This window comes from Nycticebus coucang, chromosome 3 (assembly GCF_027406575.1).
Source record: "Nycticebus coucang isolate mNycCou1 chromosome 3, mNycCou1.pri, whole genome shotgun sequence".
NCBI lineage: Eukaryota > Metazoa > Chordata > Mammalia > Primates > Lorisidae > Nycticebus > Nycticebus coucang.
This window is the reverse complement of record NC_069782.1, coordinates 48,265,688-48,409,866: the sequence shown is the minus strand read 5'-3', so window position 1 is coordinate 48,409,866 and position 144,179 is coordinate 48,265,688.

Here is a 144,179-nt window from a genome sequence, read left to right as displayed (position 1 = left end):
AAGGTCATTTAACTTCCATGTTTTTGTATGAGTATGCAGATTCCTGTTGTTACTGAGTTCAACTTTTATTCCATGGTTGTCCGAGATGATGCAAGAAATAATTTGTATTTTTTTTAATTTACTGAGGTTAGACTTGTGATCTAAGGTGTGATCGATTTTGGAGTATGTTCCATGAGCTGATGAGAAGTATGTGTATTCAGTTTTGTTGGGATGAAATGTTCCGTAGATGTCTGCTAAATCCAAATGTTGGATAGTTAAGGTTAAATCTAAAATTTCTTTGCTCAGCTTCTTATTGGAGGATCTATCCAATACTGCCAAAGGAGTGTTGAAATCTCCAACTATTATGGAGCTGGAGGAAATCAAGTTTCTCATGTCTGTTTGAGAGTTTCTCTTATAAATTGAGGTGCATTCTGATTGGGATCATAAATATTTATAATTGAAATCTCATCATATTAAGTATTACCCTTAACAAATATGAAGTGAGCATTCTTATTCTTCCTTACTTTTGTTGGTTTAAAGCCCATTGTGTCTGGAAATAGAATTGCAACACCTGCTTTTTTCTGATTACCATTTGCCTGAAATATGGACGACCGTCCTTTCACCCTGAGTCTATATTTATCTTTTAAGGTAAGATGTGACTCTTGTATGCAGCAAATATCTGGCCTGAGTTTTTGTATCCAGTGAGCTAACCTGTGCCTCTTTAGGGGACAGTTTGAGCTGTTCACATTAATGGAGAATATTGATAAGTCTGGTAAAATTTTGGATATTGAGTTTTTCGAAAGTCCAGTGGATATTTTTAATTTTTTCACCACTGTGGAAGTTGGAGTTTGATCAACAGTTTCTGAGTGAGTTTACTTTTGTAGTAGGGATTGGGCTGGTCATTATGGAGGATAGGTCTGAGAATATCCTGAGGAGCTTGTTTGGTTATGGCAAATTTCTTGAACATGTGAATGTCATTAAAGTATATAATTTCCCCATCATAAATGAAACTCAGTTTAGCAGGATCTAAACTTAGTTTACAGGATCTGGGGTTGAAACTTATTTTGCTTTAGGAGTTTAAAAGTCGATGACCACTTCTAGCTTGAAAAGTTTCAGCAGAGAGGTCTGCAGTCATTCTAATATTCTTCCCTTTGTAGGTAATGGATTTCTTATGTCTGTCTGCTTTCAGAATTTTCTTCTTCATATTAACTTTAGTGAAGTTCATTATGATATGCCTGGGGGATGTCTTATTAGGACTGAGTCATGCTGGGGTTCTGAAACTGCTATCTGAATTTCAGAATCTCTTGGCATGTCTGGAAAATTCGCTTTCATAATTTCATGGAGAAGGGCCTCTGTGCCTTGTGAGGCCACTTCATCACTTTCATTGATTCCAATGAGGCAGATATTAGCCTTCTTTGAATTATCCCAGATTCTCTCAGAGAATGATCCATTTTTGCTCTCCATTTCTCTTCCTCTTTGAGAGTTTGGGAATGTTCATTTCTCAGTTTTTGTATGCCATGAATGTAAAATAGTAGTTTTTTTTTTTTGTAGAGACAGAGTTTCACTTTATCGCCCTCGGTAGAGTGCCGTGGCATCACACAGCTCACAGCCTCCAACTCCTGGGCTTAAGCGATTCTCTTGTCTCAGCCTCCCGAGCAGCTGGGACTACAGGCACCCGCCACAATGCCCAGCTATTTTTTGGTTTGTAGTTCAGCAGGGGCCAGGTTTGAACCCGCCACCCTCGGTATTTGGGGCCGGCGCCTTACAGACTGAGCCACACGCGCCGCCAAAATAGTAGATTTTTTTTTACATTAGAAAAAATGCAATAAAAAAAACACATAAGTATGGCCTTATATTCAATGTTAAGATCGTTATGTTCATGTGAACTATGTTCAGAGAATGTCTGTCCAGAAAGAGCATTTAATACTCATAAGGAAATGAAGGTCACATTACTGACTCTCTATTTATGATTTTAGTAATTTCTGTGACCTGGATTTGTTTCTATGTGGGATTCTATAAGACATCACTCTATTTTTATTATAATTTCTTTTACCTGAAGCAAAATTTAAATGGCTTATTGGCAACTCAGTTCCCCACTGAAACAATTTACCACCAAGATAAAAGTAGAATTAAGACAAATAGCTCCACTAGTGTAAAATATTGGTTATAGAAATTAAATGGCAGTGCTACTCCATTTCTAATGTCCTATCTCTGTAAGAAGATATATGGAGCTACCACTAATGAGACTAGATTCCAAACTGTGAAATATATACTATCACTGATGTAACATCTATTTAAAACATTCGTAGCAACATTTAAGTAATATATGTAGGAAACTAGTATAAAGCACTGATCCAAAAGGCACTATTGCAGAAATAGGTGTTATTTTTTTTCTTGTGAATTTAATGGAGATCAAGTATTCTCCAAAAGGTAGTTTCTCATGATTCACATTGTATAAGGACTAGCTACAAAAAATGCCACATCTCTGCATAAGATTTTGTTATTTCTCAGCAAATGGCCTTTGCAGAATTAGAAATGCACATATTTCTTCATCAAGGACCGAAACGATACTTTCACTGCAGACTCACCAGCTTTGAAAATGCCGTTCTCAGAAATCCACAACTTCTGTGATGCAAGAGTCATCCATAGACTCTGCATGATGAATGACCTGAGTAGCTAAGGTCCTAAACACCAAAGGACAGAGAGGTTTATGATTAACCTTCAGTCAATATTTTTTGCATGTTTGCTTTGTGGTAAAGGTTCCAAGATCACCAAATCAGACAGATGAAGAGCCAAGATAGGAATCCAGGTGATCTGCAAGAGATGGTCATCAGATATCATTCCACTTTCTGATTGCTGAGTTACACAAGCAAACTTTAAAAAACAGCCTCAGTGCCTGTGCATTCCTCTAATCTTGTTGTATTCATGTAATTTTGTCCTTCACCTCAAGGAGACACACTGCTGTGGAGGAAATGGCCCCCAAACCTATAGTTAACTCTGCTCTATAATTTGATAACTCCATTTAATAGACATTTGTTGAGCAACTCTTCAAAAATAATGATTGTGCAAGGTAAAGTACGATGTAAAATAGACAGCATTCCTGAAGCTTCTAACCAAGGTAAACTGAGATAGTAAAGCATGAATTATAGAATCAATCATCAATGGAAGGCAGAAATAGGGATTTCTAGACCCACACTGACATGCTGAATGACCACTAGATAAATGGTTCCAAAGCGCTTCTGAGAGGCACTTAATTTTTACCTGACATATGAGGGAATTATCTTTATCTTTGACTCATGAAAGCAAATGCCTTGTGGAGCAGCTACAGAATTTTTAATCTACAACTGCTTGATAATTCTGTGAGCATAAAAAGCAGAAAGAGTTAAAATTCTAGAATTAAGTACTATATTAACATTCCTCATACAGTTGACTGAACCACCACAGGGATCCCCTTTATCCATTGTGGTCATCTGCTTCTTTAAGCCGTCATTGAGTTTAACACAACTTATTGCATAAGCCTACTTTAGCTGTCCTGACTTCTGTAATTTTCCTTCTCTTTCTTGGCAATTTTTATTTATTTTATTTTATTTTTATTTTTATTTATTTATTTATTTATTTTAGGTTCCATGACTCAGATATGAACTGAACAATTATTTTAAATAACTCTCCTGAACTCACCCAATTAGTAGAAGAAAAAGCTAAGTGACTGGGTAACTATGTATACCTGAAAATCTGTTTCCTCTTCTCAACACTTCCTGTCTTTTTGCATTGGCTACAAGTGTTGGGATATCTCAGGGTTACATCTGAAGTATTTGGACACTACGTTTAGTTTGGAAAAATTCTGTTCTGAACAAGGTATCTGGGCTCCACCACTGATAACTTAGTCCAAAAGAGTGTGTATACGTAATTTAAACTTTCTGAATCATTTCTGCTGAATAATTCTCTTCCATAGCATTTTAGGTATTATAATGTAATGTCAGAGTAATTTGTGCTAGGGTTGACTTCCATAAAGACTTGTTAAATAATGTCAGATTTTCACAGTGTTACAATACATGAGGATGGCATTGTGTGACAAAAGTCATCTCCAGATAGTAAATTTCTGAGTATATTTTCTGCTATCTTCCACTTACACCTGCCTTAGACTAGAGCAATGTTAAATGTCCATCCATTTTTGTTGTTGTTGTTCAACTTAGTGACTGCTTGAGTGCTATACAGGAGAAAATGTTAACAGACCTATATTTTAACTATATTTTTATTCAGTAATCTTTACCAATTTTAAATCCTCATTTTTACATACGAATAGTAGTAACAGTGCCATCCACGTATAAGCAGGTGGTACATACCTCTTGAAAATCTAGTTAAAGAAAGCATAAGCTTTCAATTCTGATAACTGGATTATTTCAGCTGGTTCCATTCATCTATGGACTCCTTTCTACTCTTTTATCATTTCCCCCTTATTATCAGATTACCCTAGGTACCTCAATATTCCTTTTCCTCCTCTCCACTGTGTATGGGGGGAAACTGACCCTTACATCTCCTATCTCCAAATTTGCATATTACACCTACCAAGTACTTCAAGAGAATTAAAAAAAAAAAACTTATTTGATATAACTAGTACCACATACTTGAAAGGCAGATATGATTAAGTATTATTCAAGTTATACTAAATTTATAAGGATGTAGGCAGAAAGTAACTTGAATCCTTTTATAAGATCTTTGTGTATTATTTGTGATTTAGAAAATGCATCTGTGTCAAAAAATGTCACATCTTCAGCAACGATAAAGTATATACATTTTGGGGCATCAAAGGTAAGAATGAGTCAAATGGTAAGATACAATCTTTATGTAATAACAATTCCAAAGCTTCTTTTTCTTAGATTATTTTATCTAGAAACCACATTTACTCTCCATGCCAGTACTGCACTATCTTCAGATAGTAGCATGGAGGCTTCTAAGAAGGGAGAAAAAGTAACACAAGAATTAGTGAACATCTGCATTTTCAAATGCATGGGAAATTGAAGCATCTGAAGGCCACTTAAAACAGGAGTCCATTAATACAATGTGAATCAGGACTTTCTTGGATTAGACATAAAAAAGTTTTTATGCCTTAGAGAAGTGATATTGGAAGTGCAATGTTTACTTTCAGAGGTAAAGAAAAAGTTAGAAGATGTATTATTTTCTTATATTACCTTTCTTGTATGTAAGTATGTAAAATTATACTAAATACTTACATGTTACGAAAATATGTTTAATTATCATCGTTTTTGTTTTATAGGATACTTGAAAAAAAGAATTAAAGTTTGATCTCCTCTGACCCTATATGGATACACTTGATCACCTTTTCTTCCCTAATTGCAGTGGCTAAAACTTCCATTACAATGTTAAAGAGCAATGGAGAAAATGGGCAGCCTTGTCTGGTTCCTGATCTGAATGGAAATGATTTCAATATAACTCCATTCAATATGATAGTGGCTGTGGGTTTGCTGTAGATGGCCTCTATCAATTTAAGAAATGTCCCTTCTATACCAATTTTCTTTTTTTTTTTTTATTGTTGGGGATTCATTGAGGGTACAAAAAGCCAGTTACACTGATTACAATTGTTAGGTAAAGTCCCTCTTGTGATCATGTCTTGCCCCCATAAAGTGTGACACACACTAAGGCCCCACCCCCCTCCCTCCTTCCCTCTTTCTGCTTCCCCCCCCATAACCTTAATTGTCATTAATTGTCCTCACATCAAGATTGAGTACATAGGATTCATGCTTCTCCATTCTTGTGATGCTTTACTAAGAATAATGTCTTCCACTTCCATCCAGGTTAATACGAAGGATGTAAAGTCTCCATTTTTTTTAATGGCTGAATAGTATTCCACGGTATACATATACCACAGCTTGTTAATCCATTCCTGGGTTGGTGGGCATTTAGGCTGTTTCCACATTTTGGCGATTGTAAATTGAGCTGCAATAAACAGTCTAGTACAAGTGTCCTTATGATAAAAGGATTTCTTTCCTTCTGGGTAGATGCCCAGTAATGGGATTGCAGGATCAAATGGGAGGTCTAGCTTGAGTGCTTTGAGGTTTCTCCATACTTCCTTCCAGAAGGGTTGTACTACTTTCCAGTCCCACCAGCAGTGTAAAAGTGTTCCCTTCTCTCCACATCCACGCCAGCATCTGCAGTTTTGAGATTTTGTGATGTGGACCATTCTCACTGGGGTTAGATGATATCTCAGGGATGTTTTGATTTGCATTTCTCTAATATATAGAGATGATGAACATTTTTTCATGTGTTTGTTAGCCATTCATCTGTCGTCTTTAGAGAAAGTTCTATTCATGTCTCTTGCCCATTGATATAAGGGATTGTTGGCTTTTTTCATGTGGATTAATTTGAGTTCTCTATAGATCCTGGTTATCAAGCTTTTGTCTGATTGAAAATATGCAAATATCCTTTCCCATTGTGTGGGTTGTCTCTTTGCTTTGGTTATTGTCTCCTTAGCTTTACAGAAGCTTTTCAGTTTAATGAAGTCCCATTTGTTTATTTTTGTTGTTGTTGCAATTGCCATGGCAGTCTTCTTCATGAAGTCTTCCCCCAGGCCAATATCTTCCAGTGTTTTTCCTATGCTTTCTTTGAGGATTTTCATTGTTTCATGCCTTAAATTTAAGTCCTTTATCCATCTTGAATCCATTTTTGTGAGTGGGGAAAGGTGTGGGTCCAGTTTCAGTCTTTTACATGTAGACATCCAGTACTCCCAACACTATTTATTGAACAGGGAGTCTTTCCCCCAAGGTATGTTCTTGTTTGGTTTATCGAAGATTAGGTGGTTGTAAAATGTTAGTTTCATTTCTTGGTGTTCAATTTGATTCCAAGTGTCTATGTCTCTGTTTTTGTGCCAGTACCATGCTTCTTGAGCACTATGGCTTTGTAGTACAGACTAAAATCTGGTATGCTGATGCCCCCAGCTTTGTTTTTGTTACTAAGAACTGCCTTAGCTATACGGGGTTTTTTCCGGTTCCATACAAAACACAGAATCATTTTTTCCAAATCTTGAAAGTACGATGTAGGTATTTTGATAGGAATGGAATTGAATAGGTAGATTGCTTGGGGAAGTATAGACATTTTAACAATGTTGATTCTTCCCATCCATGAGCATGGTATGTTCTTCCATTTGTTAATATCCTCTGCTATTTCCTTTCTGAGGCGTTCATAGTTTTCTTTATAGAGGTCCTTCACCTCCTTCGTTAGGTATATTCCTAGGTATTTCATTTTCTTTGAGACTATGGTGAAGGGAGTTGTGTCCTTAATTAGCTTCTCATCTTGACTGTTATTGGTGTATACAAAGGCTACTGACTTGTGAACATTGATTTTATATCCTGAAACATTACTGTATTTTTTGATGACTTCTAGGAGTCTTGTGGTTGAGTCTTTGGGGTTCTCTAAGTATAAGATCATGTCGTCAGCAAAGAGGGAGAGTTTGACCTCCTCTGCTCCCATTGGGATTCCCTTTATTTCCTTGTCTTACCTAATTGTATTGGCTAGAACTTCCAGCACTATGTTGAATAGTAAAGGTGACAGAGGACAACCTTGTCTGGTTCCAGTTCTAAGAGGAAAAGCTTTGAGTTTTACTCCATTCAGTAAAATATTGGCTGTGGGTTTGTCATAGATAGCTTCAATCAGTTTTAGAAATGTGCCACCTATGCCTATACTCTTCAGTGTTCTAATTAGAAAAGGATGCTGGATTTGATCAAAAGCTTTTTCTGCATCTATTGAGAGGATCATGTGATCTTTATTTTTCCCTCTGTTAATATGGTGGATAACGTTTATGGACTTGCGTATGTTAAACCAGCCTTGCATCCCTGAGATGAAGCCTACTTGATCATGATGAATGACTTTTTTGATGATAAGCTGTAATCTATTGGCTAGGATTTTGTTGAGAATTTTTGCATCTATATTCATGAGTGAGATTGGTCTGAAATTCTCCTTTTTGTTTGGGTCTTTTCCTGGTTTTGGTATCAGGGTGATGTTTGCTTCATAGAATGTGTTGGGGAAGATTCCTTCTTCCTCAGTTTTTTGGAATAATTTCTGCAGTACAGGAATAAGCTCTTCCTTGAAGGTTTGATAGAATTCTGGAGTGAAGCCATCTGGACCAGGGCATTTTTTAGTTGGAAGCTTTTTTATTGTTTCTTTGATCTCAGTGCTTGAAATTGGTCTGTTCAGGAGGTCTATTTCTTCCTGGCTAAGTCTAGGGAGAGGGTGTGATTCCAAATATTGATCCATTTCCTTCACATTGTCAAATTTCTGGGCATAGAGTTTCTGGTAGTATTCAGAGATGATCTCTTGTATCTCTGTGGGATCAGTTGTTATTTCCCCTTTATCGTTTCTGATTGAGGTTACTAGTGATTTTACTTTTCTATTTCTAGTTAGTCTGGCCAATGGTTTATCTATTTTATTTATTTTTTCAAAAAACCAACTCCTTGTTTCATTAATTTTCTGAATGATTCTTTTGTTTTCAATTTCATTGATCTCTGATTTGATTTTGGATATTTCTTTTCTTCTACTGAGTTTAGGCTTAGATTGTTCTTCTTTTTCCAATTCCATAAGATCTCTTGTGAGATTGTTGATGTGCTCTCTTTCTGTTTTTCGAATGTAGGCATCTAAAGCGATGAATTTTCCTCTCAAAACTGCTTTTGCAGTATCCCACAGGTTTTGGTAACTTGTGTCTTCATTGTTGTTATGCTCAAGGAAGTTAATGATTTCCTGTTTTATTTCTTCCTGCACCCATCTGTTATTCAACAGAAGATTGTTTAATTTCCATGGCTTAGGGTGGGGTCGAGCATTTTTGTTAGAGTTGAGTTCCACCTTTAGTGCTTTATGGTCTGAAAAGATACAAGGTAAAATTTCAATTCTTTTGATTCTGTTGATATTTGTTTTGTGTCCCAGGATATGATCAATTTTGGAGAATGTTCCATGGGGTGATGAGAAGAATGTATATTCTTTGTCTTTGGGGTGGAGTGTTCTATATGCGTCTATCAAGCATAGTTGTTCTAGAGTCTCATTTAAATCTCTTATATCTTTGTTTAATTCCTGTTTAGAGGATCTGTCCAGCTCTGTAAGAGGTGTGTTAAAGTCCCCCGTTATGATGGTATTATCAGATATCATATTGCTCAGACTGAGTAAGGTCTTCTTCAAGAGTCTGGGAGCATTTAAATTGGGTGCATAAATATTTAGAATTGAAATGTCTTCTTGTTGTAGTTTTCCCTTGACCAATATAAAATGACCATCTTTGTCTTTTTTGACTTTAGTTGCTTTAAATCCACATGTATCTGAAAATAAGATTGCAACTCCTCTTTTCTTTTGAATTCCATTTGCCTGAAAAATTGTCTTCCAACCCTTGACTCGGAGCTTTAATTTGTCTTTTGAAGCCAGGTGTGTTTCTTGCAGACAGCAAATGGATGGCTTGTGTTTTTGAATCCAGTCAGCCAATCTATGTCTCTTCAGTGGGGAATTCAAGCCATTAACATTTATGGAGATAATTGATAAGTGTGGTAGTATTCTATTCGTCTTATTTGGTGAGAGTCCATTGCTTAGTTTTATCTTTTGCATCAGTGTGGAGGTTAGGTTCTGTCCTTTGATTTCTGAGTTCTTACTTTCCTGCTGATCCATTGTGGTGGTCAGTGTGCAGAACAGGTTGAATTATTTCCTGTAGAGCCGGTCTTGTTGTGGCGAATTTCCTCAATGTTTGTATATCCGTAAATGATTTGATTTCTCTGTCAATTTTGAAGCTTAGCTTAGCAGGGTACAGAATTCTGGGCTGGAAATTGTTCTGTTTAAGTAGATTAAAGGTAGATGACCATTGTCTTCTTGCTTGGAAAGTTTCATTAGAGAAGTCTGCGGTCACTCCGATGGATTTGCCCCTGTAGGTCAACTGGCGCTTACTCCTGGCAGCTTGCAGAATCTTTTCTTTTGTCTTGACTTTGGACAGGTTCATCACAATGTGTCTTGGAGAAGCTCGGTTAGAGTTGAGGCAACCTGGGGTCCGATAGCCCTCTGAAAGCAGTGTGTCAGAATCTTTGGTGATGTTTGGGAAATTTTCTTTTATAATATTCTCTAGTATGGCTTCCATTCCTCTGGGGCATTCTTCTTCCCCTTCTGGAATTCCCATAACTCGTATGTTGGAACGCTTCATAAAGTCCCATAATTCTGACAGGGAACGTTCTGCTTTCTCTCTCTTCTTTTCTGCCTCTTTTACTATCTGAGTTATCTCAAGAACTTTGTCTTCTACCTCTGAAATTCTTTCTTCTGCATGGTCTAACCTGTTGCTGATACTTTCCATTGCATCTTTAAGTTCCCTGATTGACTGTTTCATTTCCTTCAGCTCTGCTATATCCTTTTTATATTCTTCATATCGTTCATCTCTTATTTGATTCTGTTTTTGGATTTCCTTTTGGTTATTTTCCACTTTATTAGCAGTTTCCTTCATTGTTTCCATCATTTCTTTCATTGTTTTCAACATGTGTATTCTAAATTCCCTTTCTGTCATTCCTAACATTTCTGTATAGGTGGAATCCTCTGCAGTAGCTACCTCATGGTTCCTTGGCGGGGTTGTTCTGGACTGGTTCTTCATGTTGCCTGGAGTTTTCTGCTGATTCTTCCTCATGAGTGATTTCTTTTATCTGTTTCCTTGCCCTAATTTTCCTTTCACTTCCTCTTGCTCTTTAAGTTCTTGTGCCTGTGGACTATGGGTTACAGGACCAGAAGGGTGAGTAGGTTGAGGAGCAAAAAAGGGATGAAAGAAAGGAGGACCGAGTGATAAGAAAAAAAAGAAAGATAGAGAAAGGAGAGGGGGTGGGGATAAGGAATATTGACAAAAAGAAGAGAGGTACAGAAGGAGGGAGACAGGGCAATATAGGTGTACAGTAGGGTACTTTGACACAACCTTAAAAACCCCACCTTCTGGGGGTGCCCAGTTGGGTTGTTCCCTTGAGGTCAGCAGCTCTTTGCTAACCTGATCAGACACAGTACCCCACCTCCACCAAGTAGAGAGGAAAGACAAAAATGCTATAAATCAAACCAAAACAAGCAAACAGAAAACCTTATGGGGATACAATTGGTTGAAAAACAAAATGATAGGGGTAGAAACACTAGCAAAAATGAAGTTGTGGTTGTTAAAAAAGGCAGCAATGGGAAAATTATAATTAAACTAGAAAAATTGAGAAAGAAAAAGGGATCTGTATGGAAAAGATTGAAATTAAAAAACAAAAGAACATCAACAACGTCAAAATAAACAAACAAAAAAAAACCCAACCAAACAAAAAAAAGAAAAAAATACACAACCAAAAACCAAGCAGTTTGTATATGTTATTGAATATTGTCTGGGCAACACGTGGTCTTCTGGGTTATGAGATGTTAGTCACAGTTCTGATACGACTGGAGGCTGCTGATTTCTCAAACCCCAGCAGGTAGACACCCTAAATCTCTCTTCAGCCCACTTAAAAGGCACTTTGAACTTGTAAACTTGCTGAGCAGAAGCTTTCCCAGCTTTCTCGCTGGAATCACTGCTGAAGTGGCTATCCATTTACCCAGTGTGCCAAAACCGGTCTCACTCTGCCCCTGAGGGTTAGGGCTGCAAGGCGGCTCAGACCCCACCCTTAGGCTACTTGGTTGCTGGGTTACAAGCTCCCACCCGTTTCTAGCTCTGCGACCCTGAGGGCGGAGCTTGCCGGGGCAGATCACTGGCAATGGTTCCGTGTGACCCACCGCCAAACACTATTAGCTCCGTCTGGCTCAGCAGCTCAGACTGGGGCCCTAGACAACGGCCAAAGTTCTCCGCACTCCCACTCAGGCCTTCCCCAGGGCAGTTCAACTCAGTGCCAAGTCCAAGGACATCAAAACAGTTCACAGGTAAGGCCTTTCTGGTTTGCAGTCTCGCTGCTACTGAACTTACAGTTGTGGGCGGGTTTAGACGGATTGAACACACGCAACCACTTGCCGGTTTTCCACTGTTTTAGTCCTCCTCTTGGGGTCCAGAAGTCTCTCGCCGACTCCCTGTATCCTCATAGGAGTGATGCTAGGCAGTTCCCACCAGCCGGAGATGCCTGGATTCCTATCTCCCCAGAATCACGGTGCCCAGATGCAAGGAAGCTGTTACTCGGCTGCCATCTTGCTCTGCCCCTCTATACCAATTTTCTTAAGTGTTCTGATCATGAAGGGATGCTGGATATTATCAAAAGCTTTTTCGGCATCGATTGAGAGAATCATATGGTCTTTGTTTTTTAATTTGTTTATGTGCTGAATTACATTTATAGATTTACGTATATTGAACCAGCCTTGAGACCCTGGGATATAACTAACTTGGTCATGATGTATAATTTGTTTGATGTATTGCTGGATTCTCTTTGTTAGGATCTTGTTGAATATTTTTGCATCTATATTCATTAGTGATATCGGTCTATAATTTTCTTTTCTTGTTGGGTCTTTTACTGGTTTGGGGATCAGGGTGATTTTTGCTTCATAGAATGTGTTGGGTAGTCTTCCTTCTTTTTCTACCTTTTGGAACAAGTTGAGAAATATAGGTACTAATTCCTCTTTAAAGGTTTGGTAGAATTCTGAAGTGAAACCATCTGGTCCTGGGCTTTTCTTTTTAGGGAAGTTTTGTATGGTTGATGCTATTTCAGAACTTGATATGGGCCTGTTCAACATTTTCACTTGATTCTGGCTAAGTCTTAGAGGGTGACATGCTTCCAAGTATTGGTCAATTCTTTCAGATTTTCATATTTCTGAGAATAAATTTTCTTGTAATATTCATTAAGGATTTTTTGAATTTCTGAGGAGTCTGTTGTTATTTCGTCTTTGTCGTTTCTGACTGATAAGATTAGAGATTTTACTCTTTTTTTCCTGATTAGGTTGTCCAAAGGTTTATCTATTTTATTGACCTTTTCAAAAAACCAACTTTTTGATTTATTGATCTTTGCATATGATATGATTGTATATCTGGAAAACACCAGATATTCTACTCCCAAAACTCTTAGATGTGATCAAGGAATACAGCAGCATCTCAGGTTACAAAATCAACATTCATAAATTGGTAGCCTTTATATATACCAACAACAGTCAAGTTGAAAAATCAGTTAAGGACTCTTACATTCACAGTAGTGCCAAAGAAGATGAAATATTTGGGAGTTTATCTAACAAAAGACATGAAAGATATCTATAAAGAGAACTATGAAACTCTAAGAAAAGAAACAGCTGAAAATGTTAACAAATGGAAAAACATACCATGCTCATGGCTGGGAAGAATTAACATGGTTAAAATGTCCATACTACCCAAAGCAATATATAATTTTAACACAATCTCTATTAAAGCTCCACTGTCATACTTTAAAGATCTTGAAAAAATAATACTTCATTTTATATGGAAGCAGAAAAAACCTCAAATAGCTAACACATTACTCACAAATAAAAACAAAGCAGGAGGAATCACGCTACCAGACCTCAGACTATACCACAAATCGATAGTGATCAAAACAGCATGGTACTGGCACAAAAACAGAGAAGTAGATGTCTGGAACAGAATAGAGAACCAAGAGATGAATCCAGCTACTTACTGTTATTTGATCTTTGACAAGACAATTAAAAACATTCAGTGGGAGGGCGGCATCTGTGGCTCAGGAGAGTAGGGTGCTGGTCCTTTATGCCGGAGGTGGTGTGTTCAAACCCAGCCCCAGCCAAAACTGCAAAAAATAAATAAATAAATAAATAAAAAGGTGTACATTAAAAAAAAAAAAAACATTCAGTGGGGAAAAGATTCCCTATTTAACAAATGGTGCTGGGTGAACTGGCTGGCAACCTGCAGAAGACTGAAACTCGACCCACACCTTTCACCTTTAACTAAGATAGACTCTCACTGGATTAAAGATTTAAACTTAAGACATGAAACTATAAAAATACAAGAAGAGAGTGCAGGGAAAACCCTTGAAGAAATCGGTCTGGGTGAGTATTTTATGAGGAGGACCCCCCCGGGCAATTGAAGCAGCTTCAAAAATACACTACTGGCACCTGATCAAACTAAAAATCTTCTGCACAGCCAAGAAAGAACACAGTAAGTAAAGCAAGCAAACAGTCCTCAGAATGGGAGAAGATATTTGCAGGTTATGTCTCCAAGAAAGGTTTAATAACCAGAACCCACAGAGAACTCAAACGTATAAGCAAGAAAAGAACAAGTGATCCCATTGCAGGCTAGGCAAGGCATTTGAAGAGAAACTTCTCTGAAGAAGACAGGTGCGCAGCCTACATACATATGAAGAAATGCTCATCATCTTTAATCATCAGAGAAATGCAAATCAAAACTACTTTGAGATATCATCTAACTCCAGTAAGATTAGCCTATATCACAAAATCCCAAGACCAGAGATGTTGTCGTGGATGTGGAGAAAAGGGAACCCTTCTACACTGCTGGTGGGAATGCAAATTAATACATTCCTTTTGGAAAGATGTATGGAGAACATTTAGAGATCTAAAAATAGATCTGCCTTTCATTCCTATTATTCCTCTACTAGGCATATACCCAGAAGACCAAAAAATCACATCATAACAAAGATATTTGTACCAGAATGTTTATTGCAGCCCAATTCATAATTGCTAAATCATAGAAAAAGCCCAAGTGCCCATCAATCTACAAATGGATTAATAAATTGTGGTATATGTACACCATGGAATATTATGCAGCCTTAAAGAAAGATGGAGACTTTACCTCTTTCATGTTTACGTGGATGGAGCTGGAACACATTCTTCTTAGTGAAGTATCTCTTAATGGAAGAAAAGGTATCCAATGTACTCAGCCCTACTATGAAACTAATTTATGGCTTTCACATGAAAGCTATAACCCAGTTACAACCTAAAAATAGGGGGAAGGGGGAAAGGGAGGGGAGGGAGGGAGAAAGTGGTTAGAGGGAGTGGGATTGGTGGGATTACACTTGCAGTGCATCTTACAAGGGTATATGTGAAACTTAGTAAATTTGAATGTAAATGTCTCAGCACAATAACTAAGAAAATGTCAGGAAGCCTATGTTAACCAATGTGGTGAAAATGTGTGAAACGTTCTATGAAACTAGTGTGTGGTGCCCCATGATCACATTAATGTACACAGCTATGATTTAATAAAATAAAAAAAAAGAAACTTAGTAAAAAAAAAAAGAAAAGAAAAATAATAATTAAGGTTACTGGTGGAATGATGTTATGCAGTGCTAAACATATATCCAGGTCCTTGACCACATTTAAAAATTCTAAATTGATCAGAAGGATTTATTGAAATCTAATCAATGCATCTGATAGACTCAGAGTAATGGGTGTCTAAATTCCCTTTCTAAAAATTCTGAATTTCCACACCAAGTGTTTATTTTTTTCAATTTCAGAATATTAAAGGGGCACACACATTTTGGTTACATAATTTGCTTCTGTACTTTATTTTTTGATCTTTAACATTTCTCATTTCATCCGCTTTTGTACTTTTTAAGTCAAATGTAGAAGTTTGCCCTTCACCCAGAATATGTGCATTGTACCAGTTAGCCAGCATACATGCAGAGAGAAAGGAACCCTCATTCACTGTTGGTGGGACTGCAAACTAGTACAACCTTTAGGGAAACAAGTATGGAGATACCTTAAAGAACTAAAAGTAGACCTACCAGTTGATCCAGCAATCTCACCACTAGGTATTTACCCCAAGAAGAAAAAGGCATTTTATCCAAATGACACTTGCACTCAAAGTTTTACAGCAGCACAATTCATAAAGATGGGGAAACAATCCTTGTGCCCATTCATACATGACTGGATTAATAAAACGTGGTATAGGTATACCATGGAGTGTTGCAGCCCCTAGTGACTTCTATGGCCCTGGTCATAGAACTAGGCATGGTCATAGGAACGAGGTGTGATGCTGATTAGAAGTACAAGCTTGCAGGAGGCCAGCTAACCTTTATTGCGGGGTAGCCCCAAGCCCTCTCCACAGTAGCCTTTTAACGAGACGGTACAAGACAGGTGAGGGGAGTATTAGACAATGACTACGTGCCTAAGGATCGTCATGGGTTCAGGTTCTTTCTCCTCGAGGAGCACCTGCAGCCAAATAGCCCAAGGGTCTGCCTCCCAGCTGCAAATCATCTTGGTCAGAGGTCGTCAGGCTTTTGGCGTCCTCTACAAAGAAGTATTACTGAGTTATGAAAAATAATGGTTGCTAGTATTTTTTATAACAACTTAGATGGAACTGGAGACCATTCTTCTAAGTGAAGTATCACACTAATGGGGAAACAAACACCACAGGGACTCAGTGCTAAACTGGAACTGACTGATCAACTCTTACGTGCACATATGGGCATAAAGTTCACAGAAGACAAGTAGGTCGGGTCGGAGAAGCAGAAGCAGAGTAATGAACAATAGATTTCTATTTTGGAGGAGAGGACACAAAGAGTGTCAGTGGCTTGGTATTTTCTGTGAAAATACAAATGTGCAGTATTTCCATAGATGCTCCCATTCAACATGCTGTATCTTGAAATACGACTGTTGCTCACTCTATGTGAGGTTTCTGTGCTACCAGGTGAACATGCACATGTGAACAGCACAACATGAAAGATTGCTTCACAAAAGCAATGGCCATGGTACTCAATTATTCTACATTGTAAAATGGCAAGTTCATTTTTATGTAGAGTACATTTTATGAGCTAAACTTTTGCAAAATATTATGGTGAAAAATGCATAGAGTCATATTTAATACAGATTTACTTTTGAAAAATCTTTTGACTTTTCTGAGACTATTGAGTAACAAATGGCTCTTTATAGAACAATGGCATTATGCTCAACATTTGTGCTTTTATACTGAAGACTTCTTACTAATATTTAATATTAAATGTCACTGTTTCAAAGATTTTTACCTGTAGCCTGAACATCACCTTTTCTGAATTTTTAACATTTTAAATTTCTAAAGTACGATGTTCCAACAATTTATTGTTACAAGCATTATATGAAGTATGTGAATCATTTTAGATCCATGTAAATATATAGCAATAGTTATATTTAGTGCATATTTATATAAACCAATATTAAATTTTTTATATTAATGACAAATTTCCTTACTCTTTTATGAAAATATTATTTTCATGTATAAATATTTTACTAAGTACAAAAAGGTGAGCTATGATCAATAAATAATTTACATAATAGTTTAATTTGATGACAATAGATTTCACATCAAAACCAAGATTATGTTTTTACTTAATGTCTTGAGAAATTTCTAGTTTTTTTTTGTTTGTTTGTTTTTCGAGACAGAGTCTCACTATGTCACCCTGGGTAGAGTGTCGTGGCATCACAACTCACAGCATCCTCAAACTCTTGGGCTTAAGTGATTTTCTTGCCTCAGCCTCCCAAGTAGCTGGGACTACAGGCGCCTGCCACAGTGCCTGGCTTTTTTGTTTGTTATTGCAGTTGCCATTGTTGTTTGGCAGGTCTGGGCTGGGTTCAAACCTGCCAGCTCTGGTGTATGTGGCTGCTGAGCTACAGGCGCTGAGCCAAATTTCTAGAATTTTAATTTATTGAAAGGACAGATTTTCTTACTACCTTTACTAAGAGCAATGTGTTCTAATGAACAGTCTTTCTGTACAGAAATTGTTCCTTAGGAATATATTAGGTTATTTTCAAAAATTGAATTTCTCACTTTAAGAATTCAAAATATAGAAAATCTTCTTTGTAAATTCAGATTATTAAATGCAATTAAATAAAACAGATAAATGGTTTATTTTACTTATCTTTTAGAAGGATGATTCAGCTCACATTTCTTCATTCTTTTTTTCTTAATAAAAATGTAATAGATGCAAACTTTTTAGAAATAGAGCCATTGGGAAATGGGAAGTATACCTGAATCAATAATACATTAAATTACTGTTTTAATGCACTTAATCATATCCCAGAGGCCTAAAAACTACTGATGCTGTTTTCATAAAAATACAATATATTCTAAAGAGAGTAGATTTTTCACTATGAATCTCAAATTCATTTTGTTATGATTATCCCACAGATACTTGACAGTGTTTTTGGAGATACGTTTATATTAGAATGTCTTTCTCTTTTATTCATTATGAGTCTTTTGATGGTAAAAAAAAAATACTTCCTTTATATTGTAAAAGATAAGATTGGTCTCTTTGGTATTATTTAATTGTTGATAATAATGTTAAAAACACCCCCCTACATACCTCCAAGAATGCTTTAGTGATTAATGAGGTATATTTCAATCATCTGAGACTCAGAAACGAAATATGCTACATAAACACAAGACTTCATGCTACTATTTTTTTAATTCAGGCATTTTTTGATATAGCCTCATAACCATTTTACAAGATTTATTGGACAAGAAAATTACCTGGTAAAGTTTAAAGAGAATTTTGATATTTCAAATATTGAGAATACTCAGAAACATTCTTTGAGTCTAGGTCCACAAAACAGACACTAGGGGATAATTATATCACAGGAGGCACTTATTTAAGAAATTATGATTAAAGTCATAAAATGAAACAAACATTCTTACTCATGGTTACAGCAAGTTTATTAGGTACCTCCCACACATGAGATCAAGAAGGCAGGCTCCCTGCTTTCTACATATTCTTCAATGGACAAGGCCTATTCACCACTGAAAAGCTCTTCTGTTAAAACAATCTTTCCAATTCCTTTTTTATTTGTCACAAAATTGATTGCCTTTAATTAACCCACTGCCTTATCAGAAAGAGGTGTGAAAATTGCTCTTTGCTCTTCTCAGCTTCTGTCAGGGCATTGAGCAGTGTCCTATCTTCTCTGCTCGGTAGCACAAACTAAAATCATCCATCACGACAATTTCTCTCACATCCCGACTACACCCCCAAACCGTAGACAGCACGTTCCCTCTGAAAGATTTCTCAGCTCATATTTTCTTTATTTCACTCTTCTTTTGCTTGCCAAATTAAACAGTGGTCTTCAAAGAAGGGGTTCACACCCAATGGGGAGTGTCACGAGATTTACTGGGGTTGGAATTATATGTTATCACTTTTATTTACATTTATTAAAATGTAGAAAGAAAAAAGACTTTAATAACATTATTATAATAGATTTTTTTCATGTATGACTTTGTTAATTTGTATTTGCAATTGAGAAAATGGAGGCAGGAATGGGATTTGTACAAAAGAAAAGAAAAATGGTCTTCTGGTTTAGATGTTGCTTTGGCGTACTGCGAGCAATTGCATTTTATAATTACCTGTTTAAGTGAATATATAGTTTATCTCATTGGATTCTAAAAAATATTTAATAATAAAGTTGGAATGACCAATACAATTGTTTTTTCTTTCTTTGATTTTTCCCTTTCAAACATTTTCTGTTTATCTGATGTGTAAGTACTTTAAAAGATACATTATAAAGCAAATATCCAATGTACTCAATACCTATATGAAGCCAGTAGACAATCTAATACATGCCCACATAAGAGAAAAGCTCAATTCAAGGTGGGGGGAAAAGTAAAGAGAAGAGAGAGGAGAGAGGGATTGGTGTGCTCCCACTCAATGGGCAAAATGTAAGAGTGTATAGCACACATTTGGGGTACAGTACTCAACTATAAGAGAGACTTACCTAACAAATACAAATGTAAACCACTTGTTTCTACCCTCACATTAACCTGAAATAAAAAAGAATGATACAGTCTAAAATAAACTTGAGTTCCATCCACCTTCTGCTTCCAGGGAGATGGCATATGTGCACTTTTTCTTATTTCCTCCAGTAGGTACAACTAAAAATGAAAGTTTAATGAACTTTATATTAAAACAACCAAACATAAGAGGACCCTGAAAGGGTAAGAAAAGACAGACTGGCTAGGGAATTCAGGACCCAAGGAATGGCATAGTATGAGTTCTATTTTTACCAAGTACACTGTATGCCAGATTTGGAGCTAAAGAATCCAAAAACCCAGAAACAATAATAGGTGGGGAAAAATCCCAGAGACAGAGAAAAGGGCAGATTAGCAAGACAGAAAACTTTCAGACACTGACCCTCCTATTCCATGTAAATGTCATAGAAAAGACTGTGGTCCTGCTCCCCCTCACACCAGCAAAGGTCAAGTAGTGCACCTAGACTTTCACACTTATTAGGCTATTACATGGCTTCTCAACTCGCTCACCAGGGTGGTAGCAGGGAGGCCAAGTGGCAGCCTGAGTTGTTGACATTTCCCCCCCAAGTGGGAGGTAGTGGAGACACCTGCTGCCTTGTCACTCAACTCTGCAATGTTGGGAGAAACTGGTGAGAAGCTAGGACAGCCAATACACCCAGGAGTCCCAAGAAATTCTTTCTTTGATCTCAGGTATATCAAAGGAGACCAAATGGAAAATAAGGACTTTCCCTATTACAGTTTGTGACAGTGGAGGTGATAAAATAAATAGTAGAGGCCGCTTCCACTTCACCTCGTGGAAGTGCTGTCAACATAGCACACAGGGAGCTGCAACTCTCACCAGCAGCGAGAAGAACCCAGGAGCCCTGCCTGCCAGTCGCAATGGAGATCAAGTGGGGAACCTGGAATTCTTCCCCCACCTGCCACAGGAAAAGCTAGTTTGAAAACAAAACAAAACAAAAAGAAGAAGAAGAAGAAGAAGCAACCACCTTAAAAATGTTTTGAGGAGCATTTATAAACCCACTTGAAATAAAAAATCAGTATCTCAATAAAGAAATAGATAATATAAAGGATGGGCAAATGGACATTATGGAAATAAAAAATAAAATGCGAGTTTATAACTCAGTGGTTAGGACAAACAGAAGACTGGTGTGGACAGAAGAAAGAATTAGTGAGCTTGAAAATAAAATAATAGTAATTATTTAGAATGAACAACAGAAAAAAAAAAAAAAAAAAGTATTCCTTCCATAGAGAAGGCATTAAAGCCTAGACATGCAGGTAACGTTGCTGAGGTTAATCGTGGTACCAGTGACATGCCCAGATGATGTATTTGCACAACTAGATAATGTATTTGACCTTTGAACAACATGATTTTAAACTATATGGTTCTACTTCTAGGTGTATCTGGATTACCTTACACTTCTGCTACCTGTGAGAAATGAGGACCAATGCCCCACCTTCCTCCTCCTCCTCGGCCTCCTTAACTGAAAACAATGAGGATACAGATAGACCTTTAAGATGATCTGTAGGTATGGCATAGAAAGATAGATAGATAGATACAGATATAGAGAAATAGATAGATATAGACAGATAACAGAGGGAGAGACATGGCAAGTGCAAAGCTAAATCAAACTAGGTCCACTCTCAAAAAATATATATATATGACTGTAGAAGGCTTAAGGATTCGGTACCTCATGGCATACTTAATTACATTATATATTTTTCAGAATCCTGAAAATCCTACAGTTGAATCTCTACCAAATCAAGTGATGTGATTGTGTCATTTACGCTGCAGGCAAGACACTACTCTAAGCACTGACAAATAAGACAAAGCACTTTCCCCCAAGGAAAGAAAACGGTTATCGTTTTCTCGGAAAATATGTTTAAATTGTGTGACACAGAGGGGAGAGGATGAGAAGGAGGAGAGCAGGAGGAGAGGAAAGGGGACTGGGGGGGAAAGAGAGAGCATGTGAAGAGACGAGAGAGAAGAGGTAAAGAAAAAGTAGTAAAGAAAAGGGTGGTGCCTGTGGCTCAAAGGAGTAGGGCGCCAGCCCCATATTCCAGAGGTGGTGGGTTCAAATCCAGCCCTGGCCAAAAACTGCAAAAAAAAAAAAAAAAAAAGTAGCAAGGAAAGATCTTATGTTGGTGGCTTCAAGGCTTCAATCTTCATACCCACCTATGTAAGTTGAAAGTGGGTTCAGCACAGAGAGGTGATCTGGATAAACAAAGGTTAAGGAATCCGGATGTTCCACTACTGGAACATCTGGTGGAATAGTAAGTATGATGCTTTGAGAGTATTTAAATATTTTGTTATTTATTAAACTTTCTCCCACTCCTAAAATTAGTTTCATTTTATGATTCTGTGAATGCAGAATTTTACTAATCTATCTTGTTTTATATAGATAGATGTGTATATCTGAGTGTGTACATTTTATACATGCATAAATATGTGAGTTCATGCAGTGTTTCAGGATTCTTCTGAAATAAGAAAGCTTTCCCTTTCTTATTTATCTATTGATTATCAGTGTGAACTCAGGGGTTCAGGTTTTATTCAAATGGATTCGAATTTTTATAATACAGTGGTACACTTATTTTAAAATTCAAATTGTTAAAGCAAGAGGAACTTTACCTAACAAATGCAATCAGTGTAACATGGCTTATTGTACCCTCAATGAATCCCCAACAATAAAAAAGAAAAAAATATTTTCGGTAGAGGTGGGTCTCACCGTGTTGTCCAGGCTGGTCTCGATCTCCTGACCACAAGTGATCCTCCTGCGTTGACCTCTCAAAGTGCTAGAATTACAGGCGTAAGCCACTGCTCATCGACTCTTTTTGGCTCATTTCTAATTTATTTGCATTGTATTATAAAAAATAAAAATCAGATCAAGTTTTTAAAAAAAAGTTGATCTTTTCAAAAAAAATGTATCCTTATTGCATTCTCTCATTATTTTTGTGAGAATTTTAGACTTGCTAGCATAAGATATTCATCACTTATCTGTTCATCTGTCTCAATCCTGGAAATGGCTTCAATGAAGTCTTCATGTCTTCTTTAGGGGAAGGAAATTAAAAACCAAGATTTTGATGATAGATGTGCTCATTGGTGCTATGGTGTCTTAACATCAAGTGCCTTTCAGAAGAGGAGGTAAAGAGAAGGTACTTCCTTGTCTTCTCGGATCCGCTACCTATATTTCTTTTTTCTTATTGACAAACTTGGCTCTCAATGACTCCAATAGACTTAATCATTTTCGCAAACCTCCAATACAGTGCAAAACCACACCACAATTTAACGAGCTGATAAAACTTAGCATCATCGATGAGCAACAATGTGATACAATATAAGAATGTGATATCATTAATGTAACATTTTGATTAAAAAAACCTGAATCCCATAAATGTATTTATGATCTATATACAAATGACTTAATAAAAAAAAAACCTGAATGCATTTCTCAAAAAAGTCAAGAGTTTAAAAGATGAAGTAAATTAAAAGGAATTGTTCAACAAAAAGGATACTAAAGAAATATGAAAAGTAAATGTACTAATGATATGATCCTGGGTAGCCTGTGGAAGAAATAAAAACCCAAAGAGGAAAAAAGCCTACTGTCCTTGGAAATGAGAAACCAAGGCAGGAGCAAAGGTTGTACAGACCTTCAGATAAAACCAGCAGAAAAGCACCTGCCAAAGAGAAAAAGAAACCTGTTTAAATTAGTAATATTTGGCTAGCCTATGTTTCATATCACAAGTCAAATATTTATAGTCGACCTCCCAAGTCATTAACAGTAGCCAACCTGGCTCAAACTCTCATCTTCATATTTTAATATTCTACGAATCCCTTATTAAGTATTTATTTTTGTTTTATTGTCTAGTTATACAGAAGATCAGGGACTTTAGTTTATTTCTACAATCTAGACCTTTAAGATCTAAAAGTGTTACCCTCAATGAACCCCCAACAATAAAAAAAAAAAGATCTAAAAGTGTTTAGCATAAAGCAGACTCTCTGTGCAGATAACTCATCCCTCTCTAGTACTGAGATAAAGAATATTTGTCTCACATCTACTCCCCTCTCACATTTTTCTCTAGGCAACATTTATTTCACTAGAAGTCATTTTTAGAGAGGACCAGTTATTCCATATATATGTAGAGAGAAATTTACAGCAACAGTTTTTGCCTCTGGTGCCAAACGCTTACTCTTTAATTTCCAGATGTGATAACTTCTCTGATAAATGTAGAAACAAAAGTGAGCCCTCATGGACTGGCTATTTCAGGATCAACCTCGCTAGACAGGGTGTGTGCTTACCTGCCTCTTGGTAGCTGCTGTGTTCCCAACTCTGCCTGAGACACACTTGTCTGATGTGTCTCATTAGAGGCGGAATACCATGTTCTGATAAACAGCTTTATTTTGATCTATATACACTTAATTCCTATTCTCATCTGTCAATTATTTCTGAAATCAAATGGGTTCTATCTACTTGGTCCCTTAGAACTGGAAATTTGCCATCTTGAAATTCTAAGCACACATCTTTGCAAATACTATTGTTATTTCCAATGAAAAATGAAGCTATGATGGGTTATTCTTCCCTGTAGAAACCTTTTATTTATTTTACCACCAGGATGATGCAGAATAGTTCTACCAGAGAAAATTTAAAGTCTATGCACATTAGGAATATTCTAGACTAAAAAAGGAAATTATAAAAATATAAGCCCACTCACAATTGGGACACCAAAGTTTCCAGTTTGACCATCTCTTTTGGGGAAAATCTTGTTTTCTCCAAGGGAATAAATGAATGGATGAAGAGCATCACCAATCTCAAATCATTTCCAGCAATAAAGACCATGTTTAAACATTTCATAAGGTATTGTCATTATAAAACACAGTGCTTTCAAAGATACACATTAAAAATATTTAAATAAAAGTAATTTGAAAGGGAAGTGCTTAAAATTATCAAACTTTCCTCAGTGTCTTGGACCTTCGTTTAGCTCTTTATGAACAGAATAAGAATTTTTTTATTTTTTTTTCTAAAACAGAGATTTTGCAATAGTTTTTAAATTGTATTCAGGATATATTAATAGAGTTCACCTTTGCCTTTTTCAACAAGTTGTGTAAGAAATAATGGAAGGAGATAATCAAAATTGCACTACAGTGTCAATGAGAATTATCCACGGCACACCTACAGTGCATCTTACAAGGGTACATGTGAAACTTACTAAACATAAAATATAAATGTCTTAAAACAATAACTAAGAAAATGCCAGGAAGGCTATGTTAACCAGTGTGATGAAAATATGTCAAATGGTATATAAAACCAGTGTATAGTGCCCCATAATTGCAATAATGTACATAGCTATGACTTAATAATAAATTTTTAAAAATTAAAAAAAAAGAATTATCCACTTTTGGTGGTCTATGTAAGATATTTCTGAAGCAGTCATATGCCATCTTTTCTGATTATGGGAGTTGGATGAAATAATTTTGCATGGACATTCTGTAAGATAAAAGCACTTTGGAAATGTATTTAAAAAATAGTGTCATTGAAAAAAGGGGAGGCAAAACGTGCAGAGATTTGATGTAGTGGTTATTGGGTGGCTTATGCTGTTGGAATTCAGAAAAAAACATCTGGAAAATGAAGGTCTTAGAAGCAGCCTCCGAAGCAAAAGGTTTTCTCTGACTCTGGTCTGACCTCCTATTTCTCACCCCTTATTCTCCACTAATGTTAGTCACAGAAAGTAGAATTCTTCTTCCCCAAAGCTGCTCATAGAAACCAGAACACCTTTTCCCGAAAGGCAGCCACCTAAAAGCCAGTAAAATGTAAAAATATTAACTCTAAGCCACCCCCTTTCTATGTAAAATCTGGTCATAAATAAATAATCTGACTTACCTTGTTAGACTGGGTGATAAGACCCTCATCCCAGAGGGGGTCCTGTCATATAACCAAAATGGAGGAAGGCCTGCTCAGAGAGGCCAGGAAGAACCCAGATAAACAGGCCTGGCTGGGGTTCCCCACTCGGTCTATTAGCATTGGATCATACCCCTTTTGCCCAATCATATTTAAACGTGGCTATCCATACTTTGTTGAACCTCAGCATAAAAATAGACAATTTCCCCTGTATTTCTGGGTCTGTATCCCCCCAAATTAAGAATATTAGTAAATTTTGATCAAATCTATCATGAAACATACCTTAATCCTAAGTTTATTAATTATGTTAAATTTATTTATAAGATCAAAACATTGTCTGCTTGAAATAAGTAAAGTTAATTGTTATTAACACTTTCTATTTTTTGTTTCAGAACTTCTCTCATGTATTTTTATGTGTCATTTTTTTATTACTAAAATACTTTTGCATTTATTTGTTTTTGCAAAGAAGAAAAAATGTTTCTCACATTGTTTTGTGAGTGTTATATCCAGTACATATGAATGCACCCTGCCCAGGAAGGGCAGTCAAAACACAAGTGATGATTCTTCAGCGCTGAAAGGTACTTATACCAAAAAGAAATTTTTATAATGTATGATTATCTACTGAGTAAAATTACAAATGCATACTATTTATATTTTAAGCCGGTGCTTGAAGTTATGTTCCCATTAAAAGAAACACTACAATTTTTATGTTAATTACAATAATAAGTAATGTATTTATAAAACTTTTACCTTCTCAGAAAAATTTGAAACTGAATACAAAGAAAGAATGAGAGTTTTAAAAGGGCCATCAAACGCTAAATTATTTACTTGTAAATAAATAATTAAGAGGATAAAAAAGAAGTAAAGAAGGAAGAGAACAGGAAAATGGAGCCAAAGAAAACAAGCTAATCTCTGCCTGTGATTAAATATGCATTTAGGGATGAAGAAATGTGACCCTTCATTGAGCTAGTATTCACTCACTTTAACTGTAATACAGAATATTACAAAATTTCACTTAAGTATATGAACTTCACCTTCTAATGTAAATCTGAAACAGATTTAAATTTTAGTTTTAAGCAATCTACTTGCTTGTTTGTACTTTCCGTTATACAGTTCCCAACCAAGAATGCTCTCTTTAGTTGTAAAATATTCTTGTGGATTTCCTTCATGACTCATGTGATGGGTTTTGAAGTATTGTTTCAAAAATGATATTTCCATGTAATTGATGCTGGCAATTTTCTTACACAAGAGATGCCATTTTCAGGCATATTTGCAATTCCACAATAATAAGAAAAAAATAAGCCACTCACTTTTATTGTTTTATGTTGAGTGACACTGTTTCTGACTATTGCACTGGTCACAGGTGGGGTGATGTTGCTATTCTGTTCATTGTCAGGTCCATTGTGGAGATGCCACTATTACATCAGTGGAGTCTTTGTATTTTCAGATAGTACAGAATAAATTTATTCTTTCACACATTTCAGTGGTTTCAACCTATTGCTTTAAATCATATTTTCCACCAGACTATGTTCCTCATTAAGCCTATTGACATCACAAACTTGATGTCATCCAGGAGAAGGGCAAAGCATCATTTTTCTGGTATTCTTGTCCAAAATATAAAGCTTCATTCTCATTACCTGAAAATATTGTACAACCACAAATTTAAGGACAAAAATAACTGACCAAAGATATAAAATACCTTATCAGTACTCTTTAAAAGTACTAATCAAGGTCAGAAGACACAAGGAGAGGCTTAACTACTCTTACACTGGGGCAGACTAAGGATAAATAACTAAATGCAATGTGAGATTCTGGATAAAACTCTAAAATGGAAAAAAATATCCAGCAATTGTGGAAAAGTTACTAAAATTTGGAAAAGACTTGAAGTTTATTAATTTTCTGTTCTTGATAGCTGTATCATGGTTGTGTAAGTTGTCAGCAAAGAGGGAAATGTAGTGAGGAATATAAAGGGACTCTTTGAAGTATCATTGTAATTTGTAAATTTATACTTAGCCCCCAACTTTTAAAAATGTTTAAATGGTATGTAACATTTAAGGTATTGCCTTTTAAAATAATCAGCAATGAATAATACACTAAATGACCAGTGTTAGAAATTCCTATTTTAAAATTCTTATGGGAGAGATGAGATCTCACTCTGGCTCAGACTGGTCTTGAAATCCTGAGCTCAAGCAATCCACCTGACTTGGACTCCCAGCATGCTGGGATTGCAGGCATGAGCCACTGCTCCCAGGCAGATTAGTGCCCTTATAAAAGAGGCTTGAGGAATCATTTTCACCATGTGAGGACACACGGTCTTTGAAGACTAGAGTGAGCCATTAATAGACACTGGATCTGCTGACACCTTAATCTTGGACTTCCCAGCCTCAGGAACCATAAGCAATACATTTCTGTTTTTTAAAAATGGCTAGAGATTACCTAAGATGGCAGCCGAGTAACAGCTTCCCTGCAACTGGGCATGGTGAATCTGGGGAGATAAGACTCCAGGAATCTCTGGCTGGTGGGATCTGCCTATAATCATCCCTTTGAGGATACAGGGAGTCAGCAAAGGACTTCTGGACTCCAAGAGGAGGACAAAAACAGTGGAAAACTGGCAAGTGGTTGCATGTGTTCGATTGACCTAATCCCACCAGCAGCCATAAGTACAAGCAGCAGTGAGACTGCAAACCAGAAAGGCCTTACCTGTGAACTGTTTCGATGTTTTTGGACTTGGCACTCAGTTGAACTGCCTTGGGGAGAGCTTGAGCAGGAGTGTGGAGAACTTTGGGCATTGTCTAGGGCCCCAGACTGAGCTGCTGAGCTGGATGGAGCTAATAGTGTTTGGCTGTGGGCCACAGGGAGCCATTGTGAGACAACTGCCCTGGCATGCTCCACCCTAAGGGTCAAAGAGCAAGAATTGGGTAAGAGCTAATAACCTAGTGACTGAGCAGCCTAAAGGAAGGGACTGAGCTGCCTTACAGCCTTAACACTCAGGGGCAGAGTGAGACTGCTTTTGGCACACTAGAGCCTAGGGCTGTTGCCCTGGGTAGAGTGCCATGGCGTCACAGTTCATAGCAACCTCAAACTCCTGGGCTTGGCACCATAAGAGCTGTGCCGTAACCCTCCATAAGAGCTGTGCCGCGACCCCCTACCCACAACCCACAGGGCCTCCACATGCCCTGATTAGGAACTGCAGGAGCCGCACAACACTGCATCCTCCCTCCTGTACCACCACTGCCTCAACACCGGCCTGCTCATCTGGCCAGGGACTCTGATAGCCGCATGCCCTCCAGAGCCCTCCCTGCCTCTATGCAGAGCCCTTCTCCTGGCCAGAGACTGCTGGAGCCTTGAGCTCTCTGTGCCAAAGTCACTGGGTGCCAAGCACTCCCAGAACCATGCGCACCACCTCCCGCCCTGTTGCTGGATCTGGGTGTGCCACACTCTGGAGCTGCTTCCACAACCAGAACTCCCTGGCTGGGGCAGCCCCAGAGGAACTACTCAGGGTCACTCCCTACAAAGATCCAGCAACAATAGAGTGATCCTAGTGTGGTCTAACCTTAGAGAGACACCTCCCCAACTCTGAGGACGGCCAGAGGCAATGGTGAAAAACAATCATGAAGCGAAATCAACAGAAAACCTCTGGCAATATGAATAATCAGAGTAGATCAACTCCCCCAAGGATCAATGGGGCAGATACAGCACAAGATCCCATGCACAAACAAATAGCTGAGATGTCAGAAATTGAATTCAGAATCTGAATAGCAAATAAGATTGAATTAGAATTCCAAGCAGTAACCCAAAAGATAGCTCAAGAATTCAATGAATTCAAAGACCAAATGACCAAAGATTTTGACACATTGAGAAAAGAAGTTGCAGCCCTCAAAATCTGAGAAACACAGTAGAATCCCTCAGTAACAGAATGGAGCAAACAGAAGAAAGGATTTCTGACATTGAAGACAAAGCTTTCTAATGCTCCCAAACTCTCAAAGAGGAAGAGAAATGGAGGGCAAAAACAGATCCCCCTCTCAGAAAGCTCTGGGATAATTCGAAGAAAACCAATATTTGTCTTATATGGATCCCCAAAAGCAACAAAGGGGCTTCACAAGGCACAGAGTCTCTTCTCCATGAGATTATGAAGGAGAACTTTCCAGACATGCCAAGAGATTCTGAAATTCAGATAGCAGACAGTTTCAGAATTCCAGCATGACTCAACCCGAATAAGACATCCCCAGATACATCATAATCAATTTCACTAAAGTTAATATGAAGGAGGAAATTCTCAAAGCAGCAGATGAAAGAAAACCATCACCTACAAGGGGAAGAATATTAAAATAAGTGCAGATCTCTCTCCTGAAACCTTTCAAGTTAGAAGAGGATGGTCATCGACTTTTAATCTACTAACACAAAATAACTTTCAACCCAGGATCCTGTAACCAGCTAAACTGAGTTTCATTTATGATGGAGAAATTAAATACTTCAAAGACATTCACATGATGAAGAAAGTTGCCATAACTAAACCAGCTCTCCAGGATATTCTCAGACCTATCCTCCATAAAGACCAGCATAATCCTCCACCACAAAAGTAAACCAACCCAGAAAATTTTGATCAAATTCCAACTTCCACAGTTGCAAAAGGATTAAAAATGTCCACCGGACTCTCGAAAGGCTTATCGTATTCTCAATTAATGTGAATTTTTAAATTGTCCTCTAAAGAGGCACAGGTTTGGCTGACTGGATACAGAAACTCAAGCCAGATATCTGCTGCATACAAGAATCGCATCTTACATTAAAAGACAACTATAGACTCAAGGTGAAGGGATGGTCATCTATACTCCAGGCAAATAAGGAAAGCAGAAAAAAGCAGGCATTACAATTCTATTCGCAGATGCAATAGGCTTTAAACCAACCAAAATAAGGAAGGATAAGGATGGACACTTCATATTTGTTAAAGGTATACTCAATATGATGAGATTTCAATTATTAATATTGACGCAACAAACCAGAACACACCTCAATTTATAAGAGAAACTCTAACAGACATGAGCAACTTGATTTCCTCCAAGTCCATAGTAGTTGGAGATTTTAACACCCCTTTCACACTGCTGGATAGATCCTCCAAAAAGAAGCTAAGAAAAGAAATTTTAGATTTAAACTTAACCATTTAACATCTGGACTTAACAGACATCTACAGAACATTTCATCCCAACAAAACTGAATACACATCTTCTCATCAGCCCATGGAACATACTCCAAAATTGACCACATCCTGGGCTACAAATCTAACCTCAGCAAATTTAAAACAATAGAAATTATCCCTTCCATGTTCTCAGAACATAATGGAATAAAAGTTGAACTTAATAACAACAGGAATCTGCATACCCACACAAGAACATGGGCGCTAAATAACCTTATGCTGAAGGATAGATGGGTTATAGACGAGATTTAGAAGGAAATCACCAAATTTTTGGAACAAAACAACAATGAATGCATGAATTATCAGAACCTCTGGGATACTGCAAAGGCAGTCCTAAGAGGGAAATTTATAGCACTGCAATACTTCCTCAAGAAAACGGAAAGAGAGGAAGTTAATAACTTAATGGTACATCTCAAGCAACTGGAGGAGGAACATTCCAACCACAAACCCAGCAGAAGAAAAGACATAACCAAAATCAGAGCAGAATTAAATGAAATTGAAAATAAAAGAATTATATAACAGATCAATATATCCAAAAGTTGTTTTTTTGAAAATATGAATAAAATAGATAAACCTTTGGCCAACCTAACCAGGAAAAAAAGAGTAAAATCTCTAATTTCATCAATCAGAAATGGTAATGATGAAATAACAACAGAACCCTCAGAAATTGAAAAAATCCTTAACAAATACTACAAGAAACTCTACTCTCAGAAATATGAAAATCTGAAAGAAATTGACCAACACCTAGAAGTACACCACCTACCAAGACTTAGCCAGAATGAAGTGGAAATGTTGAACAGGCCTATATCAAGTTCTGATATAGCATCAAATATACAAAATCTCCCTAAAAAGAAAAGCCCAGGACCAGATGGCTTTATGTCAGAGTTCTACCAAAACTTTAAAGTAGAACTAGTACCTATATTACTAAACCTGTTCCAAAATATAGAAAAAGAGGGAATATTACCCAACACATTCTATGAAGCAAACATCACATTGATTCCCAAACCAGGGAAAGACCCAACAAGAAAAGAAAATTATAGACCAATATCACTAATGAATATTGATGCAAAAATACTCAATAAGATCCTAACAAACAATCTAACAACACATCAAAAAAATTATATAGCATGACCAAGTGGGATTTATCCCCGGGTCTCAAGGCTGGTTCAATATACGTAAATCAATAAATGTAATTCAACACATAAACAAACTAAAAAATAAAAACCATATGATTCTTTCAATTGATGCAGAAAAAGCTTTTGATAATATCCAGCATCACTTCATGATCAGAACACTTAAGAAAATTGGTATAGAAGGGACATTTCTTAAACTAATAGAAGCCATCTACAGCAAACCCACAGCCAATATCATATTGAATGAAGTTAAACTGAAATCATTTCCACTTAGATCAGGAACCAGGCAAGGTTGCCCATTGTCTCCATTGCTCTTTAACCTTATAATGGAAGTTTTAGCCATTGCAATCAGGGAAGAAAAGGCGATCAAGTGTATCCACATAGGGTCAAAAGAGATCAAACTTTCACTCTTCACAGATGATATGATCCTTTATCTGGAAAACACTAGGGATTCTACTACAAAACTTTTAGAAGTGATCAAGGAATACGGCAATGTCTCAGGCTATCAAATCAACACCCATAAATCTGTAGCCTTTATATATACCAACAATAACCAAGCCGAAAAAACAGTCAAGGACTCTCTTCCTTTCACAGTAGTGCCAAAGATGATGAAATATTTGGGAGTATAGCTAACAAAGGACGTGAAAGATCTCTACAAACAGAACTATGAAACTTTAAGAAAAGAAATAGCTGAAGATGTTAACAAATGGAAAAACATACCATGTTCATGGCTGGGAAGAATCAACATTGTTAAAATGTCTCTACTACCCAAGCAATATATAATTTTAATGCAATTCCTATTAAAGTTCCATTGTCATATTTAAAAGATCTTGAAAAAATAATAATTCATTTTATATGGAATAAGAAAAAACCTGGAATAGCCAAAACATTACTCAGCAATAAAAGCACAGCAGGAGGAATCATGGTACCAGACCTGAGACTTTACTATAAATTGATAGTGCTCAAACAGCATGATATTGGAACAAAGACAGAGAAGTAGATCTCTGGAACAGAATAGAGAAGGAAAAGATGAATCCAGCTACTTACCATTATTTGATCTTTGACAAGCCAATTAAAAACATTCAGTGGGGAAAAGATTCCCTATTTAACAAATGGTGCTGGGTGAACTGTCTGGCAACAGGTAGAAGATTGAAACTGGACCCACACCTTTCACCATTAACTAAGGATGACTCTCACTGGATAAAAGTTTTAAACTTTAGTCATGAAAATATAAAAATACTAGAAGAAAGTGCAGGGAAAACTCTTGAAGGAATCGGTATGGGTGAATATTTTATTTTATGAGGAAGACAGGCAATTGAAGCAGTATCAAAAATACACTACTGGGGCCTGATCAAACTAAAAGCTTCTGAACAGCCAAGAACATAGTAATTAAAGCAAGCAGACAGCCCTCAGAATGGGAGAAGATATTTGCAGGTTATACCTCCAATAAAGGTCTAATAACCAGAATCCACAGAGAACTCAAACGTATTAGCAAGAAAAGAACACGTGATCCCATCTCAGGGTGGGCAAGGGACTTGAAGAGAAACGTCTCTAAAGAAGACAGACGCACGATCTACAAACACATGAAAGAAAGCTCATCATTTTTAATCATCAGAGAAATGCAAATCAAAACTACTTTGAAATGCAAATCAAAACTACTTTGAGATATCACCTAACCCCAGTAAGAGTAGTCCACATAATAAAATCCCAAAACCAGAGATGTTGGTGTGGATGTGGAGAAAAGGGCACACTTCTACACTGCTGGTGGGAATGCACACTAATACGTTCCTTCTGGAAGGACATTTGGAGAATACTTAGAGACCTAAAAATAGACCTGCCATTAGATCCTATAATTCCTTTACTAGGTTTATACCCAGAAGACCAAAAATCACAATATAACAAAGACATCTGTACCAGAATGTTTATTGCTGCCCAATTCATAATTGCTAAGTCTTGGAAGAAGCCCAAGTGCCCATCAACCCACGAATGGACTAGCCAATTGTGGTACATGTATACCATGGAATATTATGCAGCCTTAAAGAAAGATGGAGACTTTACCTCTTTCATGTTTACATGGATGGAGCTGGAACATATTCTTCTTAGCAAAGTATCTGAGGAATGGAAGAAAAAGTATCCAATGTACTCAGCCCTACTATGAAGCTAAATTATAGCTTTCGCATGAAGGCTATAACCCAACTATAACACAAGACTATGAGGAAAGGGCCAAGGAAGGGGAAGGGAGGGAGGAGGTTATGGTAGAGGGAGGGTAATGGGTGGGGCCACAACTATGTTGCATCTTAGAATGGGTACAGGTGAAACTTACTAAAGGCAGAATACAAATGTCTATATACAATAACTAAGAAAATGCCATGAAGGCTACGTGGAATAGTTTGATGAGAATATTTCAGATTGTATATGAAACCAGCACACTGTACCCCTCGATTGCACTAATGTACACAGCTATGATTTAACAATAAAAAAATAAAGAAAAAAATAAAATAAAATTCTTATAGGATACTTAACACTATGAGATAAGAAAGTGAAGTACATCTATAATTTCTAAAATAACAAACAAAATAAATAAACAAATTGTATCAGGAAGCTGAACTTAGCCCTGGGAGTTAGTGTCTGTGCATAGACAGGCTTCCACACACACAGTTCTCCTCTGCTCTGAGGTAGTAGCGCTGCTTGGGGAGGCCTGTGACAGGTGTTCATTTTGTTCTATCCTAACAGTGAGCTGGGATCACTCCAGTACTAGGGAAGTGATTATCTCAGTTTGACACAGAAAAAGGCTATGAGTTTCTTCAGAATAGATGATGGATAAAGTTCACTAGATACAATCTATACATTGAACAATCTCAGTCTGAAGGGGGTTGCCATAACCTTCCTGAACCCTGGGAGGTGGCGGGCTGCCATTCACACGGACTGGAAGGGTGAAGGATGAGGTGCATGGTGGTAATGTTCTCTTAGGTCTTTTCAGAAGATCTCTTGTTATTCTCACATAGATTTTTATTACTGTCTAGAACTTCTCTGGAGACTTGTGCCTTGGGCATTTCTTCCCAGTAGTGCCAATCACCAGTAATAGTTTCAATTCATGTTTATTCTGCCAAGTTGGATAAAGGAAATTCCATTTATCAGAAACATTTCCCTCATAGAAGATCCAAAGTTAATACCAGACTGAAGCCTATTCATGTGGTTACATGACTGTAATATTGAATGTTCTTTTAATAATACTTAGGCAGGGTTGTTTTTCTCACCTTCCTTGAACATTTCTTTTGTATTAAGCAGAAAACCAAGCTAATATCCCTCAGTATTATCAGAGGAAGTCTTTTTTCTATCCAAAGGTGGCAAAATATTTTATCAAATAAAATAAAGTATTTCACCTTTATTTGCCATTTGAATGATTTCTATTCTTTTGTACACATAATTCCCACCCCTGCTCTAACGTGAAAAACAGAGCCCCATTGGATTTGTTTATTTTAGGACAATAATGATTCATGATCAAAATAATCTGGAGGTTCCTAAATGGTACTGCATTTAGAACTGCCCGGGGTGTTTATAAAATCCCCAAAGCCCAGGCCACACTACCTGGTAACTAAATCAGAATGTCTGGGGGTGAGAACAAGGTAGTGGGATTTGAGACCAACATTTCAAGCAACAACTAAAATCTTTAAAAACTCTCTTATAAAAAATACCTACAAATTCTGAATAAAATTAAATACACCTTTGTGTTGATATTGTAAATAAATATTCTTTATGTTTTGCTGATCTTACAGCAATTAAGGTAAACCACAGGAGAGGGAACTTACAAAGCCCATAATCGTATAATAAACACTGAAATTTGTTAGTTATTAGAAGAATGTAAAATTAAGTCATAGTTTCTAAAATTGCATGTCACTAATCAGTAGATTTTTTTCTTAAATAGCCTTGACTAATGGCAAGGTGTGGGACAAAATGACTCTAATTCACTTCTGGCAACTTTTAAATTGGCACATCCCTTTGGAGAGCAATTTCACCTTCTCTGGTGAAGAGGAAGATGCATGTATATTACACCCCAGCAACCACACTTCCCCCAGAAATGGCCACATGTGCCGAGAGAGAGGGGTACAGGAATACTTGTACATTATAGCATTTCTTATATTGAAAAATTGAAACTGTCTGAATTTCCTTTCTAGAAATTTTATACACAGGCACTGAAATAAAAGAAGAAAACTTCTTGTACTAATGTAGATAATTACTTAAAAAAATGACTAAAAAATTAATTTCCAAAATGATCACATAATACCTTTAATATAATTTTAATAAATGCAAAATAAATTACATGCTGGTTGGAGACAATTACATGTAAGATGATCTATAAAAATGTGGATGAGAATTCAAATGCCAAATTCAGGGTAAAGGTTACCTCTGAGTAGACACAATGGAGATGAGGTCTGGGAGGAATAAATTGGAGGCTTCAATTGTATTTTATTTTTTTTACTTGGTAGTAGATGCACAAGTGACTACTATATTATTAAATATATTTCCTTGTGCCAAAAATAATTTAGCAAGCAATAAATTGCTTGTTATACACTTTAACCACAAAAAATTTCTTGCCTCCATTTTGCAGTTTTACTTTTCAACTTGAAAGTCTCTTAACCTAAGCATATGGCAATTTCTGAAGCCCTGTCTTTAACACTATTTTTAACCTGTAGTTATAGTTCCCTAAAGTGGAAAGTTTTATTCCACACTTTTGAGTCAAGATGCGGACCGATAAATTCTTTAACCTATAATTATTTTTCAACGTGAGTAAAAGATTAATGTTTCCTACCAGACTAAGAGTTTGCAGATACTATAATATTCCCCTGACAATTTCTGAAGTAAGATACATTTGCATGAGAATTAAAAAATGGTTGCCCTCTGTTCACTTGCAACAACAATGCATTAGCACTCACACCATTTCTGCCTAGAATGTTTCTGACTGCTGCTCCCAGGACGGGTGGTCAGGCCCTCTTCGGTCCTCAATGTTATCACTGCAGGTATTTCTGCCTCAAGTGTTGTAATCCAGAACTGCATTTCTAGTTTGTCTTATCAGTTGAACATCCTTTCTAATTGTTTTCTGCTCTCTGGTTCATTAATCATTTATTCATTCCTAGTTTTGGCAAGGGTTGATAAAATTAGCTATAAGATTGTAAGTGTCTCCACACACTACTCACTGTACAGTACAGGGGTGACTGGTGTACCTCACTGGAGCAGGGGACACCTTCCATTCCCAACTCCCAAAACATTCAGAGTAACGTGCCAAAGATCATCTGGACAAAAAACCCCCTAGAATCTGGCATAATCTTGCTTCTTTTTGACATTCTTATATTATCCAGAAGTCATCTAAACTGTTAAGTAAGTGAACACCCATCAACAGTCTGGACAGTTGTTAGAAGGGTGAAGTTATTTGAGAGATAGCACTGTGTGGCACTTTTTATGTCACCTTTTTAAAATGTCAGAATATTACAGTTATATTATATTATATACAGAATATTACAGCACCTTACACTTTTATGCCTTTTTTTTTTTTTTTTTTTTTTTGCAATTTCTGGCCAGGGCTGGGTTTGAACCCACCACCTCCGGCATATGGGGCTGGCGGCCTACTCCTTTGAGCCACAGGTGCCACCCACACTTTTGTACATTTTAAGTGATAGTTGTAAGTGTGCCCTTCACCAGGAATATGTTCACTGTACTAGTCAGGTGAGATTTTACCCCACACCTCCTCCACCCTCCCACTTAATTCTGCTGAGTTTTACTTCCATGTGCATGTGAGAGTTGATTGACTAGTTACAATTTAGTATTGAGTACATGTGGTGTTAATTTTCTATTCTTGTGATACTTCACTTAAAGGATAGTCTCCAATTTCATTCAGGTTGTTACAAAAGCTATTAAATCATCATTTCTTTTTATGGCTCATTAGTATTTCATGGTGTACATAGACTACATTTTATTAATCCACTCGTGTATTGATGGACACTTCGGATGTTTCTGCATCTTTGCAATTGTGAATTGTGCTGCTATAAATATTCAAGGGCAGGTGTTTTTGTACCATATCTTTTTCCTTTGGGTAAATAAACCTAGCAGTGAGATTGCTGGATCAAATAGTAGGTCTACTTTATTTATTTATTTATTTGAGACAAGGTCTCACTTTGCCCCCCCCCCCAGTAGGGTGCTGTGGTGTCATAGCTCACAGCAACCTCAAACTCTTGGGCTTAAGCGATCAATTTGCCTCAGCCTCCCACGTAGCTGGGATTACAAGCCCACCCCAGCTATTTTTAACTTCATTGAGATTATTACTATACAACTTTCCATGGAGGCTGTTCTAGTTTGCAGTCCCACCAACAGTGTACTAGTGTTCCTTTCTCTCATATCCACACCAACATTTGTTGTTTTGGTAGCATTTATAAAAACATCCAATGCTCTTTAATATTTTTACATAGAAAAGGCTCTGACTAAAGAAAGACACAAAAGCATACCTAACTGAGCAGGCGTATTTCCTGGCATTTGACTCCTCACATGCAATTTGCTGCTAATGGTGTTACACGATGGGGTGAGGATTAGTTATGGCTCTTCAAGAAACTCTGTTTTCAAAATTTCTAACTTCTGTTAAGTCCTAATAGCTCTAGAAAGTTTCCATGCATAACTTACCTGATAACTAAGTGAAAATGAGAACTCCAGCATATTCCAGAATCTTTACTAACCGATAAAATAAAATACATTGTAATTTTGATTTTTGAGGTTAAATATGCTAGCAGATACATTTTTCTAGCAGAACCATAGTTTAGTCCCATTTTAACAATCAGAATTTGAAAATTACTAAGTTTACATAAAATTATTCTCTGGGCTTTCCCCAAAAGTAAGACATATCTTGAATTTCACATCTATCACTGTTTTTGTTCAAATTCTTATTACCAGCCAAAAGCCAGAAAAAACCTCCAACAAGAAGGAATTACTAAAAGTATAGGTAACAAAAATTTTCAGCCTGAATTTTGAGTGTGTTTGTGTGTGTTGATACAGTGTCTCACTCTATCGCCTTGGGGAGTATGCCATGGCATCATCATAGCTCACAGCAACCTCAACTCTTGGGCTCAAGAGATCCTTCTTGCCTCAGCTTCCCAGGTAGTCAAGTATCTGGGACTACAGGCAACTTCCTCAACACCCACCTAGTTTTCCTATTTTAAGTAGAAATGGGGTCTTGCTTTTACTCAGGCTGGTCTCTAATTCCTGATCTCAGGCAATCCACCCATCTCAACATCTCAGAGTGCTAAAATTACAGGCATGAGCCACCATGCCCAGACGGAGTTTTCAGTTTGAGAAAACAAATTCAAGACATGATTTTTCCCTCCATGCTGCAGAATTGGCTAATTAAAAGAGCTGCTGGCTCTGCCATGATCAGCATATTATAAATCAACAAGCCATTCCACTCCTGCAGTTTTAGAAATTAGTAAAGTTAGCACAAGAATTAGACACTAATGCTTTACCCATGCTTCTAGTCAAAATTTCTCTCAGGTGTGAAAGAATTGTGGAATTTCAATTTCATATCTGATCTTTAGTGATAAAGAAGAAAGTTTTTTTTTTTTTTTTTTTAGGTGGGGAGGTTGGCTTGGAGGACGGGTTCTATATTGGGAAGGTGGGATTTATTTCCAAGGAACTACCAAAATGCAAGTAGGTAGTGAGGGTTATCAAAATATTCAGGCACCTGCCCAGAGTAGGTTAGTAGGACAACTAACCAGACGCCCACCACAATTCCCACTCCTAATTTCCAAACAACAAAACTATAACAATATCTTTGAAAACAATATGTTGCAATGTCCCCATTTACCAATAAAAATATACCTGTCCTTCCTCAAAAGGCATGGCCCAGTTTCATCAGTTACAGTCTTTGGCTCCAAGTCTAGGATTTTAGATCAATGGCTGTTCCTTATCTCAATAATATGTATGGTGTATATTTAATAATAAAATTAACACTGACAGGTACCTCCTATAAGGTAAAAAGTAGAAAATCATGTGAGGAAAAGCATGTTAATAGAAGTAATTTGTGGGCTAATTCTATGGTTTTCGTGCTTTCAATTAGTCACAGGGAAAAATTAATATTTATACTAAATTTCCTTGATTTCTTGTTACATGTCACTTTTGCTGTCAGTCAGCATTGTGGTTGTCTGCGAATAATTTAATTGGTTGGATGTCTAAATGTTTCTGAAGGATGAGAACCTGTGTTAATATTACAATAGAGGGTTGTGGTTATTTTCCTTTAATTTTAACCACCAGACATAGAATCTTGGAAATACCTTAAATCCTCTGTGCTTACATCTTTTAATTGCTACAGTATTGTTCATTGCCGATTAGAGACACTCAGGGAGCCAGTCCCATATGCCGGAGGTGGTGGGTTCAAACCCAGCCCTGGCCAAAAAAAAAAAAGAGACACTCATTCTAACCAAAATGATGTAACCAACTTATTTTTTTTTCTGTGTTTTCAATAATAGGAGAAAGCTCAAATGATCATTTTTGGGAATTTGGCAGTCACAATTCTAAATTTATTAGAAAAATGTTTTGAATCCCCTAGTGAACATTTTTTTGTTGTTGTTGCTAAAATCTCCAAAATAGCATAGCTCTAAATATCATGTTTGAGGAAGTCAGCACTTTGTGACTTGTCCAGAAGTTTTGATTAGAAACTGACACTCTGGCATCTAACATTTGTCCCCACTTGCATACATCTCTAACTCTATGATAAATGGTGGTCTGAACTAGTGTTCAGAGGTTATCCCAAGTCACAAACACAAAGGTTGTCTTCCTATCACATCGTAGAGTGTTCTATAGAATATTCTGCTATTTTGTTTGGGGAGTTTTTTGCAGGTTTTGGCAGGGGCAGGGTTTGAACCAGCCACCTCCGGTATATGGGGCTGGCGCCCTACTCCTTTGAGCCACAGGTACAGCCTGAATATTCTGCTATTCTTTAAGTCTACCCATTACTTTTACTAAGTGATGAGAGATATATGCTTATATCAATTCATTTTTTTCGTCTTTTGCTATGAGGATAGTTTCTTGATCAAAGAATTTTTCAATGCATATGAGTAAATGAGGATTTGTTAAAGATGCAGCAGCATGGTGGCTAAAGCAAATCTGCACCCACAATAAATTTCTGTAAAACTGAAGGCAAATAGTAGCTTCCTCCACAGTAGAATACATTCAGTATAATCCACTTGCCAGTGGGAGGCAGGTAAGGAATGTTACTATGTGAAAGGTTCTGAATTAAGTTGTAGTGGTAGCCAATTTAGGTTTGGTGAAGGTAAAAAAAGAAAAAACCATGTTAATGAATCCACAAGTAGCCTTTATTTCTTGCTGAGGCCAATTAGAAAAAAATGTTAATTAATCCAAATATTGCCATTATTCTTGCTATACTCAATTTGCTAATTAACCTAGTTAGCAAGCAATTTGGTAGTTGAAAAAAAGGATCGCTAATAGAATAGATCATTTTTCACTTGATTATTAAGAGGTTTTTGCAGTGAGTATCACTAGATAAGTATTGACTTGGAACATGTATATTTTCAGTATGAGTCTACAATGGAAAGTTATTGATATATCTCCAAACTTCTTTTTCATCGATATCATAATATTGATTCTTCCCTGTTCCCAGATACCTGCCCAATTTATTAGCCACTGATCTTCAATCATTGTACATCTTTAACTCTGTCAGACAATGAACTACTACAGTGGATGATGAGAAACCCCTCTTAAAGTTGTACCAATTCTCGGAGTATTTTTCTTTTTCAGTATCTCTCAGACTGAGACTGTATAATGCTATCTTAGCCCAGATTTAGCTTGTGAGAACATATTAAAGAATAAGCCACCTTCAAAACAGTCAGTGGGACATGGAGAACTTCCCATGAATCTATAAGCTGTAGGATAAAGAATAAATAAAATATAGTAAAAATAGCCCCTTTGAGTTCACAGGTCCTCAGTTATGTTACTCATTTGTGGCATCAGTGTTAGCTTGAGCCCAATCTGAAATGTAGAATTTCTGGGCATGTGTATTCACTGATTTAATAATAAATCAAATAAGAATCAGTTAACACTGAGTAGCTCAGGTCCTAAGATTACCTTTTATCCTGCCATGGAATAATATTTTTTACATTTCGAAGGTCAACTAAAAGTAAAAAAAAAAAAAAAAAAATAGAACTTATATTCAAGGTAAATATTTAAAAGGTAAACATCAAATAAAAGTAGTTCTCTTTGAAGATGTTGAAGAACTCATGTCTTTAGGAAGGGGGAACAAAGTACAGCAAAGGTGGTGAATGTGAGGTGAAAGAATATGATATTTAAAATTATACAGACATGAGATGAATCAAAATCACAATCAATCACAATCATTGATCTGTGCATTTGAAAGGATAAAGAAGGAAGAGGTGGAGATTGGGTCAAGAACAAGCAAATTAACACAAAGTTGGGGTATTTCTCAACATATGGCTTTTTTTAATTTCTAATTTTAATCATATCAATGTGATTTTAATAGATTACATAATCTATTAAAATGTAAAATGAAATAATGAAGAAATATATAGTGAACTAAGTAGTAAATAAGAAAAAAGGAAGGAAGGAAATGGCAATACAATTACTTCTTACTTTTTTGAGTTATTTAAAAATTTTCTTGCCTAAAGTGTAGTTTGAAATAAAATAGTAGATTAACTTATAATTCAATTTACATTATGAAGGAGTTCCTCTTGGTAGTGTTATATCACAATGGGTTCGTGCTAAAGTATTGTAAAAAACATATATTCTAATAAAACAGAGTTTATAATTTTTTTTGAGGGATGCATAACTGATTTCCAAACACTTATGGGCATGACAGTAAGTTTTTCCTCTGGATACTAAATGTTAAAAATAAAGATGACGGGTTTGATTGATTGCCAAAAAAATTTTAACAAATAGTGGCCAAAGAGATTTACAGTTGAGTACTGGACTAATACTAACTTTGGGGATTTCAGCTTTATCTTTCATTACTTCCTTATAAGTCCTCCATGTTTCAGGGAAATAAGAGTTTCTTTTTTTTTTTTTTTTTTGGTAGAGACGGAGTCTCACTGTACCGCCCTCGGGTAGAGTGCCGTGGCGTCACACGGCTCACAGCAACCTCTAACTCTTGGGCTTACGCGATTCTCTTGCCTCAGCCTCCCGAGCAGCTGGGACTACAGGCGCCCGCCACAACGCTCGGCTATTTTTTGGTCGCAGTTTGGCCGGGGCTGGGTCCGAACCCACCACCCTCGGCATATGGGGCCGGCGCCCTACTCACTGAGCCACAGGCGCCGCACGAAACAAGAGTTTCTTATAGTTTACCAACATACCGTTTCCAGTTTCCAATCCTTAAATACATTTCATCTATTTGAAACTAGTGTCACCTTCATCATTAAATACTACCAAAGTAGGCAACCTAGTTGCATTTATGGATGCTTACCCTTAAACACCCACAAGCAGCAGGCGTGAGATTGGACAGCGTGTAGCTTCATTCTATTTGGAGACGCATTGCTATTTGTTTATGTATTTGTTAAACTGTTAGAATATGTTTAACCTAGTGATAAACAGTGTATATGTGGTAGTCAAACTTTGACACAGAAACAGAGCTATTTGTAGATATATATATACACATAATACCCACACAGACACACACTCTCATAAAAAGATGTGAAGAACTGGTTCATGTGATTATGCAGGTGAGCTGGTGAGCTGGGGACCCAGAGAGCTGAGGCTTTACCGCCAGTCTGAGTCCAAAGGTTTGAGAACCAAAGTTGGTGCTTTAGTTCCAGTCCAAAAGCCATCAGTCAGTGGCTCAAAGGGGTGGGGCACCATCCCATATGCCGGAGGTGGTGGGTTCAGACCCACCTGGCCAAAAAACTGCAAAAGCCACCAGTCAAAAAGAATTTTCTCTCCCTCAGGGTAAGGTGGACCTTTTGTTCAACTCAGGCCTTTAACTGACTGGATGAGGCCCACTCACATTGGGGATAGCAACCTGTTTTACTTAAATTACCAATTTAAAAGACAATTTCATCCAAAAACACCCTCACAGAAACACTCAGAATTATATTTGACCAAATATCTGGGCAACTAAAGGCTCAACCAATCTGACCATAAAATAAACCATGATAGTATATTCAACCAGAAAGCGAAGTCTATGTGAAATTCCTTTATGTCCTTTATGTTTATATTTCCAGTGATTAAATGCACATGAGATAAAGTGATTACCCACTAAATCTGAATGGACAACCAAAGTGCCAAGTAAGTGAATGAACAAATAAATGAAACAGCACATTTACTCAGATTATATACCAAATAAGATGCATGCAGCCCTAAATTCAACCTGTGGATGTGCCATGACTTACTATTTGATTTCAGACGTTTTTTTCATAGTAACACAAGTTATTTTATTTTATTTTACTTTGAGACAGTGTTTCACTCTGTCACCCTGAATAGAGTGCTGTGTCATCATCATAGTTCACAGCAACCTCACACTCTTAGGCTTTAAGAGATCCTCCTGCCTCAGCCTCCTGAGTAGCAAGGACTATAAGTGCCCACCACAACACTGGCTAGTTTTTCTACTTTTAGTAGAAACAGGGGTCTCACCGGTCTCAAACAACTGAGCTCAAGAAATCCACCGGCCTTGGCCTCCCAAAGTGCTAGGATTACAGGCGTGAGCCACAGTGCCTGGCCAGGCTCTTCTTATTAAATGAAAATATAGAAGAGAATCCAATGAATATGGATATGATAAAAATAATTTGAAAGGATAAGATAATATAAGCTAAGTTTATAGCCTTTTAGTATTACGTTATTGACAGAAAGTCACCTCGTTAGCATAATAATTTATTATTTTAGGAGCAAAGGTTTTCATCACATTATAAAGGAAAAACCATTGCTCTTTAGTTACATCAATAACCCATCCAGAGATTTTCTCTTAAGTCCCAAAGTCATTAATTTATATTCTTGGATTCTGCTGAAGCAATTTTTTTTTTTACACATTTGGAAAATACTCATGATTCATGGTTCAGTGCTATGCATTACCTTTATTTAAAAACTATTTTCTACCTGAAGAGAGTAATTCAGATAATAGTGCTCAGTGTCAAAGATAGGTAGCATTTGAAGGCATATTTACTATTAATAATGGTTGGTACCCACAATGGAAAGACTCTTTTACAAACCACTTATTAATTATGACTCATAAGGGGTTTTCTTTCATAAATAGTTTCAATGGCTCTTTGCATCTCCAGAATATTACTGTCTGCATCGCAACATATAGTTTTAATTGAATTATAAACTAAAGTGAATGAAATAATATTGGAAGGAGTGATTAACTTTATCAGTCTCTTTTAACCAATCATTTGGTCATGGCTGTCTTCACATTCAACATCATCGTTATTCATTTCCTTTGTCTTAGGTATACAACATATGTCATTTAGATTTTGGGGGTTTAGTTTTGGTTTTGTTATAAGAATAAACTGCTCAGGTTTTTAAAAGTGTGTGTAATTGGTTAAAAGAGGCAGTATTATTGGATTTTTTTATGCTAATGTTAGTTATAAGTAATAAACTCCCAGCTTTCTGTGGTAATTGAGCATAAAGAAGCCAGCATAACAAGAAAATATTAGATCAAGAAAATATCAGGTCATATGAATCAATAATGAAACACAGGAAGACCATAGCTGGAAATTATTTTGACTTGCATCTAGGATAATTCATTCACGTTTGTTAAATTTGCAGTGAACAATTTTCCTCCATAAATGAAAAGATTAATTGAAATGTTACCGAAATCTCTTTCATATGCAAGATGACTCATTTCTTTCCTTTTGTTAAGAGTACATTAATTTTTTTCTTTCCTTTTGTTAAGAGTACATTAATCATTGCTGATGAGAGTTCTGTAGAATCTAATTAGTAACTAGATAACGCTTATAAAGTGTTTCTTCAGAATCATGCCCCTTAATTTCCTACTTTGATATCGCCAAAGTGGTGCATCTCATTTTAAAAGGTAAATGGGGCAAAATATCTATTAATCTATTTTTAATAAAACCATATTTATCTAAATATCACATGACAGCAAGAATTAGCTATCGATATCAATGCTTAGCTAAGGTAATAATACAAATCTCTTCTCTTTCATTGTATCATCTCCCAGAAAAGGCTTCCATAACAGATAGAAATAAATCTCTCAACAAAAACAAGAAAATTAAGGATAGCACTTTAAATTCCATAAGAAACATTTTGTGAGTGTGATTTCAACCACTTGGCTATATAAAGACAGTGTGATCTGTGCCAGTATCTTCATGATTTCAATTATACTGTGAAAGAAGCAACTTTGCATTATTTTCACTATGAATCCATGCTTGTTTCTGCCTAACATACATTAAAAAATGAAAATAGTGAATGTGAATTACGCATGCCATGCCTTTTTCAGCCAGCTGAAACCTGATAATCACCATCATTCATGACAAATTAAGATTCCTAGTCGCTTCCTCATTCTAAGTTATCTTTACTACAAACTTAACTAGTAATAATAGACAAAGGCAAGTCCTATTATATTGACTTTCATTCTATTTTCAGAGAGGCCAATCTCACGGTTCCATCACCGAGTTTCAGAGAAGCAGCACCTGCAATTCTGGTGAGCCATGAAAGATACTATTTCTTACTCCCGGAGACTCCAAGTCATATTCTTTCCATTTTTCCATGGACATCTTCATTCCTACATACGCACAAAAGACTTGAGCACCAGCAGACCATTAAATGATTATATTCTCTTTTAAATTTCTTATAATTTTAATGACCTATGTTTTGTTTTTTTTTTTGTGGTTTTTGGCTGGGGCTGGGTTTGAACCTGCCACCTCCGGCATATGGGACCGGCGCCCTACTCACTGAGCCACAAGCGCCGCCCATGACCTATGTTTTTAATGCATTTTCTGTTACACTGAATAGTTTCACAGACATTGTTTCCATTTGTACTCACACCTCTCATTTAATAAGGACAAGTAAGAGTACACTAAAAGATTTGTCCTAATTTGAATAGCTACTAACTCTAAGAGTCAGAATTTCAACCCATTTCTCCAAGTTTTCAATCAAGTTCTCTTCCTTTTGTAAAATATGCACAGACTTACCTTTTACCCATATTTGTCCTTTACTTTTTCTTTTTTGGGGGGAGGTGGGGGGAAGGATGGCTTTATGTGATAGTCACCAAGTAGTTTTTGTCAAAGCAGCACTTGTTCTAAAGTAGTACTCGATTAATTATTTAATCATTTGAAATTAACCAATGTTTTGATTCAAGAATCAGTTTGCACGTTATCACTGGTTAAAAACTCTTACGTATCTATTCATACAGTAAGCAGATACATGTTTACCCAGTTAATACATATACAGCCTACTGCTATGACTATTATAAATACAACAACAAAGCAAAATCAAGTGAGCAAATGTTAGTATTTGTTATACTCAAATTTCCAGCTCAATTAGTATCTAAGAAGAAAAAGGCAAAAATAAATACCTGCATACATCCATGTATCCATACAGACAGGCAGACGTTAGACAAACCTAATAACTATATGACTACACACCTTTTATGTAAATTTTCATTAAATTATATTATATAACTAAAATGAGACTCTGAATGACTTTTTAAGATTAGTGCATATAAATATATTTTTGCTTGATAGTTTCATAAAAGGCACTTTAGTTAAAAGGGAGTTATGACTAGTTGTAATAGCTTGATTAATTGAAGACATTTTAGGATTTGGTTTAATTAAGTACACATTATTATATGAATTAATATCTCACCAATACAGGCATTTAAACCTGTGTGACAAGAAATCCCAGCACCCATACTTTCATAATTCTATTATTTTTGGTTTTAATAGGTCCTTTGTTTCTGTGTAATAGTAGATTTCCTAATGATGAGGGCTTTTAGGTTCTGGAGACATTGCATATGGAAAGGACACTCCCTATTTTAGATGTGGAAACTGAGACTTTGGAAAATAAAGCAACTTATTCAAAGTTACCAAACTGAGAGTGAATGAACACCGATCACTCTGACTCTAAAACTTTACTTTTACTACACTTTGCGCTGCCGTATCTGAAATTATTTATTCACTGCCTGATTAGCCTAGGACAAATTTCTGAAGTTGGAAAAGTAAAATAGTTTTTACATCTATTTTCTGAAATTTTTCTTGTGTGACTTGTTGCTACACTCTGATATCTATGGTATTTACAATTTATAGGGATAATAAATTACAAGATTAGAAGTTCAGAGCCAAAAAGAAGTTCAGAGCCAAAATTATGAGATGCTAATATAGGAATTTAATCAAGAACTCTCTCCTTTCTCCAACCCTATGTCTTTATCCCAGAGAACTCATGTATTATCACATTTTCTTTTTATTAATTAGTTAGTTTACTTTAAAATATTTATTTCAAAATGTTAGGCAACACAAGTGTTCTTATTACATGGATGAACTGTATAATGCAGAAGTCAGGACTTTTAGTGTGCCCATCACCAGAATGGTGGAATTTTTCTGAGTCATCTAGAATATGTATAGATAATATTTCATGATATAGAATTCTCTAGAACACTAAATGTATGGCTACTGTGATACTTTACATACGACGTAGAAACCTAGCGGGAAATTCTTAAACTTGTCTAGAATCCAGGGAAAGACTATTAATGACCTCATTTTATAGATGGGAAAAGCTAAGGTCTAGAGAAGTCCATGAATTGCTCAAAATCACAGTTACCAATGACAGGACCAAAATTAAAATACAAGTTTGTCTGATTTAAATGAACATGTGTTATTAACTATTTGGTTTCATTGCTAATAATCTTAATTGCACAAAAAGCCAAGTTCAATTACATTTACTTCTGAAATTTTCATGTTCACTAAAATCATCTGCTTAGGACATAATTTTCTGAAACTATAAAGATGGACTTTCTAAAACTCTTTTAAAGATGCTATCAAGTCTTATGCCATTGATAAAAAGTTTGTTCACTTCTTAAAGTTCATTTTAGGTTTGTAAACAAATAAGTCATTTCAGGAATGCTCCTGAGAAATGATCAAACCTTAAAAGACAACTTAGGATAAAAATAACCTGCAATAAAAAGTATGTAAGGGAGAACACAAAACAAGAAAAGTTAATCATGTATTTAAATTTTTCTAGTAAAAACAAGTTAGAAAAATAAAAAAAAAAATTTAAGAGTGCTTTCTTTTTGCCAGATTTATATCCCAACATCTCCACATACAGAGACTGGAGATTAGAAGCAGTAGACTCATAATTACAGCTTGTTAAACAAATGACATTGCTCGTCCAAAGCAATTCTAGGTACACTGAGCCACAAAAAATTATCATATTTCTAGATAAACAAATGCATTGGATATGAGTGTCATTACAGAAATGCCATACCTGGTGTCAGAATCACCTTGCCTAGAAATTGAGACCAGTATATCACTTATGTAGTTGAGGCTCTGGTGCTGTCAACTTTCTGCTGTTCACATCAGTCAAAGGTTTGTGGTCATCCCCTATTACTCAACTGAAACTTCTTTCACCTGCCCAACTGACAAACCAACCAAATTTTCTGAATACCACTTGTAGTACATTCTATGTGATAAACAAATGTAAGAATATTTCATTCTAGAAGAATTTCTTCCAGGATTAACTTCTGGAAGTTATATATATGCCTTGCTTATAGTACTTTTTCTAGGATTCTTTAAAATTCTTTTGCTAGGGTTTTAAAATTCATACTATGCTATTCAGATGAACAGCATTATATAGCTTTATTTTCTATAACCATTATTATCTTGTTCTATCTCATATCTACGTTTCTGCTCAGCAGTGGGGGAATGACAGCAAATTAATAAATTAACAAATAACTTAAGCAAAGTTGTTATGATAGGTAAAATTTCATTTAAAATAGTGTCAAAAATCCCAAAGTTGCAGATGATGGTGTGGATGTGGAGAGAGTGGAACACTTTTACACTGTTGGTGGTACTGCAAACTAATACAGCCTCTTTGGAAATAATTATGGAGCATTCTCAAAGCACTCAAATTAAATCTCCTATTTGACTCTACAATCCCACTACTAAGCATCTACCCAGAAGAAATAAAAATCTTTTTATCTTAAGGACATATGCACTCAATTATTTATTGCAGTTCATTTTACAATTGCCAAGATGTGGAAACAACCTAGATGCCCATCAACTCAGGAATGGTTTAACAAGCCGTGGTCTATGTATACCCTGGAATACTACGCAGTTATTAAAAAGATGGTAACTTCACGTCTTCTGTATTAACTTGGATGGGATTGAAACACATTCTTCTCAGTAATTATCATAAGAATGGAAAAGTAAATATCCAATGTACTCAATTCTAATATGAAGCCTATAGACAATCTAATTCACACCCACATCGGAGGAAAACTCATTTCAATTCGAGTTGTGGGGAGAAGAAAGAAGGGAGGACAGGAGAGTGGAGGGGTCAGGTGCTCCCACGGAATGGGCACAATGCAGGGCGTATGGCACGCCTTTTGGGTGTAGGACGTAGCTCCAAGAGGGACTTTACCCAACAAATTTAAATACTGTGATTTGAGTTTTTATACCCTCACATTAACCTGAAATAAAAAAATAATCATCATATCCCAGAATCTAGACTGCTCAAAATATATTAAAATTAAAGTTTAAAAATAAAAAAAAGAATCTCTATCCATCTCTTCTCTCACCACTTTCATTTTCTGGGTGCTACAAAGAATCCAAAGAGTTAAATATTTCCAGATTTGTAGGATTATTCTGTAAAAACTTTCATTTGTTGTTAAATAAGGATATTACTAGAGGCAACAAATGGTAATTTTTCAGATCCAGAATAATGAGGTTCAATATAGGTTTAAAGGTTTTAGTGTCACAAAAAATAATTTTATGTAAATTCTGTGGGATATTTTTCTTACTTTGTTATTATAAATCAGAACTTGCCTCTCTTGTATGTCTTTTTTGTTCTCAGTAATATAATCCCACCAAAAGCTCAATTTGTGTAACCTCCTTTCAATTGATTTGGTCTCAATATATTTTAATAACTTGGCATATTATTTAACCTGCCTCTTTTCCAATCTTTGCACAAAGTATAAGTTATTATTCATCATTCATGGATTATGTAGAAAATAAACCTTGTAGATACAACAATATGTATATAAATCTAATATTAAAGATACACGAAGAATTCTTTAATATACTTGCCTTATAAATATGTGACTATGAAGCATGTTAGTCTATTCGACAGATAAACAAATGAAAATTTGAAATTGCTTTTCAAAAAGGCATACTTTTAATAAAGTGTACCAAATAGAGTTCTGACTACCAGTAGTCATGCAATTTATTTGAAGAAGCAAATTAATTTCGCAGATCACATTACTCATCAGAAAAAAAAGGCAAAATGATTTAATTCTCATAGGTGATGTTAAGTTTAAACAATGTCAGTAAAGTATTTTTAGATTTATTCAGAAAGTCTAACAGATTTCAAAAAGTGGGGATCTCAACAATAGGAAAAGGGAAAAAGTCTGGTGGTGAGGGAAGGTAGGAAATGAGCCTACAGCTGCCTCCGCTATTATTGTGACAACTTCAGATTGTCTCCAGTCCTGTTTGTTTTCCACATTGTTATCCGAGTACCTACTTGACAAATTGTGCCTGTACCAGCTTTATCCTGACAGGTTCCATGACCTTGTCTTGTATACCCAGTGTCACCCATTCCCTCCTCGACCACTTGCAACCTTCAGACAAATAACCAGGTACCTGCTCTTTATTGGTTCTGTTTTCAAACTTACGATATACATTTCTTCAGTTTGATTTTCATCTCATGCTTTCCCTCCCACATGAAAGGCTGTGTAGTGTAATAGTTAGAACATGAACCTGCATGTCAATTAGTCATTGATATTAAATCTCAGTTCTGAGTCTGGGCCATTTCCTCAATATCTCTGAGCTTCGGTTTCTTAATATGTGAAACGGAGCATCGCAGGGTGAATGAATCCACTGAAAAACATCTGGCACATCACAAGTGATAGTAAACGGTAGTTGTTTTTCTTTCCTCCTTCTCTCCTTCTTTTCTTTTTCCTTATCCTAGCTCTTCTCTTTGTTATCACCCCAATCCTAGATTTGCTTTAAGTTTTCCAGTTTTCCCAATAGACTGTGTCTAACTCCGAACTACCGTGGTCTTCACGGTCAGCAGCGCTCATTGGGCAAATAAATGCTGCTTTCTATCTTTAGTCATTTCTTAAGCCCTTCCAAAAATATATAAAGAGAGAATAAGAATGTAAAACATGTGATGTAAAATAACTGAGGCAAACACCGTTTGGTGTCACCAGCACCCAAAGGGGCAACACCTGTTTCTTCTATACAGTTCAAACATCTAACAAATGCTTACTCCATAAAAGATGACAGAGACTAAGACCAAGTATTTAGGGAATTACCCTGAGTTCATTGCATCAAGCTGTATTAAAACAGACCACCCATGTTAAACTCGCCAGATCTCTGGTTCTCAGATGTTGATATGTGTAAAATAAACTAAAGCGTGGGTCCAGTGGCACATGCCTGTGGTCTCAGCTGCTTGGGAGATTGAGGTAGGAGGAGCACTTGAGTCCAGGGTTTGAGTCCAGCATGAGCAACACAGTAAGACTCCTGTCTCTTAAAAAAAGAAAAAAAAAAGCTGAATGACTTGCTAAAACACAAATTACTAAGCTCTGTGCTTCAGGTAAAGCTGTGTTTCATGGAACTCGAGAATTCACGTCTATAGCAAATTCTCGGGTAAAACTGATACTTTAAAAATCATTGCTCTATGTAAACCAGAGATTAATATACTCTTTCTTTCATTCTTTTTTACGGCGTTTTGTTTGTTTGTTTGTTTTGTTTTATTTTTTAGAGACAGAGTCTCTGCTGTCCAGGCCAGAGTTCTGTTGCATCATAGCTTCCAGCAATCTCCAACTCCTGAGCTCAAGCAATCCTCTTACCTCAGTCTCCTGAGTGAGTATCTGGGACAATAGGTACATACCAAAATACCCTGGCTAATTTTTCTAATTTTAGTTAGAGACAGGTCTTGCTCTTGCTCAGGCTGGTCTGGAACTCCTGAACTCAAGTCATCCTCCCTCCTTTGCCTCCTAGTATGCTAGGATTTTAGGTGTGAACCCCCGCACCCAGTGAATATACTCTTTGGTATTACTTTCTGATAAATTTCTTGTGTACACAGCCAACACCGTAAATGATAACCTCAAGGCAGCACTGTCAAGATCCCATTAAAAAAAGAATATTATTTAGGTAAGAAGAGTAGGGGCCGGCATTTGGCAAGTTGAATAAATGAAGAAATTAATTAATCACTGCAACTACCATTTTATACCCTTTTGCCATTAACTAGAAATATCACCCATATTTGGTAATTTGTTTAATTCATAATTTATGTAATTCTTTGATTGTTAGATTCTCAAATACTTTACAATTTATTGGAAACTTATAAACACTATTGATTTTTAATCTTATTCTGTCACTTGTATATTTTTACAATGAGTGTTCAGAATCACCTAATTGCATTACACTGCATATTCCTCAACTTAATGGATTTTTAAATATCCGTGAAAAAGCCTTGGAAATATATACATTACTTATTACTCATGACAATTTGTTTACAAAAGTTTGGAAATAACTTTCTTAGGAAGACAACCTGTCAGTGGAAACCAAAAAATAGGATGATGTTAATAACTGATGTTAATGATGAGGGGTCCGGGCTTGGGACTGGCCAAGTCTACGCTGGTTATCTATTGTCTGGAGGCAACTGCTGTGCTAACTTGCTTGGCATCAATTGTCCTTAGGTGCCTGTGGGCTATTCGCCTTAGCAGACGGGAGAGAGAGAGAGAGAGATACAGTCTTTGAGGGAGAGAAACAGTCTTAGTAAGAAAGTAAATCTTAGCAGTCTTCTTGGAGAGACACTGAGCAGACACCCTGCGGACAGGAGAAGAGAAAGAGTCAGAGTGAGCCAGTCCATGAATGAATGTTCTCACGTTCCCCCACTGCCTTCTCCTGCAGCTTCGTGTGGACGTGATTCCCTGGCTACTTGCGCCAGTGTAGAGACTGCCAATCACTCATGTTCTAGTCTCCAGAGCTCTGGAGTCAAGGAGAGCCAGTCCCTGCCCCATGCCCTTATCACCAAGGTGTTTTGTTACCAAGACGTTAGTTAGGAAATGTTACCGGTGTTATTGTCAACAAAGTTCTATCCTTGGTTTTCTTCTCAATCATATTATTTCTGGATCTATTCATTAACTTTTAGAAAAGAGACTGTTGATAACCCACAAAGCTTCATATCTAGATTATACTTAATCCTGGGTGTGGGTCACGTGTTTCCTTCTGGACATTTGTACCCACAACCTCCATAAGCACCTCAAATTCAACACTTTCAAAAGAGAGCACATTTTATTATTTCCTGGATTTTTAATTGAGTGTCTATTATCCAATCTCTATTTGATAATCAACTAGAAAACTGAAATGTCTCCTATAGTCCCTTCCATCCTCATTTGTATTTAATTGATAACTATGACATAATTTTTTAATTTTACTATTAAAATTAAAATGATTAAAATTAAATCAGATCCTTTATGTGCATTTCTTTGAAGTTGGCTATGGCTTCTCCACGCTCCTTGAAATCCTCCTTTGTGCTGTTTTTGGCTCATCATTCACCTCCCTAAAGTAAACCATAGATCTGACAGTTTAACATAACATCATTAGAAGAAGAATTTCTACAAACATATTCAGATTAAATACTTAAATTTCTCTAAATTTTGCTTCAATGTGTACTACCACAAGCAGTTATTATAGTTGTTATATACCCTTATTAACTCTTGCTATATTTTTTCTTTTCTTTTTAATTTTAGTCAACTGGATACTATATATTAGAATTATAACTTCATTTTCTGGTATATGAGCTGAGAACAGTTTTAACCTTTATAGATGGTTGAAAATATTAAAAGATACATACGTTGTGATATGTGAAAATTATATAAAGTTAAAATATAGGTGTTTATGATTAAGTTTTATTAGAACACAGTGATGCTCATTTGCTTTTTGTGTATGGCTACTTTTTTGCTATAATAGCAGAGTTAAGTAACTCAGACAGAGGCCTATGCAGTGCTGTTGTTGTTATTTTTATTACAAGTCGTAATGGTGCCATTATAATTTAACAGTATTCTGATGCCATGCATATTGGTGCAACACAAAATTATAATTATTTGTACAGTTATCATATAAAAATAAGAAAGGAAAGGAAAATTGGGCTTCAGATACTACCTTTTGAAGGTACAATGGAATTTCTATTATTTTCTTAATAAATTAGATGGCAAAGTGTTGATTTTAATGTTTAATGATATTATAGCTATGTTAAAGATATATATATATACATATACATATATATATCTCCAGACTAAGTACCCATCACAATATTCCAAACTCACAGGAAAGCGGTAGACTAAAAAAAGTTAGAAAATGTAAATCAATTTCCTCATAAATGTAACAAAGAAAACTAACACTATAACCAACATTCACTTCTAATTAGCTCATTTATTTGTTAAGCTGGAAAACTCATTTCTCAATGGTGAATTAATTAGGTCATGTCTAGTTGTGGTAGCTGAAGAAGTATGTTCAGAGAAAAACTGTTTAAGGTATTGGCTTTTGTGGGAGAAGTAAATATACCAAGAATTGAGGACATTGAAAGCCATATTAATAGGCAAAAAACAAGGCAAATGATTTCAATTTGTTTTTCTTGGCTCTTGATGAGTTCACAAATGTTATAGATTCATCTCAGTTGTTCTCTCTTTGTTCAGTGAGTTGATGCTGGGTTTGAAGGGACTCAATAGCATCTGTCAATTATCTGCATGGAATAAACTACAGAAGAGATTAGTTTCAAAGATGTTGAGAAAACGTAATTTAATAACACCTGAAGTGGAATCTGCTAAGATGTTTTACAGCATATTGTGATAAAAATATATGTGAAGTAGAAAAATCGTTTATTTGAACAATATTACAAAGCTTGTAAAATTATGTATTTATTAATTCAACTATTCAGCAAAAACTTCAAATCCATTATATGTAAATAGTAAATTTCATTTTTTACAAATTAAGCATTAGAATTCTGTGTCATGCTAATGTTCCCTAACACCGAGTGGGCTAGCAGTGGTCACGTGGTGAATCTTATTGTGATTTTTTGAGATCAAATTTTTCAAAATAAAATAATTGTTTTTCAATATTATTACAAATTTATTTTTTATTTAATATTATTATTTAATGCCTTTAGATTTAGCTTTATTTAATATTTCATAGTATCTTTTAATGAAGTGAACTTAAAATTATACAAACAATGACTGTATGTACAACTTACACAAGGAAAACTTCATGATGATCATTAATATTATTTGTATCCCACCTAATACCAAGTTATATACTTCTCACGCTCTCAAAAGTTTAAAAAATAAGTTTTTTGTGGATAGACACACAAATTTTCAGATGTATTTTCTATGCTTGAACTATCGTCCTGGTTGTTTTCCTTAGTATCTTGATGCAAATGCAAAGAAAATTTCTATATTACAATATCCATTTAGCTATTTAATTGAACAGTTTTCACTTGTCCTCCATTTGAAAGTAATTTATTTGTGATACAATGACATGATAAAAACAAATCATGAGAAGGTTCTAATACAGTCCAATGTATACTTTAGAAGTGATGACCTTGCTTACTCAAAATATATGCTCATCGGGTGGCGCCTGTGGCTCAAAGGGTAGGGTGCCGGCCCCATATGCCAGAGGTGGAGGGTTCAAACCCAGCCCTGGCCAAAAACTGAAAAAAAAAAAAAAAAATTTATATGCTCATAAATTTACATCATTATGTGGCAACGTTAATGCATGTGAAAGACCTTCTCAAAGAGGAAATATCTCATTACAGACTGATATTTATACATAAATATTTGTTTTTGTTTTTAATAAGTAAAAAAAAAAAATTAAGTGCCAAGTAAGTTAAATGTTTCTTCAGAAAAGAATTTCATCTTTCTAATTAGAAAACTCATAACAACAAAAAAGTTGCACTCTACTATCATTGCAATTTGAAATTTATTATTGGTTTTTATCTTGTAAATGCCTACAAAATTTTCTTGATTTGCCTCTTGGCCTCCAAGAGCTCACAATAAGGTATAAGTAATTACTGTCTTGTTCTTTACAAAAAAAGTTTTCAACTCTTGTTCATAAGTCATGGTATATTTTATGTATAAATTATATCTCAATAAAATTGATAAGAATTTTGGAATTTTTGTAAGTAGAGGCAGAAGTTTTCTAGCTAGGGAGATTTTTAATTTATAAATCAATTTATTTATTTATTTTTTTTTTTTTGTAGAGACAGAGTCTCACTTTATGGCCCTCAGTAGAGTGCCGTGGCCTCACACAGCTCACAGCAACCTCCAACTCCTGGGCTTAAGGTGATTCTCTTGCCTCAGCCTCCCAAGTAGCTGGGTCTACAGGCACCCGCCACAATGCCGGGCTATTTTTTGGTTGCAGTTTGGCCGGGGCCGGGTTTGAACCCGCCACCCTCGGTATATGTGGCTGGCGCCTTACCGACTGAGCCATAGGCGCCGCCCAAAATCAATTTATTTTATTAGCATAATATTAGCATTCAAAGTTTTGTATCTCCTTGTGTCAAAATCCAAGAAAATTGTGTTGTACAGAAAGTATACCTTAATGTAAACTATAAACTTCAGTTAATAATTATTTACCAGCATGGTTTCATTAATTCTAATAAATGCACTACATTCATACAAAAATATTAATAATGGGGAGAAACTCTCTAGGAGCAGGGGAGATGAGGTGGTTAGCTCTCTGTACTATCTTTTCAATTTTAATGTAAATCTAAAAATCTTCTAAAAATAAATTATATATATTAAAATTAAAATTAATTAATTAATTGATAATTATGCACTCCTCAGGTGCAGTTTTAATATTCAGAGAAAGAGACACATATACACACAGGTCATTTAGCTCATATGTTTATGTGACTTAAAATCTTAAAATCCCCATTACGTGTCAGCCATGGGAACCCTGGGAAATAACTTAAAACTGCGTTTCCAGCCATGATGGAAAGGGAAGGCAGACAGCTTTCTTTTATTTCCTCCCTTTTGGAGCTTATACACCATATAATTAACCAGCATGAATGTTAAAAAAAGATTATAAGATTGACCAAACACACCCTTTGTGGCAATAAGATACTAAATTATAAACAGACCTATGGCCATTCAAGGCAAAGTTCAAATCACACTTGCAGGCAATCAATTTGGTTAACATATCACTTTGAATCCATACACTGGCTGACTCTACAATCAGCAAACTTCCTTATCTTAAATTAGGCTTTCCTTCCTACTGACTCCAAATTTTTGGACAAAGCTTAATTCTCTCAACCAATTGCCAATTAAAGAATCTCTAAATCTACCTATGACTTCTGATCCCCTGCTTCAAGTTGTCCCTGCTTCTTGGACCAAACTAATGCATGCCTTCCTTGTGTTGATTTACGACTTTTACCTTCAATTCTTGTCTCCATGAGATGCATAAAAACAAACTGTAATCTGACCTCCTTGGAAGCACTTACTAAAAGCTGCTTGGTTTTGTGTATTCCCCGACTACTGTCACACATATGGGCTCAGAATAAAAGTTAATAAATTACGTTTCAGAGCTTAAGTTTTTCCATTAACATTTATCACATTCAAATGATGGTGAGTGATGTTTTCTATTAGTAATGTGAGGTGAGTTATAACTGTGTCTCTGTGATTGTGGGTTTCTGGAGTCCTCCTGTTACTTGTGTAGGAGTTTGGTACGTATGTTATGAAGCTATGTTATGTGCGAAAAATAGAATTGTTTTTCAAGTGACAGATGGTGAAATGAAATAGGATGAATTAGCACTTTTATTATTTTTCCTTAATTTTTTTATGTCTCTCCTCCATTTCTGCTCTTTCGGGGACCCCAAATATACATATTTTGGGACACATTAAGTACTTCCACAGTTCACAGATAACTATTTCCTTTTATTTTTTTAATCCATTCCTTTCCTTATATATACCTTTAGAAGTTTCATGGCTATGAAGTTAGCAAAGTTTAGCAAAGTTTCACGCTAGCAAATCTTTTCTTCTGTGATAAGTAATCAGTCTTTAATCTATACCATTGTATATTTCATCTCAGGCATTGTCATTTTCTTTATTGAACATTCAATCTGAGTGTTTAGTATATGCTTGTCTCTACTTAACATGCTGAAAATAGGAAACACTAAATAGGTGCTAACTTATACAAATGCTAATTATAACATTTGTATTGTATAAGTTCTTAACATTTGTATAAGTTCTATGATGATTTTGATTTATTAGTGTTTCTCTTCATTATGGGCTACACAGTCCTGCTTCTTTTGTGTGTTTAGAAATGTTTTCATTTGATATCAAATATTATGAATTTCAGGATTTTAGATAGTTTTATTTTTCTATAAATATTCTTGGGATTTTTTTTCTATAATGCTTTTAAGTTAAATGGAATAATTTTGATTCTTGTAGGTCTTAAGATTTGTTAGATGTGACTGAGCAGCACTTAATCCAGTGCTAAATATTCCCTGCTACCCAGTCAAGACCTTATTCAGCATCCTCTTCAATTTCCCATCAATTATGTGTTTTTCTCATCTGGCTAATGGAAAAAGGCACTGTTCTATTTTGTGAATGCTGGGAACTCACCCAAGCCTTCCCTCTGACCTTTTTGTATGATCTTTCCGGCCACAGGTATTTTTCTCATGTGCATGCATTAATCAATTTCTGGTGAATCCCCAAAGAAATCACCAACAGGTCTTAAGGATTTTGCCTTTATGGGCAGGGCTCTTGTCTCCCATGTTTTATCCTGAGGGCTTTATTGACTCCGTTTCACTATCCTTTCATCTCTGTTTCTTCAACTTAATATGTACACCAGGCTCCAATGGAATCCCCTCCTCCCTTTTCTATGGGCAGAAATCTGTATCCAAGTAATAACCTGGTGCAATCGCAGGGCACAGCACTTTAGCTCTCCATCTCTCAACAGCCATTACCTCTCATTGCCTGACGTCCAGTGTCTTGAAACCATTTCTTACTTTGTCTTAGGTGGCTTAGGTAGAAGGTCAAATCCAATCTCTGTTCTACATCTTCATCAGATGGGGAAGTGTGCCTGGTGTTTATTGATTAAATGTCAGACATCGGATATAAAAATTATAGCAGTTCCAGGATGATGATTTTGAATCTCATTGAAGAAAGTCTATACTTTTCTTTTGAAAGTGTTTAGAGTAGAGAAAGTCCAAGTTAATCTAATCAAGAAATTAGTAATTTCAAAGTTAAACATTTTAAAGCAATTTTTGGTTACTTCCTTTTCCAAGAGTTTATATTTTCATAATTTTTTTTTTGCTGAAATATATGGATGTTAACCAGATTTCCTGTTTCTTGACAGATACATGAATCACATTTTGTTTTTAATTTTTCTAATGCTGTGAATTTTCAAGTTCAAACTTGGCTGAGTTTGATCCATTTGCTGCCTATTGTTTCTCAGCATTTAGTTTCTTGCAGTTTAAGAATTTTAAAACCTTGAAGAAAGTAATGTGGAGAATATTGGGAAGATTGTTCCAGCATCTGTGCCTTTCCTTCCTCTTTCTGATGCTGCCCCTTTTACTCCTAAGGGCCTTGGTTCTCTTCATTGTGAAGTTTGTGTAGCTTTCATCACTGTTCTCAGAGGGAAGATTTTTCTGATGTAAGCCACATCATTGTAAGCAGAATGTAAGTCTTTTTCCTAACATTTATTGTTATTTGTCTTCTGATTTTAATACCCAATGCTGTTTTGCCAAGCCTACATCATCAATCTTGGGCACAATTAACAAAGTTTGATGACTTATTGTCTTACCTCTGGTTTTACATAAATTCATTCCTCATTCATGCTCCTCAGCTTTAAATCTTTGCAACATTTTTGTTCAACTAACATGACATTATAAAAAGTATTCCATGATTTGTTGACTATAGCTATTACAGTACTCCATTCAGAGCATAATTCTGTCCAATTTTTCAACATAATCGAACAGTTTTTAGTTTGATAAAAAATGTTATATACATCATTAATTTTGTTCATCCTGCTACATTAGTTTAGAATCTATTTTTGCCTTATTCTCACTATCTTTTTATTTTATTTTACTTTATTGTAACTCTACTTACTTTCCAATAGTGAACTTAACTTTCACCTTCCTCATATCATTCCTGTCCCTGAGTATGGCTTACTCAGTTATTCCCAGCTAACTACTAATAAATTTATGGTAATGCTTTTTTAATTTATTTTAATATTACATGATTTTATATTTTATTTAATACTATTAATATTAGTACTATTTTATATATGAATTTCAATATTAATACATATATTTTATATTTGTTTAACATTATATATAATTATACATGATTTCCATAAAGTTTGTGTATAATTTAAAATAGTTGCCTATTTTTATACATTTATATAGTATATGATTTTTATAACAAATATGTAATTAAATTTACCTGTTTTTTTTTTCTTTTTTCCTTTCTTTAACTGCATTCTTTAAGTACAAGAAAAAAATAATAGAGTTTTATGTTTGTGTCTTCTTGTTGTGGTGTGTTATGTGGATAGGTAGGGAATGATACCTCTGGGCAGTGCCTGTGGCTCAACGGGGTAGGGCGCTGGCCCCATATGCTGGAGGTGGTGGGTTCAAACCCAGCTCCAGCCAAAAAAAAAAAAAAAAACAACTGCAGGAAAAAAAAAAAAAAAGAATGATACCTCACACGTGGTAACCAGCTGGTGGTACGTCTCCTAATGATCTGGCCTCCTAGCATTCATTTTACTTTATCACACCCTTCTCCCATTAAATATGAGCTAGACTTAGAGACCAGCTTCTAAAGAATAAGGTAAAGCAGAAATGATGTATGACTTGGAGGCTGAAGCATAACAAAGTTTGGTGGCCTTTGCAGTTACACTTTCCCTTTGATCACTCACTGTGGGATAATGCCATATAATCAATAATTCATTGGAGAAACCCACGTAGTGATGAACTGGATCAGACAGCCATATAAGTGAGACAGGATTTTGATTCTTCAACCTAGTCAGTCTTTCCAATGACAATACTGTTTGTCAGCATCTTGACTGAAAAACTCAGGAGAAACCTTAAACCATGGCCACACAGTAAGGAGGACCCCAGGTTCCTGACTTAAGAAATTGTGTGAGATAATAAATGTTAAAATGTTTTTTTTACTTAAAAGTGCTAAGTTTAGGGATAATTAATTATGTAACAGTATATAGCATATATATGTGTGTAGCTCTTATAAATAATAACATATTCTCACATACATTAACTCATTCAATACTCTTAATAACCTGTGGAAATTTATCACATTGCCTTTCTGAGGAAGAATTTGAACTTGTAGAAGAGATTAAGTGTTGACCATTCTAGAATGCTTCAGTTTATTATTGCTGCATCTTCTACCAGTTAGCAAAAGAACTGCTACTTTAAATGATCTTAGGAAGTTGAAAGGCAAAAGAGTATGGAGGCATGCTGAGCAACATAGTACATGCCACCAGTTTTAGGCAATCGATCGTTAGTTTTTTTAAATCCATAGCTGGATAATTCATTGCAGAAAATTCCACAACATACCTTTAAGCAAGGTACAGAAACATAATTTTATGGAGTATATTTATAAAAGTAATTATATTACAGCAGAATTATCTGATTTAATATAGAATTGAAAGGGTATATAATGTGTTGTTTGCACAAATAATACGTCTTATTTTCATAATTGCATGAGAATAAGAAATCACATTTATCAGTCTGTATAAATGTTACAAATTTTAAACATTCAAGTAAACATGATCAATGTTTCAGATCAATCAAATTCTTTTTAAGATGGCTATTCACTTGTAGATTGAAAGACTGTCAAGTAAATATATATAAAAGAGTTATAAATCAGCGTGAAGCAGGACTTGTATGAATATGCAAATTGACATAAAAACTTGAAACTCTCATAGTATTCTACTACTACAATTACTAGGAAGCTGATTGCAAATCTGATTCAAATATGTGAGGATAGCTGCCTCATTAAAGCTAATGGCTCCCACTGGTTAGAAATGGGTGGGGTTAGCACCTGCTAAATTTTGGTAGTTCAATCAAAAATGAGCTGGCAATAGTCTAAACAATAACTATTAGAACTCTAAGTGTAAATTATATATATATATATATATTTTTTTTTTTTTTTTTTGAGACAGAGTCTCACTCTGTTGCCCTAGACCAGAGTGCCCTGTGAACTAGCTAATAGCAACCTCAAACTCCTGGGCTCAGGTAATACTCCTGCCTCAGTCTCTCAAGTAGCTGGGACGATAGGCACCTGCCACAATGCCAAAAAGAGGCTAATTTTTCTATTTTTAGTAGAGACGTGTCTCCCTCTTTGTTCAGGTTATTCTCAAGCACCTGAGCTCAAGCAGCAGGCCCACCTTGACCTCCCAAGAGTGCTAGGATTAGAGGCGTGAGCCACCACTGTGCCTGACCTAATAATTCTTTGTTTTAACTAAGATTCTGAAAATGAAATGAAAGGAGAGCAAAGACAAGACTGTCTTAATCAAGCAATATGTAATATCAAGGGATTTTTTTGGTAAAGCAAAACTGGTATAAGAAAAACTTCATTTCATCATGTTATACAAAATGACAAAAGTTTAATGACAAAATTAAAACTTGAGGGAGCAGAGATTATCTTTATTTTTTAGCATCTAACTTCTAATTTTAATGTTTCTATGGTCATAAATTGAACATTAAAAATACAAATAAAAGAAAAATCAGGTATCAAATGAAATTTGTCATATTACAAAATACCTGTTATTTAAAAATTCATAAAGCATTCACCAAAACACTTTGGAAAACATTAACAAACTGCCTGTGCCTTGTGAAGTGCCATTTAAATAAATTAATCATGCTTGTAGAGAGGTTCCTGGAGTTTAGTGAATTAATAAAATATGGGCCCACTGAGCTTATTTCAGAAATTGATTTGTTTCACCTCGAGTTCCTCTTTCCCTTAGTTAACAGCGTCATCTGAGTTACAGGGACTAAGCTATAATTAACGTTAGAGGAGCTGCATATTTTAAAATGTCATAGATAATAATTGCTTCTTCCCCATCCTGGGCATTACTTTAGAACCTCTACTAGGTGCATAAAATACAGAGAAATTCATATTCTTCTAGGACACCAGCTCAGAGCTTTGCAGCTCTTGTGGGAGATGCATGCCCAGCACCATTACTTAATGCCACCTAGGAATGTTTATTTTCCTGTAACTTCTTTAAAGTCATAGCTTCAAAAATTGTGAAGGAGTAGCCATGGCAGAAGAGGAGTCATTTCAACTGTGGAAAATGTAGGCATTTGCTTGAGGCCATTATTTTTTGTTTGTTTTTAAAATTAACATTTCTTAGCTTGAACAATCAAGATGAAGAAAAAAAAAATTTTATACCCTCTAGTGAACAAAGCATTTAAGAGGGTCCACTAGTTTTAGTGACAGGGAAATTGCTATGCCACTGACAAACTATTGCCAGAAAAGAAGTTAAATTAAATTTTACATCAAGGCCCCAGTCAACAGACAAGTTTTCATGTTAAGCTTTGATGGAGAAATGAAACCATCAACAATCAATAAGCTGTTTGAAAGAGTAAAAGGTATGATAGTAAAGTGGTTCTGGATATAGAAATGAATCTTGAGAATTTCATCTATCAAAAAGAAAAAGTTGGTCTTAATTTTTTTCACCACTAGGTTTTTCACATTTCCATGTAATTGTTAAAAATGAAATCTGTGAACCAAACTGAGATTTGAGACATGCCAACTTGGAAAATTCCTTTTTAATTTGGTGGTGAGTAGAGTACCTAACAGAATTGTGCATTCTTACTTTATTTTCTTCTTCCCTGGAGCAGGAATACAGGCTTATTTACATTGTTTAGGCAATCAACATCTTAATAAAGTCTGCCATATTTCTTCTATGATTTTCCCCCCTACATAGAAAGGTTAGAGGCAAAATAAAGCATATAATTATTTCATAAGCAATGACCATGAGATAAATAACCTGAGTGATAATAGAGTCCTGTCTGTAAATAAGCAAATATGCCACAGAACATTTTAGTTTATTTCTGTTCCAGCCAGGTAAAGATTGCTTTTCAATTACATGTTTAAAACGAAAGCTTGTGACCCAAACAACTGTGCCAAATTGGTGTTTGAGGTCTCTAATTTGCTATGCATGACATCCTTTGGAACAGCTGCAAGGGGCAAGAAGTGACTGAAATCACTCTGTTCTGACGGCTGATTAGAGGCTGAGATCGCCAAATAACAGAGGAGCAAACAACTTAGCTAAGAACTATACGCTGCATCAGCAGTCCTCGAACTAGGCTCTGCAAATACATAGATCAAAAATGTCATCAATTCTTGAGAGCGCTATATGTGTCTATTATAATAATGGAAGCCCCTTCTCATGTGTTGTTGAGTACGGGAGGTACTATGATTAAATCTGTCACATAATATAAACATGTATTGCTTTATGATTTGCCATTCACTGCTAATTTTAATCTATACATTTTCAATGTTAATAAATTGCTTTCATTATCTTGGAATGTATTACAGCTAACATTCTGATTTGATATTTCCAATTTAAGGTAAAAGCTGTGTGATTTTTAACTCATTGTAGATAGTCAAGAATACAATAGACATTCTATTCTTTAAAAGTCAGATATTTGTATAATACTGTGTATTTTTTAAATTTTATTATTTTCACATATACATGTGTTCATCAGGCTTCCACTTTTTGCTTTAACAAAATTAAAAAGGCTTAAAAGTTAACAACAATAACAATGTTTAAGATAGGACCAGAAACAAAAACCTCGCAAAAAATGAACGAAGACAAAAGTATTCAGAAAAGAAATCAGACAATTGCTGCAATGAAGTATTAAGCAATAATAATAATAGTAATGCAAAGAAAGTAACATTCACATTGTCAAATAAGAGTATGTCTATTACAGAATGCTTTGACTCTGAGGTTCAGTATGGAGTCATTAACTACTTATTATTTTTTTCCAAAATTATCAAAGAATAGACAACTAATATTTATAAATAAAGATAAAAGATAATTTCAAAAAAAGATCATGCCAAATCTTATAGACAATAGAAAAAGAAGAAATACTTCAAAATAATTCTACTTAATCTGGATACACCTGATATTAAAATTTAAAAAAATCATTATTATAAAGGGGGAATTATAAACATAATTCAGTTATAAATAAGGATGCAGTATCCTGTATCCTAAACAACATATTAACAAGTTGAAGTAAAAATTAATGTTTAAGTAATGGACTTTATTCAAAATAGAATCCAATTTATGTGAGAATTAGTCATTATTTTCTTTCTTCTTCTTCTTTTTATTTTTCTTTTCCTTACCCTCACCCCCTCCGTCTTTCTCTGTCTGCTCGCCTCTTCCCCCATGCCCCACCATGTCATTGATTGTCATTAATTGTCCTCATATCAAAGTTGAATATATAGTATTCATACTTCTCCACTCCAGTGATGCTTCGCTAAGGATAATGTGTTCAACCTCCATCCAGGTTAGTACAAACGCTGCAAAATCTCCATTTTTTAAATAGCTGAATAATATTCCATGTTATACATATACCGTAACTTGACAATCCATTCCTGGGTTAAAGGGCCTTTAGGCTGTTTCCACATTTTAGCGATTGTAAATTGGGCTGCAATAAACAGCCTAGTATAAGTATCTTTATAATAAAAGTTTGTTGTTTTTTTTCCTTCCGGATAGATGCCCAGTAATTGGATTGCAGGATCAAACAGGAGGTCTAGGTTGAGTTCTTTGAGGTTTCTCCATACTTCCTTCCAAAAAGGTTGTATTAGTTTGCAGTCCCACCAGCAGTGTAAAAGTGCTCCTTTCTCTCCACACCCACGCCAGCATCTATAGTTTTGAGATTTTGTGACATAGGCCATTCTCGATGGGGTTAGATGATATCTCAGGGTGGTTTTAATTTGCATTTCTCTAATAATTAGGGATAATGAGCATTTTTTCATGTGTTTGCTGGCCATTTGCCTGTCTTCTTTAGAGAAGGTTCTATTCATCTCTCTTCCCCGTTGATGTATGGGATTGTTAGTTTTTTTCTTGTGGATTAATTAAAATTCTGTGCAGATCCTGGTTATTAAGCATTTGTCTGATTCAAAATATGCAAATATCCTTTCCCATTGCTTTGGTTGTTGTGTCCTTGGCTGTACAGAAGCTTTTCAATTTAATTAAATCCCATTTGTTTATTGTTGCTGTTGTTGCTATTGCCATGGCAGTCTTCTTCATAAAGTCTTTCCCCAGGCTGATATCTTCCAGTGTTTTTCCTATGCTTTCTTTGAGGATTTTTATTGTTTCATGCCTTAAATTTAAGTCCTTTATCCATCTTGAATCAATTTTTGTGAGTGGAGAAAGGTGCGGGTCTAGTTTCAGTCTTTTACATGTGGATATCCAGTTCTCCCAGCACCATTTATTGAATAGGGAGTCTTTCCCCCCATGGATGTTCTTATTAGGTTTATCAAAGATTAGGTGGCTGTAAGTTGCTGGTTTCATTTCCTGGTTTTCTGTTCGATTCCAAATGTCTATGTCTCTATATTTGTGCCAGTACCATGCTGTCTTGACCAGCATGGTCAGACAGTCTAAAATCTGGTATGGTGAAACCCCCGGCTTTGTTTTTATTACTAAGCCTTAGCTATACGGGTTTTTTTTCTGGTTCCATACAAAATGCAGAATCATTTTTTCAAATACTGTGTATTATATTGGGATACTAAGACTAGCATATCCAATCTGACAGAATGTCATGCAAATGTCATTATGTAAATAACATAATAAACAGGCAGAAACTTTCACTTAGAGTGAAAGAAGAAGTTTGCCAGTGGTTTATCCATCCACTACAGGATGGGCAAAAATGTCAGTACTTGAATTCATATTTTTTGTATAATGATAATAAAACAATACTAAGATGTAATGATGTTTAATATATAAATTTATTATTTTTTTTTACTTATTTGAAATATCCTGAAATTAGGTAATTAATTTATCCTAACAGAAGACTGGGAGTTTCAAAATGGTAAAAACTAAGTTATGTCCATCCATTTGAAGATTTTTTTTAATTTCTTAACTAAATTAATCCCCATGATTGGCAAATAAAAATAATACCAGAATATAAACACTGAGAATGTGGTTGTGTAATATCAGTATAATGAATAATTCTATTTGTTGTTGTATCACATGGCAAAAACAGAAAGAAAAACAAATTTACTCCAAATACTTTTGAAATTGCCAATGAATTGTAAACGCCGCTTAAATATCAGAGATAAAGATGTAAACTGCTTTTCTTACTCAGTTAGAAAAAACTGTACTGGGACACAGTCTCTATCAGAGCAAATACTCATCTATATTCAAGAATTTTTTTTTTTTTTGTCACTTTGTTGCCCCTGGTAGAGTGCCATGGCATCATAGCTCAAGCGATTCTCTTGAGCTCAAGCGATTCTCTTGTCTCAGCCTCCCAAGTAACTGGGACTACAGGCAACCACCACAACACCTGGCCATTTTTAGAGGCGGAGCCTCACTCTGGCTCAGGCTGGTCTTGAACTCCTGAGCTCAGGCGATCCACCCACCTTGGCCTCCCAAGTGCTGGATTACAGGCATAAACCACCACACCAGGACTTATAATCAGGAATTTTTAAGAAAGCTTCAAGTGCTGACATTAATTGGTTGGTTGTTGAAAAAAGAAAAGAAAAGTCTTTTAGGGATGCTGAATATTAAGGAGTCAGGAAAGCTAATGGTTTGGGATTTTTAAAAGCAGTTTACTGAGATAAACAAACAGAACTGTCAGAATTCACCCCTTTGGAGAGTAAAAGTCTTTAACAGTGAAGCAAAATAAATATTTTAAATACTTTTTTTTAAATGACTTTAACTTCTATTTAGTCTATGCTTTACAAGGCATGTAATCCACCAGATGAACAGTATAGGCATTATATATATTAAACAGTTTTGAGTCAAATAGGCAAATAGCGTCAATATCTTGAATGACAGGTATATGCCATAAAATACATTGGAAATCCCTGATATCAAAACTATATAAAGGCATAAGGTAATATTCTGAGGCTTTACCCATTAGGGTCTCCTGCCATTGCAACCTAGTCTCCCTTTGTGCCCTCATCTCGCCTACTATGTGAAGTCCTTCAGCAGAGCGGTTTTCTTTCACAACCCCCAGTCTTTGTGATAATGGATAACTTGATGATGCACCAAAGAGAATTTCCTTTTTTTTTTTACTGAAACCAGCATATGATGTTAAAAGTCTTTAAAAGTCCTAAAACTTAAAAGTTTTATAAGAATTGATAATTTATGAGAAATATTAGCATATTTAAAACAATAGTTTATTACCCTGTTGTCAAAACTTGTTCATGTTTGTGTGTGTGCATATACATGTGTATATGTGTACACACACATACATATGTATATTTAAGTTTTCTAGGAACTATAAGTAAAAGAAATTTAAACAAAAAAAATTTTAAGCAACATGAAAACTAAAGAACATAAAGGAAAAGAATATCCTCAAGTTCCTTATGAATCAGCCACGGATAAATAAAAAAACAGATATGTTTAACATTACCAATGAGTTCACATGTGAAAAAAATTGTTAACTTTCTAAAATTTTTATTTCTATCATTTTAATAATAGAATGCTTTAACTTGTACATAGCACAGCTAGACACCACATGTTCCAGGCTATATGGCAACTCGTTATGACAAGATGACTAAATTCTTTCTAAATGAGAAAGTGAGTATGCAAATTTCTAAGGAACATCCTTAAAAGGAGCATAATTGCTTCTACTGAATGCCTGTCCAACTTCACGTGGACTGTAACTTGAAAGTGGTTGTATTATGCAAACTCAAACTTACTAAACAAGGACAAAATCCAAAGAAAGAAAACTGGGTCCCTGGGTGCTCTCATGGCTTGTCTCCTGTTTCCCTAAATCACATGTCAAGTTCAACTGAGAAAGAAATAAGCATCGTATCCTTCGGAAGTTACAGGTTTGGTTTACCTAGTACGTCTTGTGTATTGAGCCTCTTAATAATGGTAATAGTCAATTAAAAAGACTCTCATGAAAACATGAATGTGGATGATTTTTCTATTTCTCCATAAGCACTATGTTAGAGACCCAATGGTTTTATTTATACCCTAGAAAGATAATAAACTTTATTTCTAGCTTATTATAATATTCCTTATTTTATTTTTGAAATGGGGAAGTGTAGATGAATATATATAATGAAGTTTTAGAAAGTTATCTGTAAGCAATGTCAAGTGCTTTGGAAATATATAGCATCTTTGAAATAGATTGTTTCATATATTCATAGTATAAAAGCAAACCCATTATCTAGAAATGTATGATCCGATTCAATAACTCAGTATTTTACATTCAGACAATTCAAACTGAATCCTGAATGTTTCTTCTATCCAATTGTTTTTCTATTTTAAAAATAAAGGTCAAAGGCCATGACATGTAAGAGGATGCTATAAAATTTAAGATTTTTACAAAAAAATCTCAGTGTCTCTGTGTTAAAAAGTGAAGTCGCTTGTCTTCTGATATTGGACACATCAGTCTTTCTTTTTCAGTGTTTCAATTGAGGAAAATGAAGAGTTCTTTAAGAATCTATTGTTCTGCTTGTTTCCAATGCAATCAAAATGTGAATTTTTTTAAATGTATGGTTTTGATCAATAATTACAGTAAACAAATTAAATAACTTTGGCGCTTAGAACAGGATAGAAATTCTTAACAGGATAGACATCATAGAAAATTAAACCTGAGCCAATTGACAGGTCTTTTCAAAATATAATCAAACATTGTTAGATAACTAAAATTAAATTATTATAATTTTTCCATTCATTAAATACAGACATTTGTGCTTTACTTTCAAAGTAAAGGTATTTTTAAAGGCAGTGAATTGTAATTACATTATCTTGATTTTCTTTAATCTTCCATTTCAAGGAAGATTTTTAACTACTCTTCATATACTGAAAAAAGAGATGTAGATCTTCTATTAATTTGTCAGTAATAAGGAAGGACTTTTTAAGACTGACAGTGTATCTTATACTTTGGCAGATCCTTTAGTTTTATCAATTAATTGAAAGGGAAAGACTAGTGCTGCTCTAGTTTTATTCAATCTCTGAGGAACATTAACTTTTCTGAGCCACTTAAGTGTGGACAGGTAGTGGGGCTGTAATGAGCACTGCTCTGATGTGAGCTTAACCGAACATCCGAGCTCAGTTGGGAACATCATACTTCATGATTCTTGAGAAGTAAAGCAATATTAAAATGAAGCTGTTCGAATGGGATGACAAGAGCAAGTTTTGACTTATAAACATTGTTTTTGCATTTACAGGAACACATGCTGACAGATCAGACATATTGTATCTTGCTCCTGGGCAGTGTTCATCAAATTTCACGATCCAGAATTGTATGTGATATTAATGTGTGCATGTGTGCACAGGCAGGTGCAAAATCTGACTTTTTAAGTTTTTTATAGACTGCCCTTTTCTGTTTCTTTCTTTTTTTTTGACTATTTTGAAATAGTATATTTATTGTTTTTCTTTTTAATTCATTAATTACCAAAGTTGAAGTAATTAACAAAACTATCACCTTATTAGCTAACTTTTCTGTATGTGTGTTTGGTGAGAATATTTAAGGAAATTCCAATTATACAAACATTATTATTAGCTATAGTCATGTTGCTGTACATTTTAAGAGATTTTATCTTGAAATGGTGTTGAATTTTGTCAGATACTTTTTTATCTCTTAATATGATCAGATTGCTATTATAAAAAAATAAAAGACAAGCATTGGGGAACATGCGAGAAATTGACAGCCATATATTTTGTTGGGGGAAACATAAAAATGCTGCAGCTACTATGGAAAACAGTACGGAGGTTCTTCAAAATACTAAAGATTGAAAAATCTCACTACCATATGATCCACTTCTGGGTATTTATCCAAAAGAATTGAAATCAGCACCTTGAAGATCTGTTAATACTCCAGCTTCAAGTAAGACGTGGTGTCAGTATAAATGACCCTCAACAGATAAACATGTAAAGAAATGTGTATATATACAATGATGGACTTTTTAGCCTTAAAAGAAAGAATATTCTGTAACACACAACATGAAGAAACTCTGTGTACATTATACTAACTGAAACAAGCCTGCCATAGAGAGACAAAAACTGCACAATTCCACTTATATTATGACTGCAAAATAATAAAACTTAAAGAATCAACAAATTAAATAGAGGTTTCCAAGGGCAGAGATAAGGGAAATAGGGAAATCAATGAACATTAAGTTCTCAGGGAAAAAAAGAATCATCTATAAAGATCAGCTGTACAAAATTATACTATATTACAGTGTTGTACCCAAATGCTAATGGAATTACAGAGAATTACCCCAGCACACTGAGTTCAATTGAGATTTAGGGTCTTTTATTAGCCAGCAACAAGAGAGGGGTTCATACTCACCCAAACCTCTTGGCCCAGAGAAGAGGGAGCAGGGTCTTTAACTTGTGCTTTCAGGGGGAGGAGTTTTCTAAAAGTGAAGAACTGAGAGAAGCGAAACTTGCAAGATTAGAGTCTATAGGGCAGGAGTAAGTGGACACAAAGGGCCGGAGGGCAGGTGCTGTATCCAGACTGGGAGCTTTCAAGGTTTTGTAACTCTAAACTTATCTTTCTGCTCCCATGGGCTGTAGGTGCTCAGGACACAGAAACAATATGAGAGGGGAGGGGCAGTGGGGGCTGCAAATTTTAAACCAAGTACAAGATGGAGTCACCTGGTACAAAATGGAGTTGGTGAGGCTCCATCACAGCAATAACATAGGTACCTGTTAAATTCAATCCTATAATTCCTTTACTAGGTTTATACCCAGAAGACCAAAAGTCACAATATAACAAAGACATCTGTACCAGAATGTTTATTGCAGCCCAATTCATAATTGCTAAGTCTTGGAAGAAGCTCAAGTGCCCATTGACCCACGAATGGACTAGCAAATTGAGGTACATGTATACCATGAATATTATGCAGCCTTAAAGAAAGATGGAGACTTTACCTCTTTCATGTTTACATGGATGGAGCTGGAACATATTCTTCTTAGCAAAGTATCTCAGGAATGAAAGAAAAAGTATCCAATGTACTCAGCTCTACTATGAAGCTAAATTATAGCTTTCACATGAAGGCTATAACCCAACTATAGCACAAGACTATGAGGAAAGGACCAAGGAAGGGGAAGGGAGGGGGGAGGTTAGGCTGGAGGGAGGGTAATGGGTGGGGCCATACCTATGGTGCATCTTAGAATGGATACAGGTGAAACCTACTAAAGGCAGAATACAAATGTCTACATACAATAACTAAGAAAATGCCATGAAGGCTACATTGAACAGTTTGATGAGAATATTTCGGATTATATATGAAACCCACACATTGTCCCCCTTGATTGCACTAATGTACACAGCTATAATTTAACAATAAAAATAAATTAATTAAAAAAAGGCAGGATGTTATGTTAAGTCTTTGCACCACAATAAAGTAAAATAAATAGAAAGAAAGTTAGATTAGAGAAAGAAGGAAGTCGAGTAGCAAGAACCCCATGCACTTCTCTTGAAATTTGAAATTGGTAAAACTAATTTGAAAAAAAAAGTCACTATAGACTGAACCTAAAAACATGGATATCCCATCACAACAATTCAATTTCTGGGTATGTACACAATGTAAACGAAAACACAAGTGAACCAAGAGAAAGGCAAGGGATTATTTATAGCAACAATATCTGTAATAACAAAAACTGGGGGGAAAACTCCTTATCTGTCATTGGTAAAATGGATAAAGAGTTATGTGTTTGTACCAGGGTGTAGTATATAGCAATGAAAATGAATAAACTACAGTTGTAGACAAGAAAGTTATTTTGAAAAAAACAGAATAACGAAAGAATTCCATGTTTGTATGGCCCAGTTTTGTAAATTTCAGATGCAGACCAAAGTGCAATACGTTATTTAGGAACATACACTGGATAATAAATCTGTAAAGAAAAATGAAAAGAACAGCAGACATTGCTAGTGCAAAATAGGTTTGTGATTGGGGAAAGGGTTACAAGGTAGTCACTTGAGTCTCTAACAGGGCTCTATTTATTGAACTGTGTTATGTTTACAGAGCTGTTTGCATTCTCATAATTTTCTCAGCTATGTTTTGGTGGCTTTTTCATCTTCTATATTAATTATCATTCACAATTTTAAAAAAGCATTAAGGGTTATAAATAACTCTGTGTCCAAAAGGTAACATAATGTGTTTTTTAAAACAAATGGCAAAGAAACTACTGCATATAGAAAGTTTCAGGATTCTGGTAGAGCAGTTTATCACAGGTAATGTGAGGCTGCCAGTTCTTTTTGCTTATATTTTTTCTGATGATTATAGCTTTATTTGGGTCCATATTTTGGGTTCATATGAATTTTAAAATTGTTTTTCTAATTCTGTTAATGTTGATAGTAGTATTTTACCAGGAATTGCATTGAATTTGTAGATTGTTTTGGGCAGTGTGGTATTTTTAATGATATTAATTCTTCTAATCCATGAATATGAGATGTTTTCCATTTGCCTTTACTATCTAAATTATCTTTCATTCAATGTTCATAGTTTCCTGGAAAACATACTCACCTCTTTGGTTGATTGTATTGCTATTTGACTGGGGGTGGGGGTGGGGGTGGGGGTAGCTATTGTAAATGAGGTTGATTTCGTTCTCAGTTTGCTCATTAGCAGTGAACAGAAATGCTACTAATTAGTGTGCATTGATTTGTTTTGTATGTATAACATTATACCACCAGCAAAAAGAGAAAATTTGACTTCCTCTTTAGAAATGCAGGTACATTTCTTTCTTTTTCTTACCAAATTTATCTCGCTGGGACTTCCAGCACTATGCTGAGAAGGAGTGGTGAAAGCAGACATGTTTCCTGACCTTGTTCTGGTTCTTAGGGTAAATGCTTTCAAATTTCCCCTTCAGTGTGATGCTGGCTGTGAGTCTCACATGCATGGCTTTTGTTTTGAGATATGTTCAGTCTGTGTCTACTGTGTTGAGGGTTTGTATCATGAAGGGATGCTGAATGCTATCAAATATTGCTGTGCACCTATCAAGATGATGATACGGTTTTTGTATTTAATTCTGTTTATGAAGTGACATTGAACCCTTATAACACCCCTGAAATAAAACCCACTTGATTATGGTGTATTAGATTTTTGATTTGTTATTGGATTCAGTATGCTATTACTTTATTTAGAATTTTGTATCCAGGTTTCTCAAGAATATTGGACTCTAGTTCTCCTTTTGCATTTCCTGATTGCCTGGTTTTGTGTCAGGGTGATACTGGCTTCATAGAGTAAGTTAGGGTGGAACATCTCAGTTTTGGAAATAATTTCAATGGAAGTGGTACCAGTTCCTTTTGTACACTTGTTAGGATTTGGCTCTAAATCTGTCTGGTTCTCAGCTATTTGGGGAGATTTTTTTTTTTAATTACTAATTCAATCTCACTACTCATTATTGCTATGTTCAAATTTTTATTACGTACTGGTTCAATCTTGGAAGTTTGTATGTTTCCAAAAATTTATCCATTTCCTCTAGGTTATCAAGTTTGTGAATATCAAAGATGCTCATAGTAGTCCCTGATCATCTTGTATTTCTGTAACATCAGTTGTAATGCCTTCTTTTTTTTTTTCATTTATGACTGTGCTTATTTTACTATTCTTTATTCTTGATTATCTAGCAAATAATCAGTTTTGTTTATCTTTTTAAAGAACCAACTGTTCTTTTTATTGGTTCTTTCTATTTTTTTCCTCTCAATTATATTTAGATTTTGCTACTTCTTTTCATTATCTATCCTTAGGTTTGGTTGATTTTTTTTTCCTAGTTCCTTGAAGTGAAATGTTAACTTATTAATTTGAGATCTTTTATGTTTTCGAAATAGTCTTTTAATGTCATAAACTTTCCTTTTATCTATGGTTTTACTGTATCCCAGAGGTTTTAGTATTTTTCTCCACTTTTTGTGCATTTCAACAAATACTAAAATTTCTGTCTTCAATTGATTATTGACTCAAAAATCATTCAGGAGCAAGTAATTTTAATTTCTATTGTTTCTAAAGTTTTGAGAGTTCCTCTCAGAATTGATTTGTAGTTTTATTTCATTGTTGTCTTCAAGTGTGGAGAAGACACTTGATAGTTTTTTGAGTTTTTAATGATCTATTAAAACTAATTTTAGGGCTTAATATATAGTCCATTTTGGAAAATATTCCATGCATTCATTAGCAGGGTATAGATTCTGCAGTTGTCTGGAAGAATTTTCTGAAAATCTCTTTTATATCCATTTGTACTATAGTCCAATTTAAGTACAGTGTTTTTTCGTTGATTTTAATGTCTCCATTATCTGTGTAGTGCTTTCGGGGTGGCATTGATATCTCCCAATATTATTATATTACTGTTATTACTTTTCTTAGGTCTAGTGGTATTTGCTTTGTGAATCTGCGTCCCCTGTTATTGGATGCATAAATGTTTAGGATTGTTATATCTTGTTGATGACTTTCTTTGTGTTTTTTACAAGTGTTGATTTAAAGTTTAGTCTGATATACATGTTGCTACTCTGCTCATTCTTTATGTCTGTTTGCATGGAATATTTTTCCACTCCTTTACCTGGAGTATACCAGTGTCTTTACAATCTTTATGAATTTCTTTATAATCAGCATATAGTTGATTACAACAAGTCCACCACATGCATTTAATTCTTTTATGTTTAAAAACAATATTGACATGTGAAGTTTTGCTCCCATCATAATATTTGTTACTTAGTTGTTTTGTCGTCTTAATTATATTATTTTTGTTTTGAAAACCTTGATTATATTATTTTATACTTTCATGGGTTTTTCAAGGCTGTGTGGGCAAGGTCATCCCTGAGCTGAAGGGGAAGGTCACTAGCATGGCCTTCTGTGTCCCCACTGCCAACACGTCAGTCATGGACCTGACCTGCGCTCTGGAGAAGGCTGCCAAATGTCATGATATCAAGAAGGTAGTGAAACAGACATCAGAGGGCCCCTCAAGGGCATCTTGTGCTACACTGAGCACCAGGTCACATTCCCTGACTTTAAAAGTGACTCCCATCCTTCCACGGACTTCGATGCTGAGTCTGGCATTGCCCTCAATGACCACTTTGTCAAACCCATTGCCTGGTATGACAATGAATTTGGCTATATCAACAGGGTGGTGGAACTTATGGCCACATGGCTTCAAAGGAATAAGAGCCCCTGGGGCCACCAGCCCCAGACAGAGCACTAGAGGAAGAGAGAGGCCCTCAGCTGCTGGGGTGCTTCCACCTACTCAGTCCCTTAACTCCCTGAGAATCTCCCTCCACACAGTCTCCACATCAGAATCCTTGAAGAATGGGAGGGGCCTAGGGAGCTTCACTTTGTCATGTAACATCAATAAAGTTCCCTGTACTCAGCCAAAAATAAAATAAAATAAAATAAAAGGAAGACCACATAAATGAAATGCTATTTTTATTACATTCTACCAAAGTCACATACTACGGACATGATCTTTCAGTGTTGATGCTGACTCCTTTCCGTATTGTATGCTCTGATGGAACTTACTTTGTCCACGTCAAACAAATTACACTCCTCTCTTGTGAAGGCATTATGGCTGCTCCAAAAAAAGTGATTTGATGCTTAATTAATTGTTTAATTTATGTAAGTACTAACTCACTGATAAATCTTGTACTTTCATTATAATATAATACTATTTTATTTTGTTTTTAAAAATGTTCCAGATATGGACATTGGTATTAACTTTTACATGGTTTACATATTCCTATCAATGTGATTTCTGTTTGTTTTATTTTATTTTGTTTTGTTTTATTTTGATTTTGTTTTGTTTCCCCTGAGTAATTCCCTACTTACTGGTACTACAAGACTCATCTTATAAATTTCTTGCCCAATGCCTAGAATTAGCCATTTATCCAAAATACCAGTTCTTTAATTAGAGAATGATATGACAGATTGTCTGGCTAGTGGGTTTGTTGCTACTCAGATATGATTCATCAGCAAAAAACAATACACACATATAAATCACACAAATATATACGCATATACATATATACAAATACATACACACAACCACTCATGCATATGCATTCATATATATTTACATACACTTATACAACATACTTACTTTTCTTGCCTTTTTGAACTAGTGTGAACTTCCAGTAAGATGTGCATAGGAATGGAGAGAGGGCACTTCTGCAGCTTGTTCCCGGTCATAGCAGGGGAGGCTCTAGATCATCACCATTAAGTATGATATAAGTAGTATAACTTCTGCAGATGTCCTATATCAAGTTGATAATATTCCAATTCATTTCAAGTTTTCTGAGTTTTAATTATAAATTTTGTTGGACTTGTGTCAAATACTTTTTCTACCTTGATTGATATGATTGTATGTCTCTTCTTTTCCCACTCTGGCTTATTGATATGGTGTATAATAATAATAATTTTCAAATGTTGAGCCAGCCTTGGATACCTAGAATAATTTGTTGTAATTTATAATACTCGTTATACATTATTCAACTTCATTATTTTTAAAGGACATTTTAAAATATATTACTGAGAAATATTGATCTGTAGTTTCCCTTTTTTATGACTTTTGGGCATTAGGACAATGTTGAACTTAATAAGGAGTTTGGAAGTGTTTTATCTGTTTCTGCATTATGAAAGAGGTGATGAATAATTGGTATCAATTTTTATTAATGTGTTTAGTGAAATTCACCAGTGAAACCATCTGGACCTGGTGCTTTTTTTTTTAAAGAATCTTAATTATTGAATCAATGTCATTAGATATAGGGTTATTCATGTTATATATTTATTTTGTTTGTGTTTAGGTACTTTTCTTCTGAAAGAGTTTGTTCATTTAATTTAAATTATCAGACTCTGATCAAAACTATTATTTAGTATATCCACCAGCTTATGGCTCCAGCAATTTCTTATTTAAGTAAACTTGTATCAATTGTGGTTCTTTGAATTTGCCTTTCTCCCTAGATTTCATCGCTTTCCCTGTGATCTCATTTTTTGATGAGTTTAAGAAAAGTCATTTGCATTTCTTTGATGATTAGGGACCAAGAGCATTTTTTCATATGTTTGTTAGTCATTTGTCTGTCTTCTTTAGAGAAGGTTCTATTGATCTCTCTTGCCTAGTGATATATGGGATTGTTAGATCATTTTTTGCTGATTGAGCTCTCCATAGATCCTAGCTATCAAGGTTTTATCTGATTCATACTATGAAAGTATCTTTTCCCATTCTGAAGTTTGTTTTCTTTGGTTGTTCTTTTCTTAGCTGTACAGAAGCTTTTCACTTTAATTAAGTCCCATTTGTTTATTTTTGTTGTTGTTGCAATTGCCAAAGAAATCTTTTTCACAAAATCTTCCCCCAGGCTGATATTTTCAAGTGTTTTCCCAACACTTTCTTCAAGGGTTTTTATTGTTTTGTGCCTTATATTTAAATCTTTTATCTATCTTGAATCAATTTTTGTAAGTAGAGAGAGGTGTGGGTCCATTTCAGTCTTTTATTTGTGGTTATCCAGTTATCCCAACACCATTTAATGAATAGGGATTCTTTTCCCCAGTGTGCAGTCTTATTTTATTTATCAAAGATCAGGTGACTGTAAGAGGTTAGTTTAATTTCATGGTTTTCTATTTGGTTACAAATGTCAATATCTCCATTTTTTGAGGCAATACCATGCTGTTTTGATCAATACGGCCTTGTAGTATAGCTGGTAGTCTGGTAGAGTGATATCCCCAGCTTTGTTTTTATTACTAAGAATTGCCTTGGCTATACAGGGTTTCTTCTGGTTCCATACAAAATGAAGAATTATTTTTTTCCAAATCTTGAAAGTATTATGATGGTATTTTAAAGGGGATTTTATTGAATCTATAGATTGCTTTGGGAAATATAGACATTTTTCACAATGTTGAGTCTTCCCAGCCATGAGCATGATATCTTCTTCCATTTGTTAATATTTTCTACTATTTCTTTTCTTAGACTTTTGAATTTTCATTGTAGAGGTCCTTCATTTCTTTCATTAGGTATATTCCTAGGTATTTTTTTTTTTTTTGAAGCTACTATGAAGGGAATTGTGTCCTTGATTAGCTTCTCAACTTTGCTGTTATTGGCATATACAAAGGCTACCAATTTGTGGACATTGATTTTATATCCTGCGACATTGTGTATGCAAATCAAAACTACTCTAAGATACCACCTAACCCCACTGAGAAAGGACCACATCACAAAGTCTCAAGTTGCAGATGCTGGCATGGATGTGGAGAGAAGGGAACACTTTTACATAGCTGGTGAGACTTCAAACTAATACAACCTTTTTGAAAGGAAGTATGGAGAATCCTCAAAGAACACAAATTAGATCTTCCATTTGACCCTGCAATCCTATTACTATTCATCTACCCAGAAGAAAAACAATCCTTTTATCATAATGAATTTTCACTAAACTGTTTATTGCAGCTCAATTTACAATCACCAAAATGTGGAACAGCCTAAATGCCCACTGATCCAGGAATGGATCAACAGCTGTAGTACATGTATCATGGAATACCATACAGCCACTAAAAAGACAGACACTTTACATCTTTTGTATTATCTGGGATGGAAATGGAACACATTCTTCTTAGCAAAGCATCACAAGAATGGAGAAGCAGAAATCCTATGTATTCAGTTCTAAGATGAAGGCAGTAGATGAGATAATTCAAGGGGGAAGTGTAGGGGAATGAGCAAGTGAAGAGAGGAGAGGAGGGAAGGGATGAGGAGTCAAGGTATATTGCACACCTCTTGGGGCAGGACACAATTATAAGAGGGACTTTAACAAATGCAATCAGTGCAACCTAATTCTTTGTAACCTCAATGATTCTCAAACAATGAAAAGAAAATTCACTGATGTTTAGTATGTGTAGTTTTTTGTTTGTTTGTTTGTTTTTTACTATGAAAAGGAGAGTTTTTTTTTTTTGTTTGTTTGTTTTTTTGTGATTTTTTTGGCCGGGGCTGGGTTTGAACCCACCACCTCCGGCATATGGGACCAGCGCCCTACTCCTTGAGCCACAGGCGCCGCCCTGAAAAGGAGAGTTATTACTTCTAAACTCTTTTCTTTGTCAGAATAGAAGCCAAAAGCTATTTTCTCCCTCATATTTTACTGTTGTCTTCTCTTTTTCCAAAGTTTGATTAAATGGTCATGATTATTTTACTTGATGTATGCACTGATGATGGTAGAATAAGCACATTAGTATAAAAAGGTGGCAAAAATTATATTTTTTGTAAACAAATAACTAGTGTTTTTCCTTTTACTCTCTTAATCACTTTTACTATCAATACAACTTCTCTCAGTAAAATGCATTTCCTTTGTGCTTCCATTGAACATAGTATTTACCACATTGCAATATCAAAATCTTGTGTGTCAGATATGTAGTTGTCAAGAATAGTCAAACTTTTTTAGTAGGAGGGATAGAAGAACTCCAGGATTTATATTTATATAAAAAATATATTTTATATATATATATTTATATATATATTTTTTTTAATTTGGGGGGATTCATTGAGGGTACAAAGATCCAGGTTACACTAAATGCACTTGTCAGGCAAAGTCCCTCTTATAAATGTGTTCCTTCCCCAAGAATAGTCTAATTTTTATTTGTAGCTTCAATAAAACATGATTTTTTACCTAAAATGGGTACTTGGCTCTGTGCCCATAGCACAGTGGTTACAGTGTCGGCCACATGCATCAAGTCTGGTGAGTTCGAACCCAGCCTAGGCCAGATAAACAAAAATGACAACTGCAAGACAAAAATAGGTGGGTGCTGTGGAAGGCGCCTGTAGTCCCAGCTATTTGGGAGGCTGAGGCAAGAGAATCGCTTAAGCCCAAGAGTTTGAGTTTGCTGTGAGCTGTGACGCCACAGCACTCTACCAAGGGCAACATAGTGAGACTCTGTCTCAAAAAAAAAAAAATAATAATAATAATAAAATAAAGTAGGTACTCATTAAATATTTGTTGAATAAGTGATAATGAACAAAACACCTATTTAGCTGACTTTATATAACATGAGATATTCCTAGATCAAATTCACTGCTCTTACAAAATAGTTTTCTATTAATATTTTAAATTTAATGAATACATGAACAAATAAATAAACTTGCAGTTGTATTCTCTTTTACAAAAGATCAACCAAAATAACTACTATATATTTTTTTCAGCTCATCAGAGTTAGTTTTCAAATATCTCCTTTATTATAATAAAATGTGCATGCTCTTAATCATAGAAAATATTTTATTAAGAGAAATGTTTAAAATATTGTCTTCAAGCATTTTAATAGAAAAGTGATTAAAATGATAAGTTTTTGGTAGATTCCTTTTTATTTAATAGTATTCATTTTAATTGAGAAGACAAGTGAGTTATTTTTCCTTTGGCACCCTCATAAACACAACCTATTTTTACTAACCAAGATTATGAGTACTGCTGGAGAAAAATTACTATAAAATTGAAAATAGGATTCATGTTCAAAACTAGTCAGTAATGTCAGTATTATTTGTCTATATTCCAGCCTTTAGTTTTCCCTGCAAGTAAGAAATTTAGTTAAAAGTGCTTGACTATATACTGTGATTACACTGAAAGCTACAATTTTTCCAGTAAAACTGTGATACTAACAAGGACCAATAGATTTCATTGTGCTATTTCCTTTGAAGAAGCAACCATAATTGCTATTCTCACCAAGACTCAGTAACTGAAATTTCTTGTGGTTATACATTTCATCAGAGCCAGAGATACCCAAATTGTGTTTGATTGGACCAACAATCAGGAGAATAAAGGGTCTATACCCATAAAAAATGTTAAAAAGGGCATTATTTCATTTTGGTTTTGGCTTTTATATGTTTTCTGGTGGAAATTTTTCTAAATACGGTAGGCTGCTTATACTTTCATTTAATCATCATTCTTTGAAAATATGAGATAAAAATCTATTTTTTACTTGGAAGATCAGTTTTACTGCTGTAATGGAAATGTGCCTTAGACAAAGGTGGCTTCAGAGTCTGTAAAATTTTCATTTAGATAGAGTCTTATTCCATGTTGTGGCTGTGCATACCGTTCCAATGTAATGTCTTTTTCCATATCAAGCAGTTCATTTTCTCTAAGGTTTGTCTCTGTGAAAGTGTTACAAATTTACATTAAAAAAATAATATCACACTTATATCAAGACTGTTGAGATAATAGTGTCATCTAAAGGAGTGAAGATAATAGCTGGTTTTCTACTTTGAAGAGTTAGTTAAAGGATTATTTTCAATTTGCCCAGAGATGACTAATCCCTGAAAGCATGACTCAAACTAATGGAGAAAAAAAAAAAAAAACCTACCAGAATACACATGTATTTACTTCTAATAATATAACCCTCAAATGAACTGGAAATTTTCCAATCTAGGAAAACTAAAGTCTGATGAATCAAGAAATCCTTTGCCATCACAAGAGGGACTCTACCTACCAAAATAAAATATTTTGACCTGGTTGTTTGTACACTCACATTAACCTGAAATAAATTTACTTAAAAAAAAAGAAGAAGAAAAGAAAGAAAGAAAGAAAGAAAGAAAGAAAGAAAGAAAGAAAGAAAGAAAGAAAGAAAGAAAGAAAGAAAGAAAGAAAGAAAGAGAAAAAAAAGAAAGAAAGAATCCTTTGCCCCTGAGCAGATCTAGATAGTGAAAGTAAAAACATAATTGGGAGTAATTTACACAGACCTGTCACACAGACCAGAATCCTATAATTACACATGATTAGCATTTACTCTATCTACAGAGAAGAATAGGAAGGTAACTCAGTAAACAAAGAATCATCATAAGAGAAATTAGAGAAGTTAAGTCTGAAGTTACACAACCAGTCTACCATTGGAATAGTCTTTCCATGACTCAAAATTCTGTGAAGTCATTCTGGCAATAAAAGAGATTAATATTTTACTAAACAAGTGTAAGACATTAGAGCATGGCTGGTTTGCCTACAAGCTAGAGAGTATTTAAAGTATTTAAAAACCTGTTGTTACCAAAATCAATCTTTGAAAAGATATTCAGTATCTCTTTCCTTCAAAGTATTTAAGTAAAAGGTGTGTGTGTGGGGGGGGGGGCGGAGTTTTAAAATGTTTTTCAGAAGGAAACAAATTTTTCAGAAGCAAACAGGTATGTATTTGCATCTGTGCCATACAAACATTTGGAATTACAAGTTTAAGTTCTCTTGGCAGTACTAGCCCTACCTATTGCTAATAACTCTACTGCAGCCAGGTTAATATAATCAGTAGAGAGTCTTACTATGTGCCTGGAGCTAGGTTCTCTACTAGATGACTTTTATGTTACTGTTTTAAATTTTTATTTTGGGATTCATAGTGTAATTCAATAAATAGTTTAAATCAATCAATTAATTAATATTTTTCAAACTTTTTGAGGAGTTGTCTCACTTTAGCCCTTAGGTCTTCAAATAAGAAACACAGTGCAATATTATTCAAATATTTTTATACATTTTAAACAACGAGCTATTTTCCTGTTACACATTACAGAACATTACAGAAGTATTATATAATAGGACCTCAGTTGTTTTTTTTGTTTGTTTGTTTCATCCTCAGTATTTTAAAAATTTGCCACTCCTCAAAAGCTTAGAAAATAATGTGGAAACATCTATGTAGACTATAGACAATAAAGTAGCTTGCTAGATAGAGAAATGGTTAAACATATACTCATGAGGTTAAATACTAGAGGATTCACTTGCACCTTACCTTGCAGGAGAATAGAGTAATAAAATAAAATGACACAGATAACCACCAGAAAATCAAAGATTTATTTAACATTTAGAACTTACATTTTATCAATATGAATATTTGCAGGACAGCACCCAATGATGTAAATTTCTTTAAATTAGAAATCTATTTCCAACAGCTTTCTATGGGTTATTTAGTAATATATCAAAGGCCTGTTAGACTAAAACAATTGTAATAAGTTCATGCTCCATGTTTTACTCAGTCATGAACCTGTAAGCTCTCAAAAAAAAAATACCTTAACTAATAATAAAGTATTGTTTAGGATGAACCTGTATAATGATGGTTAATAATGGAGGTGGTACTGACTATGAGAATGTAAACATTGTGAAGAAATATTAAATAAGATATTCAGGGCATTGTTAAATTTTTTTAGTGAGTTATAATCTATAATGATGAAATTCCAGCATTGTGCCAAATGGCTAAATTTTTATTGTTCAAGATATTCAATTTTTGTGTAATCACTGCCAGTTCTTGGTGAGTGACTCTTAAAATAATTTGGTGCAGAGCTCTCAAAGAAAAGTGGAAAGTAATTTTAGTCTTTCAATGAATCAAAATAATTTTTAACAATTTGACATAGAAATAATTTATAGAAAAATTGGATAAAATGTAATATGTAAATAAAATTATGAATTTTATTTATGAGGTAAATTACCACCTAAAAATTATAAGTTATAAATAATATCTAAATAGCAAAAGCAAAACAATTTCATCAGAAAATTATATTACTTGCTCAATTTATTAAAGTGTAACATATGGCCAGGCACTATGGCTCACATCTATAATCCTAGCACTTTAGAAATCTGTGACAGGAGAATCTCCTAAGGCCAAAAGTAATCTGGACATCATAGTGACACTCCATTTCTACAAAAAATCAGCTAGGTATAGTGGTGTACACCTTTAGTCAAGGTACTCAAGAAGCTGAGGTGAGGCAAGACATTCTTTTGAGCCCAGGAGTATAAGGTTGTAGTAAGTTGTAAAGCAAGATCCTGTTTTAACTAAAAAAAAAAAAAAAATACTGTGTGTTATGCAAGTGTAAGCAATCAAAAACATATATATATATATATATCACCTAACAGGATAAGAAAGCCTGAATTCTCTTCACACTCTGTTTTTTAAAAGTCACTAATATATATATATATATATATATATATATATATATATATATATATATATATATATATATATATGCAGGTGGACATGTGGGAATTTAAGGGAAGAGCCATACCTTGATGTGCTTGCATTGCTACAAATAATGATTTAATGAGTTTAAAACCAATTTTTAATTATTTATTGTAAGTAGGTTAAGAATTAAATGAAGAAGGGCGGCGCCTGTGGCTCAAGGAGTAGGGCGCCGGTCCCATATGCTGGAGGTGGCGGGTTCAAACCCAGCCCTGGCCAAAAACCACAAAAAAAAAGAATTAAATGAAGAAAATTATTTCAGATGATGGACAAAAGAGAAGAGAGACCGAAGAGAAGTGGATCAGTGAAATCCAAAATCTGTTTTAAAGTGATAGCCTGAAGACTGGCATTTTTCAAACGGAGGAATTATCTTACCAGAGCTTCACCCCTCTCACAGTGCAACTCGGATCAGAGGTCACTGAGCACAGAGAGAAAAGGCTCGCAATGGGCAGGGCTGCTCTCTCAGAGAGAGGTAGTGCTTTGGCAGAGTTAGCAAGGGAATGCTGAACTCACTGGAGACAGAGTGAACATCTAAACCTCATTAAGAGAGAGAAAATCTCTTAGGAATGATAAAGAGAAAAATATCTCCTTTCTTCTGTCATCTTGGTATGGGCAGAAGCACAAACTCATCTGAGCACGAGACTCCTAGGGGTTAATCACCCCTCCTGAGATTTCTGGTCTAACTGGGGTCTGCTTTGACATCCTGCTCCTGGACTGTGTTCCCTGTCCCATGCTCTGTCTGTATTAAGATCAGAAATAACTTAAAGTAATAATAGGAAGAGGTAAATCAGTCTAACTGATGTAGTTAAAGAAATAGTTTGGTTAGAAAGTGCAAGCCCAGCAAGAACCATGATGTAAGGTTTTAGCTTTCCCCCATTAGATTGGTGATTAAAACAGTGATGTGCGTAATAAAAATGGAGCTATCTCGGTGCTAGCAATTGCCACCATTCCTCATGCTTTGAGGTGGAAAGTTCTCCAACCCAACTCTTAAAAAAATTTTCTCTTTGTGTCCTGACTCTGCAATTTCCCTCATCCTCTCATCTCCACCAGTCACTGGGAAAGAACTCCTGGTGTAGATTGGGGCTGGTCACCAACGTGTGTGTGTGTGTGTGTACGATTGTAGCAACCTATGTAACAGAATAATATGTACCAACCTATGTAACAGGATATATAGTAGCTTATGTAACAACATATATAGTGATTAATGTAACAACCTATGTAGCAACCTATGGAGCAAGATGTTGTAGGAACCAAGACAGCAGGCTTGCAGAGACAAAATGGCAATTGACCAGGACAGTGGTCCTGCAGAGACAAAGTGGCAGTTTTATGAAACCTACAAGCAATCACTAGACATTAATGAACAGATGTTGGCAGTTGGAAATTGATCAGCTGTGGAATTCCAGTGTGGGGGGTGGTCAGGCTTGGGGCAGGGGAGCTTGTTCTCAATAAATAGCAGCTGCACAGGTTGGTTGGGGCCTTTTCCCCAACACGCATTGGGAGGCGCACCTTCTCCAAGCTTCCAGCTTACAATCCATTTTCTGGCCTGCTCCCTTGGTGACAGCACCAAAATCTGGCAAAGTCAATGGGATAGCGGACATGGACCAAAAGGGAATATCACTCTGAGTAAGTGTAGCCTTTGGCAATATGGCAGAAGGGAGTTATAGGGAGGCAAAAGGAACTCTCTGTCCAGATTGACCAAGCTAAGCTGAATCAAACCCTAAAAGTCAGGCTTAAGCAGTTAGAAGACTGGTTGAATGATCTCACAGTTAAGACTACTTATATAAAACTTCTGACACTGCCCTCAGCACCCCCTTATGAAGATAGCTGTCCCACCACTGCAGTTATGAAAGCACTATTAGAGGGTCACCAAATGGGAGACTTTACTTGAAAACACTTTGGGGCTCTTTCCTGTTACAGTTACTGGCATCCTTCTAATTTGCAATATCCTTAAGGGGGCCAACACCTTAGTCATCATATGTTTACTTTTAAGATTCTAAAAGATCTAAAACAGGCTGTAACACAGTATGGCATGCAGGCTCCGTTTTCTAGAGGCGTATTACAGGGAGTTGCACAAGAGCAGCGTCTTATTCCATACTGGCCAGAACCGTTCTCAAATCTTGTCAATATTTGTAATTTAAAACTTTGTGGAAGGAGGAAGCTGACTTGATAAGTCACCAGAACCAGCACAGAATGTTCCCATAATTTCACAACAGCTTATTGGCTCTGGTCAGTGGATGGGCATTCTGAAACAACTTTAATATGACAATATAGCTATAATACAAACAAAGCTGTGCTGTCTTAGAGCCTGGGGAAAGGTTCAGGCACCTGGAGATGTCTCTAAATCTTTTATAAAGGTAATGCAGTCTGGAAATGAACCTTACACTGACTTTTCAGTGCGATTAAAAAGTTCTGTAGACGTTGTTGCTCAGTCAGAACTTAGAGATATACTTTTTCAAACCTTAGCATTTGAGAAAGCTAACTCTGAGTGTCAAAAGGTTTTGCATCCTCTGAGGGTACAAAATACTTCTCTAGAGCAGTGGTTATCAACCTTCCTAATGCCCTGGCCCTTTAATACACTTCTTGTGGGTTGCGACCCACAGGTTGAGAACCGCTGCTCTAGAGGAATATATACAAGCATGCACTGATGTGGGAACTAAACCCTATAAGGCTAATCTTCTTGCTTCTGCCATAAAAGATGGGTTCAAATCTAATTTTGTCACATGCCATAATTGTGAGAATCCAGGACATATGAAAAAAGAGTGTTGGAAAAGGAATCACGATCAGAATACCAATGGGAAGAGCAATTTCAATAATCAAAAGAGACAAAGAAAATGCAATCCTCCAAGGGTATGCCCTAGGTTTAAAAAAAGGGTTCCATTGGGCTAATGAATGCCATTCTCAATTCAATAAAAATGGAAAACCTTTACAGCAGGGAAAGTATCACTCGGGCCCAACCCAGGGCCCACGGACAAAATGTATGGGGATTTACCCACTCACCAGCAACTTCAGCCCATCCAATCCCTTCTACATGTCACCTCAGGTAGTGCCACTTTAGATTTGCCAGCATGTGATAATGTTCTTTTACTTCCTAACATGGGAATAAAGAAATTAAGAACAGGAATATGTGGTCCTATTCCCCCAGATTCTATTGGGCTATTGCTGGGAAAAAGTGTTTTATCATCTCATGGGGTGCTGATCCACAGAAGTGTGGTCAATAGTAACTTTGTAGGGGAAATACAAATACTGATTTCAGTAAACCGACCTACTCAAATTTTAGCCAAACAAAAAATTGCCCAGTTGCTGCTTCTACCTTGCATTAAACTAACTGATAATAAATGTACCAATAATCTTGGCAATACAAACAGTATTTTTTGACAAACATCTATTAATAAGAATAAGCCTCAATTAACACTAGCCCTGAAAGATAAACTCTTTAGTGGCCTGATAGATACTCGTGCAGATGTTTCCGTTATGGCTTTAAATCAATGCCCTAAGGGGTGGCCTAAACAAATAGTCGATGTTACTTTCACGGGTATAGGAATTTTAAGTTCAGTTTTTTAAAGTACATAGTCTTTGACCTGTTAAGGACTGGATAATCAACGTGCTCAAATTCAGCCATATACAGCTGATATAACCGTCAACCTATGGGGGTGTGACTTACTCCAACAATGGAAAGCTATGGTAACTATACTGGCCTCTTCTGTGAATTCTTTTCAAATGTCAAATTTAGCCTAGAGGCCACTGCCCCAGAATACACTCTCAGGTTATCTTGGAAGAGCGATAATCCAGTGTGGGTGGACCAATGGCCATTAACAAAAGAAAAACTGGATGCTTCACAATTTTCAATTCAGGTACAGTTAGAACAAGGACATATTGAGCCCTCCTCCAGCCCCTGGAATTTCCCCATCTTTACTATAAAAAAGAAATCATGATGGAGAATGCTCACCAATCTCCGCAAAGTCAATGAAACTATTATGCCCATGGGTCCTTTGCCCTCTATGATTCCTTCTAGAGGAAGGAATATATAATTGTATTGTATATAATTGATTTAAAAGATTCTTTTTTTCACGATATATTTACATCCTTCTGTAAGGATGGACCCTGTTTTGCCTTTTCTGTCCCTTCCTATAATAAACAGAGACCCTACTAAGGCTTTCAGTGGAAGGTTCTGCCACAAGATATGTTGAATAGCCCCACATTGTGTCAGCATTTTGTTGATCAGCCATTGAAGCCCATTAGAAAGAAATATCCTACAGCCTATATCATTCACTACATATTTCAAATTACATCCCCCTCTACTTTAGGATACAAATTAACTCAAACCAAAATTCTCCTGCAAGGCGTTAATTTTCAGTTAGATTCCTTAGCTACTTTGAATGACTTTCAAAAAATATTGGGTCATATTAATTGGTTACGTAGTACTTTAGGTATACCAACATATATCTCTTTAAAAATTTAGAAGGAACTTTGGACTTAAATAGTCTTCACTCACTAACCCCTGAGGCAAAAAATGAATTGCAATTAATTGAAAAGGAGTTTGCCTCAAAAGAATTAGATCAGATTGACAGTAGGTTTCTGATTTGACTGATAGTTGTAGCCATTTCTCACTCACCAACTAGAGTTATTTATCAAGAAGATACCCTTCTGGAGTGGCTATTCCTCTCTAATAAAACTACACAAAAATTGCCACAATATTTAGACAAAATTTGTGAACTAATTGCTAAAGGCAGAAACAGAATTCGTCAATTCTCAGGCTATGATCCATGTTCTATGGTTGTTCCTTTTACAGAAAGACAAATTCAACTTAATTTTCAATTATCAATGCCGTGGCAAATCACTCTTACATTTCATATGGGCCTGATTACCAATGAATACCTCATGATAAAAGTTTTCAATTCCTAAAGCTTACTTCCTGGGTTCTCCCTCATATTGTCAAGCACACCCCACTTACAGACGCTATTACTTTTTACACAGATGCCAGTAAGCATAGCAGGGCTGGATATACTGATGGTGATAATCTCAAAGTCATTCAAAGTCCTTATAACTCTGTTCACAAGAATGAGATGTGTGCTATTCTTAGTCTACTCCAAGACTTTCATTGTGCTATGAACATTATCACAGACTCTCAATACTCCAGCTTCACTCTTAGACACCTTGAAACAGCGACTATTACTCACACTGATGAAATCTCTTCCCTTTTTCAATCTATTCAGAGACTCCTTAGACACCATATTCATCCTATATATATTACTCATATTAGAGCACGTACCATTCTATGTGGTCCCATTACTTCTCTAAACTCTCAAATAGATCAAGCTCTTATCAGTATTATCTAGGAAGCATCCACTTTCCATTCTAATACACATGCTAATGCAAAAATGCTTCATAAGGAATTCCATCTCACAAAAATTCAATCACAACAAATTCTCTCCAGTTGTCCTTCTTGTTCCAAAATACATGTATCCCCCTTTCATGAAGGAACAAATCCTAGAGGGCAGACAGCAAACCAAATATGTCAGATGGATGTGACCATTGTCCCTTCCTTTGGTAGATTAAAATATATTCATCATTCCATAGATACCTTTTCTCATTTTTCCTGGGCCACAGCCTTACCAGGAGAAACGGTTCATCATGTCATTCAACACTTACTAGAATGTGTTAATGTCATGGGGCTCCCTAAGTCCATTAAGACTGATGATGCACCTTCTTATTCTGCTCAAAAATTAAGTAATTTTCTATCCTTCTGGAATATTAAAATTTCTCATGGTATCCCTTACAATTCTCAAAGCCAAGCCATTATCAAACACCACCACAAAACATTAAAAAATGCGATGGTTAAACAAAAAGTGGGAGATGGCATACTCCCCTTAAATATTAGCCCTAGATATATTCTCACTAGAGCCCTATTCACCCTTAACTTTTTGAATTTCAACAATGATGGAAACACAGCTGCTGAACGTCACTAGACGTCTCTCTCCAATCTGCCATTTTGCCGAGTACAGCAACCTATTTTCTGTAAGACATCTGATATGTATGAATGGAAACCTGGTTATGTGCTACATTGGGGTTGAGGGTTTGCTCATATCATTACAGAACAATAAGAAAAGCAGTGCCCACCTGCTCGCTGTATTAAATCTGGACATGAGCAGGAGATTTTGCCAATGCCTTGATGAATCTGTCCTCAGTAATTCCTTCTATTGATACAAGGTTCTTTTATTTCTACCTGAATAAGGAATCTCAATTTTTTAGGCCTGACATACTCCAAATTATCTATCCTGATTTTCATTTACCGTGAACCCTAGATCACCCTCCTCTGAGAAACCTCTAACTGCCTCCCATATCACTGTCCATCCTCAGCAGGAAGTAGCTTGGAGCGGTCAGCACCCTTTTTCCCATCAGCAGTTAAAGCTTCTGAAAGGAAGGATCGATATAGGGTTCCATCACTTAAAAAAAAACCTCCCAATCTTTAGGCCCGGGTGAACTCACTTCACACCCACTAATCTCTAATAAGGTTCTGAACAAAGCAGTTGGCTTTGGTAATGGAAATTTGAAGTCATAGCAAACTTCTTGTATCAGCAAAGGTGAGAGAATATTTATTGGACATACATCCTTAATTATCCCCTTACTGCTCCTTTAGATTGACACTTCCCCACCTGTCATTCCAGTCTGCACTATGCCTACTGCTGCTTATTTAATGGGTACAATAGATAATGCGCAGAAACAGGAAACTTTGGGCGTTGGTTAATACTTCCTATGGAAATGTCAAGAACCCTATGGGTCAGCCCAAAAAACAGGTGATGAAATATGTAAAATTAATATTACCCTTGTTTGTTTAGAAGAATACAACATAACACAAATCCCTTTTCTTTGGTGAAAGCCCTCACTGACTCCTCCGATGTAGTTTTGTTCATTATTTTGTGCTTTTTTTCTACCCTTTTGTTTCTTTCTTTTCTTCTTCTTCTTTTTTTTTTTTTTGTAGAGACAGAGTCTCACTTTACTGCCTTCAGTAGAGTGCCATGATGTCACAGGACTCACAGCAACCTCTAGCTCTTGGGCTTCAGCGATTCTCCTACCTCAGCCTCCCGAGCAGCTGGGACTACAGGCACCCGCCACAACGCCCGGCTATTTTTTGGTTGCAGTTCAGCCGGGGCCGGGTTTGAACCCGCCACCCTTGGTATATGGGGCCGGTGCCCTACTCACTGAGCCACAGGCGCCACCCTGTTTCTTTCTTTTCTCTGCCTAGCTAGAAGGAGCACTATTTGATAAGAAGAGCAAATGAAATAAACAACTACAAGTTTTTCCTCCACTCTGCACAAGAATGTCTTAAACAAAAAAGGGATATGTAGCAACCTATGTAACAGGATATGTAGCAACCTATGTAATAAGATATTTAGCAACCTATGTAATAGGATTTGTAGCAGCTTATGTAACAGCATGTGTAGTGATCTATGTAACAACCTATGTAGCAACCTATGCTGCAAGATGTGTAGGAACCAGGACAGCAGGTTTGCACAGACAAAGTGGGGATTGACCAGGACAGAGGGCTTGCAGAGACAAAGAGGGGATTTACCAGGACAGCGGGCTTGCAGAGACAAAGTGGTAGTTTTATACAAGCAATCACTAGATGTTCTGGAACAGAAGTTGGCAGTTGGAAATTGATCAGCTGTGGAATTCCAGTGGAGAGGGTCTGGCTTGTGGGAAGGGAGCTTGTTCTCAATAAATAGCAGCTGGGGAGGTTGCTTGGAGCCTTTTCCCCCCGACAAGCATGGGGAGGCCTACCTCCTGCAAGCTTTGAGTTTATAATCCATTGTCCAGCCTGCTTCCTTGGTGATGGCACCAACATACAACTATGGAAAATTAAATAAAAACATTTTTATGAACTTCTAGGAACTGAATTATGTCTCACCAAAATTATATAATGAATCCCTAAATGTCCAGTGTGATGATAACTGGTTATGGGGCCTCCTGGAGGTCATAAGGTTTAGATGAGGTCATGAGAGTAGGTCCTTCATGATAAGATTAGTGACCTTTCAAAAAAGACACTGAAGAGTGTTCAGGCTTTCTCTTCCTGTTAGGTGAGGATACAGAAAGACAATGGCTATCTGGAAGCCACAGGGACCAGAAACAGATCATACGAGCACATGACTCTCCAACTCCAAGCCTCCAAAACTGTAAAAACAAATTTAGTTGTCTAAGCCACCCAGTCTCTGGGATTTTGTTATGGCAGCCCAAAGAGACTAAGAATGAAACTTTTTTGAAAAAATTTTTATCACGTATTTTATGTATCTAAAAAACTAAGTTTGAAATAATAATTCTATCTTTAGATACAGAATTTTAATTATATTATTACAAACCTGCAATTAATAAATTACCAAACAGCTATATTCAAATTTTAGGGTATTATCAATTTATTAACTCAATTAAAACCCAAAACCTTTGGGACACTGAAAAAGCAGCTCTCAAGGAAAATTTACTGTATTAGACGGCTACTAATTTATTGCATTAGATTGAATCTGTAGATTGCTTTGGGTAGTATAGACATTTTAACAAGGTTTAACATCCAAAAATCAAAAAGGGAGCACATCAAAAACCTAATGAAGAATCTTAAGGAAATGGAGAAGGAAAAGCAACCTAATCTCAAACCCAGCAGAGAAAAGAAATAACCAGAATTAAATCAGAAGTACATGAAATTGAAAACAAAAGAATCATTCAGAAAATCAATGAAACAAAAAGTTAGTTCTTTGAAAAAATAAACAAAATGGATAAATCTCTGGCCAGATTAACTAGAAACGCAAAAATAAAATCTTTAATCGCCTCAATCAGAAACAAAAAAAGGGGAAATAACAACAGATACCCCAGAGATTCAAGAGATGATTTCTGATTAAGATAAGAAACTTGATGCCCAGAAATTTTATAATGTGGAGGAAATGGATCAATACCATAGATACCATAGATCATACCATCTCCCTAGACTTAACCAGGAACAGACCGATATCAAGCACTGAGATTGCACAAACAATAAAAAAGCTTTCCACAAAAAATAAATAAATAAATAAATAAAATAAAATAACCCTAGGCCAGATGGCCTTACATCAGAATTGCTTCAGACCTTTAAAGAAGAGTTTGTATCTATACTATAGAACCTTTTCCAAAACATTGAGGAGGAAGGAATCTTCCTCAACACATTCTATGAAGTAAACATCACCCTGATACCAAATCCAGAGAAGGGCCCAATTAAAAAGGAGAGCTACAGACCAATTTCACTAATGAATATTTATTTATTTATTTATTTTATTAAATCATAGCTGTGTACATTAATGCGATCATGAGGCACCATACACTGGTTTTATAGACCGTTTGACACATTTTCATCACACTGGTTAACATAGCCTTCCTGTATTTTCTTAGTTATTGTGTTAAGACATTTACATTCTACATTTACTAAGTTTCAAATATAACCTTGTAAGATGCACTGCAGATGTACTAATGAATATTGATGCAAAAATACTCAATTAAAATCTTAGCCAATAGATTACAGCTACACATTAAAAAAATATATACATCACCACCAAGTAGGCTTTGTCCCAGGGATGCAGGGCTGGTTTAACATACACAAGTCCATTAATGTAATTCACTGTATCAATAGAAGAAAAAGCAAAAACCATATGACCCTCTCAATAGATGCAGAAAAAGCATTTGACAAAATTCAGCATCATTCTCTAACAAGAACATTTAAGAACATAGGTATGCATGACACATTTCTTAAGGTGACTTAAGCTATCTATAATAAACTCACAGCTAATATCTCACTGAATGGTGTAAATCTGAAATGTTTTCCACTTAGAACTGGAACCATACACGGATGTCCTCCATCACCACTAGTATTAAACATACAACTGGAAGTTCTAGCCAATACCATCAAGCAAGAGAAGGCTATAAAGGCATCCAAATGGGGGAAAGGGGTCAAATTCCCACTCTTTGCTGATGATATGATCTTATACATAAAGAACCCCAGGGACTCAACCTGAAAACTCCTGGAAGTGATCAAGAAATACAGTAAAGTCTCAGGGTATAAAATCAGTGCCCACAAATCAATAGCCTTTGTATATGCAAATAACAGCCAAATTGAAAAGCAAAACAAGGACACAATTCCCTTCACAGTAGCTTCAAGGAAAATGAAATAGCTAGGACTATACCAAACAAAAGATGTAAAGGACCTCTACAAAGAAAATTATGAAACCCTAAGAAAAGAAAAGCCCAAGACATTATCAAATGGAAGATCAGACCATGTTCAGGGCTGGGAAGAATCAACATTGTTAAAATGTCTGTACTTCCACAAACAATCTGTAGATTCAATGCAATCCCCATTAAAATACCAACATTGTACTTTGAAGAACTGGAAAAAATAGTTCTTTGTTTTGTATGGAATCAGAAAAAAAACCCAGAAGGACAAGACAATTCTTAGTAATGAAAAAAAAAGCTGGAAGAATCACTCTGCCACTCTACCAGACTACAAGTTATATTACAAGTCCACACTGATCAAAACAACATGGTATTGGCACAAAAATAGAGACATAGACATATAGAACTTAAAATAAAACCAAAAGATGAAACCAGTCTTTTATAGCCATCTGATCTTTGATAAACCAAACAAAAGTATACACTGGGAAAAAGAATCTCTATTCAATAAATGGTGCTAGAGAATTTGATTGCCACATGTAAAAGACTGAAACTAAACCCATACCTTTCATCACTTAAAAAACTGACTTAAGGTAGATAAAAGATTTAAATTTAGTACATGAAATGATAAAAATCCTAGAAGTAAGTGTGGAAAAAATAACTCTTGAGGGTGTTGGCCTAGGAAAGATTTTCTGAAATAGACTTCAGTGGCAATCTCAACAACAACAAAAATAACAAATGGGACTTAATTATAATGAAAAGCTTTTGCACAGCTAAGAACACAACAAATAAAGCAAATAGACAAGTTTCAGAATGGGAAAAGGTATTTTCATTTAACAAATTTGTCAAAGACTTGATAACTATGATTTATAGATAACTCAAATTAGTCAACAGAAAAAGAGCAAACAATCCTATCTGTCACTGGGCAAGAGACATGAACAGAACCTTCTCTGAGAAAGACAAATGAATATCTAACAAACATATGCGGAAATGGTCATCATCCCTAAAGGTCACCAGGAAATGTAAATCAAAATCACCCCGAGATACCACCTAACCCCAGTGAGAACAGCCCACATAACAAAGTCCCAAAGTTGCAGATGCTGGCGTCAATGTGGAGTAATGAGAACACTTTGACACTGTTGGTGGGACTGAAAACTAATATTGCCTCTATGGAAAGAAGCATGGAGAATGCTCAAAGAACTCAAATTAAACCTCCCATTCCCACAAACCCATTTCTAGGCATTTATCCAGAGGGGGGAAAAAGTCATTTTATCATAAAGACTTTGGCACTAGATTGTTTAGCACAGCTCTATTTATAATCACCAAGATGTGGAAACACTAAATGCTCATCAACCCAGGATGGATTAACAAGCTGTGCTATATGTTTACCATGGAATACTATTCAGCCATAAAGAGATAGTGACTTTTCATCTTTTGTATTAACGGATGGAGATGAAATACATTTTTCTTAGTAACGTATCACAAGATTAGAAAATAAAATATCTAATATACTCAATGCTAATATGAAGCTAGCAATCTAATACATGTCCACATAAGAGAAAAAGCTCTATTCAACTCAAGTTGAAGGGAGGAGGAACAAGGGTGAGGTCTTTGTGCTTGAGCTTAGTGAGCACAATGTGGGGATTTCTGGTACGCCTCTTGTGTGTGGGACTCTGCCTTACAAATTCAAATACTGTAGCCTAGTTGTTTGTACCCTCACATTAACCTGAAATTACAACAAAACAAAAAAAGATTTTGTTTCTGTTTTTTCTTGCTTGCCTGGTTACTTGCCACAGAAAACTGACCCAGGAACATGTTTCTTGAATTTATTGGATCCTTCAAGGTATTACAAACTTTAAGGTTATTTTCCTAAAAAATAGAAATGCCTACTTTTGTTTAGGTAAATATTCTGAAATCCTAAATTCACATCATTCTACTGACGCACTAGAGAAAGGAAGGCAGATTTTATAGTGACAAAAATACTTCTTTCAAATGCCATTGATGACAATTGCTTCTCTCCTATAGACATATTTGGTGATAGATATGATTATTTTTGTAAAGCACTCTGAGTTCCTTAGAAAGAATACTCATAATGTTACCTGGTTACTTTCGTTTAGTCATGAAGCAAATTTAGCCTGGGATTCAATAAATTTCCCTGGAGATCAATAGTTAAGCAATGTTGGAGGAACAAAAGCTGACTAGAAAGAGAGAAGCAGCCTTTTATGTGGAAAGTGGTTTACAGTCAGAGGACTAAAAAATAAATACCTCAAGGAATTAAGAGACAGCATGATGTTTCCTGAGAACAACAGATGTTTCCTGAGAACAATTTTGCTTACAAGAGCATAAAGTTGCAGGTAGGATAGGTCTGTAGTCAGATCATTGTCATGAAAGATTTAGGGAAAACGTTTAAGTATTAGGATTCAATTTGCTTAGCAAAATGTACCTTTGCTGGTAAAGTGGAGTTTGTGTCAAAGGTGATGTAACAGATGAGGGTTTAAAGGACTATAGTAGAAACGTGAAAAGAAAAGGGGTAAGGAAGTCAAAAAAAATACTGGAGCCACATTGGCATGATTTCATCTTTAAATACAGAAATTAAAAGAAAAGTGGAAATATGGGTTTAGTGATTAAGTGGATGCTGATTAAGGGGCCTATAGCGTCTATAACCCAGTAGTTAAGGCACCGGCCACATACACCAGGGCTGGAAGGTTCCAACCCGGTCTGGGCCTGGTGAACAACAATAAAAACTGCAACAAAGAATACCTGCCTTCCATTGCCTATAGTCCCAGCTACCTGGGAGGCTGAGGCAAGAGAATCACTTAAGCCCAAGAGTTTGAGGTTGCTGTGAGCTGTTACACCAAGTCACTCTACTTAGGGCAACATAGCGAGACTCTGTCTCAAAAAATAATAATAATAATTAAGGGGTGCAATGGCCTGAATGTTTATGTTCCCCTCAAATTTATATATTATAATCCTAGACCCAGGGGTGACAACATTAAGAGGGACCTTTGGGAGATGACGAAGTCTTTGAGCAGAGCCCCTGCGATGGGATCACTCTCCTTATTAAGAGCCCTGGAGAGCTCACTGATCTTCCACCGTGTTGGGACACAATGGGAAGGCACCATCTGTAGGGAAGCAGGCCCCCACCAGACACTGCCTTAACCTTGAACTTCCCAGCCTTCAGAAAAATGGGGGGGTGATTTGTTTTTATAAGAACACAGTTTATGAAATTTTATTACCCCAAGGAAGGAAAACATTTGAAATGGATAAACATGGAAAAAAGGTAAAGGCCTAATTTAGTTTTATATGGATGGGGAAGTTCTTTCCTGTAGTATATTTATAGTGAACGATGCAATGCTTCCAGTAAAGACTCCGACAGTGATCACAGAGAAGAATGAGAAGAACATCAGTATTTAGTGAACAGAAAAAGTCAAGGAAAACGGTGGAATGCTAAACTGTAAACGGAAGCAGAGGGAATGGTGTCTTAAGAATCCAAGTGGATGGAATATTTTAAGGCAAAACAATTGTTAAAAAATATTGAATGTGGTGAGTTGGAGAAGAAATATAAAATTCTCATTGTTCTTGGAAATATAGAATTTCTTGGTGACCTTCTCCAGAGTAAATTTGATAGAGTCGGGGGAAGTGTACGTATGTTAGTAGATTAAGAAAGAAATGGAAAATGATGAAGGCACTATTTCAATGGCAAAATTTAGTTGCAAAATTGAAACCGTGCATTCACAACTATGTAACATGAAGAGACAGCCTGTAGCTGGGGAAAGGAACAGGGGAAGGGTGTGTATACAGGACATCAGAAAGACATGAGCAAGCCAACGTAAAAAGCACGGATGCAGCTGCTGAGGCTATCTGAAACCCTGGCCAGACACATGGGTGGCATTGGGATGGTGAGGAAGGCAGAGAGAATCCCAGAGATCAGACTTCTTAGCATTTATATCTGCTTGTTCTAAATCTGTGGTGAAGTTTTCCGTTGGACAATTCTGCACATATCTAAAAGGGTTTTCATTTAAGCTATTGTTTCTTTACATTCTTTACAAAAGCATATATGTTTGGGGCCTGCCATTTAGAAAGCAAATAGATTTAAAACAGGAAGAAAAAAAAAAAAGCAAACCTATGTCTTCCTATGTAGTTTTCTGAAAATAAATCCTATCATGTTTAGAACTTGATGAACCATTTCAGAGCTGTAATACCTAGTTAAAATTATGACCATGCGCCAGGTGTGCTGGCTCACCGTCTGTAATCCTCGCACTCTGGGAGCAGAGGTGAGTGGAGTGAGTGATCTCAGGAGTTTAAAACCAGCCTAAGCAAGAGTGAAACCCTGTCTTTGAAAATAGCCAGAGGTTGCGGCAGGCCCCTGTAGTCCCAGCTACTCCAGGGGCTGAGGCAAGAGGATCGTTTGAGCCAAGAGTTTGAGCTCAAGCTGTGAGCTATGAGACCACAGAACTCTACTCAGGGTGACAAGGTGAAATTCTGTCTCAGAACAAAATATAAAACAATAAAAATAAAACTGTGACAATGTGTAAATCTTTTAACTCTATCAGTGGAAAAAGATAAATTGTGGGTGTAAAAGATAAGAAATCAGAGAGGCTGGCACGCTTGCCCCCTGTTCTCATCCACACCATTTTCCTTTCTGCATCTTGACGGGGTTCAGCGAAAGAGCAGCAGCTGCTCTGGGAAGTGCAAGACCAGCTTGTGCACAGGCGCTTCTTACCCGGTGTGAATGAAATTGACCGGAATCATGCAATCTCCATCAATTTCCAACTCAGTAGAAATCAGTTCTTCCAGGTGAGGGGGCTGAGCCACATGTGCTCTGCAGCTGGTCATCCCGTGGAGTTGTGGTGGAGGGAGAACAGGATGGCCTGCTGCTAGTGAGTGGGCGTGCTCATCTGTTTCGGAGATTGGAATCAAGCTCCCATATAAAGAGAGCAACACAGGATCGGGCTGGGTTGGAAGAAGTGAGGAGTTTCTTGTTCTAATCCTCAAGCTTTATTCTAACTCAACTAATGCGCTAGCATCATGCACAGCAGTGCTATCTTCCAAAGGCGGCAATTATGTAAGAATAGCATCCCAAACTCGGTAGTTCTGTGTGTGACTGGCTGGCAAACAGGTTTTTAGTGTGGGAAGAAGCTTTTCACACAGATGTTCGCCAGATAATAGATGTATGGAAGTAACTGTATCTTACTGGGATCACAATAGGAGAGGCCAAAGTTTTACATTTAAAATCTCTAAACTAACATAGAAGATGAATCGTCTAAAGGTTTTTATTTTTCTTTGCGTGATTCATGAGACTTTCAAGTAGGTGGATTGGGGTGATTTTAGTAACCAGCTTAGTGTAGTCTCTCAATAACTTGAACTCGAAATTCCAATAGACTTTATCACAAATTCCTAGACTACACCCCTGTGATTCAAATAAGTAATTTTAGGTGAAGCACAAGAATCAGGCAAAAACAACAACAGGTGATTCTCCTGCACAAGAAAGTTTAAGAGGTACCAATACCTACTAACCTTGGTAAGTGACAAAGAGGTAACATAGTTATCTACAGAGAATTCAAAGGCATTTTCATTTTAAATGATAATTTTTTTTACCCATCCTAATGTGAGAAAAGACAGATGAAATGAAAAATATATAAAAAATAATCATCTGGGAGTTTTAGCTACCATTTGAATAGCAGAAATTGATGGGGGTTTTGTTCAGATGATACAACTGAGCCAAGCATTTGAAGCTGTTTGGTAATTTCTATTGACCTGTCTGAGTGTCTGGGAGCTAAATGGGAAGCGAGCCCACTGGAGAAAAAGGCTCAACTATCTTCCTAAAGTCAAGAAACGGCCCTACCCATGAGGGAACTCAAGTTGGACATCACCACATTAGCACACAGATGGCAGACATATGGCTCAGTGAGTTTTCCTCTCACCTTCTTGAACTGCTGGTTTTGCTCCTTAATTACAGCAATCCTACCCTCTCTCCGATGTCCAACCCAAATTCTGTCTTTGCCTCATACTCCTTGTCATCATAGCTGTTTATGTTCCCAATTCCCAAATTTACAGGTAATCACAAGTGAATAAATAATCTCATGGAAAAGTTTCCTCTTAGTTTATAAACATGTATCATATTAAAGATTAATTAATCATCAAAAGAATTCTATGCAATTCATGGACATGCTTTAGCCTGCATTTGCTTAATGTAAAAAAGTCAGATAGTAACTTAATACCTCAGCTAACAATGACAATTACCTTGACATTACTATGGTCCTGAAAATAGAAATTTGTGGGTTTCATATGCAATTTACCTATACAAAAAGTCTACATAATCAAAGTGGTAAAGGTGTTGTTCAGAGAATCTCCATTGCTTCAATCAGTTCCTAGAAAATTAATTCATAAAAAAATACTATTCAGCAAAACTGAGCATAAAATTTATAATATAATAAATTTAAGAGACAATCTTTTGGATTTAATTAACAGCTAGAACAAAGAAACATACACATGATTAGATTCTACCTTCAAAATGTTTGGCTGTCTGTTGTCTTATGAAACAAACATTGTTGGTGAGTGTGCTCCCCCACCCCTGCCTTAAGCACAACCAAAGGAAGAGTTTACATGTTGAATTAAAAATTATAATGGAGGAAAAAGTGTGGCCATTAAGTTAGTAATCAATCTTTCTCTTTGGAGAGGCTACGTGTTGATATCTGGCTTTCCAAATAGAAGCATGCCACATATAGAATAGTTTGTCCTGGAAGACAAAGGATCGAGGATGGTTTTGATGCTCTGTTTCTCTGTCTTTTGTAACTGCAAGCATCACTTTTGAACTCCTACCGGCATTAGGAGGAAAACATAGAAAAGCTGATGAAAAGGAGGGAAGATGACCACACATGTACTTTAGCTTTAAAATATGTAAAATCTCCCCAGACAAGAAGTGTACTTCACACCAGTACACTGTCTTAGGTTCCGTGACGGTCCCTTGTCATACCTTCTTTAGTGCAATCACAACTACATTCAGGTCAACTGGATCAGTTCCTTGGTCTCCTCATTTACATTCACAATATCTCAGAGTCTACACAATGACACCACAACCACTGTAACCAATCTGTTAGTCGCTTTAGGCTAGGACCCAAATTTTATTCATTTGGTACCTCAGCATCTAGAATGTACTTCATACGTGTCACCCAGTTAATAAAATTTCATTGGAGAAAAATAAAAAAAAATTGAAAAAAAGAGTTCTGAATATTGGTATGACTTCGTATCTTAAAAAATATTTAGATTATCTCTCCACAAATCTTACTTTCATCTTCAGGTTTTACAAATTATAAAATCTTCAGGGATTAGGAGTAGAGAGTTATAAACTCATACCACCTACATTTCAATTATGGAATGAGTAGCTTTTGTTCAAACTATGCTCTTCACAGATTGTGTTTAATTTATTTAAATCTGGGTCAGCTACAATTAATATCAGACTTTTAACAGTTTGCCATTGCTATTAAACTGGAAGGAATTAACAGATGAATTTTTTTAATTAAAAATAAATATTACTTAAGTAATTATAGCTTATTAACATTATATGAATATTTTAAGGTTCATATTTGTCAATTATCAATACTCAAATCACGTAGTTAGACAAAACATCTCGGGTTCATGATATATTTTTACTATATGTAGTCTACTGTTATTATCTATACCTCACATAAGTAGTTGCTATAAGCTCCCAAAATAAGCTTGAGTTGTTTAAAAAATAGCACAAATAAAAATACATTTAAATCGATGGTAATTGACTATAGCTTCATAGTCTTCCCTGATAGTTTGCAAAATGCACTTTGCTTTCCATTTTAATATTATATACCGTCTATCAACCCTATAAGTCAATGATTGCTATAGCTATAAATAAAAGTTGTGTAGAATTTTCTAATCTGTATTCTTTTACTCCAACTCATCATGTCATTTAAAATTTTCATAATGCTTTTGACTTTTTGAGATGTCTAGCCAATTTTGAGGCTGGCATTTTCCATCTCTTCAATCTCAACTGTCACACATTAAAATGACAGAAAAGAACAGAGCCTGTAATGATAAAAGAAACCTGCCAAGCATTTCCCAGGCATAATCTAGAGCAGAAACAGAAATACAGTGTATCTATGGAGAGAACACTGTATGTTAGAAAATTCACTTTCAGTATAACAACACTTTTAGATTCTCTGTTTTTCTTCTTTAATACATTATTATCAAAGACTGAGAAACAGAAATAATTAAGTGAATACACATTTATTCTACTGAAAGAATAATTCATAAAGAGATAGTTTACCTTCAAAGAGAAAAATGCATCAAGGTCTAAAGGGTCCTCAAACTATGGCCCGCGGGCCACATGAGGCGCTGTGATTGTATTTGTTCTCGTTTTGTTTTTTTTTACTTCAAAATAAGATATGTGCAGTGTGCATAGGAATTTTTTCATAGTTTTTTTTTTTTTTTTCAAACTATAGTCTGGCCCTCCAATGGTCTGAGGGACAATGAACTGGCTCCCTGTTTAAAAAGTTTGAGGACCTCTGGAAGGTGACCACTTCATCATGAAAGTGTGAAAATAAATGATAGAGAAAAATTGTTGAGGTGAGAGACACAAGTTTTCCATTTACTTGGGAATGTACTTTTATTTGGAGGGGACTTCAATAAACATAAATGTACATGAACCTCTGCCCAACCTCAGTTGTAACAATAAAATAACAAACAAAGGGCTATGTGGTTGTGGAAAAACATCTCATTTAAAACAAAAACATCTCATTTAAAACAAAAACATCTCATTTAAAACAAAAAAGATAATATTTCTTAATTATACAAACATTATATTTTGAATTAATTTCTGTATGTATGAAATAAGTCATAATTGAATTATATCATTATGTATGTAGATAATTACTTACATGGGGACTTGAATAAAAATTACCTATATTAAGTAATATAAACCCACCAAAGCAATAAGCAGAAATTCCAGCTTCCGTATGATTTTCAAATAAATCTACATTCCATGTTAATTCTAAAATTCACAGCTATCGAAAGCAAAGAGGTATCAAAGTTATCAGATGAATAATTGGGATTTTTCTAATTGTCAGGAGATTTGGGGATTGCCATGCGACTGACATGATTGACAAGTTAGGTAGAAAGGTGCTAGATCAGAGTAAGAATGTTGGATTTTCTGACTTCTTCTAGAATCACACAAAATCTTAGAAATAAATATAGTTTAAATATAAATTAGAAGTGTATACCTCTATTCTACCAGTGATTCATTAGACTAACTGTACATAAGTGAAATATTTTCTCTAAGACTGACTGACAAATTATTCTACGCCTCTTTAAAAATAGAAAAAGGACCAATAAAAAAAAAAAAATTACCTAATCTTCGTTCTCAGTCTGAGACACTTCTGTTAAAAGATAATCAGTGTTTATTAGCCGTATGTATTTATGTAGACAGTAATAATCATACACCTTGATGTTAAGAACTAGATGCACTGTGTGTCTTTCTTCATTTTACTCAACATTTTGCCTGCTACACAGTCAATGGACAATAGATATTTGGAAAATAAAGAATACAAGTGGCAGTTCTAGTAGGCTTTTAAAATTAAGCATATAGGACTTCTATGAACATCTCGCACATTAAGAACGTCTCACTTTACCCTAACAACATGTATGATGCTGAATGAACAAACTGGCAAATCGATACCTCTTAGGTTCAACAGAGAAAGGAGGGCCTTCAGAAAACTGCTGCACCCCAAATTAGACCTTCTGGGCCCACTCTATAAATTCTACTCCGTTTCTATTTCTTTCTTCATTTTCTTCATTCTGCTGAGTACTGGGGACACTCACAGGTCGCGTGGGGGCTGGTTACCTACAGAAAATAATTGAGGTAAATGATCAAGTCTTAAATCTCACAAAGGCAAGGTAATCAATTTGAATCAAAATGTAAAATAAAATATGTAAAAGAGGCAAAAGACCTCAATGGTCTTTGAACTTCATAAAAGATGAAACCTACATGGACAATAACAAATTAAGAGATATTTCATCTCATTGAGTTTAGGTAAATACAAATGAAAATCTGAAAGAGAAAACCTTACACACCAAATAGGTTAGCAGAATTCAAAAACAATTTCGATAATCTGTTGAGAATTTGGAATTGAATGTGGATGAGTTCCATTTTACCCCTGCTGAGACAGAGACACTAAAGTTTAACACACAGTAGCAAGTGTCTGGGAATGGATTGAGGTGGGCAAACTCACAACCTTCCCTGGTATATTTGACCGCCTCCCCCAAACAGTCAAGGAAACTCTGTATAAGAAAAATTAATCCACATGAAAAAAGCCAACAATCCCATATATCAATGGGCAAGAGACATGAATAGAACCTTCTCTAAAGATGAGAGATGAATGGCTTGAACAAACACATGAAAAAATGTTCATCATCTCTATATATTAGAGAAATGCAAATCAAAACAACCCTGAGATATCATCTAACCCCAGTGAGAATGGCCCACATCACAAAATCTCAAAACTGCAGATGCTGGCGTGGATGTGGAGAGAAGGGAACACTTTTACACTGCTGGTGGGACTGCAAAAAGTATAACATTTCTGGAAGGAAGTATGGAGAAACCTCAAAGCACTCAAGCTAGACCTCCCATTTGATCCTGCAATCCCATTACTGGGCATCTACCCAGAAGGAAAAAAATCCTTTTATCATAAGGACACTTGTAATAGACTGTTTATTGCAGCTCAGTTTACAATCGCCAAAATGTGGAATCAGCCTAAATGCCCACCAACCCAGGAATGGATTAACATTATATGTACATATTATACATTATATGTATAACATGGAATCCTATTCAGCTATTAAAAAAAATGGAGACTTTACATCCTTCGTATTAACCTGGATGGAAGTGGAAGACGTTATTCTTAGTAAAGCATCACAAGAATGGAGAAGCATGAATCCTATGTACTCAATTTTGATATGAGGACAATTAATGACAATTAAGGTTATGGTGGGGGAGGAAAAGCAGAAAGAGGGATGGAGGGATGAGGGTGGGGCCTTGGTGTGTGTCACACTTTATGGGGGCAAGACATGATTGCAAGAGGGACTTTGCCTAACAATTGCAATCAGTGTAACCTGGCTTATTGTACCCTCAATGAATCCCCAACAATAAAAAAAAAAAAAGAGTAATAAAGAGGCATTTAGTATTGAACAGCAAAAAAAAAAAAAAAAGGAAAGAAAACAATCAGTGCCTCTTCCCCTTCAGACCTTCTGAGGTTCCTGAATCCTTCATATGATACATTAAACTGCAAAAACAAAGGGTTTTACATTTCAACACATTTTAATTAAGATGAGGTCTCAAGATTACATGGTTCTGAATTAAAAGATTCCACTTACCAAGTATTTCTGGAACTATTTATGATATGCCCATCTAATACTACCATAAAACCAAGATTTAGTTTGCCTGTCCTCAGAAATCCTACCTTTCCACTCTATCAATGTCTTTCCCTCCTTCCCTGTCTCTCTTCCTTCTTTCTTTCCTGGCGTTATTTTGTCTATGAAGTATTTTGTGCCAGACTTTGATAAATGTTCACAGTAGAAAGGTGAATACAAAACAGCCACTTTTGGAGTAATGGTAACAGTCTAGTATAGAGATTTCTTGGGAGGGAATAATTTTATTCATAAGATTAATGCACAGTCACTTCGTAAACAAATAGAAACCCAGCTTTCTTTATAGGTGTTATTCTTGGCATCTGCTCTGAAAGAATTTTGATTTTTTTCACTGATATTTATAATACACTTACTTATCACATACATATTAAAAAAATCTATTAACTGAGAAAATGCCAGTAATTAATGGACTTAACATATTTCTTCAATTAACTGTGTCATCCTTCTCTGAGACGATGATAAAGACAATCAACATATAGTTAGAATCTAATGTACAATTGTAGGAGGCTGTCAGGTTTGATAAAGTTTTTTGAAAACTTAAAGTGATAATTGCAGTATTATTTGTAGGCTCATAGGATTCCCAGTAATACATGAATTACTGAAATTAACTCTAATAGGGATGGCAGAGGAAGTAGCATGGACTAGCTCAGAAATAATTTATATTGCATGCATAAACTGTTCCTTTGGCCCACACCAACAGATTTCATGATTATAGAACCAGTAACAAAATAAATTTAAAATGGGAATTGTCAATTACAGAAACTTTTGTTTATACAAAACTTTTAAAATATTCACAATTTTAACTTTAACTGAAAATTACCCTCACTGTTTGGATTTTGACGGCGTCTAAAAATAAAGTTATCTAAAATAAATGTGGTGACATGTTAATAATTTATATTTTACCTTTAAATTTCAAGAAACTTCCCAACTTTCCCACTAATGCTTTGCATTTTCTTCCTCTTCTCCTTCTCTTTTGATGGGACAGAATTAACTGAATTTAAATGAAATATTGCCTTTTGTTTCATCCCTAGGATGTCCTAGGCTGTGTCTACAACATCAGGACATATTTGTGACAAGAAATAGATAATCCCAGTTGTGAAGAGAACTCCCAATTATAAGCCGCTTTTACACCTCGTTATGTGACTCTAACTAAATTTTTTGTCACCTGAACAGTGGCCTCACTAGGCATTATGATTTAACTTGCATTTTCCTATTCCTTACTTAAAGAAAATCCCCTGGAAAATATTAGATTTCTACAATCCTTTATTGGGTAATCTTGCAGTATTAGCTGTTGGACAGATGGCTTTTTTTTGTATAACCCTTTAGGTTGATTAAGTTTTAAACTCCTTGATACAAATTTTGAACTTCCAAAAGGAACAAGAATAATTAAGGAACTCCCCATGCATTTTTTTACTTAGATTTTGTATTTGTTAATATTTTTCCAACTTGCTTTAATGTGAGATAAATTATTATAAGTTGGTGCTTTTTGTTTTGTTTTGTTTTGTTTTCTTAACACTATTTTATCCTACTTTCTTCTTGTCTATTTTTTTTGTTTGTTTTTGAGACAGAGTCTCATTATGTTGCCCTCTATAGAGTGCTGTGGCATCACAGCTCACAGCAACCTCAAACTCTTGGGCTCGAATGATTCTCTTGCCTCAGCCTCCCAAGTAACTGAGTCTACAGGCACCCGCCACAATACCCAGCTATTTTTTGTTGTTGTTATTGTAGTTGTCATTGTTGTTTAGCAGGCCCGGGCGGAGCTCAAACCCACCATCCCTGATGTATATGGCTGGCACTGTAACCATTGAGCTACAGGCACTGAGCCCATTTCTCATCTAATTTTTGATAAGTCCACTTTAATTTTTGTTGGTCTTTGTGAAACCACCCATTACACATTTTAAAGGGGTGAAAATGATGGTAAGGGCCTAACCTAAAAGCATAGGAATAGTTAATAATAATAAAAATAACCAGCTATTATTCTTTAGTTTACTTTCCTATAATTGCTACTCAGGAGTAACAGAGGTCATGGTCACAAAGATTTTTAACTTTTTAAATTACTCTCATAGATAACATCACCCTTGCAAAACCTTAGGCTAGTTTATGAAATATAGTCTGGGCTCTGTATCTCAGCGGATCAGCTGATCCACCCAGACCAGCGGCCTATACTAAGGAACTGACTCAACTGGTTGTATGACTTCCACCCAGGAACCGACTCATGAAAGAACACAATTTCTGCATGACTATGATTTCAAACACAACCAATTGCTTGCCAAAGTATCTTCAATAAACACTTTCCCCCAAATCCTCAGAGAAATGGATTTGAGTAATTCCTCCCACTTCTTTGCTTGGCTCTTGGCAATTTGAACTCTCTACTACAAAGGTGGCTGTCTCATTGTGGACTATTCTCTGCATGGCCAGGCTGCTTGGGCTGTAACAGGCCTACATAATATACTTAAGCTTTTCCTCCCCTCTGATGAGGAGAATTTAATGCTTAATTTAAGCTTTTCTCTTGGTCTTTGTTTTTTTCTAGGTTTGAATAGGATGTGCCAAGATGTATTTCTGTTGTATTTCTGTTGTTGTTGGGGGAAGTATTTATCCTACTTGTTGTTTTTGGAGATTCCCAAGTCTGTGAAATAATGCTTGTCTTCATTTTGGAAAGGTTTTGGCCATCATGATTTAAACTATTTTTTGAATATATAGTTGAAATATATTTGCTGTTTTCCTTTCTTTTTTGCAGGTAAACCAAACACATATGTGTTATACGACTTAAAACTGTTCCACACTTCTGTTATGTTTTGATTTGATGTGGTTTGGTTTTGATTTTGGGTTTACATCTGTTTTCTCAGAAGCACAACATAAGCATTTTTATTGCTTTGTTAAACAATAAGTGGCAGAAAATTAGAGTCACACTTAGTTAAGCTTTACTAAGCTTAAGATTTATTAAGATTTATTAAGATTTCAAGGATGTATTTAGGAAAAGCACAACCAGAAAAGTACCTGCTGTGGCCTGGGCTTTCCACAGAAGGGCTGAGAACTTATAGGGTGAAAAGGGGGTGGAGTGAGGGGAGGAGTGAGGAAGTTAGCAGTGAGTCGACTGATTCTATTCATACGAAGTTCTATCTGGTACTCACTGGTCTACATACATAAAATGTAAACAGGAGGGTAGAGGAAATAGTCAACCTTCTGCTCATCTCGGGGTAAGTAGGTGAGTGATCTATCTTTTCCTTGGTTTGTGAAGATAAACTTATAATCAATACTTAAGAAATTATTTAGTCTACAGTCCTAAGGTTATAACTGACATGCACTCACTTTGTAGAGGCTGTGTATGTTGAAGGGGTTTTCTTAAGGGCCGAGAGAAATGAGAAATATTTTTCCCCAAAAATACATTTTTTGACATATTTTGAGATGGCTGTGGGCAAACAGGAATGATACTACAAGGCTGTCTGTGGGGAGGCTGGAAGAAAGATTTGCATCTCTAGAGAATCTCTGTTAAATGCAGACAGGCCCTGTCTATTCGACCTGAGACACGTTTGTTGAGAGCCTGACACTTAACATTCTAGATAAAATCATTTCCTAGAAGAGTGTTATCCTGAGGCTTGTCTGCATCATGAAACCACCTTGCTAGCCTGGCTTTTCTTTTTCATCCCATGTCCTGTCTACAAAAAAAAAAAAAACTTTTAAGTCATTTTCTAAACCCTTCCATTTCTTAAAAGAGGGCCCTGGTCCTCACTAGGGAGAGGATGGCAGTGCTTGTGTGATTCAGTCCCCGGGCTCAGTTCTCACGTTTTGTATGATAAATTTTAGGGATCCTGAGATGTTTATTTTTCCTTTAGAGATTACTCTATAATGTAGCTTATCTCCAGACTTTAGAGATACTCCATAATATCTTAAGCTTATCTCTAGACTATAGAGATTACTCTATAATGTAGCTTATCTCTAGACTTTAGAGATTATTCTATAATGTAGCAATCACCAGACTTCCTTATTTTAACTTCAAACATTCCAAGACAAAGCTTTATTTCTTTAACCAATTAGAAATCAAAGAGTCTCTGAATCCTATAAGACCCCTCCCTTCAAGATCTCCCACTGTTCAGGCCCAGCCAATGTATTCCTTACCTCTATCGATTTATGATTTTTATCCACAATTTCTTTGTCCCCAAAATGTGTAAAATCAAACTGTAACTCAGCTGCCTTGGGTGCATTTGCTCCGAACCTCCTGAGATTGTTCTCTGGGCCACCGGTAACACATACTCAGCTCAGAATAAATCTTTTTAAATTATTTTACAGAACATTGAGTTTTTCAATGCAGATTAAGTCTCCATCTTTAGACGGCCTGTGTCTCTCAGCTCTAACCTCCACGATCATTTCTTCCCAGCTTCCTTTCCCCCTGGCATCTACTCCCTCCCCTGGCTGTAGAATTTATAGTCTGTTTCTGACAGCCTTTAAGATAGTAAAGGAGGTGGACTTCGGGTACTAGACTGAGCCTTGAGCCAAAGCTTAAGTCTGCTTACAATACCAAACAAAGCTTTGGAAAGGATTAGCACCCAATGACCATAGAATGCCATTCTGCTTTCTTTAACAGGGCATGACAACCATTGGGGCAGAGGTCTGCCAGTCGCCATCAAAGCCAGAACTAACTGTTTACTGACAAGTTGAAGCCAAAAGTTCACTGCTCACATTTTGCCTTGTTTTAACAATAAAAATCATATCCAGGGGTGGAGATTTAACATTGTCACCAGATAGGCAGCTGCCAATAAAACTTAACCTCAATATGCTATGATTTCAATTCTGGCATTAAACTTTTTCTTTTTACCGTTTAAAAGTTTACCAGTCTTTGATTTGGAAACCCAGCCTGGCTGTTCTCCAGCTAACACTATCTCCCTTTTGTTAGATCAAACACCTGCTCCTCCAATAAAGTATTGGCTGTATAATAAATTCCTTTTTTTGGTCTTGTACCAATTTCTATTGGTTCAGGGACCAAGGACTGTGAGGTCAGTAACACCCTAACAGCTGTTGACTATGCTCCTTCCCCTCTTTGATGAAACAGGCTAGAGGGAAGGGCTTGGAGTCAAAGTAATTTCAAATTTCTCAAATGGGATAATGCTCTGGCAAAAATCCTCCCTGCCCTCTATGGTAGGACTTGTGGAGAAGACTCTGGGGAAGATTATTCTTCCCCTCTGCTTGTCACAGCCAGGAAAGGATTTTACCGGGATCATGTCTGTGACAATCTGGTGGACTCCCGGCAGGTAAATACCATGAAAGTGATGAGCTTCTCTCTAAAATTCTAAACCCGAGGAATTTCTCACTCTCATTTATTCACATTCAACAATTTATCAAAATTACATTCCTATCACTTTATGGCTTCTGACTTCTTATCAGTTTATGGCTTCTGCCTCATCTAAGCATGTCTTGGCAGTATCTCTTTGTATTTGACTGTTTCTCCAGATTTTGGAAGAGCAGTTTTTCCTGCTATACTAGTGGTTCCAAGACATAGTTGTTGACCAGTTTCACATCTTCGTCTTGTTGTAAAGAGGAAAATGACAACTTCCAAGCTTTTTACATGACATAGGATAATGATCTCCAGTTCCATTCAACCTGCTACAAAAGACATTTCATTCTTCATTCTTTTCCATGGGTGTGTGTGTGTACAGTAGAACTTCTCTCTGTAAGTTGACCACCCAAAGGACTGTAACAAACTGATCAACACAGGGAGGTGGTCAACACAGGGAACTAGACCTACGGTATTGATAAGTACATGTGGTGCATGTCTGGTCTGTGGAAATTAGGTCAACATAAAGAGGTGGTCAGTGTAGGGATGTGGTCAACAATGGAGGTTCTAACTGTAAATGTTGCCTTTTATCTCTTTTTTTGTGTGATTAAAATGGCTTTATTCCACCTGGGTGCAAGTGGGGTTAAGATTTCCACCTGGGTAGAAATCCACAAATGTTACATTTTCTTTAACCACTCATCAGTTGATGGACACTTGGTTTGGTTCTATACCTTTGCAATTGTGAATTGTACTGCGATAAGCATTTGGTTGCAGGTATCTTTTATAAAATGACTTCTTTCCCTTTGGGTGAATACCTATTAGTGGATTTGCTAGATCAAATGGTAGGTCTACTTCTCATACTCTGAGGAATCTTCAACCTCTTCCCATAGCATTTGTACTAGTTTACACTCCCTGAAACCATATATGAATGGTTCCTTTGCCTGTATTTGTTCTGACATCTACTGTCCTTTGACATTCTAAAAATGGTAAGTCTGACAGAGATAAGCTGGTATCTCACTGTGGCTTTAACTTTCCTTTGCCAAATAATTAGTGATGTTGAACATTTTTTCATGTTTGTTGGCATTTGTTTATGCTCTTCTGAGAAAAATCTGTTTATGTATTTTGTGCTTTTTTGGATGGGGTTATCTTTTTTTCTTTTTTTCTTGTTGATTTATTTGAGTTCTTTGTGTAGTTTTGGATACTAGTCCTTTTTCAGGTATATAGTTTGTGAATATTTTTTCTCATTCTGTAGTTTATTTATTTACTCTATTATTTCCTTTGCTGTGCAGAAATTTTTATTTAATTAAGTCCAATGTATTTACTTTTGTTGTTGTTATATTTACTCTTGGGCTCTTACTCATAAATTCTCTCCCTATAATCTAGACTAACATCTAGAAGAGATTTTGCAATGTTTTTTCCTTCTAGAATTTTTATTGTTTCATAACTTACATTTACGTCTTTATACATCTTGAGTAAATTTTTGTATATGGTGAGAAATAAGGGTCCATTTGTCTGCATGTGAGTACCCAGTTTTCTCAGCATCATTTATTGAATAGGGCATCCTTTTCCCACAGTGGTATCCAACCTTTTTTCTTTTCTGCTGCATGTTGAAAGAAAAAAAGTTGCCTTGGGTCGCACATTAAATATGCAAAAACTAATAAAAACTAATGAGAAAAAAAGGTTCATGCATAATTTTCATAACCTCCATCCCATAGATAAGCAAAAAGTCCTCAGCTAATCTGTCTGTGGCCTGTGATGAAGGTTGGACATCTGTATCCCAGAGTATGTTTTTGTCTTCTCTGTCAAAAATCAGTTGGCTGTAGCTATATTGTTTTATTTTTGAGTTCTCTATTCATAGATCTACCATTATATCAGCACCATGCTGTTTTGGATACTATAGCCTTATAGCCTTATAGTATAATTTGAATTCAGGTGATGTGATGACTCCAGATTTGTTCCTTTCACTTAGAATTGCTATGGCTATTCAGGCTTTCTTTTGGTTTCATATGAAGATTAGGTTTATATTTTCTAGATATGACGTTGGAATTTTGATAGAGGAGTTACACTGAATCAATAAATCCTTTTGGCAGTATGGACAGTTTAACAATGGTAATTCTTCCAATTCATGAGCATGGGATGTTTTCCCTTTGCATCAATCATCTTGAATTCCTTTCAGAAGTGTCTGTTAGTTTTTCTTGTAGAGATCTTTCATCTACTTCATGAAGGTTATAATTAGACATTTTAGTTTCTTTGCAGCTATTATAAATGTTATCAAGTTTTTGATTTGACTCTCAGCTTGATTGTTATTGGTATATGGAAACGCGATTGATTTGTGCACCTCATTTTGTATCCTGAGACTTTCCTGGATTTATTTATCAATTTTAGGAGTCTTTTGGTGGCGTTTTTAGAGATTTCTGGATAGAAGATTATATCATCAGCAGACATAGAAGCAGACTTTCCATTTCTGGTAAAAGATCTGCAGATTAGTTTTTCATATACATTGTTAACACTTAGTTGGATCTTGAAATTCCAAGTTCTTTACATTGGCCACCATCTTCATCTTACTTATTTATTAAACTAGGTTTTATATTAATATTAGGTCTCTGAAACCATTAAGTTTGGCACCTCCAAAATGGAAAATGATGCACACAAATTAATCTTTCTCTATATGGTAAAATATAAAAGGAGTTACAAAAGATTAGTTATAGAAAAAGTATGTACAGATTTACAGGCATTTATATCACTAGCAGGTTCAAGTTTGCAATTGCTTCTCAATCCATCTCCTACTTGAATCAATGGGTGCCTCTCACGACTTTTCACCATGTCTACACTCTTCTGCTTTTGAAATCTAAGCCCCAGTTAATGGGTAATAAATTCAGTGGAGATAGTATGTGCATGACAAAAAATATAATTCTGGACACATTCTCATATAAAACATACTTTGGAGAAGTATTAAAATAATATTTAACCTCTGGAATGGTAGAGGCCAAGATAGTTTTGAGACTTTTAAAAAAACTGAAATATAATTCCACTTTTATAAAAAAAAAATTTAATTAAAAAGAAACATAATTTACACACAGGCCTTTTAGAATTTTTTAATGTTTGGGAACTCAATACATATCCATAAGTAGATAGATGATTAATTAGACAGACACACAGACACATAGATGAACTTGATTTATCTAAGTTATGTTTCTTTCTCTGGGAGGAATTTCAAAATTAATTTTCCTCTCATTTCCTGCTATTAGACTAAATACAATTTTATTTCTTTCTGCATTCTGGAATTATGTTATAGTACATCAAAAACAATACTGAACTGGTGATATGTAATATTCACAGATTAAATATTAGATTTTCCTAAAATACATAACTTATTTTCATTTCCTTACTCTCCCAACTCAATCCAATATAATACCATTTAAAATCCTATTTCTCTTTGACTATCGAGGGAAGGTTTATGCATCTAATCCAGTGATCCATGTAACTGTAAAATTTCATTGGCCACCCTCCTTTATAATGGTATTTACAATTTATTTTCTGATCAAATTTTCAAGTTAAACGACTCAGGTTTTTTTTTTTTTTTTTCAAGATAGAAATACTTCAACTGACAATGATGTTGTCACAACTAAAACTGAGTTGCTCATGGATTCAGAAAATACGCTGTCATATAATGAGACTTTCTGAATATTTCAAAAAATAAAAAAATTTGAGCACATTTCCCACCTACTATAATGTTTGATTAGAGCAATGTTTGACATGTGCAGAGAAACTAATAAGGTAAAATTTTACACTATTAACTTAGATATTTTGGCTTATTAAAAATCTATTAAATCTTATTAAAATGAGAGCAAATATTAAAATTTAATTATTATTTTGAAATAAGAATACAACTTTATTGTTATCCTACTGAGCTTATAAATCCATTCTGGCATTGTGTTGACACAGCCTTAGGCTATTTTCTAGTATTTCTTATAAAATAGGCAATGCTGCAGTAGGGAATATAGCTGATGTTTTACTACAATGTATAAAGATGAATTACTTTACACTCTTGCATGAATTTCCTTCCTCCCCAGCACATAGGCTCCTACATCTACCCCATGATAACTTTATTGTAAACTGAGAGGTTAAAATGCAATTGAGAACAAGGCCCCTATGTGACATGCCCACAGAAACCTTCATGAAAATTTCATTTGTTAAGAATGACTTACTTAGACACACTAATCTAAGACAAAGACATTTTGAATCTATAGTCTCTAATATGACCCCACCTTTCAGCAAATACTTACCTCTAGGAAAAGAGTGTACCCAGCTATAAAATACAGGAAATTGCTTAAAGAAATCTGTATTTTTTTCAGTTAGTCTTTCAGAATCCTTATCTAAGTTCATAATTAGAGTTATTTATTTCTCTAACAATAACCTCTCATTTATGTCTGTATTCACAACTGCATACAGGTGTATAAAGGGCTTTTCCATTTAGAGGCTTGGCTGTCACCTCAAACTCCCTACTGCAAAATTTCACTCCTCCACAACTACCAAAGTGTATTCATGTTTCAACTAACCTAATTCTGTCAATGAAGTTTTTCCAGAAGCCTTTTTGGAGTCTCTGTCTAGAAATGTTGGAATTACGGATGATATGTCTTTCTTTTTCTAGTTTTTTGTGTTCTCCTTATCACTGAATCCTGCTAATGATGTATTTTAAATCAGTTGTGATTTGATCCTTCTCCATGTCTACCTGAGGTTCCAGAAACATGATTGCCTTTACTTTTACCTAGAAATTGAAACAGTCTTAAGTTTACTTCCTTTCTTCTCTTTTAGCTATGCTAATAATTTATTTAATATACGAATGTAACAGGCTATCAGAAGAATTATTTTCAGAAAAATGTAGTCAAAAAGCTTTAAATGATTATTGAGTAAATATCTATTCTATGGCACATTTTAGAAAGGTATCTAATATATTTCCTTCAGAATGGGAAGAGATATTTGCATGTTACAAATCCAACAAAGACCTAATAACCAGAGTCTACAGAGAGCTCAAATTAATCAACAATAAAAGAGTGAACAATCCCATCTATTACTGGGCAAGAGACATGAACAGAACTTTCTCTCCAGATGACAGACTGTTGACCAACAAACACAGTTCATTGTCCCTAATCATCGCAGAAATGCAAATAAAAACCACTCTGGGATATCTATCACCTAACCACAGTGAGAATAACCCACATTACAAAGTCCCAAAGCTGCGGATGCTGGTGTGTGTGTAGGAAGAAGGGAACATTTACACACAGTTGGTGATATTGCAAACTAATGCAGATTTTCAGAAAGAAGCATAGAAAATCCAAGAGCTAAAAGTAGACCTTCCATTTGATCCCGCAATCCCATTACTAGGTATCTAGGTATCTACACAGAAGGAAAAAAATCATTTTACCATAAGGATATTTACACTAGAATGTTTATTGGAACTCAATTCACAATTGCCTAGAAGTGGAAACAACCCAAGTGCTCACCAACACGTGAGTGATTTAATGAAGTGTGGTGTATATATATACACACACACACACACACATATATATATCAAAGAGTACTATTACGCCATAAAAAAAGATTAAGACTTTTTATCTTTTGTATTAATGTGGATGGAGTTGAAGAACATTCTCCCTAGGAAAGATTACAAGAATGGAAAAACAAGCATCCAAGATACTCAATACTAATATTAAAGGAGCAGATCAGTGATTTTCAATGAGTGTGTGGTGGCACACTGGTGTGTTGATACCAGAATTTCACCTTCAGTCCCATCGTTGTTGCCAAATATGATACCTGAGTTTTGGGTTCTTGGTCTCAGTGATTCAAGAATAAATCCATGGACCACAGATCAGTGGTAAGACAGGATTTATTTGCAGAAACAAAGAATACAAAAATGCCAAAGCTCCTGACAGAGAGGAGCTAGGCCGGGTAACAAACTCTCTTGCTCCTTCTCTGTCTCTGGGCTCTCTGCTCGGAGGCAGGTGGGTATTTTGCCGGAACTCAATGGTTACGTTTAAGGCGTGGGTCCTTTAAAGTTAAAGCCAGCCTTCCATTTAGCAGCAGGGGGCCTGAAAGCTCAGGCTTTGCAAACGTACGTGAAATTGACCAGGCCATGAAATTGATCAGCTCTGGTTAAGGTGGGGTTTCACCTTTGGCCAGAAGTGCCCCAGGAAGGAGACACCAAGGCAGCGGTGTCTTCCCAGTAGTTGTCTGGCCCCTCGGGTCACGGGAGCCTCCTAGGGCCCCCAGCCTACCTTCTAGCCCTCGGTTCCTCTGCTGGCTGCCGCCCCAACAACACCGTCAGGCTAAGGCAGCAGGTCTGGATGCCACCTGTCCTGTATCACCGTGAGAGGATTTTAGGTGTGCCAATTGAATCATTAATTCAATTATTTTTGAAAGAAGTTCAAAGCACAGTAAATCCATTATCTTTTTTTTTTTGATCAACATAATTTAAAAGGTTGAAAACGCTGTAGGAGCTGAACTACTACATGTCCACAGAAGAAAAAGCAAAACAACTAGATTCAAGTAAGGGGGGGAGGGAAGAAGAAGTGGGAGTGGATTTGGGGGTAAGTTCTTACCTAATGGGTACAATGTGGCTGAATATGGCACACCTCCTGGGTGAAGGGCTGAACTATAACTTGTACTTTACCTAAAAAATGCAAACAATGTAACCTAATCCTTTATATTCATATATTAATCTGAAATAAAAATAAAATAAAAACTTTAAATTGTTGCAAGCAATATAATGTTTATTTCCTTTTGATAGCTCTGTTGTAAAGCACTATTTAAATGTATTTAAGATATTGACAAGCTACAACAATCTGATAAAAGCCATTGTCTATTGATGAATAATTTCATTAATAGCTGTAGAGAATAATTTACCTACTCTATGTATGTGTTTACATAGCTTTCTGAATTTTTGTATGGTCCTAATAGATACCTCTGGCGAGTTTGACTGAATATAAAATACCAGCTTTTCTTTGCTTAAATACATTAATTGTTATCTCATTGTTTTAAGGTATTAAGTATTATCGATTTAGTTCACTTAACTGGGTTGTGGTACTTGTAACTTTACTTACATTTATCATGCATCCACCAATTCATAACCCACCACTGCAAAACAACTGCTGCCAAATTGGGCCTGATTTTGTTACCTATCTAAAAATTAAAGCATTTCACGGGATTTGAGAAAACTATTGTCACAATTTTTATTCAGAATTCGCAATATGCTCATTAAGCTTTGTAATCTCTCATAAATTAAAATCAGAAAGGGACACCTCTAGGCTGCATCATTATGTTAATGCTCACATAATGACATGGAAAAGTCTCCCTTTTATCAGCCCCAAAGGTGCTGGAAATCCATGGAGCCAGATCATGTTTATATTTGTGATATTTATATTCTGGCTGTACCATTGTAACTGAGATACTGAGGAGTTTCTTACTTTCTAGGCCTTGATTTCTTCATTAATGTAAAATATATGTAATAGTAAAGGGTTTGTGAAAACTAAGTTGAGTTCATCAGTACAGCACAATTCCAGCACTAGTATATTAAACAGTTTGCATATATTTCCTAACATTTCACACAAAATGGAAATATTATAGTGTACTATGTACTTCTTTGTTCCTTGTAATACTCCATAATAATACAATAAAAAAGTCCAATTGAAAATTATAAAGGACTGTGCAAATATGTATTATCATGTATTCAGCATAATGATTATCATGGGATAATAGTTCTCGGAAAAATACTTTTGGTATGTAAAAGGAAGTCTTTACTGTAGTTTATTAATTTTTTCTATGTCCACCATGTTTATCACTAAGATGATAGATCCATCTGGTATGTTGCTATGTGGACATTAAAAAGATGATTCATATGAAGTGTATGGTAAGTCTTTCTGTGAAACACGAATGGAGGAAGAGAAGCTATTGTTTGGGGATTAAGTTTTGAAAACAAAATCAGGTAACTGATGGCTCCATGTTCATCAAGAAAGGCCATTTCCTAGAGTAAACAGAAGTAAACAGGCTAGCATATAGGAGCAGAAGAGGAGTATTTGTTAGAATTGTTAATTAAAAAGGGAATTTAAATTATTATACTGTGCTGTTTATTAATACAATTTTATTTCAAGACTATCACTCTTTCATCTCTTAGTCCTCTCTGTGCCTTTCTACTGTTCAACATCAAACATTTATTTGTAATTAAGTTGCATACACTCTTATTCTAGAGACTTTTTTCACTATCTCAGTTCTATGATAATACTGACTGAAAAATGAGCATAGATTAAAAGAAAACTCACCCCATTTCTTATTTTTAACAAAGACCTCTTCTGTGACTCTGGAAGCCTGTGCAAACTGATAGCATAAGTATTAGAGCAAAGACTCAAAATGAAATCTTATCAAGAGCTCACATTTCTAAAATTGAGAGGCTTACAGAAACTGTCTTCCATTTCCTAGGGACCAAGAAATATCTCAGTTTGCTAAACAACCATCTGATATACAGGAGGGTGCTAGAGAAATCTGATTCCAGCTCTAAGGACAGCTTAATTCACAGCTGCTGAATAGTGAATATCTGATTGGCCCAGAGCATAAAGCTATTTGGAAACTATGCTATGAACTCATTCTGATACACCTGTATAGGACCAGATTTCACAACTGAAAAACCAGGTAAAGTAGAAATTCAATCTGTAAATAAAACAGAACAATTGATAATTTTTTTGTGATCCAGGATTTTACATCACCCCCATCTGCCCCAAAGACCAGGGGACATACATACACCTTAAATATGTCACCATTCAACTTTATGGTTAACATACAGGCTAGTTTCAACATAAATTTGTCTTTGCTATTAAGAAGCTATTGGGAAACATTTTTTTTTTTCAGATTTTAGTTACTTGATTTGTAAAATAATGGTGAAAGGTAATATTTTTTTTATTAAGTAAAATAGAACTCTCATTCTAAATATATCGTAAGAGACTTCATTTGAAAAATAATTGATCATTCATTAAGAAAGAAAAAAAATCATGATTTTTTCAGAGAAGTTAACTATGCTTTTATTATATGATTTATTTTAAAGTAGTATCTTTTGGCAAGATGGAAATGATATGGTCACCTTGTAACAACCATCAATAAACCAATCAGATTATTTTCCCTTCTCCCAAAAAACAAAAAAATCAACTTACTAAGTTTCAAAAATGTTAAAGATTTTGAGGTAAGCAGGGAGAAAAGTCAGAGGCATAAAAACAGAGATCATGAAATGATTTTTATTGTTGTAGTCAAAGCTTTGAGCCACAAGCACCAGAGGAATAATTCTGATTCAAAAGGTCATTCCACTCAAGTCAGTACAGCTGTATGTTCTGCCTGGGAGTGTAAGGCCAAACTTTGTACTAAATGTGCACACGGCACCTTATGCATATGTGGGGCAAATACTGACTTAAGAACAAAGGATCGTATTAGTTTTTCAAAGATACATACAAAATATAGCATCATATGATTTAATCTGAATTACAATCATAGATGTTAAGAGAGAAAAAAGGTCATTGTGGGGTTCTATGCATATAAACAATTTATTTGTAGGAAGTTGTTTCATACCAGAACAATTCTCATTTATTATAAATACTGAATCTTGGAAATGCCACTTACTATTTCTATGACAATAAATGGGTCACATGAAATAATGAGACTGAATCATTTCAAGATGATACCCATTATGATTTACTGGTGAACTTTCTTAGTATAAAAGAAAGCTAAGTGAAAACATAACTATTGAATTAGTAATCCAACATAATAATCCCTTAATAGGAGAAATAGACAGACATTGATGAAAGAAAATCTATTTACAATTAACTACAGTGAAGGTTCAAGACACTTTTACCTCTTTTGTGAATTTTAAAAAGATTTTATATTTTACTTAAATTCAAGCACCTAAATTCTAGTATGTGGATTATGACAGTTCAGAGGCTTGTGAAATCCATAAATAGCTTACACGGCTGCCCAAGAGGGCTTTGGGGCCAAGATGTACCTTAAGATGACATTCAGTCTAGTCATTTATATTATAATGAACTGGGTCTACAAAATATCCAGCAGACCAGAAAAAAAATTTGACTTTTTCTTTTTTTTTTGTAGCATAAAATCCTTTCAACTCTTCTCATTCTCATACCCTTTCAGGTTACTTTGCTTGTTACCACAATAAACAGCTTCTACCTCCTGCTAAGCCATGCTTGGAGGATGCCCACTAAAGTCAGAAAACTAAACAAACAATAACAAAAGAATGAGAGTGGAGCATTTTTATAAAAAAAAGCAAGAAATATTAGGAAGAAAAGGAAAAATAGACATGGTTCGTTTATGTCAGTGTTTTGCAGCACGTGATATTATGTACCATGAATTCTATAAAATGTTCCTAACTTAAGGCAATCCATAAAAATGTAGAATATTTAAATAAGTATGGGAAATCTGCATATGCCAACAGATTCTAAGGTATGTTTGCACATCCAGTACTCTAACTCATGAAGAGAAGAAACTTATTTAACTTTGCTTAGCTATGTGATTCCAAAATGCATTTGATCGTTGACGTCTTTCTACCATTTAATTCCTATCAAACAGCTGCTCAAATCAGGGTTTTGCAAATCACGGTTTGGGAAAATGTGGTTTGAGCTAGATAGTCAAGTGTTGATTGTTCCCTTCCAAAATGAAAATTAAAAGGGCTAAATATATTCAAAAGATAAACATTTTATATTTGCTTTTCTCATGCATATATTCATTGACTTAAAAAAATTAAAAATAAAACAACTCTCTGTGAGTTCATGTCAGTCAAACTAGAGTTTCGGCCACTCTGTTCACCTGAGAGCACGTTCATCCCTTGTATTGAAATGCAAAAATAATTTCAAGACATCATGTGAATTTTCTTTTTCTCTACCAAATATACTGCCAATTAGGGTGCAGCTATAATCCACTGTACCCACCTTCTTCAAGCATCCACTGGTTCCATGATTAAGAGAAGGAAGTGAGACTGGCAGAAGGAATTTTCACTGCCAAAGCAAAATATATGTGATTTCAACCAGGTAACCTTACCAATGGTGTGAGAAAGTGTTTTGACACACTTATTATTTTTTCAGAACAGAAATTTTGGACCTCATGTGACCTCCAGTCATAAATGTCAGATTTCATTTGGAGTAAGAAGAGAAGGATTTCCCTTGATTCTTTTTATATAAATAAGAAAAGCAACCTAGTATAATTTCTCAGAAAATAAAGGTCTTGATTTTTTGCAAATGTGCACTCTCTTTTAATTCAGGTATATGGTGTACTGTAAAAATGGGGTCCATTTGTCTTGGTGCAGAATACAAAGGGGGAAACATCTGTTTATACCATCTCCTTTATGTGAGAAAATTCAATGTATGGGATAATTGTCTTCCTATTAATGGGCTAGATGTCATTACCTTCTAATAGAAAAGAGAGACAAATTCAATACAAAATTATAATTCAGTTAGATAAATGGAAATAGATACATGCACAGAGTTGAAGAAAATGTAGAATTAGAGACATTTGATTTCTAAAAAAATGGTTAAAACAACATGTTTGGCATAGGGTTATGAATCTGATCAAAGATAGAAAGTGACTGGGAGTAGGAAATCAGAAAATTGAAGTGGTCAAGAATATTTTTAGCTAGGTGTCTAGGTTAACAGTGATATCTCAGTAGAGTGTTGAGAATACGTAAATAGGTTCAGAGGAGAGAATGGTAAGGCGACTGAAGGACATGTTCTGGGAGCATTAAATGTCCAGACAGTAAAGAGGGTGGGAGGTTTGGCCTAAAGGGACAAATTATCACTCTATGCTGGTACTGTACAGCATAGAGGCCATAACTAGAAAAGAAAAAAGAAAAAAAGTTAGACAACCCAGATAAGCAATGGGTTGGGAAAGACTTACTTAGAGAACACCTTAGTTTGATGGGATCTGTAGGGAATATTTTACCTAATTACATGTGATTTTAATATTATATATTATTTTAATGTCTTAGCTTTCTACATGTGATATTTTAAATATATTTAGACTTAAAAAGCACAGTCTTTTAGGATAATCATATACTTTAAATATTAATATAAAAGGAAAACAACTACTTTTCAAATAAATTTTGTTACTGAATCCACAAAACCGTGAGTATACCAAAAGTCCTCCTCTTTTGTTTGTTCTTCAACAGAAATAGAGAAGTTTCAACTTCGAATTGCTTACAGTCCTGCATTTGAGGTGATATTTTACACAGAATATCTATAAATTGTATTGAATTGTGCCTTTTATGTTAGTACGATTTCCTTCATGTTATTAATCAGGATAAATTCTCTTTCACACTCCGGTTTACTGATCAGCGGAATTATGTATAGATGGCACTATTTTTTTTAGGAGGGTAATGTAATGTGACATAATGGAGATTACTATGGACTGTGAAACTTGAAAACCCAACTTCAAAAATGTTAGAGTTTGAAAACCTACTTAAGCCAGTTGTGTTGTACTTCATCTATACATATGCACACAAATGTACAACTTAAAGATGGCTTATTTATTTACCACACAAAATCAGGTATACAATATTTTTCAAGACTCCAGAAGTTTGCCTCATTCCTCTTTCTCATCATTACTCACCCTCAGAGTTCCTAATGATTTTGACCTGTTTAACCATCAACTAGTACTATTGGTGCTTGAAATTCATACAAATGGATTGATGCAGGAGATCATTTTTTTTCTTTTATACCATTTTATAGCCATACTTTGGTAAATTATGTCAATTTTTTTAAAAAAGTAAATCTAGATAAACTGAAGTAAAAATGTTTCCAAAGCACTAAATTAAAAATTGCAGGATATGTACAATAGGGTATTTTTTTATAGAAATAAAAACAAAACACAATGCATTTTCTACAGTAAGTAGAGAAAAGATTAAAAAAAAAACAGACCCAGAAAGTTACCAGGTCACACATCAAACTGTTGTTTTGGGAAAGGGGAAAAAGAACTAAGATTATTGATAATGGACAAAGTGTAGTCCCACCCGTGTCCAACAATTTGATGATGTTTTTTAATAAAGAAAATGAACTGGTGTAATTAAAAATAATTAGGAAAAAGAAAAGCAATGAGGTCAAGCCCACTGACAGTGAAGAGAAAAGGAGACGCTCTCTGGAGTCCAGCTATGAGGGCTGGAGGGTTGGGTGTAGCAAAGAGCCAAGAGGGGTGAAATCAAGAGACAGAGGCGGGGGCCAGCTGACATGGTGATGGCCTCCCTGGGTGGCAGAACTGCCTGGGTCGGATGCCTCCAGCTCCCTTCATAGGAGGGGTAGGAATACCAAGAAGGTATTCACAGACTCAGAGCCTCTCGGTTTCCACCGTGAACCTGCCTGTGATGCTTGCACAGATGAACCTCCCTCAGATGCCTGCAAAAGTCCCTGATTCCCACCGGCAGGCACAGACCCACAACTCCAGCAGCTACATCAGAGGAAGGGCTTGGGCTGGCGTTTGTGGAAGGGACCTGCAGCCTGAAGAAGAACCTCCCTAAGGGCCAGACAAGTTGACTACACCAGAGTCTCCAGGGCCCAACCAGAGTCACTCTTGAGCTCCGCAAACGTGGCAGGGAGTAGAGGGTGGCCAGTACACCCTCCTTAGCTTTCCACTTCCTTCGTTCCCTCAAAATAATATTTATTAACCTGATCCACGCTATTTTGCATACCAGAATTTTATTCTTTTTATAATTATGAAGTTTTTCACTGTTTGAACATACCATTATTCACATGTTCTTCTGAAGATAGATTTCTGAATTATTTATAGTTTTGGAAAAATTGTAAATATTATTTTGCATATGATTTTCAGGATCTATGCTTTCATGTTATTTGGGTATGTGGTAGCAGCAGGAGTAGTGAGCTGAATTAAGATACAGGCATATATTTAGCTTTAGTAGAAATTGGCAAACAGTTTTTTTAAAGTCTTTTAACAAATTTATACAACCACTAACAGTGAATGACAGTTCTAGTTCCTATAGTTAATATTGTAATCAATTTAATTTTGCTGTCTTGGTGGGTGAAAAGTGACATATCATGGGGAGCTATTTGTGTTTCCTGATGGCAGATGATGTTGAACATGATCTGTATGCTTACTGGAAATAAGGATAGCTTCTTTTATTTTTTTCTTCATTTAAATTTTTTTTTTTTTAATTTATTGGTCCAAGTTAATTGAAGGTACTAAGAATTAAGTTAGGCTGTTTGCATTTGTTAGGTAAAATCCCTCTTATAGTTGTGCCCTGCTCCTCAGAGGTGTGCCAGACATGGGAACCCCCGTCCCCCCTACTCTCATCTTCTCACTTTCTTGATCGTCACACCCCCCACATTGAATTGATTTGATTTTTTTCTACTATGCGGGTATGCGTTAGACCATTTACTGGCTTTATATTAGAATTGAGTACATTGGATGCTTGCTTCTCCATTCTTGTGATATTTTAATTAAGAAGAATGTGTTTCAACTCTATCCAAGCTAATACAAAAGATGTAAAGCCTCCATCTTTTTTTATTGGCTGAATAGTATTCCATGGTGTTTACAATTGCCAAAATGAGGAGCCTCTTTTATAAAGTTCTTTTTCCTGTTAATTTCTTCCATATGAAGATATCTTGATTTCTCCTTTGTTCCTGAAGGATGTTTTCACTAAATATAGAATTCTGGACTAACATTTCTTTTCCTTCTGGCCAATATGGTTTCTTATGAGAAACTGTGTATGTTAGAAAGATTTGCCTTTACCCTGTGTTATATTCTTACCTACATTGAGGGAGGAGGTTTTGCATTCAGCTTACCAGCTCATCTGCAGTCTCCTCTGGAAATAACTTCACAGACGTCTCCAGAAAGAAGATGTTACCAACTTTCTAGGTATCCCTTAATCCAACTAGGCTGACACCTAAAATTAAATCATCGCATTCAGCTTCTTCAAAATGTGTATTTCTGTCTCTTACAAAATTTAAGAAGCTTTTAGTCATCACTTATTTGAGTCCTTTGACAACCTCACCTTCTCTTTTGTCTCCTTCCTGGATTCTAATGACAGAATTTTTTTTTTTTTTTTGTATTTCATTATAACTTCATTGTTCTGTGGCTTTGTCCTTTGAAATTCAGGTTCCCCAGTTGACCTATGTTGACATCTTATGAAGAATGGTACTAATTATTGCTATGAGATGATGGGAATTCTCTTTCTCTGCCAGGTCTCTGCAGTATCCTTCTGTCTGGTAGGGGAAGGGATACCCTGTTTCTGCACTTCCCAAGCCTCCCCTGGGTGGGAGGCCTCATGGCCACTGATGCTGGGGAAAGTCTTGAGGCTCCAAGAGTCCTCTTTTAATACTTTCCCAGTGGGGAGAAGGAGGCGCATTACCTCTTTACTGCCAGGTACAAGTGAACATTTAGGCTTTTCAAATGGCTCCATTAATATTATGTGTGGGTCCTGGTTACCAGCTGGAGGAAATGAATGTCTTGGCATCCAACTCAATTTTTCCTGACACCAAAATTGTTGGGAAGGAGAGGAAGGTTTATAAATCTTGCCACAACCTGCAGACTGTGGAAATCTAGGCTCCACTCTGTGCATTTGCTGCCTAAACAGCCTTTTCTGTGGTGTTTTCCTCAATAGATTGCTTATTGTGTGATAGTTTGTCTTAATGACTGCCTCTTTCCTGCTCCTATAGTTAGAAAGAGTAGGCATTTGTTAGGACTTTAATTTTTATATATACCCTTTGGCATCTCCAAGTTACTGTCTTCTCCAACTTAAAGTTTGGAATGTATGAGACAAAAACAAAATCTAGGAAACTCATCCCTATGTTATTCCTCAGGTCCTGAGGTTCCCAGCCAGCCTGCCTTTCTCTCTCCATCTTTAAGAATATGTTTGTTCTGTATATAATATGCAGGGTTTTAATTGTACTTAGCCAGAGAACATTTTTAAAAGGCCTACTCAAGGCAGAATTATGTATGTGTGAGTATGTAAACTGTATATACATACACAAACATATGTGCACAAAACACATAATACATTTATATAATAAATTTAACGATAGTAATTGTCTTTGAAAAGAATGGGATATAGAATCAAGTATAACTAGATTTTTTTTTTTGATGTCCAATTTGAAGTGGTATATAATCGGATTTGCAATGAAATATCTGCATAATTTGCTATATTTTTCTGATTTTACAAAGGAAAAATAAAAATTTACATTATAGAACACTGTGTATAACATTAAATCGTTATAACTAAAAATCTAGATAAGACAGGCAATTTTCAAAGAAAATTCTATTTAACAAAATTGATTGAATAAATAGAAAATTTCAAAGAATGGATAAATGGAAATTGTAAAAATATTTTGTCCTAAATATAATAAACTGAGATTATTTCTTTCTGAGTTCTTAAATACCTTCAAAAAGTAATTATCATGTTGTTTAAAATATTTGAGTACATACGAAAAGTTGTTAAACTTTTCAACTTTTTATCATTGGCTATATAGCCTTACAATGCAATTAAATTTAAAAGTCCTAGTGTGATAAAACTCTAAATAAAAATTAGCAAATATAATGCACCAGTGTACTGAAAGAAAAATATATCATGGCAAAGTAATACTCAGTCCTGAAAAGGCAATGTATATTTAATACCATAGATGTAAGTTACTGGGAGTCATTCTAAGTTGTTAAAAATTTGTGGTAGATCTGGGCGGCACCTGTGGCTCAGTCGGTAAGGCGCTGGCCCCATATACCGAGGGTGGTGGGTTCAAACCCAGCCCCAGCCCAAACTGCAACCAAAAAATAGCCGGGAATTGTGGCGGGCGCCTATAGTCCCAGCTGCTCGGGAGGCTGAGGCAAGAGAATCGCTTAAGTCCAGGAGTTGGAGGTTGCTGTGAGCTGGGTGAGGCCACGGCACTCTATCAAGGGCCATAAAAAAAAAAATTTCTGGTAGATCAACTTAAAAGCATAAATTTATAAGGGAAAATAAAAAACTTTTAATGTAATAAGACTAATTTACCCTCACTAAAGATAATTTTTTTTAGTGAAGAGTTCAAAAATTTATCAAACACTGACAAATGTGTGAAGAGTAGTACACTGTTTCCCCAAAAATAAGACAGTATCTTATTTTAAGGTGTGCTCCCAAAGATGCGCTAGGTCTTACTTTCAGGGGACGTCTTATCTTTCCTGTAAGTAGGTCTTATTTTCGGAGGATGTCTTATTTTCGAGGAAACAGGGTATGTAGGTGAGCTGAAGCCAAATTGGACAATATAGGGTAAAGTACTAAAATGTAGTATGCAGTCCATGTTCAAAAAAATAAATATTTTGTTAATAGTAGGAATTAGGCTGAGAATTTAACTAGATGTCATAAACTTGAGTGCTATTGTTCCTCTTTCTGATTCTCAAGGTATGAGAACCTAGAAGTTTTTTTTTTTTTTTTTTTTTTTTTTTTTTTTTGCAGTTTTTGGCTGGGGCTGGGTTTGAACTCGCCACCTCTGGCATATGGGGCTGGCACCCTACTCCTTTGAGCTACAAGGTGCCGCCCACTTAGAATTTTTTTTTTAATTCACTGGACCTCGTTTTACACCAGTACATCCTACAGAACATGTGATGTTACTAAACACAGGTGACTTGGAAACCCAAAACTCATGCATACTGAAAGAAATTTGTTAATTTGTTTTCTACTATTTCTGGTGTTTTAATTTGAAGGATCTCTGTTCACTGTGCATGTACCCCCATGTGCTCACATGCACACAGATGGCTGTGCTTCTCCTCTAAGTACAATTTAGAAGTACATGTTTTTTCTATTTTCTCTATCAGTAAGTATTCAGCTGTGATCAAGGTGGTGACCCTGGTTCACAGTCTTGAGAGAGAATGGTTATATCTGATGAAAAGATAATTTTTGAATTTTCACACAGTCATGTTGGGTAAAACATACCATCTGCTTCTCAGCCCTTCTCTGGTATGTTCTTCTCTCCAACTGAAGGAATCTCCAAGAATCTGGACATCGATGTCTGATTTTCCCCTTTTTCTTGAATTATTCAACTCTATGGTAACCTCCACCCTGACCCCCTAACTATTTGAGGAACAGTTGTATTGTTTGACAAGATCAACCAAGAACTGCATGACCAGAGGGCATTTTGAATAGCAGTATTCTAATTCTGAAAAATCCATAGAAGTGATGGAACCCTCAATTAAGAAAACACTATGTACATAGGTTTACTCCTTTGGTTTCTCATACCCTTCCTTGATGGCACTCCAAAGGAATAAAGTCAGATTTAGAATTGTGTAATTCAGAGGTCATAGGTGATACAAATAGGAGAGGAAGTTGATTTCTCAGTCATGAGAGTCTTACATAACACAGAGGAAAACAATAACAACATTAAAACTTCTCTGCAGAGTATGTATTTTGGTGAACTGTCATGAGTCTTCTTTTAGGAAAAAAAGGACAGTGGATTGGGACTGCTCATTTTGTCGTTAGGGTTGTTGCTTTGAAAAAGACTTCTCGGATTGACTCAGATAATTTCACATAATTTTGGTACATTCTACAATGTGAGCAGAATTTACTCTAATTTTTGTTTAATAATTTAGCAGCGCCTGGTGACATAGTTTTCTATGTTGGTCAAAATTTTCTGTGAACTCTATGGGTAGAAAGCCGCACTGTTTTTCCTCCAAAGAACTTGGATTCCTTCTGCCTTTGAGATCTCATGTTGGAGAATGATCCATGACTGCCAGGAATCCATCCAGAAGGCTGACATTATAGCTATTGGTACTTGCAATCACACCATTTTTCTTAATGAATGGTGAACAGTCTTCAACTTCTAAATCTGGCACCGCCTAATCCTGCCAGCCGTTGTTCTGCTTTCCATTGCTGTATGAACATAACCTAGGATAGGAACTTAGATGACTTTCAGCATTTAATTCACATAGAACCTGTTTATAACAAAGATGCTTCACTTGTTCCTAATGTGGCTTTTGCCGGGCAAGTCAGTTGACAACTCTTTCCAGCAAGTGCTATGATTATTGTACATTGTTAACAAGGCCAGAAGTCACGTAAAATCAGTAGACAATTGATCTCTTATCCCTATTTTTAGAAGAAAACTCAACCAGTGTCACATCACTGACAGAATTAACTTTTAAGAACTGTCTCTCTTTAAACATTACAGTTGCTTGTTTGGAAGAATTTACCAGAACATAGAAGTCATTTTTAGATGAAGAATAACAGTGCTGATTGTCTGTGGAATGTAAAGTTTTTTTGGAACCCACTGACTAATGAAGTGCCACACAATAGGTACTCCCATTTAAAATAGTAACCAGACCGTGTACTGTTTACTGGGATACTGAGTTGCTGGGATACTGACAGTCCCAGCCTTTCCTTTTTTCCCTGTTCAGGAATTTGTCACACAGGAATAGGGAAACGTCTGTAGTGTGGTTACAGGTTATACGAATATATACACAACAGAAGCTAATTTTCAACTATCCTCTTCCCCCCACCCCCCCCACAATTCCCTGAGAATTGTCTTGAGTTGTTTAGTTGAAAGCTTAAAGGGTAAAGGGACTAGAAATAGTATTTAGGATTCTAGTAGGGAATAAGAAACTGAAGGCAGGCCATTGAGAGTGGTCTGTGGTGACATATAGACACAATGATGGCCTCAGACTGACCACTGAGAATCCATGAACCAAAAGTTGACAGTAAAAAGATTTGATACTTTTGTGCTGAAAGAGTCATGGTTCCTATCCTAAATTTCATAGATAGCCCAAAGAGAACAACGAAAGACAAACATGCACATCCAACGTGTATCCAGTTCAGAGAAGAAAGGTTATTAATAGCAGAGATGGTAAGGTTACACTTAAAGAAAATACCTTCTTAAGGGCACTATTGAGAAGCAGAGAATAAAAGGATCATAAAGGGAAACAGGCACATACACCAGAGAGAGAATTTTAGATTTTGTTATGTTGTAGAGTCCAATTTTTTTTGAATGGTGCAATTATACTGTATTTTAAATGTTGTATTTGTTAATCTATTAAATATAAACATTTCGGACAAGCCATAAAATATATATTCAAGTTTCAGCTTTCTCAACTTCTCCCTTTTTTTTTTATTCAATCATAGCTGTCTACATTAATGCAATCATGGGGCACCATACACTTGTTTTACATACCATTTGACATATTTTCATCACACTGGTTAACATAGCCTTCCTGGCATTTTCTTATTTATTGTGTTAAGACATTTATATTCTATATTTAGTAAATTTCACATGTTCCCTTGTAAGGTGTAGGTGTGATCCCACCAATTACCCACCATTTGCCCATCCTCCCCCTCCCCTGCCCTCCCTTTCCCTCTTCCCCATATTCTTAGGTTATAACTGGGTTATAGCCTTCATATGAAAGCTATAAATTAGTTTCATAGTAGGGCTGAGTACATTGGATATTTTTTCCTCCATTCTTGAGATACTTTCCTAAGAAGAATATTTTCCACCTCCATCCATGTAAACATGAAAGAGGTAAAGCCCCCACCTTCTGTAAGGCTGCATAATATTCCATGATGTACATATGCCACAATTTATTAATCCATTGTGGGTCAATGGGCACTTGGACTTCTTCCATGACCTACCAATTATGAATTGGGCTGCTATAAAAATTCTGGCACAAATATCTTTGTTACAATGTGATTTTTGGACTTCTGGATATATACCTAGTAGAGGAATTATAGGATCGAATAGCAGGTTTCTTTTTAGATCTCTAAGTGTTCTCAAAACATCTTTCCAAAAGGAAAGTATTAGTTTGCATTCCCACCAGCAGTGCAGAAGTGTTCCCTTTTCTCCACATCCATGCCAAAATCTCTGGTCTTGGGATACTGTGATATGGGCTAATCTTACTGGAGTTAGATGATATATCAAAGTGGTTTTGATTTTCATTTCTCTGATGATTAAGGATGATGAACATTTTTTCATATGTCTCTAGGCCATGCACCTGTCTTCTTCAGAGAAGTTTCTCTTCAAGTCTCTTGCCCACCCTGAGATGGGATCACTTGTTCTTTTCTTGCTAATACGTATGAGTTCTCTGTGGGTTCTGGTTATTAAACCTTTGTCGGAGACATAACCTGCAAATATCTTCTCCCATTCTGAGGGCTGTCTGCTTGCTTTGCTTACTGTGTTCTTGGCTGTGCAGAAGCTTTTTAGTTTGATCAGGTCCCAGTAGTGTATTTTTGATGTTGCTTCAATTGCCCGGAGGGTCCTCCTCATAAAATATTCACCGAGGCCAATTTCTTCAAGTGTTTTCCCTGCACTTTCTTCTAGTATTTTTATAGTTTCATGTCTTAAGTTTAAATCTTTAATCCAGTGAGAGTCTATCTTAGTTAATGGTGAAAGGTTTGGGTCCAATTTTAGTCTTCTACAGGTCGCCAGCCAGTTCACCCAGCACCATTTTTTAAATAGGGAATCTTTTCCCCATTGAATGTTTTTAATTGGCTTGTCAAAGATCAAATAACGATAAGTAGCTGGGTTCATCTTTTGGTTCTCTATTGTGTTTCATACATCTACCTCTCTGTTTTGGTGCCATTATCAATTTACAGTATAGTCTGAGGTCTGATAGTGTGATTCCTGCTGCTTTGTTTTTATTTCTGAGTAATGTTTTGGCTATTCAAGGTTTTTTCTGATTCCATATAAAATGAAGTATTATTTTTTTGAGATCTTTAAAGTATGCCAGTGGAGCTTTAATAGGGATTGCATTAAATTTATATATTGCTTTGAGTAGTATGGAAATTTTAATAATGTTGATTCTTCCCAGCAATGAGCATGGTATGTTTTTCCATTTGTTAACATTTTCAGCTATTGCTTTTCTTAGAGTTTCATAGTTCTCTTTATAAAGATCTTTCACATTCTTTGTTAGGTAAACTCCTAAATATTTCATCTTCTTTGGCACTACTGTGAACAGAATAAAATCCTTGACTGTTTTTTCAGCTTGGCTATTGTTGGTATATATAAAGGCTACCGATTTATGAATGTTGACTTTGTAAGCTGAGATGCTTTTCTATTCCTTGATCACTTCTGAGAGTTTTGTAGTAGAATCCCTGGTGTTTTCGAGATACGCAATCATATCATCTACGAAGAGTGAAAGTTTGATATCTTCTGACCCTATATGGATACCTTTGATTGCCTTTTCTTTCCTATTTGCAATGGCTAAAACTTCCATTACAATGTTAAAGAACAGTGGAGACAATGGGCAACCTTACCTGATTCCCGATCTGAGTGGAAATGATTTCAATTTAACTGCATTCAATACGATACTGGCTGTGGGTTTGCTGTAGACGGCCTCTATCAGTTTAAGAAAGGTCCATTCTATACCCATTTTCTTAAGGGATGCTGGATATTATCTAAAGCTTTTTCTGCATCAATTGAGAGAATCATATGGTCTTTGTTTTTTAATTTGTTTATGTGCTGAATTATATTTATAGATTTAAGTATACTGAACCATCCTTGAGACCCTGGGATAAAACCAACTTGGTCATGGTGTGTAATTTGTTTGATGTGTTGCTGGATTCTGTTTGTTAGGCTCTTGTTGCATATTTTTGCATCAGTATTGATTCGTGATATTGGTCTATAGTTTTCTTTTCTTCTTTGGTCTTTTCCTGATTTGGGGATCAAGGTGATTTTTGCTTCATAGAATGTGTTGGGTAGTATTCCTTCTTTTTCTACATTTTGGAAGAGGTTGAGTAATATAGGTATTAGTTCCTCTTTAAAGGTTTGGTAGAATTCTGGTGTGAAGCCATCTTGTCCCGGGCTTTTCTTTTTAGGGAGATTTTGTATAGTTGATGCTATTTCAGATCTTGATATAGGCCTATTCAACATTTCCACTTGATTCTGGCTAAGTCTTAGAAGGTGGTGTGCTTCTAAGTATTGGTCAATTTCCTTCAGCTTTTCATATTTTGGAGAATAAAGTTTCTTGTAACATTCATTAAGGATTTTTTGAATTTCTGAGGAGTCTGTTGTTATTTTGTTTTTGTCATTTCTGTTTGATGAAATTAGAGGTTTTACTCTTTTTTTCCTGGTTAGGTTAGCCAAAGGTTTATCTATTTTATTGACCTTTTCAAAAAACCAAGTTTTTGATTTATTGATCTGTTGTATAATCTCTTTGTTTTCAATTTCATTTAATTCTATTCCAATTTTGGTTATTTCTTTTCTTCTACTGGGTTTGGGATTGAAATGTTCTTCCTTTTCAAGTTGCCTGAGATGTCCCATTAAATTGTTAACTTCCCCTCTTTATTTTCTCTTGAGGAAGGCTTGCAGTACTATAAATTTCTCTCTTAGGAAATTTGAGGCATCCCAGAGGTTCTGATAATTCATGTCTTCATTGTCATTTTGTTCCAAAAATTTGGTAATTTTTTTCTTAATCTTGTCTATGACCCAGCTATCATTCAGCATAAGGTTATTTAGTTTCCATGTTTTTTTTTGAGTATGCAGATTCTTGTTGTTACTGAGTTCAAATTTATTCCATGGTGGTCCGAGAAGATGCAAGGAATAATTTCTATTCCTTTAAATTTACTGAGGTTAGACTTGTGACCTAAGATGTGATTGATATTTTATTATGTTCTGTGGGCTGATGAGAAGAATTTGTATTCAGTTTTGTTAGGATGAAATGTTCTATACATGTATGTTAAATTCAAATGTTGGATGGTTAAGTTTAAATCTAAAATTTCTTTGCTCAGCTTCTTATTGGAGGATCTATCCAACACTGCCAAAGGAGTGTTAAAATCTCTGACTAATATGGAGCTGGAGGAAATCAAGTTGCTCATGTCTGTTAGAGTTTCTGTTATAAATTGAGGCACATTCTGGTTGGGTGCATAAATATTAATAATAGAAATCTCATCATATTGAGTATTACCCTTAACAAATATTAAGTGACCATTCTCATCCTTCCTTACTTTTGTTGGTTTAAAGCCCATTGTATCTGCAAATAGAATTGCAACATGTGCTTTTTTTATGATTTCCATTTGCCTGAAATATAGATGACCATCCCTTCACCCTGAGTCTATATTTATCTTTTAAGGTCAGATGAGATTTGTGTATGCAATAGATATCTGGCCTGAATTTTTGTATCTAGTCAGACAACCTGTGCCTCTTTAGAGGACAGTTTAAGACATTCACATTAATGGAGAATACTGATAAGATTGGTAGAATTTGCGGTATCGAGTTTTTCAAAAGTCCAGTGGACATTTTTAATCCTTTCACCACTGTGGAAGTTCAAATTTAATTAAAAGATTCTGAGTGAGTTTACTTTTGTGGTGGAGGTTTGCGCTGGTCATTATGGAGGATAGGTCTGAGAATGACTTGGAGAGCTGGTTTAATTATGGCAAATTTCTTCAACATGTGAATGTCTCTAAAGAATTTAATTTCTCCATCACAAATGAAACTCAGTTTAGCTGGATAGAGGATACTGTGTTGAAAGTTATTTTGTTTTAGGATATTAAAAGTCAATGACCACCCTCTTCTGGCTTGGAATGTTTCAGCAGAGATATCTGCAGTCATTCTAATATTCTTCCCCTTGTAGGTTATGGGTTTCTTACGTCTGGCTGCTTTGAGAATTTTCTCCTTCATATTAACTTTAGTGTAGTTAATAATGATATGCCTGGGGGATGTCTTATTCGGGTTGAGTCATGCTGGGGTTCTGAAACTGTCTGCTATCTGAATTTCAGAATCTCTTGGCATGTTTGGAAAATTCTCTTTCATAATTTCATGAAGAGCCTCTGTGCCTTGCAAAGCCACTTCGTTGCCTTCAGGGATTCCTATGAGGTGAATATTAGTTTTCTTCGAATCATCCCAGGGCTCTCTGAGAGAATGATTCATTTTTGCTCTCCATTTCTCTTCCTCTTTGACAGTTTGGGAGCATTCAAAAGCTTTGTCTTCAATGTCAGAAGTCCTTTCTTCTGCTTGTTCCATTCTATTATGGAGGGATTCTACTGTGTTTTTCAGATCTTTGAGGGCTGCAAATTCTTGTCTCAATGTGTCAAAATCTTTGGTGATTTTGTCTTTGAATTGATTGAATTCTAGAGACAACTTTTGAAATGCTCCTGATATTTCTAATTCCAACTTTTCCTCTATTCTGTTAATCTTGTTTGCAATCCAAATTCTGAATTCGATTTATGACATCTTGGCCATCTGTTTATGAATGGGATGTTCAGTTGTGTCCACCATATCTTTTTTTTTTGGGGGGGGGGGATTGATCTACTCTGGTTATTCATATTACCAGAGTTTTTCTGCTCTTTTTGCCCCATGATTATTTTATACCGTTTGACTAGATGAGCTGATAAAGAGTAGTTATGTTGGGGGTTCCAGGAGTAGTGCTTAACCATCCCTTTGTCCAAAAGCAGGGGCTAGTGTCTGTATCTTTCCCTGGAGCTTTGCCAAGGACCTGTACAGTTCTACAGCCTGAGAAACTGGGGACCTACTTGGTGTGGTGGGGCTACGTGGCTCTATCTTGCTTTTATCTGGTCTCTGTCCTACCCTAGTGAATCAGTTGTTCTGGGTTGAAGTCTCAGCTGTGGAGTAATACCAGCAATTAGGTCACCCCACCTCCTATAGGCAACAATTTGAAAAGCAAAATTAAACCTTCCCACAACCACACACCCAGGGTAACACTTGGATAGTCCTCAAGTAATTGGCCCAGTTCAAGAGGTCCAAATTAATTGTCTCAGTCAGCACCTGTCTCAGGTGGGAGAGTTCAAAAGGTCTCTAGCAACTAGATCACAGGGGTCTGCTGGCAACTCAAATATGACTCACTCTGGTGCTCTGTGAGGTCAGGAGGACCCACCCAGCAAATAGGTTATTAGTCTGGGAAGGTTGATGCCTCCTTCCCCACCTTGTACCTCTGTCACACCCAGTCACTTATAACCCCCCAGGGCTGTGACCCAGTTGCCTCCAATGAGCAGATACTCCAGGGGTTTGCATCTGCCTGAATCACAGGGAGATCTATGTCTCCTCAGCCAGGCTGCTACTCTCTGCCACTATCTGGAAGGGGGAGGTGAGGCCTGACAACCTCGGGTGCTTAATGGAGGCTGGGGTGGTTCACTCAGTTCCAGCCGCACCCCTGATTGATGTGCTGACAGGACAGAACAACTTTGCAGAATTTGTTTCTGTCCCTGCTATATTCCCCTGGAGATCAGACGCTGTTTGACCTTACAGAAACTAACTGTGACTCAGGCCCATTCTGTGCCGCTGCCCGGTCTCGGCTGCAGTTTGTATTGGGGCAGCAGGGTTAACTGTCAGTTCCCACTTCTGCCTGCCCTCCTTTGTCTCAGGTATGATCCCCTGAGGGCTGGGTGCATCTTAGGCTCATTAAAGTGATCCTCTGGGTAAGTCCCACCCTGACAGTCTGTGGTCTCTGTGCGTGCATGTATTCTAGTCCCCATGCTCCACCCAGGCCGGTACCACCTCAAGCAAACCCTTTACTCATGGAGCCTGCATTTCTATCCCAGATCTGTTCCACCAGTGGCTGCCACGATACAAGATGCCCGGCCTCCTCTGCTTGCCCAGAGAGACAGGGGGTGTGACTCTGTAATATCCAGGGGTGAGCTCTGTTGTTGCCGCTGAGGCTGCTGCTCTGTGCCTCAGGGCACTGCTGCTCCTGTGTGGTTCCCTCTCTGCTGACTGTCCTCTCCTTACTTTGGTGCTGCAGAGTTAGCACTGGCCAGCAGCAGTCTATGCCCTGTCCACACCTCTTGAGAAAATACCCAAGAATCTGGACCCCTGGGGGACAGGCCTCAAGACCTCAGAGTGAGAGTGGAGGGGACTACTGTGAGTTCAGAATTGCAGGGAGAGAATATATACAGTTTTATACAGTTTTATGCCTGGCAGGAAAGTGCCATGGCACCCCAGTAGGGGAAGTAGGTCCAGTTTTTAGAGGGTCTATCCCATGGGATAAAATGGGAGGACTTTTGTACTCTGTTCGCTTGTTTGTATGGAGTACTGCAAGCTGTTCTTATGGGGGAGGGCGATGGATTTTGTACCTTTTGTTTGTATCCTTGGGGTTGCAGCTTGCCTAAACAACGTTGATGTGCGTTCTTCAACCTTCTCTCTTTGCTCAGCTCTAATCCACCAGGTTACTTGCTAAACTTCTGTCCTTTAATGCTCCTTCTGGATGGGAGCCTTTGTGGAAAGCTGGCTCCAGGTAGCCATCTTGCCTCTGCCCCACCTAGAGTCCAATTTTTTAAGGAACTAGTATGATGAGATCACAAAATCATACACAGATATTTTTGAACCCCACAGTTCATATCTTCCCTAAAGAATTGTATTAGTTAATTATGAAAATTTTTTTAAGATTTTAATTTTATCAGCTGTTTTATGCTCAGATGGGTTGTGAATATACATGGATAATGTCATCATAGTTGTTCTTCTTTTCTTGTGAATTGCCAATGTACCACGTGCTCATTTATCTATCACCATGTTAGTATTTTCTTACATGTCTGAGGCATTTAAACTTCAATGATAAAAACATTGTTCAATTTATTTTGATATTTGAGTCATAGTTATTTTTCTTTTAATTATGTTTTTCTTACATTTAGAAGCTGTAATATTTTATGTTAATAAGTTCTTATTGTTTGTCTTATTGTCTATTTGTCTCGTTTCTGTATTAAATTAAAAATTTGGAAGTTCTTCTATTGTTTTCAAATTCACACAATATCCCTGGTCAAATATTTTATTTAACAGTATCTTTGTAACATACAACACAGTTAATATTATTTGGGATCCTACAATTATATAATTAGGGCATCTTTTTTTATGAAATCATAGTTGTGTACATTAATGCGATTATGGGGTTCAATGTGCTGGTTTTATATACAATTAGAAATACTTTCATCAAACTGGTTAACATAGCCTTCACGGTATTTTCTTAGTTATTGTGTTAAGACATTTATATTCCACACTTAGTAGATTTAACATATACCCTTGTAAAATGCGCCATAGGTGTGGCCCCACCAATTACCTTCCCTCTATCTATCCTCACCCCTTTTGTCCCCTCCCCCTCCTCTTTCCCCTTCATCTTGGGCTGTAGTTGGGTTATAGCTTTCATATGGAAGTGTGGGTGCTTATAAATGGGTTTTATAGTAGGGCTGAGTACATTGGATACCTTTTCTTCCATTCTTGAGATACTTTGCTAAAAATCTAATGGGCTTATTTTTCTTGTTTCTGAATTAAGTTAAAAATATATTTTATTTGTAAAACATTTATTTTCTCAGATTTTAATGTCAAACAAAAACAAAGGGATAGAGGAAAATAATAAATAAAATGATATTGCTTATTTTAGAAAGAACGTGAGAGAAGAACTTGTTGAATAACATACTAACAGTATAGTAAATTTCTGGAAGGTGCAAATTTCTTCAAAGCACTTTATCTTTTTCAATTATGTATGTGACAAAAAAAGAAATGATGGCATCTGCACTGCTAAGGAGCAATGTGAGGAGAAGAGCCCACTGTCAAAATATTAATTATATTATTCCACATATTACATGGAATAACACACTGCAGGGACATAGAATGCCAGATTTTTATAGCATTATTAGATACACGTTAATTATGTAATTAAAAACTACAGTTTTATACATGTTTATGAAATGTGTATGACTTCAACTTCTGAAATATCTTTAATTTATTAATTATAAATATTGTCTGTGAAAACAATTTTAGGATAGTTAGGGACTTCATTCCAATTTCCTCGAAAAAAAGTGGAAACAATGAAGCTGGAATAGGTTATAAATTTTTGATATTTTAGGAAGGTCATAAAACGATGAGACTAATCATGCTTCATTTTATATGGAGACTGAAGTAGGATATTTTGTGTTTGGACTGGAACAGGATCTATTCTGTCATAATTAAGGGATTATGTGGGTGAGAGCTGGAGCAGGCTGCGTTCCCTGGGGACTCCTACTGAAAAATGGCCTCAGGTCTCAGCTGGTCCTCTCTGATGCACCTCTAAGGTCAGGGAGGGGGGTTGGAATGTCCAACAGAGTAGAGGAAAAAATAGCCTAAAAAAGTTCTAGATGGAAATCAACAGCTTAAAGACAAAATACAAATAAAGCTAGAAAGTAACTAATAACTGCCCTGAAGACACCCTGTGGCTCAGCACATCCTGTAACTTTCACTCATTAAATCCAACCCAAAGTATTCTTTAATCTGTGGTTTAGTGAGAGCTTTCTTTCTTTCTTTTTTTTTTTTTTTTTATTGTTGGGGATTCATTGAGGGTACAATAAGCCAGTTACACTGATTGCAATTGTTAGGTAAAGTCCCTCTTGCAATCATGTCTTGCCCCCATAAAGTGTGACACACACTAAGGCCCCACAATTAAGTTTATGGGGGGGGGGAGAGGAGAGAGCTTTCTTTCTTAAACAAAGAACTGCTTGTTTAGTTAAAACATGAAACTGTTACCTTCTCACTTTTTGCCTTGTGTATACACCCCGAAATCCCTAATAAAGGGCCTTGAATATTCAGCTCCCATGGTGCTGAGTTAGCCTCCTAGGGTCTAATAGCTGTCCTCTCTCAGGGGTCAAAGCACTGGGTGTGTGTATTTGAATTTTTCAGTGCCTTCTCTCCTTTTGTCTGCCAGACCTAGGATGGTTTAGACCCGAGGGATGGTCAGATAAACTCCCTGTTAGAGAGACTCTTGTTACTCTGTGCTGTGGCTCAATTCCCACGTGGGAACAGAATTACGTTTATTTTTGTAGCCTCCACAGGATCATGAGGGTGTTAACTATAAAGTTGATATAGAATTATGTGCTTCAAAGTTATCTGTGTAACAATCATTAAAGAAACACTTTCATTAAAATAGTAATATATATAAGAGAAAAATATTATCTGAGAACTAAGCCAAGGCATTTAATTAAACTGTGTTAGTTGAACATAATTTTCATAGTTGTTTAATAAATAGTTATTAAATTATAATCAATAATTACGCTTATGTAGCTATGTTTGATAATGACAATAATAATAACAACTATAAGAAAATTACTTTAAAAATCGAGAAAGCAGCATGCATTGCATTGAGCATTTTAAATTCTTTGTCTGATTTAGTCTTCATAAAAACCCTACATAGAAAGTACTAATAATACCTCTCACACTTTTTTATTTTGATTTTCTTTTTTTTTTTGAGACAGAGTCTCACTTTATTGCCCTTGGTAGAACGCGGTGGCATCACAGATCACAGCAACCTCCAACTCCTGGGCTTAGGCAATTCTCTTGCCTCAGCCTCCCGAGTAGCTGGGACTACAGGCGCCCGTCACAAGGCCAGGCTATTTTTTGTTGCAGTTTGGTTGGGGCTTGGTTTGAACTCGTCACCCTCAGTATATGGGGCCGGCGCCCTACTCACTTAGCCACAGGCACTGCCCTATTTAGATTTTTTTTAAGCTCAGACTAAAAATGTCCAAAAATGAAGAGGTAACAGGTGGCAAAATCGGGATTATTTTTGTTTGATTTTATTATGTAATGCTGGTCATTAATCATTTCTAAAACTCATTTACGTCTCCTTTTTACCATAGGTGGTAAAATTGTATTTATAAAATCAAGACAATAATCTCAACATTCAGGAGAGTGGTTATATATGGGAAGCTGGAGAAGAGATAGGATGAGGAACATAGAGAGTAAATATTACATGCTAAGTTCTTCTCAAGTTGGGTGGTAGATTCATAAGTGTTTGCTCTGTAGTTATTACAGTATGTGGCATCTATTCTTCACATAAATAGAAAATAATAATAATAAAACCAATTTTAAAGTTTCCACATATTTTTGGTAATTTAAAAATCTACTTAGATAACATGAATATAGGACACATATGGATGCATTGGGGCCACCCAGAACTTTGGATTAAAAATGCTGTACCTTTGGAGGGCAAATGAAAGTTGGTTTAGATTTATCACTGACCTTACTGGGATAGAATATTTCCTGATGAACAAACTTAATAGAGAGTATATGATTTAACCTAGTGCCTAATTTTTATTCATATGGTATACAATTAAAAAAAAAAAAACTTTGCCTATTACACCTAGAATCACTTTGTCCATGAGTACTTAGTTTAATATTTTTGTTGAATTGTAAACAGAAAAGTCAGCCAGTAGTGCCTTCTCTGACCTCTGAACGGATTCCTTATTGTCTTGCAGGCACAGACATAAGCACACACACAGAC